This window comes from Amblyomma americanum, chromosome 5 (genome assembly GCF_052857255.1).
Source record: "Amblyomma americanum isolate KBUSLIRL-KWMA chromosome 5, ASM5285725v1, whole genome shotgun sequence".
NCBI classification, from domain to species: domain Eukaryota; kingdom Metazoa; phylum Arthropoda; class Arachnida; order Ixodida; family Ixodidae; genus Amblyomma; species Amblyomma americanum.
This window is the reverse complement of record NC_135501.1, coordinates 87,853,447-87,997,625: the sequence shown is the minus strand read 5'-3', so window position 1 is coordinate 87,997,625 and position 144,179 is coordinate 87,853,447. Positions and strand designations below refer to the sequence as shown.

The following is a 144,179-nucleotide window of genomic DNA, read 5'->3' as shown; positions in this document are numbered from 1 at the left end:
TCTTAGATGTGCGCTAGTCAAGCGGTATCTGATGATAGCCGGAGTTCGCGTCAAGACAGCTGAAGTACGCGGCATGGGTTAAACGGGCTTCGAAATCTTCGCGTCTAGGAAACGGGAAATGCTGCCGCTTTATGTACTTGTTAACAGCTCTGGGTTCCATGCACACCCTAGCGTACCATCTTTTTTTTTTGCCAGAACTAACGAACTGGCCCAGTCGGTAGGCTCGGTCACTTTAACAATTATGCCAGAATGTACCATTCCTTCAAGTTCCTTCTTTAGAGGTTCTTCCTGTGCCAAAGGGACTCGTCGAGCTGGTTGCACGACTGGCACCGCTTCAGGTTGCAGGACCATGCTGTATGCCAGCTGCAAACAACCTAGGCCCTCGAAGACATGCCTGAATTTCTTGAGAAGTCCGTCGTTGGAACTCTTGTCTGTGGCGTCTACATTACGCTGGACCAGCCCCAAAGCCTCACTAGCTTCCAGCCCGAGTATGGCCTGACAGCCATTCTTCACAACAAAAAATGTGACCGTAGCAGAAGTATTACGAAGCCTTACTTCCTGCGTAGGCGTTCCATAGCACGCTATGGTACCGCCGTTATACGCCCTTAGCACCGAATTTGTTGGCTTCAACTCTTCAGCTCCCCTCAGTTGGCGGTAAATTGACATGGGAAACAGGCTTGCTTGCGACCCCGTGTCTACTTTAAAGCTTTTCTCGCGATTGCGAACTTGGGCTTTAACCGTCCAATCCCTTTCCCGAATAGATGTCGTGATCTCGAGAATGTCGAAGTCCTCGTCTTGCTGTCTTTTGACTTCGCTGACTACCGCTGACGCGCAACTACTTGCAAAATGGTTCAGCTTGTGGCAGAAACGACGCCTCTTTCCAAACGCTGGGCATTTCTTCGGTTTATGCCAGCGGTTGCGCTTACGGCAGTGAAATTGTTCTTTTTCTTTCTTCCACTCTTTGGAGGGTGGCGCCGTGCGCCTCGATACGGCGTTGACCCTGTCTTCCCCGCTACGCCATACTTCGTTTCGCTGCCCTGCCGTCTCCTCTGCTTTACACATTTCCTCTACTTTTTGCAATGTCAGTTGGCTGTCCCGAAGCATTTTCTCCCGTAGTGTAGGATCGTGCGTGCCAAATACGATCTGGTTCCTTATCATGAATTCTTGCAACACGCCAAATTACACTGCGCTGCTTGCTTTTTCAGGTCACGAACAAATTTTTCGAATGGTTCACCCTCCGCTTGCTTTATTGAACGGAATACATATCTTTCGTGCACTTCATTGCTCACTTCGGCACAATATGCATCAAACTTTCTCACCACTGTACTGCAGTGGGTCTTGCCTTCACCCAGCGCGAACTGGAAGTTGTTGAAGACGTCCAGCGCGTCGTCACCCGCCATGCTCAGCAAGAGGGCCGCTTTTGATGCTTCCGTTTTCGGCTGGTCCTTTGCTGCTGTTGCCTGCAGAAATAACTCAAATTTCTGCTTAAAACGCTTCCAGTTTTCCGTGCCGTTACCCGTCAGCTGCAATGGCTGTGGTGCCTTCAGCAGGTTCACAACGTGTTCTTCGCGGGTACGATTCCCCTCAAGGATCGACAGGCAGCGGAGCAACTTCTGACACCATGCAACGTGCCAAGGGAGACGACACTTACAGCTACATGGCCGGTGCAGGAAAGAACCCAGGTTTATTGAGAGCGCGGCTTATAAAGCCATGAACGCAGCGCGCTGTACAAACTGCGCATCACTGATGCGCATCCGCGCTGATATAATCACTACACGTGTCCGATACAATTACAACTCAACCAACCACCATTCATGGTTCATGCATCAATTTAACCTTACCAAAGAATATTTCTACACTTAGATCTGAAAATCTAAGCGTATATCATTGAATATAGAGCAGTCGCGAATGTTTTTGTGAAGTAATTAAGGGCAATATCAGCACATTTTGCTTGTCTCTGCTTTCACTATTTGCAGAGCAACGTGTGTGATTTTTCGAGAGACGTCGCAATGGGTATTTGGATGTCATTTTAAAACTTCGCTGTCAGACCACCTTCACATCGTGGATTGCAACCACAATTTTGTTTTTGCTTTTCTCCTCCACCCGCCGCGAGGCTAAGTTAATAGGGCGATCGCCCAATGATCCGGAGTTCCCGGGCTCAAACCCTACCGCGGCGGCCGCGTTTCGTTGGAGGCTAAACACTAAGGCGTCCGTGTGCTGTGTTATGTCAGTGCACGTTAAATATCCCCAGTTGGTCGAAATTATTCCGGAGCCTTCCACTATGGCACCTCTTTCTTTCCTTTTTTTCACTTCCGCCTTTACCTCTTCCCTTACGTGCCGATTTTTGAGACAGATACTGCGCCATTTCTTTCCCCAGAAACCGATTTTCAATTTTTTTCGCCTTCTTCGAAACACTGCCACCGCGTTGGTTTCGAGCCCGGGTACTCCGGTTCAGTAGCCGTATGTTTTAACCACTGAGTAAATTAGTAAATTTGTTGCTGTAGAAAGGAAATGGCGCAGTATCTGCCTAATATCTCGGCGGAAACCTGAACCATGCCGTAAGGGAAGGATTAACGAAGGGAGAGAATAAAGGAAGAAAGAGGTATCGTTGTAGAGGACTCCGGATTAATTCCGACCACCTGGAGATCCTTAAAGACTGGGTTTTTATGGAGGCAAAACGCTAAGGCGCCCGTGTATTCTGCAATGTTAGTGCACGTTAAAGATCCCCAGGAGGTCGACATTATTTCGGAGCCCTCCACTACGGCACCTCTCTTTTTCTTTTTACTTTCACTCCCTCCTTTATTCCTTCCCTTACGGCGCGGTTCAGGCGTCCAACGACATATGAGAAAGGTACTGCGCTATTTCCTTCCCCAAAACCAATCTTTAACGTGCACTGACTTCGCACCGCGCACGGCAAATTGAAAAGTAAATTTCGGGGAAAGGAAATGACGCAGTATCTGTCTCACATCTCGGCAGACACCTGCACCTCGCCGTAAGGGTAGGGATACATGAGGGTCTGAAAGGTGGTGGTAGTGGTTTTATTAAAAAACAATAGTAAAAAGGAAGGAATAGATTTTTGCTAGCCCCGGCATCTGCCATCGATACTGAAGCACCTGAGCTGGGGCAGCGGAAATAAAGGACAGCAGGCAGAATGGAGAAATGAAATGAAAGAGGTGAGGGGACAGGAATAGAGGGCAGGGGGAGAAGTAATATGTACAAACTATTTACACAATAAGTAATATGTCCAGGTTGTGCGCGTGATTAGTTCAGTTTAGAGGAATTAAATCACACACGCGCACAGCACTGTGTAGGTTACAACTGGAGTGGGGCGTCCAGTTATTAATCGTTCAAGGTAGAACTCGCGGAGCGTTCGGTCACTGCGTGTAACTACCTGACGGAGAACAGACGGGACGTCAAGCCCGTGTGTTCGAGGAATGCACAGAGGCTCACCAAAGTTCGCTCACGAGTGCGCGCACTGCCCTGCGGCCACAATAGCGTCTTGATGGAGTCTGGTAGTATGCCCTGCGCCCTATAGGCCGCGAGCATATCGCGACGAGCATCGGCGAACGCGGAGCAGCGAAGGAGCAGATGTTCTAGTGTTTCCACTGCACCGCATCCGTCACACACATCACTCATCGCGATTCCGTGCCGCACCCGTCGTTCCCCGGGCCACACGCAGCCAATGCGCGCGCGGAGGATCATTGCACGTTGCGACCGTGTAAGTGCGCGACAGCCGGTGACACTGTCGATGCGCTCACCTCCCGCGATGCGTGGGTCTGAAAGAAGAAGCGAAGAAATAGGTGCCGTAGTGGAGGGCTGCGGAATAATTTTGCCCACCCGGGGATCTCAACGTTCGCTGACAACGCACAGCACACGGGCGCCTTTGCGTTTCGCCTCCAACAAAACGCGGCCACCGCGGTCGGATTGGGACCCGGGTACTCCGGATCAGTATCGGAGTGCTCTAACCATTGAGCCACTGCCTTTTGCGTTTCGCGTACACAGAAACGCGGGCCAAACGCGCAAGGAAAAGGTACAATGCTGTAGGGAGCATGACATTGATAGGAAGGGTACAGTAGCTATAAAGAGAACAATCTGGAGGGTGGAGAATTTTTTTGTGCACTTAACAGGTTGCATGATTTATTCTCTTTGGTAAAGAATTTTTATCAGCACTCGAAGCAACGCACTTCAGTGGAAGCAAAAGAGCGTTCTCCTTACAAGTTAGCAACAAAATGAATACGAATTGCAGCTTAGGCCTCCTACCTTTGTGCGCTCAGTATGAAAGCTTGTGGTTGCAAAGAACGGCTAATGCAGAAAGCAACCATTTCATGAAAGGCGTCTATCATTTAAGGTATAATAAATCTGAGTAGGCAACGTTACGTGTTTGGTTTGGATGATTGGGTATTGCAACCCCGAAAACTCATTGACATGATAGCGGATTACTCATATAACAGCTTTGATGGCCTTACCCCCGAATGCAGAAATGTAACTTGGCTCGAACTTAACTTCCATCGGTCTCAAGTGAGCTCTATCGTGTTTCATAAACCAAACTCGGCTTGAAGTGCGACTTGCAACCGGCTTGGCTCGATCCTAGTTCGGTCCAACTTCAAGTCGGCTGAGGAGCTTGCTTGAAACTGACTTCGTTGTGTTTTCCAACATGGCCACCTACCGATCGGACGTCGCGCGGAGGGTAGCTGCGTTCGAGTTCGCTTGCCACGCCATGGACGTAGTATTTTCTGAGGCCCATTCGTTGCCGAAGATTCCACGGCCAGCGTTACGAGATCGGGGGAACCCCATGGAGCCCTACGACGACGAGCAGTTCCTCGCCCGCTATCGGTTCTCCAAGAACGCCGTGCGGGAGCTGCTCACCGTGTTGCCCCTGCGTGAAAGTCCCGACAACAGGGGATAGCCTGTTCCTCCGATGCTGCAGCTACTCCTGGCTTTGAGGTTTTATGGGGCCGGTACTTTCCAAACCGTCACCGGGGATCTGGTGCGGATTTCGCAGCCCACGGTGTGCCGCGCAGTTGGCAATGTCACCTTGCTGATTGCCAAGCACCTGCGCCCGATGCTGGTGCAGTTTCCAGCCGTCTCGCAGTTTGAAAAGCTGATGCGGGACTTTTATGAGATCGGTGAATTCCCTGGTGTGACCGGCTGCATAGATTTCACGCATGTCCGCATCAACAGCCCGGGTGGTGCAGATGCGGAAGTCTACCGAAACCGCAAAGGCTATTTCTCCATCAATGTGCAGGTGAGCAATGAAAATTGAAATTCTCTGAACAGTTACCACTGTTCAGCTCATTCGTATTCGTTCGCGTCGTGTACGTGCTGTCATTTTATTTATTTCCCCGCGGTGCTACGAACGTACAGTCACAAGATTACTTGCCCGAAAGACGCGGGTTCGATCCCGGCCGCGGCGTTCACATTTCGATGGAGGCGAAATGCTGGAGGCCTGTGTACTGTGCGACGTCGTTGCACGCTGAAGAACGCCAGGTGGTAGAAATTTCCGGAGCCTTTCACTACGGCGTCCCACATAGCGAAATGTGTCTCTTCGGAATATGCGATCGAGGCCCAGCATTTTGTTTTAGTACTGCTTTATAATGTAGCTTTGTACTCCATGAAGAGTGTAGCTTCGTTCTCCATGCTCCATGAAGAGTAGCACTACATTCTAGGCGCTATATTACCACGCAATCACTGTGCAAATTCACCGCAAGGAAGGTTAGTTAATGTTTCCAAAGGCAGTGCATGACAAAGTTGACAAAGCTTGACCACACTTTCGAGCTGTGGCATTAAATCAACGCAGTATTCCTTTATACGTGCAGGTACCAAAAAGCCCAAATAAAGACACGGAATGTGGTCGAAAGGACATTCGGTGTCTGGAAGCGCCTCTTCCCTTGTCTGGATATGGGGCTCCAGCACAAGCCGAAACAAGCTGCAGTGATCATCACAGCGTGTGCAGCCCTGCAGAACTTTGTATGTTTGATGAAGGAGCCACAGCCTCCTATTGAAAGCGCTCCCATCCAGGACGTTCCACCGGCTCGCACCAGCACGACAGCAGCGAGGCGGCCAGAGCACCTGCCACCTGTTGATGCTGTCAGCGACAGCTTGTCGGGAATGCAGGCACGACGGGTGCTCATCCAGAAGAGCTTCACATAGGTAAGAAATGCACAGTCCTCAACACTGTCCCATGCATTTTGAATAAAGCATGTTTATAATGCGCACTTGCTTATGCTACCCGTATCCCAACTTTTGTGCAGGAACTAAAGAAATGTTAGAGCAATGGGAACGACTAGCAGCAGTTCAAGCGGCGGGACGAAGAGGTCGACAAAGTGCAGCTGGGGATCCTGAGTGACTCCTGAGAGTGTGCTCATCATGACGCTCTCTGATCTACGACCGCAGACCTTCACTGCGAATACACCCCTTTACACTAGAATTTTTTCTCAGCTTCGGAAGCTTTTAAGTTGCGAGCTTGTTGCATTAACAAACTGCTACTCTTCCACTTCTAGGTTCTGCATTTCTTGCTATAGTGTTCTATTTCAAATGCTATTTTTCAAGAACGCTGTATTGATCTTGCAGGAGGCGAATACCAGAAAAGCTCTTGTTGACCCTGCTGCTGAGGGTCTTAATGGCGATCAGTTCATTTGTTTAAGAGCTGCTGCCTTGGCGGCTTTGCTTACACGCATGTGAAAAATTACCAGATTTGGTAAAGTACAACAGTTAGGCCTTAGGTGGAGCAGTCGCAGGGCTTGTGCACCTTTCCACAGAGCAAACATTTGTGTGGCTGCTTTGGTAGCGGCATGGAATTCAGGTTCCTCACAGCAAGTAGTTCTGCTACTTCGTCTTTCCTACTTTCACCTGGCTTGCACTTCAAGCTTGGGCTCTTGCATGTCTTCCATGTGTTGAGTATAAATTTGTTTTTATGTCACAATTGTAATGACAAAGAAGTGCCCATGTGGCAGCGGGACTGCTCTCGGCAAGCGCGTGCTTCGGGTTGGTGCTGCTGGAACCGTTGACTGTCTGTGAACGCTGTTCTGCGCTTTGTACTTTCTGCCCGGAAAACCCATTGCACAATCATTAATTTCAAATATCCCTTTTACAACAAAACGAGACGTTCCCAATTGCCTACAATGATGAAATTCCAGATCACTGCGAAGTTTTGTTTTCTGGCTTGCCAACAGAGGTGTGTTATGAATCAGTTATTAAATTTCTCACTTTTTTTTGGCTGTATTGATGTAAAAAAACGAGTGTATTCTTTTCATTTGGTTTGCTTTAAAGATGGTGTACAACGGTCGAACCTTCAGCTGTCACACTGGAGCCTTCTTTTCAAGGAACGATGCTCGAGTGGTTTGTTGTGCATTGTCGCTCTCTCTCGTCTCTGTTCAAAGTGGGAGTTGGTTGTTGTCATAGTATCGTGCAAAAGGTCGATTCTTTAGGTCTGAAATGGGCTTCCTGACATGATCCACATGCCTCGTCCAGCTCAATCTCGTACAACAAAGTTGCATAACGGGCAGTAACTGGCACAGAGAAAGAAGCGAAAGAAGCAGCATATGTGCGGAGAGGATTCCAGGCATTGTTGTGTCATGGTGAAACATACCAACCTACAGTGTGTGACCTGTGAGCATTTTTAATTTCCAAGTGTAAAGGTCATGGTCGTACATAGAACTCCTGTAACTGTTGCTAAGGCTACACAATCTGTCTGCGAGCAGTTGCACTCAATATTCATTGTCCTCGAGCCAAATGCACCTGGTGTTTGTTAGGTGCCTTGCTTTGCATGGCTGAATACAAACCCTAGATCATAAAGTGAGTCGTCATGAGCCAACACCAACAGTTAGTCGAGATCATTGTGTGCGGGCACTACTGATGTTTGGGAACGTCTTGCTGCCGCAGTCATGGTGGACCACTGAAAGATAATTCATGACCGCAGTAGTGTTTGCAACTTTTTGTTTTGTGGGTTCAATGAATGGTTTGTGATATGACTAGGTAGCTACTTCTAGCTCGCAAGTGTTGTAGTGAAATCTTTTACATGCAAACACTTGGACTAGCGGTTCTTTTGATTTGTACATGCAGTTACAGGTTGGCTGTCACAGCTTAAATCTGGCTTTGCATTTGAGCCGGCCTTCTTGGAACTGTGCTGATTCCACTCATCGAGAACTGGCATGTTTTGAAATTGTTACATGGTTCGGCGGGGTTCGAAATAGCAGAACGTGGGTGCCATCAGCAAGTGTTTTTTGATGCATGCTTCTTTATAGTCTTTTTTTGTCATGCCTAGTGCGGCTTGTCACAGGAATGTGGTGGCCATATTTTTGAAGCAATAGATTATTTCAGCAAAGCGGGAGGCTGTGGCATTGTATTGACTCAAGCTATGGGCCCACCTTGTAGACAGCATAGGAGGAATCGCATTCTTTAACGGTTTCGGCTCTTGAGTAGGAGGCACTAGCTGCGAGGGTTTAGGTTAGATGAGACAGCAGAGATAATGGAAGGAGTAGAGAGCGGTGTTGGCCTTTGAGCATTTATGTGGTGTTGACTTGCGTGAGCCAATATTGTTGACTTTTTATACATGGAAACTTTAACAATGTGGCCTGCAATTTTCTCTACTGGTTGGTTTTGCAAGCAATGCCAGGGGAGGTTTTTCCTTCCTAGAGCAGCCATATTTGTAGCATACAGCAATGCGTATTTCTATGAATAAATTGCTGTTTGCATCCAAAGATCCATATAGCCATAGCAGCTTAAGTACCACGCAACCATCCTACCTGCCTCCTGCTATGCGATAGCTTGTCAGACTTGCATGCAAGGTGGTGACGGCGCTGTATGTCTGTTCCCACCGAGTCATGTGCTTAAAACGGTACATGTGCAAATGAAGTGTAGTTATGTGGATTTGCCACATAATATTTGTGCAAGCATTCACACAGCATTCCAGTTTCATTCAGTCATAGGCACCGTTTATTCTGGTGCCTCTCGCAGCCTACGAAGCTGTTCAAGTTTGATTTGTTTTTCAATTTCTAAGATTTCCAATTCCAATTTTTTTTTCTGGATATCAAGGAGTTTTTTCTCCTGCCGCTCTTGCAGAATACTGTTGTGGTCCTCTCGCATCAGCTGCAGACGCAGTCCATGCTCTTCGCGCAGTAAGGCCGCTCTATAGTCGTTCTCATCTGCCAGAGACCTTTCTAAAAGGGCCATCCGCCCTCTTGGAGCCCTGCCAGCGTCACCGGTGGCCACTGCTTCAGCAGTAGTGGGACTAGCGGCAGCTCCAGAAGCAACTGTAGCACTGGTGCAGCCTGCTGCAGCTGTGCTGGAAGCATCAGCAGGTTGCAGAGCAGAAAAAAAGAGATTGCTCTCCTGCTCAATTGCTTCTGGAGTTGCCCCACTCTTACCAACAGCAGCCGCCGGTGACTGCGGCTCATCCACGAGCGGAGGTTCCCAGTCGTCTTCTGTAATAAAGAAAAGGTAAAAATTAGTTGGACAAATCTAAGCTTACAACACATTAGCTGTCTGCCTCAACAGCACAGATTGTTGGGTCAATTGGTGAAGAGACATTATAACGAAAGCTTTATAATGTTCTTATATAAGGCACCACTTGCCCTTCTCGGCGCCAAATAGCTGCCGTTGTTTCTGGGGGCCCCAGTTTAGTCATTCTGTTTTGTTCTGCCATATTCCTCACCTTTCACTCTGAATTATGCCTGATGACCTCACATTATTTTTTTCTGCTGATACAGTAGTGATAGTCACGCATGCCCCGAGTTTTACACATGTGGTTATCCTCTAACTCTGCACCTGCAGCTTTTTTGCTCATTCAATGGGTTTCTTTTCAATTTTAGTATATTTGCTAGTTTGTACTCATGCGTGTCCTCTGGCCCAGGGAGCCAGTTATACGCCCTTCCTTTCTTCAAAATCATCAGCGTCTAGAACTTTGTCAATGCCAATGAACGCCGACAGCTTTCACTTTGTATATCCTGGAGTAGCTGAGCTAATCCACTTTCATTTTTTTGCAAAGGTTTCCTTGTAATGCCTGCCTGCTTGCTTCGCCGCATATATGCGACACAAATGCCAAGGTGAGGCATACAAGAAAGGTGACAAATACTGCAGCCTGAGCCTGAGGGCTACAGAAAACATGCGCTTCGAGTGAAACCTCTGCATTGCAAAACTAACAATTTCCTTGAAACTAGCAGCCAAATTCGAAAAGGCTTTGAGCATTACACATAGGCAAGCTGCACCATTATTCACAACAAGAATGTTGTTACCTTATCCCTGGAGCACCATCATGTACAAGTACACAGAAATATGAAAATTTATGTGAAGGAGTGCATGCATAATGAAACTGCATTAAAGTTGGCATTCGTTTGAAGTGAGGCAGGAATGGCAAACAAGACTCAAAAACATCATCAGGAGAGAATGTCATAATGAATGCAGTTCAGGTTGCAGCACTGAATGCTTGCTCCCTCGGTGTCCGACGGTTAACCAACTCCTCGCCTTCCGCTACAGGAACACAGCATACCACTCACATGAATATAAGCCGTCAAGTCAAAATGCCTTCAGAGTGCTGTCCAACAACATGCAGCTTGGAGCAGGTCATCCTTTCGCACTGTCAACCAATGCAGCCTTTATCTGCACAAACATTCAGCCAACCACATGTAGAGCAGCTTTCCACAGTGTTGTATTAAATGAGATTTTTATAATTTGTTCTAGATGAACTGCACAGTCCTCATAGCAGGTTCAAGGCAATAAAAAACATTGAAACAGCGTCAATTGACAGTACACGCTGCCGTTTTCATCAAAGGAATATAAAGAGAGGGAGTGCTGTTTTTCTACAACATGCAAAGTGCTTTCTTTACCTGCTAATGGAATTCTTCATTGCCTGCTCCATCCACCATTGGCTGCAACAATCTTATAACAGGCAAACTTGCCACTGGTGGCAGGTCGATGCCTCCATCAGAGTCAGTCTGGTTGCCTACCCTGGTCATTATGTGGCTGGCAACAGCAATGACTTGCTCACTTTGAGCGCTCACAGTGCATTGAGCTGACCCTCCTCCTGAAAAGAAAAAAGACACCGCACACAGTGAAGCTACTCTTAATTTATAGACAATGAGCCATTAAAATATTTTGTTCATGAAGTGCCACGCAAAAGCAACCAAAGGCACACCAATGCATGCAACTGTGTGTTGTTTTCGCTACGTTTTTGTGCCACCCGTCCCAGCAGTGCCAGGAATGAGTAAAGGTAGGTAGCTGTATGTACAGCCTTCCGGATTTTCAATAGTACCAAGCAACTGTCAATAGCGCGGCAAGTTTCCTCATGAACATAAAGGTCGCCAGTGTAGACACCGTCTGGTCTACGGTGCACCCAATTTGGCTTCGCGGCGCGATTGTATGCGAATGGTACCAACTCCGAGCAAAATCGTCCGTTGTCAGTTCGCTGCTGGCCAGGCGCGAGCCCTCCGTCCCACTGCACTGCCCGCTCATCATAGTCTTCTCTGCAGCAGAAATCGCATGCCTTCGTACTGACTTGAATGTAGCAAACATTCTCTGTAGTTTTTAAAAATTACGGAGGCTGTACAGGATACTGCTTGGGCATTATTTACACGATTAACGCAGGCTGCATTCATCTGCGTTTGTAAATAAAGCAGAGTACACTGCACCGAAACGTTATTACGTGCCCATTTACGTGTTATCACACTGTTCCTAAAAAACTATGCATTCCAGTACACGTTGCTTACGTCGACCGAAGTAGAATAATCATGCCCTTGTCCATGGCATACAAAGCATGCAGGAACAAACATTTGTAAACGGCCTGCAAGCCGCGCTCACCTGTCTTGTGGCGATCTCTCTTTTTCCTCGCGTCCTCTTCCTTCGACTTTTGTTGAGGTTGGCCCAGCATTTCTTGAGCTGATTGGGGTCACGTCGGGTCACCCCGTGATTGCTGTTAAACAGCCCGGCAATTTCCTTCCAAGCGGCGTTTTTTTTTACCAGCGACGACACATCGTTTTTTTTGCACTCTAATATATGCCGACGTGCGTTAACAAAACACAATAACAATTCCTTTTCCTCGAACGTGAACTGAGGCGCTGGTCTCCGCTGGGAGCAGGAAAAGCATGGGAAAATCTGGCTATGGCTCAACTAGGATTGGCTCAACGTGGGGCACGTTGCCAGCCAAAAACGTCAATCAAGTGGAAGCAGCGGGTAGCACTGAAATGTAGTTTTTATTGTTAGCAATTTTATGCAGGTCACTCAAACCTAGTGCCTGTTTATGACTGCTGAACGAGATGCGTTGTTTTATAGGAGCAAAATGGGCATTATTATAATAGATTGTTCAATACTCTCATCCCCAGACGAGCAATGCGCCCTCGCTTTCAAGCACGCGCTTAACTTGACGAAGCAAGTCAGGTTGAGCATCTATGAAACACGAAACCCAACTTGGCCGTTCTGAAGCCGCCTTGGTGCTTCGACTCGACTTGCCGAAGTTGAGTCAAAGCGCGAGCCAAGTTACATTTCTGCATTCGGGGGTTAGTGCCCTGCCAGAAACCCCAACACAACCATACTGGCGGCCGCCTCTGCGCGGTGACGGAAAAGCTTTGCATTAAGAGGTAGCGCTACTGAACAAAGTAGAACCTGGACGTTAAGACATAGGCGTTTTCTTTGAGCCTGTGCCTTTTTGCGTTTTTCGTACCACGCTGTTTGCGTCCTGTGTTCAGGTTTTCACTTTGTGCTAGGATATATGAGACAGATACTGCGCCATTTCCTTTCCCCAAAAACCAATTGTTATTATTATTGTTATTCCCTTTGTACTAGCGTAATCCAATAAAGCGCGTTCGCCAAAGGAGGCTTTGTGTTATGCACCAGAGCTGATCTATTTTCGTGGCATTGTTCGGTTATTATCGTGCGTTTGTTGTAATTATTACAGCGCAGATATTGCTTCACTCTTATGTGGCTAGCATAACTGCCACTTGCCACTTTAATCAATAAGTACCTAGCCATGCTTTAACTCGATCGCGCAGATATGAGCGCAAAGGTGACCGCAATTTTGTACCGGCTAAACGAAACTATCAATTCATAAAAAAGCTGTAAATCTGGAGTTTTAATGTACGAAACGACACATGGGCGATGAGAGACGTTGTTGTAGCGGGCTCCGGATGGACTGAAACTGCGTGGTGTTCTTTCACGTGTGCTCACATTGCAAATCATGCGAGCACCTTTTAGCGCGAAGGTATTCTGTGTCTCATCGGTAAAAAATCCGGCGTCTGCGTTGACCAGCAGCAGTGGTGCCAAATATCTGAGATGATGTCACAGCGTTATAAAAAAAAATACAATCTGTTTCGAAGGTGCGGAGGAGGTTTGAAGCCAGGACTTTTAGATTTCGAGGCTAGCACAGAATCCACAGGCCACAAAATCTCGATGCATCTTGGCAGGTGAACCGAGTACAGGCGTTGCCTTAAGACTGTATGCTAATTAGCTGGTGTGTCATTAGGAAGAAAGCATAAACTAAATAAAAAAATGAAAAGAGAAAAGAAATAAAAATTACAGGGGTGCTCTTAAATCTGCTTAGGTGCAGTGATGCTGAACCATTTCTGTTACCTCGAGTACTTCCCTCATAGGCGTCTGCCCTAATTCAGTGCACATTTACAATCTCTATTTCCACAGCAAGTTTCATCGCTCGATAGAAGATGGCAAACGTTGTAGCCCTGCTTAAGCAGGGCCAATAAATAAACATTCGAAATGCCCACTTTCGTTTTTTCAATGTTTCTAGAACTGTAGTGAACATTCTTCATAACCTCTGACCGCGTTCGGTTGTAACGAACAAATTCTCTTTGTAATTGGTTTCCAAGCAGTTTCAAAAAAAAAAATTCGGTGGAGGTTTCTCTGCTTAAAGGCAAAATATTCTTCCTCCGCTACTCTACGGCTATAATATTATATATTATTTGAAATGCTTGAAAAATACTGCATACGATGCCTCACAATAAAGTCTTTAGCTATTTTCTTGCAAACATAAGATCGTTTCTGTTAAGCAATAAACATAAATCACATATAAAAGAAATAGTTTCAGACAGCCTTCACGGAGGACCTGCTATTAAACCTTTGAGCAAACGATGTTGCATATATGTTCAAAGGGGCGAAGCTCACAACCTGTGCTTACGACGCAAGTATGTTACAGCTTCCTCCTCTCGCGCCAAATAATTCACCAGGCAAATTTTGTTAGTTGTGAGTTTATTGGCGCAAGGGCGACTAAGGCCGAAGAGCGCCAAAGCAAATAACTTCCGAGCAACTGACTTCCTCCGAGCCTGCAGCAATCGATTCCTGAGCACATCCCTTAAAGTGATTGCCACCAATTTTTCAATTTAGAGGTGCGCGCGCATTCCAAGACATCTTAAATTATTGCTGTATATAAAGCAGACTTCAGTTAATAATCTGTTAAGGTCCTTGGTGTCTACTTTTTCCAATGTGTTGTAGGACGAGCAAGTTAGTTTTGTTGTTCAGAAAGCTTGTTGCACTGCCTGCATATTGAGTATAAATTAAGATACCTTTCCTGCTTCATTAAATTTCTTGAATTCTAATAATGAAGTGTTATCATTTTACAATGGAAGAGACAAGTGAGCCAAACTTTGACAATCTACACTACTGCAAAGAAAATATTGGGGACTACAGAAAACTTACCCAGAGCACACTGAACCAGCTTTCGGAAAATATGGTCTCAGAAAATTAAGTTTAAATACAAAAATCATATTGAAACAATTTACCTCAGTAATCTGCGCAATTGCCAGATATTCGTTGGAATAGTAAATTCAGCGGCATAGAACACAGCATTATTGAATAATAATTGGTTTTTTTGGGGGGGAAAGGAAATGGAGCAGTATCTGTCTCATATATCTTTGGACATCTGAACCGCGCCGTAAGGGAAGGGATAAAGGAGGGAGTGAAAGAAGAAAAGAAGAATAGGTGCCGTAGTGGAGGGCTCCGGAATAATTTCGACCACCTGGGGATCTTTAACGTGCACTGACATCGCACAGCACACGGGCGCCTTAGCGTTTTTCCTCCATAAAAACGCAGCCGCCGCGGTCGGGTTCGAACCCCGGGAACCCATTCCTGCATTTTAAAATTTTGGGGCAGCAATACTATTTTGTTCTTTGGTTTTTATACAGATAAGTTTTAAGTATGTTTGTTAATATTGCCATCTATTTTTGCTTGAATGCGCCACAAAATATATCTGTCTATGCAATTCGCTACAGTTGCATTCTTGTGCAGGTGACAGGGGGCCATTCAAACTATTTCAATGCAGAATTTATACCAATGTACTTCATTGTAAAGGACGGGAAATAAAAAAAAATCAAATGCTTGTACTTTTCGAGACCTTCACCTTTCGTATAATACGGAAAACTTGTTTTATTTTTTGCACACTATCAATTTTTAGAGAGGAAGCAAAGTTCAATCACAGGAAAGGCGGCTTCATCAGGGCACTTTTCAGTAACACTATTAGAAGCACTGTTTTGGGGATGACGAGAAGCAGGATGATCAACAATGTGTGTGATATGAAAGGGTAAGTACAAGACAGTAAATACAATGCCATAATGAGTATTTTATCAAAAAATGATGCATAAATGACGACCTGAAGGGAGTGTTACTAGGGAACAGGTATACTTTTTTGCTTCTTTTATCTTGAAGATTGGCTATTTTGCGCTATTTTATGCTGCCAGTTTTCAGGCAGCTCATTTTGCTCTATACAAAAATTAATACCACATTACTAAAAATGTTCAGAAATGTTGCGAAAAACTCATAACTCCAAACAGTTTGCGTCTAGAAAGTGCGCTGTACTGACATTATCTTTGCCCTATATTGTATTGACTCGTATCTGGGGAAGCCTTTGTGAAATAAAAAGACATAAAAATTGAAGAAAAATACAATCAAGGAAAAGAAACTCTCAGACTACCTTTAAAAAATTTGAGGGCTCTTAGGCTTGGTCATTAAGAGTTAGACGCGACAGAGTGTCGCAGCGTTGCCGAGGAGTACACGGAACGCCATCGCCAGTTGGGCACGACGAGTTGCCCGTTAGACAATTTAAGGAAAGGTCACCTGTCTCACATATCCCGGTGGACACCCGAACCGGACCGTAAGGGAAGAAAAATGAAATGAACAATTGCTTTTAAAGAAAGGAAATGACGCCTATCTCACATTTCTCGCTGGACACCCGGATCGAGCCGTAAGGGAAGGAAAAATCGATCGATCGTTGGATGAATCAATCAATCATTCAACCAACCAACCGATCAATCAATCAATTAATCGAACAATCAATCCATCTATCAATCAATCCATGAATCCACCAATCAATCCATCCATCAATCAATCCTTAACGCTGTCGCGTTAAAATTCCTTCCCTTACGGCGCGCTTCAGTTGTCCACCGAGATGCGCCATTTTTCGTTCTCGGCCAAAGACGTCGACGCCGACGACACTGGCTTTTCTGCGACACCAGTTCCTTCCCACTGTCGCGTTAAAATTTGTGTATTAACCTTGAAGATCTTACATACTGTATATGTGCGGTAAGGGCCGCACTCGTGAATGGGCCGCTCCTCCAACTTGGGAGCCGATAATGTTAAAAAATATATATATGGGTAGAAATAAAGTGCTGAACCGGTGTTCACGTGCTTGCCATGGAGCTTACATATTATGGCTAACTGCTTTAGCCATTATTGTAAATTTCTTGCATGCATCCCTGTGCAGATTAGTGGTACCTGTGAAGGAAAAGCTTCCTTTTAATCGCTTTACCTGCCTTTTATCTATTGTGTTATTGCTGAGTAGCTCTCACCCCCACCCCCCTCACTAGAATGCCTCACGCCGCTGTGGGCACAGCAATAAATAAAAAAACAATACGACAAACTGATGCCTAAATCAAAGTTATTTCGATCCTATCACCACGTTTGGGGTTCGTTCAGCGGCAGCTGAGACCGCCAGCAACCATTAAATGCATAAACAAGTAGTACAGCCGTTTCTTTCTCGCAGTGATTGACAGAAAAGCTGCGTATACCAACTTCCCGTCACGATATTTTCAAACGGAAGAAGCAGCGCCCTGCATCCAATGTCAGGTTTCCAAGTGAAAGTGGAAAGAATGGCTGCCTTATTCGATGCAGTGTCCCTCCTTTATTTATTCTTGGGGCCCACTTTACGCATCTAAAGGTTCTTTTTATTATTCAAGTGTGCAGGGAAAGTTTCGGCTCCATGAACGTGAGATGCAAGTTATAAGATCGCGTCTGGACACCGCTGACGCATGTTGAACATACGCAGGCCGAGGCGTATCTCACAGTCGAAGCATTCTTTATTTATCGTTTATTGGTCGTTTCTTGACGCATCCGCTTTTTTCTGTTCATTTTTTGCTGACTGTGATTTTCCGAGTTCTAGTATCGCGTGGAGCACTCGCCACAAAGCACGAGCGAAGCAAGCAAACACGATCAGGACGTTATCGACTGCTAGGCAATACCTGTCGGAAAAACATCACGCTTCTCCTCAAAACAGGAAATCAGATCACCTTCCGCTGCAAGAATGACAGCCGTGTTCATTTGAGCGCCAGCGATTCAAATAGTGAAATGGGGGCTGAAATTAATTAGCACGTACGGTGCACGGTGCAGTAACACAAATGGTCTAAACTTCAACCTCAAAGACTGCCTTCTGCTGGGCTTCCATAAAAAACAACAGCAGAGCTGTTTGAACATGTTAACAACAATGAGGCTGTAAAAAGTTTGATATCAAAGGAGTACCAATTTCTTTCCGATCACTGCGCAACGTACTCCCGATGCAGTCGGCGCCCTTTTAAAGTTTAACACAATCCAGCGCATAAGATTCACGAAAACAAAAGTATGTTTTTACCTGCGGGACAGGCATAGGTTGCGAATAACTGAAATTCTCTCCAAAAATTCTAGCACTGCGTAACGCTTGCTCAATAGCAAGAGATAAATGCAAGATAACGTCATGTTAAAAAAAAAATACAGTTCTAGAAGTGAATAACCCTGAGGCTAGGTGCATCATAGTCACCGTTTCCGTAATTCTTCGACAAAGTATTGTGGTTCACATAATACGCAACGACAATCCCACACAGGTGGGTCTAGAAAATGAGGCTCTTTATGCATAGAGTGGGAGCTATCGTTAGTGTGCAAACTGGTGTCGTGTGATTCAGCTGGGTTAGGAATCGAGTGCTGACGTAGAAGGCGTGTCACAGTTGCCACTGAAAATTCGTTGGCACTTGAGGCGGTGGAAAGCATGGCAGTTCTTGCGACCGCAACCGCTCTTTACTCTAAACCTCCTACCAGTATTGATCAAACTCTTTGTGGATTCAAGAAGCCACCTAATCTATGTCATGCTTAGCCACCGACTGTACTCTGGAAAAGCACTTTGGCACCAGCACTAGTCGCTGGATATGGGAGCCCAAGAAATCTCGGTAAGCACTTCAAATAAGACTAAACAGTGCAATTGCACAAGGACAAGGAGACAAAACATAACCTTGTGTCATGTCTCATCTTCCCTCATGCCTGTGGTGGTTCGCCGTTTTAACCTTATTGTGCCATAGCAACATGCCCATCAGACTGCGTTGCTGAGCCGCTTGTTGTTTGCATGGCTACGACCATGTGCCGCGTGGCACTGAACCGTGGAAATTTAAAATCCACGCTGTATCTCAGTTATTCTCTGCGGTCATTGGAAAAGTTTGCATGCGGACAGGAATTATGTTATAGGTCAGATTTCACAGCGACAAAGAGTTGGCCCAATGCATGTTTTAGCAGATTGTGTCGTTTTCTCGAACTTACAAATTTAAAATATTTTCATTCACTTACGGGCTACTGTTCGCTACTCGCGGTCAACAGACGGCGCCAGTTGCTTATGCCCAGGAAAGTTGGACATTGAAGATGAGAAGGATTATCTGAAGCAGGTTGGCGCTGCAGGGGGCGAAAGGAGGAATTTTTTCGTAATGTCATGTGTGTACAGGGAGGTCGCAGGTTTTGATTTCGTGCCCGCGTAGATCACGAGGCAGGTCAAAGAATGTAGCGCCCCTGACGCAGAAGCTGTTTTTTTAACCATCAATAATAATAATAATAATAATTGGTTTTGGGGGAAAGGAAATGGCGCAGTATCTGTCTCATATATCGTTGGGCACCTGAACCGCGCCGTAAGGGAAGGGATAAGGAGGGAGTGAAAGAAGAAAGGAAGAATGAGGTGCCGTAGTGGTGGGCTCCGGAATAATTTCGACCACCTGGGGATCTTTAACGTGCACTGACATCACGTTAAAGATCCCCAGGTGGTCGAAATTATTCCGGAGCCCTCCACTACGGCACCTCATTCTTCCTTTCTTTCACTCCCTCCTTATCCCTTCTCTTACGGCGCGGTTCAGGTGCCCAACGATATATGAGACAGATACTGCGCCTTTCCTTTCCCCCCAAAACCAATTATTATTATTATTATTGATGGTTAAAAAAAACAGCTTCTGCGTCACGGGCGCTACATTCTTTGACCTGCCTCGTGATCTACGCGGGCACGAGCTCAAAAGCTGCGACCTCCTGTACACACATGACCTTACGAAAAAATTCCAAAAGTGCATTTCTGTTGTACATTGCCAAGCAAAAATCTTCAGGTTTTATTGAAGAGTGCCGCCTTCACTTCAGCCTGCTTTATCTACGGCAAGTATCCACATCAGAGCAGCACGCTTCTGAGTAATTCCGGTGACACTTCCACCAGGTTTATTTGTTTTCTTCAACAAAATACGCCTTCTTTCGGTTATAGTAATTACGACCATCTTGACTTCTTTTCGCTCTGCTCAGAGCAACTTTCTTCATAAGTCCTTTCTTCACCATAATTTTCATTATAAAAATATGCACAACATGTGTCTCTTAACCTTCTGCTCTTTACTTAAATTATCTTATGTGATGCTAACGCATGAATGTGTATTAGGAACAGATTGTACTTATCGTCAGTCCAAAGAAAAACAAGCACTGCACTTTTATTACTGTGATGTCGTTATGAACATGCTTGCTAACAATCCCGGGGTGCCCAGTGCTAAAATCTGTTGATTTCTAAAGTACCATTGTTCTTTGAACAGCGCCACCAGATACTAGCACTTGCAACTCTCCCGCCTGTTTAGTCGCTGCTTTTTCGAGAAATGATTGGCCTCTCTGGCCTTCGCCCTGGGGACGAGAGCGACGGTCAGGGTAATGATGACGTTGTCCTCAGGAGGTATGGCACATACCCACGGCAGGGGATTGACAAGGTTGGATTGCTGATACAAACATACACATTGGCAAGGAGTGGAGTAATTAGATGATTTTGTGACGAAGACTTGAATTTTGAATAAAAAAGGTGATAAAAGAAACTAAAATGAAAAAGATGTGAACTCAGATTCTAGCATAAGATTCTGCCTGAGTGAGGCGACCGCATTTGTTTTCCTTTTTTTTTGCGCTGCAGCATTTGGAGGCCGGCCGGCTGTCTGCTTTTGCGGTGAGTGGAGCTCCGCCCAATGCATTCTCGATATGGTAGCGAGCTTTCACAAAACAACGTAACTGTCTCAAGTCGGTACCCTAAGATTAATAATCTTCTTGTGGGCTACTCGGACAACAATAATAGATAATGGCACAACAAAGAATGACAGCAGTACATTAAAGAAGGCTAGTTAATCATTCAGAATGACATAGAGGCGCTACCTTCGGAACAGACAACACAAAGAATACACCACGAGACACAGTCGCAATATAGCACAGACGCAGGGTGACATCGAAGAAGCACAGACAACTGCACAAGCGCTGAATAAACAACTGAATTTTGGTTCAAAATCAGGCCACATTTTCCACAGGTTAAGACCTTACATTGGTAGCCATCCGGAGCAAACTTGACTGCTTATCCGGCAACTTCGCAAAACTCGTTCCTTTACCAACGTTTGCGGTCGGTGAACTGCCGCACAGACACGTGCGACCAGCTGAAAAGCGAAAGGCGTACCTCCTGAAAGGCGGATAAGTCGGTAAGGCGGAAAGGCGGACAAATGAATGAATGAAGGTCACGTCGTGTCATTTCTTAATAACACAAGCAGAGTCGACGCACAGGACACTGTAAATAAAAACGCGAACATAAATAACTAAGTAACAACATAAAGCTGAGGCCTAGCCATGTATTTACGCAAAAACAATGCCAGGGGCAAAAGGAAGAATAAAGTAAACATATCACAGCAATTCTTGAGCAAAGTTGCCATCAGCCCTCAAACTTTTTACTGTAATCAGTAGATGCCGCCATCTTGGCAGGCAATTTCTTTCTTCGGCAGTTAAATTGGTGGTGCACTAACGCCCCATTCACCGCCTCAACAAATAGGCCAAGCTTCAATCACCTTGCTCAGCCGTTTGTATTTTGCGCGTGCCCTTATCTATGCTTCTTGAAACAATCGCTCACATTGAGAATTGCCTTCAGGGTCACAAGCAACAGTCACTTAATTTTCTTTTGTGCCAATGGTCCGCGAGACGACTGCCTTCTTTACTGCAAAACGCACATTCTGCGGTCAACACTAAATATCAGTTGTGCTGCTTTTACAGATAGAGCGCCTCGGCTAAACCGAGCCTGTTCCGTCTAACAAAGTCTGGACCTAGCGATGAATGCAACGCGCTGCTCAGGTCTAACTGCCATGCATGTGAAATTGTGGACCGAAGCGTACGAATCACGCAATAAAGAAAAAATAACAGTACGAATCACTCTTGGCAAGTGAAACACTTTTGGCCTGTTCGCATATATCAACGGTTGTATGATACTCATGCAAGGAGATTTCGCTTGTGCGCTTCCACTTAAAGATATTAACAGTTTATATTTCTGTTACGCAATACTAGAGAAAAGTTGGCTGCGTAAGTGCGGGAATAATATTCTCTCTGCGAATGTAAAACATGCCGTTTATTCGCAAAGCAGGATTGTGTGGTTCGGCTTTTGAAGTGCAACGCTGCGCAGCAGGTGGTATTCCACAGCCGCCAAAATGGCTGCACCCGAAGACAATGAGAAAACAAGACGTCGCGATCGCTTACGGCGTGCTCACGTTCGCTGGAGGTGAAAGAGGTCGAAATGTGCCGGGTAAATAACTAATGCCTTCATGCAACCGGTAGTGTTCATGTGGTTTACCGAATTAGAAAATTACTGTTTTGCTATACCATAGTATACGGAGTAAAGACCGCTCTCAGTCTACACTTCCCGGGCCATAATCAAAGACCCTTAAAGTCACACGAACGATAGTATTCCGTATCGCAGTTTCGATAAGTGTCAGTAAATAGTAAAACGAGGCAACACTGAGAATCATATACGCCGCGTCATGTAAGGGGCAATAATAAAAGCAGACTTCACAGTCCCCACGTGAAAGTATTTCTCACAATGTAAAATTTGACATTTAAGCACTTATTATGAGCGCATGAATCTCATAAAACTTTATAATTATAACTACGGTTTACAGTTTAATCCACTAAGTAACGCGCATAACTTTTTAGGTTAATCATCGTGACACCAGCCATGTCAACCCTTCAAAAACGTTTAAAAATCTTCCCATGACTTCATTTAACGCGTGTTCACCATTCAGCCAACAATGTAAAAGCAAACCTTCAGCAGGGCTAACCTGTTCAGCTCTTAGGAATCTCTGCCTATTAGACTAGTTCGAGTGGAAAGCGGTAGCGCACTTGCCTCTAAGAAGCATTTGTAAAATACCTGAAGTATAAGGGTAAGAAAAAAAAGTGAAATGTGTATCACTTTCAAAATTATAGACTCTTTCGGACTGAAACTGGAGACAATAATGTAAAATATGCCGACAAGGTGATGTGTTAGACGCCCTTGGCACCTGTACCGAGCCACTAACCCAGCACTCTTAACTTTACTCATGAACCTCATCAAGAACCGAATTGTCGCCAAGGCTACAATATTCTGAAAAATAAACTATAAGAAATTATGTTTCAGCGGAAGACAAGCGGCAACTGATAACCGCAATCGTAATGCATAATGTTGAGGACAGCGTGGAAATAACTACAAATGAACGAGCTAGGCATGACTACATCCTATTTGATATAATTATCTATCGCTTGAGAGGAAACGTTTTTAAACGTGAAAGCCAATGTGCGCTATGGCCAACTCAACACTCGTGCGACATACGCGTTCAATGGCGAGGGCGTTACATGTTCTCGCTGCCAGCGTTCTTGTTTAGCAACTTCATTCTCCGCACGAAAACGTTACGTAAGTGGCTCTTGGTATTGAGAAATATATCAAATAATGTTTGTACAGCTTTTTTCTCTATGAAAGCGATAAACAAGTGATTTATACGTACACTCTCACTAGTGCAAGCCATGCGTTTTGCTATCCAGCACACTTGGCTGTCAAAGCGTGGTGTGTTCAGCGCGCGTACCAAGCGAAGGAGAAGAATCAGCGAGGAAACCGGGGGCACGGAAGAAAGTGTCATTATTTCCTGGAACAAGAGGTTTTCCCGTGTACGAGATTCCAGCTTCGATTGGCTGAGGAGAACATGCTCATTTTTGTTCGCCCTATTCCTTCCCTTTGCGGTCGCTGTCTTAAATTCCTAGAGCAGAAAAATGTACACAGCATAAACATTAGGTATACATGGTCTTGACGTTTTGTAAACAAACATGGGTGCTGATAATGGCACTAGCCCGGAATTGATTCTAATTTTAATCGGGCTCCGTTCGAAAAGGTTTGCACCGGTGCATGCACACGACGCGTGTTGCCCAGCGATTGCAAAAGCGCTGATGCAGTCGACGCAAGCCGCACTGGTTTTGATAAGGCAGCCCAGCAAGCGAAAAAATCCGTGCAGTGCTTGATAAAGCACCGAACCAGATGACGCCTAAGCTTCCGTTGCCTGTGTCTAGAACAGGAGGAATAGCTTTAGGGCTAAATCGCAGGTTTGTTCACAACAAAAAAATTTAGACAAAGCTGTCTATACGGAGTACCGCAGATAGAACGATGACAAGGAAGCAACTACTGAGCTTCGCTGCCACCCAAAGTTCCATGTGGCACCACAATCTTCACTACGCGTCCTGTGTTTTTGAAACCTGCCTCTGTTAACTTTCGCAAAAACAAACAAAAACATCGAGTATGTGTCTTACTACATTGTTTTAATTAATATTATCGCGGTCATTGCATTCGGCTTCACTCTCCACATTTAGGACAGGTTGCACTGTAGATCATGATATTTTCGGCTGACATCTTTATCGTGGCTTTTTGGGCTTGTTGGTACATAGTTCCAATACACTGTGTAGCGCAGCAAAAGACCGAGAATGTTCGTCTCTCGTCTCTTGTGTCCTCGTCTTTTGCTGCGCTACACAGTGTATTGGGACATCTTTATGTACTGAATGAAATGTAATTTCCGCCTGAAATTATTTTACCAGTGTAGACCGTCACATTGAACAAATTCTCAGTTGTGATGTTTCTATAATGTGACTAGTTAACAAAAAATTCTTCTTTATAAAAACATTAACTAATGAAGCTTACTGTTGATTACTATCTTGTTTCAATCCTCTATATTGAGCAATGGCTGAGTCATCATTGATGCTTAATGCGCCCACGCGCTTATTTTTACCTTCGTTCATAAGGAGTTCATTAAAGATTCAAAGCCGTTTTGCTTCAGTCAACAGCATTAACTCTTTTTGAAAGCCAGACTCCAGTGAGCATTTTCTGAATATTTTCTTTTGGCATAAATACGAAACGCAAGCACAGGATTGAAATTTATGGCTACACGCCCAATTTAAATTAGTTGCAGCAATAAGTTTAGCTTGAAATTTGACTTCACGTAATACGGTAGTCTCTATGTGTAATTTCTTCGGATTTTTTAATAATTTCGACTCGTCCCTGTGTTTTCTCGCATTCACGTGAAGATATTCTTAATACAAAATATTAGCATAACTGAAGAATTAAGACGTGGGTGTCACTAAGAGAGATGCATGCTCTCCGTTTTAGTGCCGGTTGTCAAACGGTTGTTCCTCATTAGCAATCAAATTAAGCGCAGAGTGCCGATCGAGGCACATGAACATTTGAGCCGCTGGTGTCTTTATAGGTTCCAAAGTTGGTAAGGCCAGTAGGTGAAGATTTTAAATTAACATCGCTTTTCTCGAACTATACAAAATTTTGGTGTAAATATTCTCGGTTTTTGAAAACGAATACTTGTTTTGGAAAATCAGCATTTTAGACAAAACATTCTCAAAACAAAGCGCAATTCTACTGGCAGGGAATGTGTTTAAAAGATGCGCAACTAAAACCTCCGACGCCCTATGCATTATTATAGGGACTTAGGGCCCGAGCCAGAGCGATCATCAATTCCTAAACGCGAATCGACAAACTCACGACTCATGAAACAGGATTGCTTCTTGGAAACGTTTACAATGAAAGCAGACTTCTAAGCAGCACATATGGAACTGTCAACGGTATTGCTGGTGATGCAAAGCACGAATATATTGCACATTTGAAGAAAAGTTCAAACTTAAGTTTCAGTCGCAACTCAAGCAATCCATCACAATTACAGACAATTGTACTGCCTGAGTAAACATCTTTCCTTCAGCTCTCACTTGTCTCTGAGTGTTTGCGGCATTCCAGGCAGTTGTGACACTCTTAAGGGCAGACCAGTGATCCGCTCTGCGCCTTGCCTGCAGATGTTCCTCCCTCTGTCCGGGCTTGATTTTGACCGATTTCATATATATGCAGATCGATATTAGAAGGGAGTGCTGTCAAGCCAGTTGGTTTTGTATGTTGTAAAGAAATTAGCGCTGACATAAAGACAAAGGAAAAGAAAGGAGACACAAATGAAAATAAAAAGCGCAACTATCAACTGCTCTATGCAAGTATAAAGCAGAGATTATAATAGAAAATATGAGCATGTGCAAATACGGTGGCAGTACAGGCACACGCGTAACGCAACCGCAGTTTGATGTGGCAAAAACTGACTGATAAAAGCAGATTCAACATTATAAATCTGCAAAGAAGTGTCGCTCCGGCTTCTTAATCTTGATGAATGACTCTTCTCTTTTCCTTGGTTTCTATTTTAGCGCTAATTTCTTTAGATTATCAGTATTACGATTTCGCATTGCTTACGGTCAAGCAATACTAATGCAAAATTAAAGTATGATGTGGTGTACGATACCAGAGCGGGGTGAGGAAATGTGTGCATGTTTTTCCATACTCCTGTTTCATGCGACACGAGTGTTTTATCCCCTTCCCTGTCTCATTTCGTCCAGGCGTCTCACTTCTTGAGCTCATGCGCAGACTTCAAAACTTTCCTGACTATGTTGTTGTGTTATGGATTAAATGTATTGATCGATGCACATAACTTTCTAAATTATCAGATCAGGACCCAGCGCTTTCTGGAAAACTACTGTACGCGATTCCGTGGCATAAGAATGCAAATGAGTGCAACTTGCCGGCATTTTTGTAAGCATATATGTATGGCATTTGCTTTGTGATCAGGATAAATATCCTCCTCCACACGTATCCTGTCAAGAAGGTTGTCGTTCGCAGTTCTGAGTAGCGCATTGTGGACGTCCGACACTAACTTCTTTCCACGTGTTTGGGAATTATGGGTCGTGGGTATATTAAAACCTTGCAAGAAGCTACTTTCGTTCCGTGCAAACATGTTCTGTTTACCTTTTCCTTGACAATGATGAAAAAGCGCTTGCGAAATGAGATAATTGTTACAGCCCCTGTTAGCTGCGCAAATTGAAAAACAGCTATAGTAACGTTTTTATTCCAGAATCCGCTCAATGCGCAATTGTAGGTTGTGGGAAGAAAGGACACAGAGGCGCATGCTAGTGGCAGGATAAGGCTCAGCCACAATATATAGACGAGGTGAGAGTGATGCAGAGGGAAAATGAACTGCAAGATTTAAATTCGATGACTCATATCTAATAATAACCAGCGACCTGCCTGCACTCAAGTCTTCTTCGGTATTTGGAAAAGTTGGCAAAAAAAGACAAAAACCACAGTAATTTTGGGAGGTTAAAGGCTCCTAACGTAGGGTTAGGACTGCAGTTACCGCACTGACTCGCATAATGTGCGCTCTCAAAATAAACGCATGCCTACTTTGGCTCCCCCCAAACTGCAACTTTTCTCTCCACTCTTAATGAACGCATTCCTTTTTTATGGCCGTAGTCTGCTAGTAACTGCAGTGAATCCTAACAAGCGATCTTCTTAGAACACCGAAACAACTGAGCAATAATATAAACTCCTATCTCTCGATTGAGGACCTCAGTGTGGTTGACCCTAATTGGCGAACCGCCAGTAAGAATTTACTGCGACAAATCTGGGAACCAATAGAAACCCAGTCGCAGAGGGCTTTCTGTTCGCTCTGCAATAGTACGGCATAAAGCAACTTGTTACGGCTGGTGTTCGCACAATGTGCCGTGAGTTGCGCCAGTGTCAACTCTACCTGTGCTCGCTTTGAACAACATAATCAGCCGCAACGCGGGATGAACGTTAGGAATTAAGAAAAAAAAAACGTTGACTAAGCTCACAGGCACGGAAACCATGCCGTAGAGTTCGCTTGTTTTTATTTAGAACCGGATGAAGTACTAATTTCATACGCGTGGTTTTGCGCCATCTCTACCGCTTCCATTTCTTTCTGCATATTTTTCTCGCATAACGTACGCGCGCTATGTACCTTTAGTCATTTCTTAATAAAAAAGGTGTCCTCATTACGCGAACAAATACAGTAGTAGCTATGCGCTTTCTTGGCGCATCGAAAGCATAGCAAACGTTTCTTCTGCGCTTTCTTACATTGACTACAAATCAGTCAAAGTGCGCCTGTAAGCGAGCAATAAATTATCTAGCATAAAGTTAATCCAAGTTGCAGCCCAAACATAACAGCGCACGAGCTTCGAGCCATTCTCTTAGGGAAAAAGAAACAATTAAGCGCCTCATTAAATCAATGAATTTAAGCTTGATTTTTTATGGCTCAAGGGTGTCTGCGGCCAAAGAGCGTCGTGGCACAGGGATTTTCTTTTACTTAAGCTTGCACTCATTGTATGACCAGTGGGTACCCGACAGCACTGTGGATCCAACCCCGCACCTCCCGCGTGCAAGGCGGATGCTCAAGTGAGTAGGCCACCGCTGCGGCAAATCAATGAATTTAAAGAGTGCAAGACAGTTAAATGACTGATCTCTTAATGCTGTCGAAGAAAATTTTTGGACAACGCAGGAATGCCAGAAACGCTCCAGTGTCAAAATTTTGACGACGGCTGATCACGAATGGAAGTATTTCTTTTGCTACTTGACACTGGAAACGGAGGATGCTGATTATTTAGTATTTAAAGAGCGCTGTAATTAGCGCAGGCACGGTCATCTACAAAAGATTATAGGATGCAGGTTCGAGGAAAAAGTGTTTCTCTACAATCAGGCAATACAGGTTAAGGAAAACCTCTAAATCGCGAAGGAACATGCATGCTGCATCCACTGGAATAATACCAGCGAAGTGACTAAAGAGCTAATGCAGAAATTGTTTTTTCTGCCAGTTGATGTTTTTCAATGACTGTAGAAAACAATTGATAGAAGTTTCATTTTTACTTCGAAGATTTTTAAAAATCTTCTGTACATCGTAACTTTAGAATAAAAAGAGGCTGAGTAATAAACAACAAGCGCTAAAAAACCACATGCTTAAAGTATTGTCAAATTCTGAACAATTAGACAAAACGTTCACCGCCTGGAGCGCCTGCAGCTTCTTTTATCTTCGAGCCGCATTTCTGTACCTGCAATCACGTTTTGTCCGAAAAGGAGGCAGGTGGAGAAGTGACAGTGGTATTCATAGATAAAAGCAGTTAGTTGCAGCGACATGCGATCCATTTTATTCTGTGCAATGTAACCTATATTCTATCTAACCTATTATGTATCGCCGTAAATCAATCGCACGATGTATGGCATACGTATGTGAAGAAAGAATGAATGAGAGCGCAGCACTGAGGAGGCGAGATAAATGAAACATTGTTTGAGCGTTCTCCATTTAGCTACGCAACGAACGGAAGTACTGAAAATCAAAGCTACGACTTAATTTGGCGCGTAGATCACCTTTCTACAGGTTGCCTTTATGTAAAAGCAATCTTCCTGTACTTTTGAAGAAAGCGATCAGCCATGGTAGGAGTAAGTATTCCGGTTTTCGTGCTGTAGAATTTTCCCTTGCAACAGTCTCTAAAATAAAGCTTAAACAACAAAACTAAGGCTAATTTAAAAACAAACGACGTAAATTTTATTACAAGGCACGATCTCTTGTCGACAGATAATGCATAAACGACTAAATTTATTAGCTAATTCGTTTCTTTAACATGAGAACAATCCTCGTTCTGTAATTTCATGCATTAACTTCTGAAAAATAATGCACATCACGTGGTTATGTTCCTCGTCGGAAGAGCCGCAATGCACCTGCTAACAGTTTTATTTACAACCCTGGTTAAGTTTTCTCATTATCCGATAAAGAAATATGGACGTAGGCTCCCACATCCACAACTTCGCCAATAAGTTATTAGAGATGGATGTGGCTGCGTTCCCAAAAAGTGTCCGAACATACTCTAGCACTGCAGTCTTTGTAGTTTTGTTGCCAGATACGAAGGTGGCCTAAAAAATCACTCATCCCCTTAGCGGCTTTCTTAAATGTGATATTTTACTGCGTTCAGCACTACCATGAAGTTCCGCGTTGCCTATTAGAATTGAGATATATATGCTGGCACTAATCATTCTCGGCCTGTCTGGTTTATTGCAACAAACCCATTTAACCTTAAACGCAGTCCCTACGCAAATATCCAGGATGAAGTATTGGGAGAGAGCTGTGGCTGAGACTCCGAATGTAAAAAAAAAATAGTTGTGTTTCAAGCCGGCTTCACCTAGTAAGACGAGCGCAAGCTCTATTAAGGTAAGCACACGAAGGTAAGCCACACGCTTCGATACAGCGAACGGCGGCGCGTCACGCAATTTCTGGCAGTTGCGAGAGTGCCGTCTGCTCCGCATACGCAGCTGTGGCTAGGCGGAGCGAGTCACGTGATCCGATAGCTGTGAGGCGAGCAAGCGTCGTTAGCTCAACTCTCGCAGCTGTGGCGAGGCTTGTTGAGTCACGTGGTATGGCGTCAGAGCCAAAGCCTTTGTTCTTCCTGGTTTCAAATTCAGATTTCATAGCCACATGAGTTTCAGCTTTGCACAGGAAGAGTAGAGCTTTCGCTCTAAAACCACCCTTGGGCACATTTAGTAGCGTACCTAGCACGCCTATGTAAATCAAGGTGAACAAAGCCTTCGGCAAACAAATTGTTTAATAGGTCAATAAAATCGTATTTGTTTGCGAATATTGTTCTGTCTTTTTACGAAATGTGTTCTGTCAAAATAAAAAATAATGCGAAAGGCTGTCAATCCTTCCTCAATAAAAAATAAATTAGAAGTAAATGACAGAGCTTACCACAGCGCTTACTACATCGCAGTAATACTATGTCTTAGACGTGCATCACATGAAGAAAGAAACCCTCTGTGTAACATACTTAAACATTAGGAATTTATCCGGTCATAGTTTCCCTAAGTCTTACGCATTAAAAAAAACGGCGCTCGAAACGTTGAGCCTCTCCTGCTTGAATCGTCGTCAAAATTACACGTTGTGGTGCCTTCATCAACTCGCCATTCCTCGGTACCCGTAGTTGTCGTTCACCTACATTTTCTTCCCTCTTATCATTTCTGTGGTTCCCTGCGACGCCCAGGTTGTATGACCTTCTTGGTTTTTTTCGGAACACCACATACTGGAAGCAAGAATGGCAGCGTCGCAATCCGAAGCAACCACCCAGGCTACGGGCACAGTGTTCAATGGGCAGCAGAGCTTCAGAAAAGCCAGTGATGACGAACGAGCCGTTCCATTTTGCAGGGGCCCATCTTTCTTGGTGACATCCATGTCTGCCTCTATTGTTGCCGCTTTGGTCGCCAGCACTTTCAGTCGTTTCGTCGTCGTGGAAACTGGAAGGGAGACTACGCGTTTATTTGGAGCCACACGACTTCTGTTTCACTGGGTCGTTAAAACTTTTCTTCGCGGCACACCTGCGCCTAAGTGTCGCAACTCTCGCGAACTGGGTCCCTTTATTCCAACTGATGAAGAATATGGCACCAGTCAGTGTGCGCTCCAATAAATCGATGAAACAGATCGTCCCCAGCTTCTTTGTCCAAAGCTATTTCGGCAAAACGGCAGCGCCATCTTTACACGTATTAAGATGGATGGTGTAAGGGGAACAACCTCTCCAGGTGTTTTTGTTTCTCATAGAATGCAGCCTTTCTGCTCCTCATGTTCGCTAAAACAGAGGCTTCGTGAATGGTTCTCTTTTTCAAGATCTGCTGCAAGCAGCCGTTTGTTTTAGAGTCCGTGTTTGTGTACAACGCCTCAAAATGAAGTGTCTTCACCAGTGCGCAGTAAACGCGTGGAAAGTCTTGTTCATTCCTGATTAAATGGACGATCAAGAAATAGACATATAGTATCCTAAACGTTCAGCAGCTTCAAAAAAAAATTGACCTGAAATATTTACCTCTCACCTGAGGGCGGGAGTAGTAGTGACCCCTGAAATTACGCATCGAAATCATGTTACCACAGACGAATATTCTCTCGCACAAGCTAGCCCTCTCCTCCCACCCCCCAAGCCGCCAGTTTCGCATTCGTATCTGTGCGATAATTTCTATTCTATGCTGCAGTGGCGATGTCCCCGATTTTTGTTTAAAAAGAGAAAATCTCTTACTACTATAATGTCACTACGGCTACTGCTACAATCAATGCTGCAGCTACATACTTTGCTACCGCGACTACAAAGACTGCCACTATTGCCGCGTCTACTGCTCCTACTAGTTAGACTAATATTTCCGCACCTACCACTACTGTCACTAACGCTGCTGCTAGTATTGCTGTTACAATTGCTGCGTTACTTCTACAGCTACCACTTCTACTGCTACTGCTCCTCCATTCTAGTATTATTACTACAGCTACTACTTCTAGGGCCAATAGTACTACTGCTCTTCAACTTATACTGCTACTGCTGCTACTACTACTGCTGCTACTACTGCTACTACATCTAGGGCAAATAGTACTACTGCTCTTCAACTTATACTGCTACTGCTGCTACTACTACCAGTAATAATAATACTCCTGTTACTAATGCTACTACTATACCACCTGCAGCCACAACTGCCACTGCATCTAATGCTATTACCATTGCTGCTACCACTACCACTACTACCATTACCATTACTGCCACCACCACAATCACAGCTACCACTTCTACTATTACTCTCCTACAACTTCTACCACTACTAGCATTCCTAACTCAACAGCATTAATACCATTGCACGCGCAACTGCAACTTGTCGTACTCTGCAGCTGCTGATAAAAATTTTATTATGGCAACGGTCGTGGTACGCCATTTATAGGGCTACCGCAGCTGAAAAGTGTTATTTCCTGCATGCTTTAGACCGAAAAATAAATCATTTTCGTCCCTGATCTAACTAAAAATGAGTACTGTGAACACATGCTGGTGGCGCGATTGCCGTGTAGGGTTAAAGTGTGGGTTTGCAGACATCTTCTGTGGGACAACTGTTTTATTTTGCACCCAACCAGACTGAAGTTTTTGGCTGCTGACGGAAATATTGAATACATTTGGTATTGTTGCTTCAGTTCAGGGTTATGTTTCTCATTTGGATATGTAATTTAGCTAGCTGGTATCGCAGATGCAGGCGCTTGCCGACATTGAGTCTTTATCCTTCTCTGAAAATTCTTCTGTTTTTAGTAAACTTCAAGGTAGAGTCTGCAAGACAAGGTTGCGAGAAACTGATGCGAGAAAACGGTCTAAAAATTTGCCTACATGAATCACGGCATGATTTGCGACAGCAAAATTTAAGTTTTTAGAATAAAATACTTCTGGGATAATAAGGGTTAATATAGCTCAATGCCGAGAAAGACGTTGTCATTGCTTGTTGGATGAGGTATCCATTCCTGTGCTGAATCAAACTTACACACTGTATGTTTGGTGAAAAAGTGGCTTAAGCGGGCGAAATAAAAAGCATTGTGTTACGTTGCCATTCTTTTACCGATCCTAATTCGTTCGTCTGTGGGAGAAATGTGCCAGCAGGCATGCTTAACGCCCACCGCTAAGTACGCAAGTAGCACAAAACACAGCCTGGCTCCAGAACGTTACGTTTCGGGCAGAGCACTCAAGTTTTCTTTTTGCTAGCCGCAGTTATAGGCCCTGAACAAAACTTAGTTTCGACGTGTGCTGAGCATGCAAACGGTACGAATAGCACAGTTGTGTCGCGCAGGCTGCTTATGAAATTATCTGAGGGAGGTGGCTAAGGGCTCTGTTCTTTGCCAGGGTGAAATCTGGCTGCTGCGAAGCGGCACATCTCTTTGCCTTGGTAGCTGGCACCAGATGTTTACACACAAAGTGTATATACTTCTCAAGAAGAAAAGATTTAGAGCTGATCAATTTGACTGACGTGGAGAAAAAGTGACATTCTTTTTCAGTCGCCAATCTCTTCCAGTTCTGATGGTATTGCAAGTATTAGTATATTGTCTATTACTCCACAATCTAGTCAAATTTCCCGCAACTATAATTTCAAATACGTAACATCTGTAAGATTTATAGACCGCGGCGAGTCCTGCCAGCATTACTGGTACAGTGGCGCAGCGGTTAAGCGATGCGGCACTGCTTTCGTAGCTGGCTTTTACACAGGCAGCCCATGTGAGACGCAGTTTTTCCTTCGCGATCAAAGTGAACAGGGCTACCTTCCGCAAGCCTAATTTTTGCACAGGTAGTTCTTGGGAACGCTGGATATTTTGCACTTAGACCTACTGTTGTCCTAGTCATTTTCTTTTCAGCCATTTTTATTCTTCCTTCTGCGTCTTCTCTTTCTTCCCGATAAATTTAGAGGTGGAAGGAGTGGAGCAGGAGGAGAGAGAGACGGTTGACAGGTGGCAGTTGTAGGGAGGAAAATACCTCCAAACAGCACCCTAGCAGGTGGAGGCTTCACACAAATACGGACGCCCACTGATTTTTTTCGCCTTAATGACCCTCCTAACGCTACTCGTAACGCAAACTCCACCATCAAATGCACCACCACATCTTTCCGGCACTACATTAACTGTACACATGATAACAGCAGATATGCTTATTCTGGCTTCCTCTGCCTATCTCTGTATAAAAAAATCTCCAAGAGACATTCATCATCAAAGCACATCTCAACTTTTGTTTTATATATACCTGCGCCGAAAAAAAAATTGTGCCTCAAGTTGCCACGCCCAACGTACACTACTTTGTGTGTTCCACAACAATTCAGCAAAGCTGTTAGGGAGGCAGTCATTCCGCACTCAGGGCAACGGTCCCTGCAACAACTGGAACAATTGGCGATTTTTCGCTCAGCATGGTGTGTTGCATATACCTAAAAAGAAAAAAATGAAACGTATTGCAGTTTGCTGCATTAAAGAAATGGTGTATTGTTTATGCGGTTTTACGTCTGGAAGCGACTCAGGCAATGAGGGACGCCGTACTGAAGGGCTGAGCAAATTTCGGCAACGTGGGGTTATTTACATTGAACCAACATTGCACAGTACGAGGACCTCTAGAATTTCGCCTCTATGGAAATTCAACCTCTGCGGCCGGGTTCGAACCCGCGTCTTTCGGATCAGCAGATAAGCGCCATAACTGCTGAGCCAGTGCGGCAGCTAATTTTATATTTTCGGCTGATGCACTAATTCTCCGGCGAAGAGGCATTTCATCGCGTCTTGGGATATGCTTCCAAAAACAGTTAAGCTGCTTTTTCGGGAAATTTGTGCGCCTGGAAGGTTGCGCGGCCGAAATAAGTTCCTCAAACTGTAATAAAAAGGGATGGAGGTCGCAGGAATCATCCCGTAACAACGTTCACACTGAGCTGCAAAATGGGTACCTTGTCCTTCACGCAAATAATTTCGGACCTTCATTCGTCCTCAAACTGACTATAGCAATGCACATGAAACAAGACGTAATAAAAGAAGCAAGTGCGCCAGCGATGATAGCAGTTAATTTTTTTAATCAACATAGCTTTTAAGTTAGAAAAAACAGAAACGGAAAACCAAAATGTCGTTAAAGGCTGCAATAAGATGACAAGCGAAATGCAGAAGCACGTGGACGGCTGAAATGGAAGTCAACGGTCGCGATAAGCCTTTCTGACAGCTCGTAATAGGAAAGAAAGCACTGCAAAACTCAGAATCACAACTTAAGGTGCCTATGACTTGTGGGTTAAAAATAAGATTTAAATCTCAGTTCAGACAACCGACATAGCGCTAATGCACATATCTCTTCTGGTGCGAGTCTGAAACGCTTCAACTATCACTCCTAGTGAGCCCGGCCTGTTTGTCTCTGGACGTTAAAACATGCGAGCAGCGATCAACAGAGATGAAAGTGGGAATTGGTTTTCAGTGAATTCATTTCCGTTGCTTGAGCGCTAACGTATCGTCCCTTGTCGCCTTTGTAGAGCCGCCCACAGCACAGCTCTCTTTTAGCGCACGGTGAAAACCCCAGTATTTTCGGGCTTATAGCTGTAGTTCGCGCTGCTGCCTCTATGTGGCGGATCACTTTAAAGGTTTCCAAAATTGAGTCTCTATAAAAAAAATTCAGAGCACGATCGTAAAACGCGACGCGAGAAACCTGCGATCGCAGTCGGATTTACCCGCGAATATTAATTGATGCTTTCACTCTAATGAACGATTTCGCTCTAAGCCGCGGCTTCAAGTAGACGACATATTTTTTTCTGGAGTGTGCAGGAAGGCACGTATGGCTTTTGGGAGGTCGTCTGAAGGATAGGGTAAGGTATGGAGGTGAGCTGACTTGCGTCGGGTGAATTGGGCAGCCCCCTGGCTAATGGTTTGTGTGGGGAGGTAGCTCAAGGTTGTTGTTTGTTGAGGTGGAGGGGAGGATAGAATAGGAATGAAAGATAGAGAGGAGGACAGGAAAGGCGGCCGCCGATTTCCCCCGGTTGGGTCAGGCCGGATGTGCCGTCTACGGGAAGCTGGTGCCAAAGTGGTGCGACTTCGACTCCGCCGAGGGGCCTTAAAGGCTCAAACGCTCGACATCGCCTCAACCACCAAGAACCTGTTTTCTTCGGACACGGCGATGCCACGCACGGCTAAGCGCGGATGCTAGGGTCCGTGTTGGCACACTGCTCATCATCATCCCCCTGCGGGAATGTGCCTGTGGATGCTCAGGAACCTGTGTTGTCGAACTCACTGGCAACTGAGAATTAGCTACGAAAAACGATGACTGCACGCTCATTCCTTCACAAAATTTCGCAGCTTAAAATGTTCCTCACGCCCTGCTAGAAGACTGTCATATACAAGGTTCTACCTTTTACTCCACAATTTTACACGGTCACTAATTGTTCCCTTTCATCTATTTTTACTGACACAGTGAAGCTTGAGTGAATGCCGGACCACTGAAACGGGATGCCGCGAACAGAAAGCACTATGAACTGCTCCAAGGTACAAACGCTTATCAGGTAAACGCTCACATAAATATATAAAAAAAGAAAATCCATCAAGCGGCAAGGCTTTCCACAAATCTTTCCTTTATTTCAAATTGTGAAAGTGGAGCTTGATTCAATAGAAGAGTAGAGCATGCTCAGTCAGTCGATCAAGCAGGAAAAGAAAAACGCAAACAAAAACAAATATCGCGCCCTTCCAGAAATCATTGCACAAGCCTTCGAGCGAAGCTGCAGTCGAAGTTGCCTGTTGGGGAGCAAAGGCAAATAGAAGAGAGTGGCTATATTGCTGAGCGCAGCGACGACTAGAGCCAAGAGTGGACGAACTCACTTCCTCGAACTCTTAGTAGTTTTTCGCGTCTCGAAGTGTTTACTGTGGGATCGAGTTGCCAAATCATGGAACGTTTCACCCGTCACTACGGATGTTTCGAATGTCCCAAATTCGCTCCGCTTCGACAAGAACGCAGGCTAAGGAAATTCTTATTTCTATTTCAGGGAGCGACAGCAAGTTCATGGGAACCCTTTCATTACAAGGCGTCCCGCGAAGCGGTAGTGAGCCTTCACGCTCCCGATTTTTTCGGGTTTTCTTGACATTGTGAGACGCGTGAAATGGGAAATCGGAAGCTACTTCTTGAGCTATCAAGAAGATGGGAGCGCGAGATAGAGTTTCACGTTGAGGCCCTAAGTTGAGACCCTACACAGAGAAAGTCACTGTTATCGTTCCACAATTCTCCAGGCTAGCATTCCTTGCATCTTTAAACTATGAAGGTCGTTGCAAGGATTAGAAAAATCCCAGGACAATGACAAGTCAGTAACGGGATTGTATCGAAGTGCTAGCTATAGTTCAAGAAGAAAAAGTTTTGTTTTTGTTTTCCTTTCGTTATGTATGTAGGTAGACAGAAGTGTGAGGCCTAAGAAAATACACCTTGTCCAGACCACCAAACTATCGCGCGTTTTTTTTCTTGCAGTGAGATCACGAATTAGGTCACTACAACCAAAGATGCTAGTGTTTTTGACGCATAAGCGTGCTTGCTTGCACCGCAGACGTGGCTGCCTACAACGACACCGCTGAGCCGGGTGAACGCGGGGTGGTCGGAAAACCAGGGTGAGTGATTTGGAGGTGATCACTTTCGTGCTAGGCGAAACAATCGGTATTTTTTTTTTAGTGCTGCGATGATCTTCCACGCTTGAAATCATGTGGCCGTCAACAATACAGGGAGGATGAAGCCAGGTATCCTCGTGTATTTTGTTAAGTTTTCTTGCAATTGTGAACTGCGTTGGAGTCCTTTGTCCGATTAGATTTGTCTTAAAGTGATCACCTTCATATTGAATTCGAATGTAATAACAGTTAACGTTGTAAAATCGACACAGCAGTATCATTTGTTCTGTTTTAAAATGTTTTATCTAGGACCAATGCCCTTACGAAGACGGAACTCGGCTGTATTTGTTCTCTTGTTGGGCACCTAAAAATCTCCTCATAATAGTGTAACTACTTCCCAAGCAGCACAAGTAATTGGCCCAACAAAGGAACTGTATTGGCAAAGCTGGCCCTACAAAGGACCAGGATGGGGCCATCCTGTTGTAATATTGGGCCGGTGACCTGTGCTGCTTGGGTTCTGGCTTTTTAAAAGCGAACATTGAGAATCAGGTAAGCAAAGAGGCATGCTATTTAAGAAGGACGGATACAAACTCGGAAATCGAATGCTTTGCGTTCCCGTCGACCCACACACTACCACGACCCGCTGAACACTTGGGTGTTTTCTTAACACGCTACGCTTCGTTCGAAGCGCGTGGTCTGTGCAGAAGACATTGTACACAAGCCTCTGAGGTCGAAAAATCAGTCAGTGAGCGCTCGATAGGTATAATCTCGCAATAGGCATAATCTCCGGTATAATGTTTAGCAGCAATCTCGGGTATAATGTGCAGCGTGTCCATTCTGACAAAGATAGACCTTCGCCTACATATTTTTCTGGTCGGCTTCTAGCTTCGACAAATTGTTGATTTATAAAATGCAATATATCGATCTTTCTAACGCAATATTAAAAGCTTCGCTTCTTTCCTTGCCTGATAGAAAAATTACTCGCTTTCTATTCTAACGGATCATACACTCATCTTCAACATGCTCGTTTTGGATTCCTGCTTAGAGAAAAAAGTCTCCTTTCAGTCACTTTTCTTTTTGTCGCCCTTGCTTTAGTATCTAAGGCAATAGCTACTTCCGGTGTCTTGGCCTTGCTCCACAGCTTCTGACAAATGGAAGTTAGCTGTTGGTAGAGAGCAAACTTGTCGGAAATAAGTCAGTATTGGGTGCCGTGTAAGTATTCTGTATGTCCTGACTTCATGTCCCGTCCTTACGCGCTGTTTACCGCCACCTCATCCAGACCCTTATGTCAGTTTCTCTTTCAGTTACGGGCGTCAAAGAAACATTGTTGACCCTCGGGCGGCTCGCGAATAAAGCGACACAGCTTTTGTATGCAAAGCTATAGAATTATCCTCGAAGATACTGCGAGAGTTTCTTTCTGTTGCAGGAAACGGGTCCAGGAGACAAAATTACAAAGGTTTCATTGAGCAAAAAACGAAAGTACGGAAATATTTTTGAGGGAGCATGTCGAACTGAGCTGTTCTAAACTGTTATATATGAGTGTACCAACAAAATCCACTGTCTGTAGACTAGTTATCAGTTATATGTTTATTTACGCAAGGGTATCCAGTTTTTAAAACCACACTTATTTTCCTCTCTAAAAAGCGACAGTGCGCAATCAGCACAGGGCCCGTTCCCGATTCACAAACACAATATAGCGCAAAGGAGGCTTCTCAGGGAATAAAGAGCCAATGTTTTAAGTCGTAGTGGATTTCTGTGGGTTCTATGCCGTTCGTATTCCCTCATCAAAATATGCTCCATTTGCTGTTGCCAGCAAATGCAGAACAGGCAACTTTTTATCTTACCGGAAATTGTCTTCAATCTTTACAGTGCGTATTCACACCACCAGGTCACAAAAAACAGCATCCGCTTACCCTCACCGTTCGACGAGTGAGATACCCGCCCGGATTGCGCCAGGCATGAGACGCAGGGCCACTGAACTTCTTGGAACCGGTTTTCCGCTGGCACTGAGTAGCCTTTGTACCCTATGCGGTAGCTGCAGCAGCTTAGCAGTAGCCGCCGTAATATATGTGGCTTTGCAGAAGTGTATGCAGCATTATGGCCTTGGTTAGGGCCTTCTGTTTGAATTCTGTTGCCAAAGTTTCCTTTAACTGCATTGCTGAGCCGAAAGAAGAATGCCGGTGGGGTGGCCATGCCTGAGCTGTCATTTTTCTGTAGTTATTTAAACTGGTGCCTTCACTAGTTTCCAACTCTCATAAAAAGACTTCTTTACAATCCTAAATCCGTTCCGAGCTTGATTATTGCTGGCTCATATTGCCAAACACAATTTCAAAAAAAAACCTACATAGCATGGTTCTGTTGCAGAAAAAAAAAAGCGAACAATTGTAAATATTTCCCATTTGGAACACACTCACGTACTTTTCCAAAAAAAAGAGTATTAAGAAGGAGGAAGAAAGGCAGCGAGGTTAACCGGAAAAAAATTTGCCTGTGGTTCGCCACTGGTTAGCCCAAGTTTAATTGCGAAAGCTTCGTTTCATAATATTAAAACAGCGCTAAGAAACAAGGACGAAGAACGAAGGGAACACACACACAGGTGCTGAGGCCCACGTACAAGAAATAAACTGTAGAAGAATGGCAGATTGGGCGAGTTGGAAATGCTCAATAATGCTCGTTGTTCGCCCTCGTTGCTTAGCACTGTTTTAATATTATGGAGAATTTCCAACTAGCTTCGTTTCCTCGTCACGTCGTCTACGCAGCGTTTCATTTTGACGCGCTCGAGACCTCAAACCGGTCTCTTCCGCAGTTGAAGAATCACTCCGAAACATGGCACGACTTCTTCTAGCTGCATCTTCGTTACGATGCTTCTCGAGTCGTGCGGAACGTTCTTCTGGCGCCTCTTGAACGCGTTGTCTCTTCCTCGCTTCGTTCTGTCGTGGTTGCGTCTCTTTAGCACTCTCCATAGCGACTACAATACACTGACTGAATGACTGATGTTGCGGAGAGTAAGAACGAAAAGGAAAGAGCACATGCTTGCTTACTGGCTCAAGCCGAGCCACGCTCACTGCCGCGTGCTGAAATTAATGGGGGGGGGGGGGGAGCATAAGAGAGCAAAGAGTGAAGGAAAAGACGCGCCGCGCTAATATGTCCCGGGCCGATCCCGGAGGAAGCGCAATACCGGGCCGACTCGTGCCAGAGTGCTTCAACCGAAGCACTCTGCCATGTTCCAAAAATAAGTTAAAGAACTTAACCCTGAACCCGCCGCGATGGCTCAGTGGTTATGGCGCTCGGCTACTGGTCAGGAGTTCTCGGATTTGAATCCGACGGCTGCGGTGCGTTTTTATGGAGGTGAAACGCTAAGGCGCCCGTGTGCAGTGCGCTGTAAGTGCACGTTAAAGATCCCCAGGTGGTCGAAATTATTCCGGAGTACTCCACTCCGGAAACTCTTTCTTCCTTTCATTTTGCACTTCCTCCTTCATCCCTTCCCTTACGGCGCGATTCAGGTGTCCAACGATATGTGAGACAGATACAATGCCATTTGCTTCCTGCCCCCCCCCTAAAAAAAAACTTAGGTCCAAGGACCCGCTGCAGATATTAAATCATGTATTGGGTATATAATACACTGATGCGAAGCGCATATATATATATATAATATAAAATCCACCAAAAATTGAAGAAACATAACAGGATTTAATTCACGACGTTTCGGCTGGAGGACCAGCCTGGTCCTCCAGCTGAAACGTCGTGAATTAAATCCTGTTGTTTCTTCAAATTTTGGTGATTTTATATTATATTGACCAAATCAGCTGCCAGAAATCACTTTTGGTGTGCGTATATATATATATATATATATATATATATATATATATATATATATATATATATATATATATATATATATATATATATATATATATACCGCAAGGCAACACCTCCTCTCCCTATACCCCAGCGGAGGACATCTGGTGGAGCGAGCTGCGACGGCAGAGTCGTCGACGGCGCGCCCTCTGTTGGAGTGCGACTGCGATGTTGCTAGGCAATGTCGGCTCAAGGTCGGCCACGGCATACGACATACGACATACGGTTTACGACATACGGCATAAGGCGCGACGAGCTGAAATGGCTCGCTGGCTTGCGTAGTAAACTTTCGCTTTAATAATCGGTTTGCTACCCTACACGGAGGGAAAGGGGTGAGGGTAAAAGGATATGATATAGATAGGACCGTCACTACGGAAAGTCAGCGTTTGTTAGTCACATCCTATCATGCAGGCCAGAAGTTAGTAAGAAGCAATGCCTTGCAGGCCTTCATCGCTGACGATCGCCGCTGCCAGTGGCCAAGAATCTTTATTTCCGTCAGTGGACGTTTTTCTAGACGCTCCAACGCACGGCAGAGAGACTGTCTTTCGGCACAGTAGGGAGGGCAGCCACAAGGAATGCGGGATATTTTCTCGTCAAACCCACACATGGCACTTGCAGGGCTATCAGCCATACCGATCAAGAACGAGTAATGGTTGGTGGAAGCTACGCCAAGCCACAGGCGACACCACAAAATTTATTCACGTCGTTGTAGGCAGGATGGAAGCTGGAGCTTCAGATCACGGTCCAAGAATTGTATGCTGACAGGTATAAGATGGCGCAAACGAGCCATCGAGCGAAACCGTAACGCATTCATAAAACAGAAAAACTTGGAACTGGTATACAACGTTTACCCCTATCGTCATCAGGTACTATGGCACAGTACTTTTTCAAGTACAAAGTACGCTAAACAAGAAATGGCACACACATTGCCCGACACACTTAAAAACATCCAATCGGAACACGTGGTTGTAGAAACGCTCATAAACAGCGACATTTTAGACTCATTTTTGTGTCATATTCCACAATGTTGATAGTAATGCATATATTCAGTGGCAATAAAGTTTCCGTTAGTGGGGGATGGTTTTCATTGTATTGTGCTTCTTAAATTCTATGGATGTTGCACTTGTGAGTGTTATGATGCACAAACAACGACAAGTACGCAGTGTGTGCATTAGCGTTTTTAACCTGTAATCTAAGCCACCTTCATTGTTAGGAAACGAATATATTGCCTTTATTATTTACTCGTTGGGTAACAAGAAAGTTGCAAAATATTACAGTTGCCCCTGGTGGAATTGTGGCTTGTAAAGCTTTATACAAGGAGCTTTTCCTATACTTTTTCTTATCAACGGGTGTGAGAAATAAAAACGTTCTTATGCTGCTTTTGATATGTAGCCTTGATAATTACTTTTCTGCTCAGTAGGACAGGCGGATGGATGACACCAACTTCGCGAAATCGGGGCAACTGAGCTTAAACAAACTTGAATAAGGAGTTTACCGCTGCACTGCCGAGAGGGTGCTCTCTTTGCAAGGGCTTTGAAATGCTGAGCGGTTCCTATCGATCTGAACTTCAGAGAGAAGCGGCTGGAGCCTCAGGCGGCCACATAGTCCGCTGCGGTTGCGAGTCCGTCGCGAGTCCGTGGCACTCGCGACAAGCGGACGGCACTGCCGGTGGTACTTGAGCCAGAAATAGAATCGTGCCAATGCTGCGGCTTTGAGCAGCGAGTTCTTCAGTTAGCGAAGTTTTTCTCGGAAATTAATAAAAGTGGTTGTATATATATATATATATATATATATATATATATATATATATATATATATATATATATATATATATATATATATGGAGGTCGTGGGTTCAGATGCCACCGGCGGCATGGTTGTTTTTTCTGCTGCTTTATATAAGTATATTTCTTTAAGCGATTCATTAATCTACGTAATATTATCCCACTGATAAGCATAACACATTAAAAAAAAATAACGTTCCCCTATGCACCTTGGTTTCGGAGACTGTTGGCTCCCTTCATAAGTTTGTCTAACGGGCCCCTAATTTACTTTACCTTGTCTGATATATATATATATATATATATATATATATATATATATATATATATATATATATATATATATATATATGTATGTATATATATATATATATATATATATATATATATATATATATATATATATATATATATATATATATATATATATATATGGACGAGGGTGGCGCTGGTGAACAATCTCAAGGTTCGCTTACACGCAAAAAACATAAATAGCCACGAAAGCAGCAGATTAGACAGCCGTCGCCGTAGCTCAGTTGGTAAGAGCACCGGACGCGATATTCGGAGGTCGTGGGTTCGGATCCCACCGGCGGCATGGTTGTTTTTTCTGCTGGTTTATAAGTTTTTTCTCTAAAACCCAATTGATTAGCATTAGAAATTAAGAAAAAAAACATTCCCCTATGAACCTTAGTTTCGGTGACTGGTGGCTTCCTTAATATGTTTGTCAAACGAGCCCCTCATTTCATTTGCCTTGTCTGCTAATAGCTTAACGGGGGTCTCGATTCTGGCAGTCTTGATGCCATAGGTAGCATAAGAGGGCTCTCGCACAGTTTCCGCCCTCGCCGTTAGATGACGTTCTACGTCACACTTGCGGTTTTACAGGACGTGCTACGTCCACCGCTATGGACGAGGGTGGCGCTGGTGAACACTCTCAAGGTTCGCTTACACGCAAAAAACATAAATAGCCACGAAAGCAGCAGATCAGAGAGCCGTCGCCGTAGCTCAGTTGGTAAGAGCACCGGACGCGATATTCGTAGGTCGTTTGTTCGGATCCCACCGGCGGCATGGTTGTTTTTTCTGCTGGTTTATAAGTAATTTTCTTTAAAAACCAATTGATTAGCATTGGAAATTAAGAAAAAAAACATTCCCCTATGCACCTTAGTTTCGGTGACTGGTGGCTTCCTTAATAGGTTTGTCAAACGAGCCCCTCATTTCATTTGCCTTGTCTGCTAATAGCTTAACGGGGGTCTCGGTTCTGGCAGTCTTGATGCCATAGGTAGCATAAGAGGGCTCTCGCACCGTTTCCGCCCTCGCCGTTAGATGACGTTCTACGTCACACTTGCGGTATTACAGGACGTGCTACGTCCACCGCTATGGACGAGGGTGGCGCTGGTGAACACTCTCAAGGTTCGCTTACACGCAAAAAACATAAATAGCCACGAAAGCAGCAGATTAGACAGCCGTCGCCGTAGCTCAGTTGGTAAGAGTACCGGACGCGATATTCGGAGGTCGTGGGTTCGGATCCCACCTGCGGCATGGTTGTTTTTTCTGCTGGTTTATAAGTAATTTTCTTTAAAAACCAATTGATTAGCATTAGAAATTAAGAAAAAAAACATTCCCCTATGCACCTTAGTTTCGGTGGCTGGTGGCTTCCTTAATATGTTTGTCAAACGAGCCCCTCATTTCATTTGCCTTGTCTGCTAATAGCTTAACGGGGGTCTCGGTTCTGGCAGTCTTGATGCCATAGGTAGCAAAAGAGGGCTCTCGCACCGTTTCCGCCCTCGCCGTTAGATGACGTTCTACGTCACACATGCGGTATTACAGGACGTGCTACGTCCACCGCTATGGACGAGGGTGGCGCTGGTGAACACTCTCAAGGTTCGCTTACACGCAAAAAACATAAATAGCCACGAAAGCAGCAGATTAGACAGCCGTCGCCGTAGCTCAGTTGGTAAGTGCACCGGACGCGATATTCGGAGGTCGTGGGTTCGGATCCCACCGGCGGCATGGTTGTTTTTTCTGCTGGTGTATAAGTAATTTTCTTTAAAAACCAATTGATTAGCATTAGGAATTAAGAAAAAAAACATTCCCCTATGCACCTTAGTTTCGGTGACTGGTGGCTTCCTTAATATATATATATATATATATATATATATATATATATATATATATATATATATATATATATATATATATATATATATATATATATATATATATATATATATATATATATATATATATATATTTCAACTATATTATTCAGTTGAATTGTGATTTACAAGGGTTTATTTTCAAGCCAGTAGCGATTTTGGCTACGATTTGTCACGAGATGTTAAGACTGCTGGTTGGTTGGAAAAAAGATCTCTGCCTTTAGACAAGGCGGACCAAGGCAGTGCATAGGGGAGGAAGCGGCGCAAAAGATTTAGTTGGGATATCCTTGAATTATTATTATATGAAAATTTAATATCTGATTTATAGGAGTATCTCTGGAAGGCTAGTTTAGCACTCCAAAACAGGTGGGTCGACATGATTGGCTGCAATGATGATGGTCAACCGCCCTGACATACCCTGAGAAACGCTTTAGATGTCGCTGTCCGCAATTACATTGAGAACTGCTTTGTGTTGCGTTTAGTAGAGCATAAGCATCCGATCCTGTCATACGTCATGCTCAGGGTATATGAAGATTTTTAAATGCAAAATTTTGCAAAAATAATGAAAAACATGAATGGTTTAGGCGGCCTAAAATGTGACTTCGTACTTGCTAGTAATGACGGAGGGTAAAAATTCTAGAAATGGTTAATAGTAAGGGTCGGATAACATCACCGGCCATCTTTGGCTGGACAAGGATCTGGAGGCTCTCCACCAATTCAATAAGGCCATCAGCCTTCTTCTCAGGAATGGGAAATTGTCTGCGGAGTATCAAAATGAAGTGAGGCACGGGTTTAGTATCAAAAGTTTATACAGAAAACTATGATCTCTTAAAAACCTAAAAACACAAGACTCGTCAACAATTGCGCTATCACCTAAAAGCAGCATTAGAAGAAAGGGAATGCATTAAATAAAATATTGCATAAAGTACTTTTTTCTTGCATTTTGGAGCTTCGAGCAGGAAGGTAAATCGTGATTTACTGCTAGTTCATTTCCACAAGTTTCACAAACTAATTTTTCTAGCTATGTCAGCAGGAAGTTGTCTGTAAGGTGTGTGTGGTATATACATAGACGGCAGAGGATTACATGGTGCGTTCTAGGAGCACACATGACTTCCTTTCATTTAAAACTGTCATTACCAAGTGTAATTCGTTATTTATTTCGTTTTTCCAAGCAGACTACCAGTTTTTTTTAAATTTTCGATGTGCTAGGTTCATTCAATTCTTAAACACATACCTATTTTATCTTTTTCCACGAGCATGTACAGCACACAAATCTGCTCTGCGACATGACTCAGGCCACAGCAGAGATTTATGTTTTGTCCTTTAACGGTAATTGATACTATGTCGGGTATGTTATCCCCAAGTAGAGAAGTGATTGCATTTCTTGAATGGGGAGATGTAGGTACACTAACGAATCCTGCGTAATAATATGGTTTGTCAGGTTCTCGTTTACTATTTTTTTTACGGCCACACAGACTGCGTAGCATTCGGCAGTGAAGATGGGTGCGCACTCTGGAAGTCGTACTGCGTCCTCCGAATTTCCTCCCACCACTGCGCTTCCTACATAAACATCCATTTTTGAACCACCAGTATAAAAGTACGTAAAATTACCCTGTTTTTCTTCTACTACATAGAATTCTTGTATGATATGTTGTTGCGAAGATTTTATTACGCGAATGTGTAAGAATGAAACCGCAGATTGCAGAGAAATTATACCTTGGAGGTAGTGGATCTCGTATTTGTGTCATGCGAGGTAACCTGTCGACTGCGCCGAGATTCTTGGACATCTCTTCAAATTGTGAGAACAGTGGTTTTGCAGTCTGAGATTTGTTGTTAAGCCGTGTTCTAGATGGGAATTTTGTAACTATAGGGTAAGAGATGGGTTTGGTAGGCAACGGAGTATTAGAATGTGTGGGCTAATGAGCATGTTTCTTTTCTCTGTAAGTGGTGGCTCATTGGTTTCTACATACAGACTGTTTATTGGTGACGTCCTCTATGCACAAGTTGAAAGATGTGAACCTAAATTATGTACTGGCCCTATTCATTTCAAGTAAGATAGCCTTGCTGAACAATATACAGTTCAACCATAATCCAAGCAGGATCGTTGAACAGACCGATAAATTTGTAGAAGGCTCATCCTGTGAGAACCCGAGTGTTTATGTTGAAAGACTTTGAGTATGTACGCGGAAGGAGAGGGTTCTTTTTCAACGCTTTTATATGAGGCAGGAAAGTGAGCTTTCTGTCAATTGTTATACCTAGAAATTTATATTCATTTTTCACGGGTAGCCCTATTTCGTTCAGGTCTAGGGTGGGATCTCCCTGTACTACTCGTCTTCTTGAGAAAAGAATCGCCACTGATTTCTGTGGTTAAAACCTGAAAATATTTTTGTGTGACCATGTTGTTAGTTCATCATCATCATGATCAGCCTGACTACACCCACTGCAGGGCAAAGGCTATGTCTTTCCAATTAACCCTATCCTTTGCTAGCTGCATCCACACCTTGTCTGCAAACTTCTTAATCTCATCCGCCCACCTAAACTTCTGCCGCCCCCTGCTACGCTTACTTTCTCTTGGAACCCACTCCGTTAACCTTAAGGACCAGCAGTTATCTTGCCTTCGCATTACATGCCCTGCCCAAGCCCATTTCTTTCTCTTAATTTCGACTAGGATGTCATTAACCCGCGTTTGTTCCCTCACCCACTCTGCCCGCTTCCGGTCTCTTAACGTTACACCTATCATTTTTCTTTCCATGGCTCGCTGCGTTTTCCTTAACTTAAGCTGAACTCTTTTCGTTAGCCTCCACGTTTCTGCCCCGTGGTCAGTACCAGTAAGATAAAGCTTTTGCACACTTTCCTCTTGAGGTAAATTGGTAAACTGTCACTCATGATCTGCGAGAATTTGCCATATGCGCTCCACCCCATTCTTATCCTTCAAGTTATCTCCCTCTCATAATCCGGATCAGCTGTCACTCCCTGCCCTAAGTAGACTTATTCCGTCACAACTTCTAGGCTCTCGCTGCCAATTGTGAACTGTTGTTTCCTTGCTAGGCTGTTGAACATTACCTTGGTTTTCATCATGTTAATTTTTAGACCCAACAATCTGCTGTGGCTGTCTAACTCATTGATCATGATTTGCAGTTCACCTCCTGAGTGACTCGGCAAGGCAATGACATCAGCGAATCGCAGATTATTTAGGTATTCTCCATTTATTCTTATTCCAAACTGTTCCCAATTCGGACCTCGAATTACCTCCTGTAACCATGCGGTGAACAGCATTGGCGAGATCGTGTGTCCTTGCCTGACGCCCTTCATTATGGGAATTTTATTGCTGACATTATGGAGGACTATAGTAGCTGTGCAGTTGCTATATATATCTTCCAGTATTTTGACATAAGGCTCTTCTACCCCATGATTACGCAATGCCTGTATGACAGCTGAGGTTTCCACTGAGTCGAATGCTTTCTCGTAATCAATGAAAGCTATATATAGAGGTTGGCTATATTCTGCGCGTTTCTCTATCACCTGATGGATTGTGTGAATATGATCTATTGTGGAATATCCTTTGCGAAAGCCTACCTGATCATTTGGTTGATTAAAGTCTAACGTTGCCCTGACTATATTAGCGATTACCGTAGTACATACTTTGTAGGCAACGGATAGTAAGCTGATCGGCGTGTAATTGTTCAAGTCCTTAGCGTCTCTCTTCTTTTGAATTAAGATAATGTTTGCATTCTTCCAAGCTTCTGGTACAGTCGAGGTCATAAAGCATTGCGTATACACGGTGGCTAGTTTTTCTAGCACGATGTCCCCTCCATCCTTCAACAGATCTGCTGTTACCTGGTCCTCCCCAGCTGCTTTCCCCCTTTTCATTGCTTCTAAGGCTTTCTTTACTTCATCTTTCGTTACTGGCGGGATGACGCATTGCTGTGCACTGCTGTCTTCCTCATTAGCGCTCTGATTACATTGGCTACTGTACAGATCTGTGTAGAACTCTTCGGCTACATTAACTATTTTATCTATATTGCTAATGACATTGCCCTGCTTGTCTCTTAATGCATACATCTGGTTTTTACCTATGCCTAGTTTCCTCTTCACTGCTTTTCGGCTACCTTTTAGGCTCAATTCTCTCCATATTAAACTTCCTTATGTCGGCTACCTTGCGCTTGTTTATTAATTTCGAAAGCTCTGCTATTTCTATTCTGTCCGTAGGGTTAGACGCCCTCATGCTTTGGCGCTTCTTAATCAGATCTTTCGTCACGTGAGATAGCTTCCCGGTATCCTGTCAAACTGTCCTACCGCCTACTTCTGCTGCGCACTCCGTAATTATTTATGTCAGATTATCGTGCATTGTATGAACATCAAGATCGTCTTCCTCAGTTAAAGCCGAATATCTTTTTTTGCAGCGCTATCCTAAACTCCTGTGCTTTCCCTCTTAGGGCTGACTCGTTAATGGACTTCCTCTTCACTATCTTCTTCCGTTCCCTCTTCAAGACTAAGCTAAGTCTAGACTTTACCGTTCTGTGGTCGCTACAACGCACCTTTCCGAGTAGGGCCACATCCTGAATGACGCCAGGTTTAGCGCATAGTATGAAGTCGATTTCATTTTTAGTTTCGCCATTGGGGCTCTTCCAGGTCCACTTCCTGTTTTCTCGTTTGCGGAAGAAGGTATTCATGATCCGTAATTTAATGAAAATTCTATTTCTCGTTCACATATTGATATTTTGGAGGATGTCCAAGCTGTCTGGAAATTGCCTACGTAAAGTTAATACATAAAGGACCTTGGTGTTATTTTTCTAAGAGAGCTCATTTTTACAACAAAGAGAGTTGCTTAAAATAGACACCTGAGGCACTCCGTGTCCATGAATGAAATTCTCTAAATGGTTGTAGCTAGGCGCACATGGAATGAACGGTTAGATAAGAATTATTTTAGGCAGTTCAACATTCTGCCTCGGATGCCAAGCTCTGCAAGGTCCTGAAAAATCGCCGAACCCCTAGGCCGTGTCGCATTCCTATCTAAATAGTAAAATACAGCAATACAGTGCTGGCTATGAGAATAATCTTCTCGGACGGTATTTTCAAGACGAATTAGTTGGTCCGTACTTGAGATTCACTTTTTAAAACCCAGTGATGGTGGTCAAAAAGTTCAGAGGATTGAAGTGAAAAAGTTATTTTCGGAACACATTCGAAGGATTTGGTGAGGCAACTGGCAAGGGCTATGGGTCTATAACTGCTACCACAGCCTGGAGGCTTCCCGGGTTTAAGAAAATGCACAATATTACTTGATGCGCAAACTTTGTAAAAAATATTAAAAGTGCTCCTACGGTAGGCATGGAAAGATGTACCAGAATTTCATAGTATATCTGGTCAGGTCCTGGAACGGTTGTCTTGCCGGCAGACAGTAGAGTATTGATTTATAGACGTATTGTACTTCACATTAGCGCATGCACTAATTGAGAGCCTTTGTTTTACAACAATTTTTTATATTTTAAAAATGACTGGACATGATGTGGAGAACTTGAAACCGCAGCGAAATGCTCCCCCAATTTGTCCTCTTGTTCCTCTCTCCTTGTTTCTGTACCAGGGTACCAGGTTTGTGTTGAAGCGCCGAATACTCGGCGCTTCTGCTCTCCTTTTTTGGAAAGGATAAAGTTCTCGTGTGTTGCCTATCCTCGAAAGACTCACCAGGCTTTATTTAGTTGTTTTTTCGCCTTCGTACATTCTCGTGAGTACCACACTTTGTGGTTCTGATGCACCACTCCTGTCGATTTTCAAACTCATATACAAACAGCAGATAGAATAGATATTTTGAACATTTCATTTATTTGTTCTAAGCTGTCATTTTCTAAAATTATATCCTCTAAACCGGCTGTTATTGTAAACACTGCCCAGTCAGCTGAATGTATCTTCCAATGCCGTGGTTTTATAGGAATGACTTGGCAAGGATGACAGAATTATTATGATAGGGAGATGATCGATTCATTGTATAAAACACTCCAGTTCAAATCGCTAAAATCAAACGGTGAACTAAAAGACAAGTATAGAGACTCATTTTTCTGAGGTTGGGGTACAGGATGTGGGCTCACCCGAGTTCAACAAGCAGACATTAGTGGACGGAATAAAATCCTCTATAAACTGTCCTCTACCATCACTTTTTCTCGCTTCCCCAAAACCAAGAATGTGCATTCAAATCTTCAATAGCGAGTATGGGTCGGTTAGCTGCTTTAGAAAAACGTCTACGCCATGGAGTGCTACCTTCAGCGGTGCCTCAATGTATACAGAGCACTTTGTAATGGTTTTATGTACAATTAGAATGGCTGCTAAAGCCTAAATTCGTGTTTTTAGTTTAAGCTCACTAACCGGGACACTATTCTTGATTATGACGGCTACACCTCCTGAAAGCTTGCTCGCCTGCCCTCTGTAGCGGTGTAGAAGAGTATAATTCTTAAAATAACATTTTTTGAGGACCTAAATTTATCTCTTGTAGACACAAAGTGACCGGAGCATGTGCGCATATGATATAATTCATATCACAGTAGTTGTTTAAAAGCCCTCTACAGTTCCATTAAATTATGAAAGCCATCTTAATTATCTGTTTCTATGGAGTGAAAAACTAGATCAAGTTGTTTACGTCTCAGTGGCTAGGAGCCTGTCTTCTTTTAACCGATCCTGAGAGCTCTGCCGTCCCTGCGTCGTGGACGGCACGGGGTTGCCCTGGGTCGGGTTCGTCGCCTCTGCAGAGGCGCTGGACGACCGTGCAGAGGGCACGTGCAAGATAGAGTTAGACCTGGATCTTTGGGAGGAGTTCTTGAGGGCCACTTACCCGGGGGTCTGTGAGGCCTACATTTGGGTTGGCGAAGTAGTGTTAGCTACTCCACCTGGGGGCGCAGATGACCCCGCCACAGGCTTACTGCGAGTGGCCCGGGCGGGTGCCGAAGCTGCTGCGGCGCGCCGCGCCCACGCACCACGCCGGCGAAGTTTTTCTTTCTGCGGTGAAGGACAATCTGTTTGTTTGAGCGCATCGGCTTTGTTGCTTCTTTGAAAAAAAATGTTTTGGACAGTTTTCAGTGTGATTAGTTCTTTCTCTTTCCTCCAGGACGGACGAGCCCTGTAGTATGCAGCATGGTCTTATTCACACTTTGCGCACTGTGGAGCGCCGTCGCTTTCATCAGAACAGTTATGTTTCGAAGCGCATTTCGCGAAAATTTTGTAACCGCGGCAACTCTGTGAACCGTGGCCAACCTCTGGCAGTTAAAGCATCTTCGAGGGTTACACATGTAAGGGCTCACATTTATTTTCATATAGCCCACTTCAATCGAGCCTTGTATAGTACTCTGCGCAATTGTCGAGACTGTGTTTATCGCGATTTCTTGCCCTCTCTTTTTATTTTTATTCTGTGAACATCAAACAAAGTTTTGTTCAGCAAGCTTTTGAATTCTTGTTTGGTGAGGTCGAGGGAATCATTCACTGAAATTATACCACGTGCTGTATTGAGGGATCGGTGGGCAAAGATGGAGACAGGTACACCACCCATGGACACATCTTGTTGGAAAGTTTTGAGCGCTGGACGCTATCTCAGAGTTCGAGTAACAGGTCTTCACGGGCCATTTTTGTAACCTTGAAGTCTAAACCTACGGAACCCGTCAAGCATTTTACGACAATGAATGGGGAGATTATTTTGGCCGATTACTGTGTTTCTTCACTATGTATCACCTGGAACTTTGGGAAACTGCTTTTTTTTGCAGGAACTGTTAAGTTACATCGGACCGCCCTCTCTTGAGAGGGCGACAACTTGATGAGAGAAGTTTAGCCATCTAATAGGTGTGTTTTTCGGGTACGGTGTCATCCACCCACCACAAAGCCCAACATTTGGACGGGACAGAAACGTGATAGCAACTCCTGCAACTCCTCCAGCAAAGCCCAAATAAAACCAAATATCACGCAACTCAGTGTAGATGGCCACACAACTCTCGCCGCCAGGGCAAAATAAAACCAAGAAGTGAGTAGGAGACAGGAGAGTTGTAAGAAAGAGAGAGGAAAGTCAAAGGTGAAGGAAAAGATAGGAAAAGTCGTCTGCCGATTTTCCCCGGTCGGGTGAGGCCGGAGGTGGCGTCTACAGGAAGCTGGGGCCAAAGTGGTGTGTTGCCTCCGTCAGGGACCTTAAAGATCCAGACGCTTGGCATGGGCTCAACCACACGGATCCCCTTTTCCGCGGACATGGCGATGCCACGCACGGCTAGGCGCGGGTGCTCGGGTGCGTGGTGACGCACTGCTCGCCATCACTCCCCGGCGGAGATGTCGCCGCGGATGCTCGGGAACCCGTGGTGTCGCCACTCACCAAAGTCTGCAAGCTGCAGATTCCCCCCATGCGAGGATCCACAAAACAAAAAATAATGAAACGCCGGGGTTATAGGAAGCTTCTGTATACAGCGTGAATTTAAGTAGGGGTACAGCTCATCGGTTTAAACCCAACAAAAAGTGTAAGCCACTAAAAATAAATTTTCCAATTTTGGTTCAGACTGAACAAGGCAAGCGTTCTCTACTTTCGTACCACAGCTGGCTGGCTGTCGAGCAGGAGTTACACTGAGGCAAAGAAAAAATACGAAGGTATGTGTCGTGCGCGAGGATATATCCCCCGAGAACGGGCAGAACGTCCCTACGTGCCTGAAAACTGCTCGAACTAGTGACGGGGTCTTCATGCTGGCCGTGTATTGACGACTAACAGTAGAAAAGAACGCTGGCAGCGAAAAAGCGTGATTACCTTCAAAAGGGACACTTTGTGTTCTCGCAGCCATCCCTGACGATGTGGGATAATTGGTTTTTTTGGGGGGAAAGGAAATGGCGCGGTATCTGTCTCATATATCGTTGGACACCTGAACCGCGCCGTAAGGGAAGGGAGAAAGGAGGGAGTGAAAGAGGAAAGGAAGAAGAAGGTGCCGTAGTGCAGGGCTCCGGAATAATTTCGACCACCTGGGGATCTTTAACGTGCACTGACATCGCACAGCACACGGGCGCCTTAGCGTTTTTCCTCCATAAAACGCAGCCGCCGCGGTCGGGTTCGAACCCGGGAACTCCGGATCAGTAGTCGGGCGCCCTAACCACTGAGCCACCGCGGCGGGTGACGATGTGGGACTGTTTGTGAATTGATGAAGCCCCACGTAACTCCAGCGGCTTTATAAAAACTTGACGGTCGCCCCCTGCGTCTGCACTACCCGAGACACTGAAAGAATAGGTGGACGGCGAAGACCTCGAGGGGAAAATAAAGCTTTGAAAAGAGGCAGTGGACGAATGGGTCTGCAAACGAGGCAAGCGAGAACGGGCACGGTGTCGTGTTGACAGACCGTTCACTGATCAAGATGTTGTACTGCATGAGTGTATATAAATTCATTATTGCGCAAGGTTGTGTAAAAATTACTTTTCCAATTTTCCCTGTGGTGCTGCGAAAAGGGCAGAGAAGATCACAAGAAAAGAGCTTTCTGGTTTGTTGCATGGAAGCCAAGCTCGCGGTGAGATAGTGTTACCGTTGGATAAAATAGCGCAGTTGTGTGCAGCTCGATTTCCTCCTCTGACTTACAAGTCTCTTCAGTCCGAGAAGCTCAGCTCTTCGGCAAACGTCGTCGCCAAGCCTAGTGCTGTTCACATCCGTCACCCGCTATGGTCAGTTACTAGGTTGAGAAGGTTTCTCCACAGCACGAAAAATTGCCGTATTGTGTCTATGCTACGGTTGACGGGCAGTTCAATCGCTGCGGCCAGCACTGAGATCATGAGATGGCCCGTTCTCGATTCAACTCGGAGCTCAGTGTACCAAGAGCAACAACCCATAAACTACATATGAATCATGTTATTAAAATGATTTTCAGTTTCTGTTTGTGCCTGTCGGTTCAATCGCTCAACTTCCACTGGTCTTTTGAAGGGCTATATTCCTTCCTTCGGCAAGCTGAGCTGTACACACGACCACATGTGAATTATTTAGGGCTAAATACTGCACGTGCCGACATGATGCCCAAAATATACTCAGAATGAATTCTGAAGTTACAGGAATTCTGCACTATATTATGAAAAAAAATATACTTCATCTGTACAAAAAAAAGGCAATAACTTTATTTCTGAATTTAAAAAGCACCCAAGAAACTTCGCCGAATTTAAAAAATAAAAATCGTAAAGGCTAACCCTGAAATAACCCACCTTATTTTTCTCAGTTTTGAGCTTACGAAAGAGCTAAAACGGACTACTAGACTTAATTGAATCGTGTGTCGCATGTTTTCCCGCCTGCTATGGGAGGGCATATTTCGGAGACAAAACTCGTTTCGATAAAAAATTACCCTAAAGGTCCCATCGCTGTATAGTATACGTTTTATTTACTAAAGTGTTTAAGGGTACTAATTATACTCAATAATAACTGACCTATAAAATCAAGGAATATTTGGAAATGTAGCAGTTAAACTTCGCCTGGTTTCTATGTGCGCTTTTGTTTTCCACTAACACTTTATTTTTTCTCGGTGGTTTTAATTGATCCTTTTCTTGCCAGTTTGAAGCTGGTTCTACAAGAGAAGCGCGACCACACTGATTCTTCTGCGTCGACATCGCGTTCGGCGAAGCGGAAGCTGCTGCGTCTGGCTGTGGCCGAGCCCCAAGCGTTCTGACTGGCGGGTGTCGACGCCATTTTGCGTTTTGAGACTCTCGGATGGATGCTGCGGGGTCGCTACACTATCCCTAGCTTAACGCCCATTCTTCGGGGAGTGCAAGGTTCAGAAATGTGGACTCACTGTATTTTATGCATTTTCCGCTTCACAGGAACAACCACGTCAGCTTTGAGTTCGCACTCATTGAGGGAAAGTATATGTTTCAAGAATTTTAGCAAATATAGCATTTTGTCCGTAAAGTGCGTGCAGTGTTAGAACCAGAGTACATTTGACAAAACACGGAATGACACGAAGAATAATTGCAAATGCAACCAGTTAGAAAAAAACGGTCTAAAGATATTTTAATAAAGGCCAGTTTTGTAGATTTGCTGCCTTTTTATAAATGAAAGATTTCTCAAGTTAATTTTATGCTTATGAAAACACACATAGCACGTAACATACCAAGTATATTTACAGAGTGCGCTGAAAATATTCTTGAAAAAAAAGGTCAATCAAGATTTTTTTTTTGGTCGGTGGAAGCTAAGAGACAACATCAAAGTGGCGAATATACTGTTCGGTACTTCTTTTGCTTGGCTATAGTCCTGCACCTGAAGTTAAGAGCTTATCACGAAAGTGGCCGTTTTATTTTTGCACAGATTTAGCCACTCCTCGTACAGTAACATCGAAAGTAGAAATATTCATGAAAAAATCGGAAATATTTTTACTCTTCATAACAACAAGGCTTCAGCGAGAAGTGGCCTTTCATTATAGAGCGTTGGAAGTTATTTCTGCCTGCGTGGCATATAAATACCTTTCTTCTGTACGTGTATGCCTAGGCAAGCACAAACGCAAGCGGCGGTGGACATATAGGAGAAGAAGAGGGAACAACATCCTGTTAAGAGTTATTAGTTATATTTGTTGTGTGGGTGAGTTTCATAGCAATGAAGCTTTTGGCGTCGTCGCGGTTTCATAGCCATTCTCTGTTTGTAAATCACCAATTATATCAGAAGACAATCGCTTCTTTTAAGACCTGTTTAGACAAAGTGTACAAAAGGCCGTTTGAAACGCGCGGCCACGAACCAAAATATCATCTGCATAGAGAAAACTGCTCAAAAGTCTGCAAAAGTGGTTCAGCAAATCACGACTGAGGCCCAAGAGACGAAACAGCAAGCAACACGGTGGCGAGCGCCAAACTCCTGACGCAGCTTCCCGAGGCACATGCGAGTTTTTCTCATTCTCTGCATTTTCTCCCCTTTCAATACCGCGGGGACCAATCAGCGCGCGCGCGCGAAAGACGGAGTGGAGAGAACGGCGCCCTAGTCGCCCTCCGTTCTTCCAGCACTCTCCTTTCCATCCACCTTCTCGGTTCCCTCGTGTTCTCCCGGCGTCGCTGAGGGAGGGAGTGCTTGTCGTACGCTGCCGTGCCTTCACGGACTCCGGTCGAAGCTCCAGCTGACTACAGACGCCGGCCGAAGGGCTGCGCGGGCGCGCTCTTACGAACTGGTTTGAACGATCGCTCCATTAGATGGTGTGCATGTTGGTAGCCTGTCAGCGACAATGGGGATTACGGAACGGCGCCCGCAGTGGCTGTTTTCTTCCGAGGTGTAATCCGGATTGTGTGCACAGTTGCAATCGGCGTCACTCTTCGCTTTTCTTGGCGTCCCGTTCTGGCTCGTATGAAGGAAAAAAAAAGGCAAGACATTTTGTATCTTTATTCACGTTTCTTTCCCGTCTTTGCGTGTAGGCGATACGGGACAGTTTCAGAGCAATAAGTTGCTTTTTGGGCGATTTTGTAGGCGGACAGAAATGGTGTTGCCTGTTTTTCACCTGCGTTGTTGTCACGTTAGCACAGTTTTCTTGATGTTCGTTCCAATCCACCTCTGACTATTGTACTGCCATAGAGTTTTGATCGACAAAGTTACTTCTGCGTTTTCGTTCACGTTCATGTACTGCTAGTACAATCTATTGCTTGTCTTGATGTGTTTTAATTTTGGCGTAATATCGCTATATTCTGAATCGCGGCATTTTTTTAGTCTAGCTAATTTTTCTCTTTTGATGGTAAATGGAAGGTCAGCAATCTGTCGAAACTTTGATTTTTATTTACTTGGGAAAGAGAAGGACTATGTCTGGAAGCTGTTATTTTGTTTATGTATTCCTGTTTTTCTATTTAGTACGGTTAATATCGCGTCTGCAAGACACAAGAGGGCAAGGGTTGCGGAGTTACCGCTTCAAATTGCATGCTGGCAGCAGATCGATTTAAAGCCAGGGACATGCTGAGCTAGCAAACGAAATGTAAATGTCTCTCAAGGAAAGGGGATTTGGGACCTTTAATTTTAACATCATCGGTGTACAAGTCAGTTATTCTAGGAATGAAGAAATGAAAGAGCAGGAGGTGTAGTGGACGAGAGGAAGGACAGGGTTGTAAATTGAACACCGCTTTTCAGGCGCGTGCCTCTTTCAGTCTAAAGCGCTTTACTTTTCTTTTTTTATGGCAACTACAGCTGTTGTGAGCAGCGGCTTTTACGGAAAGAGGAGAACAACCATTAATGCTTTTGTGCGTGGGGAGTCTTTACAATCACTCGTGACACCAGTGGAAAAGGCCACGAGCCTTAGAATCTGCGCTAAGTAGAATCACACCTACCCTCTGAGTGCGTATTGCTCTGGGAACTGATTCATTTCACTACTGAAGCCTGTTCGTACGCGCCAGAAAGCTCTGCTTAAACGTGACTTTTAGCCGACGCGTTGGAACACGTTGCTTAGAATTTTAATACAGAACATTTTTTTTTATCTTGCACAAAGGCATAAAGATTTTCATTATTCTTGCCCGCCACTGGACTCATAAGAGCGTTAGCCTTTTTTGCATACTGTCTGACGAACTGCGCTAGACGCGACGGAGTGGACATGGTCTATTTAATAATTTTCTTCAGAAAACATAATATTAATAATATTATTAGCAGAAGCCCGATTAAAGCAAAGCTCCTAATTGCCTTCTGCATTAGCAGTGTCCATGCCAACTGTGGTCAGTGAGGAAGAGAGCGGAAGTGTCAGAGTGAGCTGCCACTAGGCACCACTGCACCAAACTCTGTGTCGACCAGCATAAAGATTAACTTCTGGTAAAATTTTGGTAAGGCCGCATCTCAAATTTTTTTCCGTACTACAGTTCACACCTCTGTTCCAGTTCAATTATTACCGCAAATTATCTCCGTTTACGTGTATTCTGATAGCATTTAGGTTGTCGTCTAATAAAAAATTTTCGGCTTCTCAGTGACAAAACTCCCCGATGGATGGTGACGGTTGTGACGTCTTCAATACTAATTGACACCAGTGGACCAGTCACAGGGCACAGGCAAATTTGATAATCTCAGTACTTTCCAAGTACCTTGACCTCCCAAAATTTATGACCTAGGCCGGCTTTAAAAATAGGATTAAGGTGGATTAGTGGATCTAATTAGTTTATTCTCATATAATAATCTAATGCAATGTTCTCGAACATATTATAAAAGGCGATAAGGCCAATGGAACCGGTTCCAACAGGAGTTTTTGCTGTAAAATCGCAAGAACATTTGACACTCACTGTAGACACCACCACAGTCAATCTAAATGGTTTCACTTTTTCATTATGGGGCTTAGATCGCCCCCAAGATGTTTTAGGCGTTTCTTAGCACGGTGTTGCAACTAATCTGCGCACCTAAAACGAAGATGTAAGGCACAAGAGAGGCACTGGAAACTTTGGTTAAAAATGTCGCCACACAATTGAAATAGCACGCCTGAGAAGCATTCACATCTCAGTGATGTGTTCTTAGAACAGCCATTGCATCGTATACAACTCAAATGAATGCCTGCCATGTCACGGAACAACCAGTAACGGTAAGGTTATAAAGACGGTGGCACAACTATGTAATTAGACACCACGAGCTCACCATAATGTTCCGAGTTTCGCAGTCTGCAGCGGAACAACTTTTGAATTTCAGAGGAGCCTTTCGGTTTCTATCTTCCCAAAGACACCCCAGATCGATGATCTATACTAAAGGCAACAACATTGTTTTCGAGAGCCAAAAAAAGCGTTTCTGCAGTTCATTACTGATATTTCCAAATACTTGGCCTTAGTTTGACGCTCTACAGTGCCTCCACAGGCCTCGAGACTTCATGTTCTAGCTTAACGCTAGATGTTCACCTCAAGCCCCGCACATCACTGTACAGAACTGTGCTGCTAGGACGAGGTAAGCAAGCGAACACCGCAATCGGCAACCGATGGAAAAGAGATGTATGGGGTTTAACGTATCAAAGCGACTCAGGCTATGAAGACGACGTAGTGGAGGGTGCTGGATTCTTTCGACCACATGGGGGGTTCTTTAACATGCACTGACAGCGCAGTGTACACAGGCCTCTAGCATTTCCCTTCCACCGAAATGCGACCGCCGCTGCCGGGATCGAACCCGCGTTTTCGGGTCAGCAGCCGAGCACCAATTCCGCTTAGCCGCCGTGGCGGCTTCCCAATGAAAAAAAGAGGTATTGTTATACAAACCGAAGTTCATGTACGAGAATGATGGAATTCGATATATACAAAGTGATGGAATAGAGCGATGGAATTCATTATATATGAAGTGCTCGTTGAGTAGGCCTCTTTAAGCGAATTTAATGCACCATGAACAAAAAGGTTGATCAGGGAATTGTTAAAAACATTATGCTTTCTTAGCCTATTCCTTAACCTCTCAAGAATTCTTGCTTTGCATATATGTTCCTTGAAAACGAGGGCCCGTAGCAGGCTTCTTAGTTTGCGAAAATTGGTTGAAAAAAAGAGGGTGAATGATATGGGCTCACCAAGCGAGTGTGCTGACGCTAACTGAACTGAACACATTTGGTTGGTTTAGTTTGGTTTATGGAGGTTTAACGTCCCAAAGCGACTCAGGCTATGAGAGACGCCGTAGTGAAGAGCTCTGAAACATTCGACAACCTGGGGTTCTTTAACGTTCACTGATATCGCACAGTACACGGGCCTCTATAATTTCGCCCCCATCGAAATGCGACCACCGCGGCCGGGATCGAACCCGCGTCTTACGAGCCAGCAGCCTAGCGCCATAACCCCTTAGTCACCGCGGCGGCTGAACATCTTCGGGAAGTCTTCCTGCGTCTCCAGAGGGACAAAGAAGCCTGCTGCGCCAGGCAGAAATTAAGCCAGCTGCTGCTAGACACGGCCCAGGGGAAGAAAGACTGGACGTTCATTTACAACTTCCTGCACTTCATGCATCAACGGTGTCAAGCAGAGATCAGCGCCGAGCGGTCGCGTGCCAAGAACTATCGGCATTAGGTTGCTGTGAAGACAACCTTTAAATTTGCTGCCTCATACTTTATTAAGAACCCATTTTATCACTGGTGCCTTCACGCAGTTTAGAAAAAAGTTCTTTTAGAATTTTCAGGTGAAAACAATTGTGGCCATTATGACTATAAATATTGTCACTGTTGCGTAAAAAGTCCGGCATTGGCATTTATACAGCTCATGCCAAATTTTTAAGCCGTTTAAAATGTTAAACTCCGAAAACTTAAAGCATTGTATCTCTTTTCCCTGCTGTAGGGAAGGGCTTACAATTGTGGTGGACTGTGTAAATGCCAAAATTATCGAAAAAAAGAAAAAGAAAAACAGCGATGCGTACCTTTATCGTCCTGTTTGTTGTTTTATGGTGGCGATGGAGTCAGCCCTCTGCCCCATGCGTTTTTCCATTTGTGGCCGCTTTGACGCGATGGAGCAGAGTCAAACAATATAGACTAACCGATCTTTGATTGCGTATTTGAACCTCCCGGAGTGCGTTTAGTGAAATTCTTCATTTTAGACACCACCGGCCACACGGAAACACAGTCTTTCTGTTGATTTTCAGTTCCCTGGATACTTTCATCAGCCGATGGCTCTGGAAAACGCTGTCTAGTGACATCATAGTTAGAGAACGTGAAGTTGACTTTCACTTTTTTGTTTTTTTTTTAAGATCTCGCAGTCGACTAAACGGCAGTCGCTTGGGGGAAGCAGTAAGCAACCACGTGACCATGTGGTTCTGTGCCGAAGATGGAACTAGTTTCAGGAAAATGGCACTGCTCAGGCCTATAAAGGAAGATTATATTGTTGAGCTTTTAACCTTATGCCAAACAACATCACACTTCCACATTAGGCTTTTAAATTCTACTGCGGAGCGCATGCCGATGCTTTCTACAGCCCCACATTGCCGGTGCTTTTAGCAAGCGCATATAAAGCGGCCGTGGCCATGCTTGCCATTTTGGCACAGCAGAGAGCATTCTCGAGAAAATGACTACGTTATGCAATCTAGAATTTTGAAAATCAGTGAATCAGTTAGCAGGTTTTCATTTTTTCCTACTGTACTAAATGAGCGAGTTAACTCCGCATTAATCCCCCTAACGCCCAATGAATATTTTATGGGGCGGGCATTGCGTTATCAATTTTTCATTTTTAAGCCATTAGGACCAGAAGAAGTTGGCAAGCACCGTGCGATAGCACTGTACGCACACGAAAACTGCGATGTTTTTAATCTTGTAGCCTGTAGGCCCCATGCTCTGCAAGGACGAAACGTCGCCATTCTCCTTACAGAAGGCGACGGAGCAGCGACGGAGGTGCAGGTAATCCTTGACACCACAGAAGTTATTGAAAGGCAAATTTATTTTCAGCATCCAACGTCCAAGGAGAATATCTGCGCGCTAAACGATTTCGGACAGTAAAGTCTATTGAAGAGAATGCCAAAACAAGCTCATGACAAGTGTATTAAGGCATAGGCGCCTCTGACTGAGACAGTAGGTATCAGCAGAGAAGCAGGTGCAGAGGCATGTGCACTGACATCGCACAGTAGACGGGCCTCTAACATTTCGCCTGCATCGAAATGCGACCGCCGCGGCTGAGATCAATCCCGCGTTTTTAAAGTCAGCAGAGTAATGCCATAACCGCTGAGGCACCATGGCAAGAAAAATAAAAGTTTCGAAACAGCTTGTCTGGCTCTGCGTCCCGTTTTGATAGCAAAGCGACGCAGGGCCGAAGTTTAAACGTAATCTGCAACGAAACTTGTGTTAATACTGCTGTGCCCACTCTAACGTCGAACTGAGTGCCGAACAAATGTAAGGTGGAAAAGAATTGCATGCTCAAGGGTGAAAAATAAAAATCATTTCTTACATGGATGTTCTTTCATTCTACAAGGGCGTAAATAGACTCAAGAGTAACAAGGAGGCTTAGCAGTCATTGAGTTTTCAGTTCAATCCTTGATAGTGCTCTGAACCCCATTTTTCGTGTGGAATATTGCTCTATAACAGTACCTCTTGCCGGGCAAGTTGGTGTAACATTGTGTAAGAAAAGTAAAAACAGCGCTAATTTTTACACAAACCACACAGAAAGACCAGACAGGACGGGCGCTCTGTTTGTGTAAAAATTAGCGCTGTTTTCACTTTTGTTACACAATGTTGCTCTCATCAAATATATATATATATATATATATATATATATATATATATATATATATATATATATATATATATATATATATATATATATATATATATATATATATATATATATATATATATTACTTTTGGTTCAAACATACTGTAAGGCCATATACTATTATTTTGCAGCTTTCCAAAGGCAAAGTTTCGTAGTCATCTGTCGCCTTTTTCAGTATCGTTCGGTTACACTTTCATTTGCTGGAATGCTCTCTCTTTATACGCTTCAAATTCATGACTTTGACTCTTACGCACGAAGAAAAAAATGCGATAAACGCCGGCAAGCTATAGTACTTTTCTAGACTGCCTTTCTGATGTCATAAAGAGAGTCCAGAAAAGAGAGACTATATCGTGTCCACTTTCGTCAAGTTTTTTCTTTGCTATTTACGCTTTTTAAACGCTTTTCTTCTGGGGTCTTTTACGAAAGAGCCATCAATGCAGTGGTCAGGAAAACAGGAGAAAGCACCATGTACACCGCAGCGAATGGTTTCGTCAGCGACGGGACCGAAGGGGACCTCGACAACACTTGTTGTACGGCCGTTGCGTTTCACGGCAGCCATTTATTCTCCTGATTCCAAGACAATCAGAATGCCTTGCCCAAAAGAGTAGGAAAAGCTCCTCAGCTAGTAGGCGAACAAAAGAGGTATCGATTTCCTGTCTATCTTTATTTTCGGTCACGGAAACCCATCTAATGGACATCTCTGATTTCTCTTGTTGGCATTGGACAACTTTCTGGTTGCACTGTTCTTGTTAGCAGTCTATCTGCTACCACTTCTGCAATAAAAAAGCTAACCATTACTTCTTGTTTCTTTTTTGTGAGTCCGATTGCGTGTACGTTAATACTCCTTTGTGCAGTTTGTCTGGGCAATCCCTTTATTTCACTTACAACTAGCTGCAGTAACCGAACTCACTGGCGGAATGATTCGAATGTCGTTGAAAATGAATGAGTAAGAAAAATTATCATTGATGTTTATTGACCGAATTTTTACTACGGGTTGTATGTGCAAGTGTGAGCAATGTTGGCAAATAGGCGTTTCTATATGTCGTCTTCAGCGAACTGCGGTCCCACGGCCACAGCTGAATCTGCGACCTTCGCTTAGTAGCCGGACACCGCATATACTATGCCACGGTGGAAGCTTACAAACAACCAACCGAACTGGAAATGCTTAATTGAGTTGGAGACTTGCTGATTATGCAGCCTCAGTGTACACTATAAACACAAATACCTCCCTATGGGAGTAAAAAAGAAAGTAAGCTGTCCTCCAGCATGCTCCCTTTTATAAGAGGGGGTGCGTTAGAACACAGATCATTTCCTTTCTACTCCTTTCTTTTAAGAGTGCAGCGCTGAAAAAATGCCGCTGTTTCTCACCAGTGACACGTCCACGCTAAACGGCGCCTCTTCTGTAAGTGGTGACGTTTTCCTAGAGCATCATCTGAAAAGGAGCGTCATAACCAAAAATTAAAAACTTGGAAGCACATTTCTTATTCTTGAATCGGAGAGCTGTACCAATCAATCCGGACATGAACAATATAACACAGGTCAGCTTAGTGCGCTCAACTATCAAAACACTGAGAATGTTAATTTTTTTTAAATTCTCTATTAACCATGCTTTGACGAAATCCTTGCGGTACACATGATAAAAGAGAGTTCCTCCAGTGCCTGTGGTATACACTGCAGATCTGATTTTCTTGTTGTCGTTCACATCGAAGCCAATACACTTATGATATTTCAGCTGCCCGGCCGTTTTACAAAAAGGGGCAGGACTGTCAAATGCGGATAGCAATCCATATGTATTGAAGTCTTTTGATTTTTGAATGCGCCCAGAACGGCCCGTAATGTCTTTCAAAAGCAAACAAAACCTAAATGCGCGTAAAAATAGACATGGTCGATGAAACAACAAAAAGCGTTTCTAGCTAAAAACAGAGGAAGCTCTAAAAAAAACCTTCTTTGCATTTGTTTAGAATTGCTATGGGCGCTGCAGGAATTTTCGCGCATCACTGTGCGCATAAACAAAAGAAAAACAACAAGAACTTCCAGGCTTATTACCTTTATCTATGACGAGAAGGTAACATTGTGCAAAAGCGATGAAAATGTAAATGTGATGTAAAGGAAAAGGTAATCGTTCGCAGTGTCCACTTTCCATAAGAAAGGCAGTGGAGAGATTTGCTTAATTGAATAATGACAGGATTTATATAAATTACTAGGATCTTTTCGACGCAAAATGCTTACAGGCATTCGAGCACTCTGGAGCAATTTCCGACAACCGCGTGGTCTTTAAAGTGCACTTTACTATCGCTACGCGTTCGGTTCCCATAGTACAAAGTACAAGGGCAGTGCGCTTTTTCTTCCCCGACGCCTTCTCTCCCCGTGCCAAGGCATAAAGTCTGGGAGCTTGTCAACAATGGCAGTGTGATGGTTTATGGTTTATAAAGGTTTGCGTCCCAAAGCGACTCAGGCTATGAGGGACGCCGTAGTGAAGAGCTCCGGAGAAGTTTGGCCACTGGGGTTATTTAACGTGCTCTGACATCGCACAGTACACGGGCCTGAAGAATTTTGCCGCAGTTAAGATTCGACCACCGCGGCCGAAATCTAACCCACGTCTTTTGGGTCAGCAGCCGAGCGCCTTAACCACTCAGCCACCGCGGCGGGTTCAATGGTCTTGTGAGGGATGTATTTTGAGTTTCACAACATCATAATTGGTACTGTCGCTAGCGACAGCTGAGACACGTTACTGTCCCCCCCCCCCTTTCCGACCGACTGGTATGTATAGCGTACCAGTATTCGTCCACTTGCCAATAAGAATACTTGCATACAGATCTGTCGTGAATTATTTAAGGCTAGCCTGCAGCACTGCGGGCATATGTTGTCCTGAGTAGGTCATTATGAGTAAAACTGTACAAGCTTTCTCACGTCCAGTGTGCTCGGCGTTCGCCATATAAGCCTCGCTGGCACCCTAACCACTCTCTTCTTCAATTCAAAATTTGGGAACTATCAAACGCGCCTAGCCCTCTGTGTTTCGTGGCACCGAAGCGCCGCGCAGGGCAGCTTTCTTGACCCGGGCATGGGTCACACTGTGGCTGTAGTTCTAACTGCACCATGTCGCAAAAAAATCCGGAGTGGGCGTTGTTACGAGAAAATGCCGAAGGAAGCAACCAAATTAAAAAGTTAGATAGCAGTAATCGCATGTCAAACTAAATTTGGGTTAATTAGAAAGAGAATCCAACCAATTACCTTCGTGTTGCGAGACGGGCACATTACCCTTTGGCTACGAGAGCTCATTGGTTCAAGTAGAATAAAGGTGCACCTAGTGAATGTCTATTCGTCTTAAACTTAGTGAGCTCTCCACTGATGCGCACTTGAGTGATTACGGGCATGATAATGAGGAATGCTGGAATGCTATGCCGGAAAAAAGCGGTATTCTATGTTTATCGGATTCCCCTAAACATCTGACTAACTTCAAAAAAAGCCTACATTTAAAAATACACAACATCTTAGGTGAACACCCGGTATACTCATCATGACCGCGTCTTCGAAGAAGCGACAGCTGTTCCCTAGTAGCTAAGAAGTTCAAGTAATAGCGTATCTATCGGCAGCGCAAATACTACCTGCAGTAACCAGATGTTGTTGAGGAGTAATTTCAATCGCTATTCGCAAATAATTACAAGTCAGTGATACTCATGTTACCAGTAAGCCGAAAAAATCGAAACCACAAACGTACAACAAATTGAAAGACGGCTGTTAGAAACTATTAACAAGTTAAAAATACTGAATATCTTCCGCGTGCGGCATATCAAAAACAATTCGTCCTGAAAGGTCTGCTTCTTCCCGTTATTTCGGTAAACGCAAAGGAAGACATCAACATCATCTAAACTCTCTGCCCCAAGAAATGAAGCCGGAGTACTCTTTAGTAAGCTGCCGTAGTATGTGCACAACAAAAAACAGGACATTAGTAATAAAAGAGGACTATGCGCATTTGAAATATAACTTCCTCCAGAAGTGACCCCGGCGAACAGCGATGTTTGCGGAAAAACTTACGAGTCGTTCGCTTGTGTCAGGATCAAAAGAGTGCATGAACTATAATGTCATAAGAGTTGCTATTCTGATTTGAGGAGCAAACAGCGCGGCAGTTGTCATTTTATCTGGTTGTAAAAGAGACAAAAAAGCCATAGGAACGCTTCTGTTGCTATGATGGATGGTGCGAGAACATTGTCAGGACTGGATTACAGGCATATTGAGTTTTGTACTTTTTTTCATTTAGAGTGCTGCACTGGATTTGCGCACGCTACAGAGAAATCTATTGGTGAATCAACATGAAAAAATCGTTAAATTCTCTGGCAGCAGCAGTGGATTCATAACTTGATTAATGATTTTTTAAAAAAACTGCATAGAAGCAGAAAACGAAGGGCACAGAAATTAGAGCGCTGGCGCTGTCGTTGTTGTTGTCGCCTCAGAAGCGATGGCATATACCCATGGTGCTGTTTGTCTTCATTTCAGTTTTTCGTCTTAGGCTTCGCTAGAGTTCGTGTTTAATTGCCCTGTACTTTTTTCTTTGCATTCTTCCAGCAATAAGAACAAGCAGACCAAACAGAGAAAACAAAGCGCACTATTCTAAAAAGCTAGTAGGATGTTATGCACGTGTTAAGAATACGTTTATTAGCAAAAAAAAAAAAATACACAGCCCTTTTTTTGACAACAAAGGGAAAATTACAGTTCTGAGGAAAATGCCTTTTAAAACAGAGTACACGTTAAAGGTGTGCATTTAAACAGATATCAAGAAGAGAATGAAGAAGCTTTGCTTTTAGTTCTTATCAAGAAGAACTTTTAAATACTGCATACGTATAAGCGAAAGCACGCTCATGCCTTGTCGCAGGTGCAAAATACAGAAAGACCAGAGCTAGAAATCTTTGCGAAACCAAGCTCTTTTTTATGAACCCACTTTCCTCTTTGTGTGCGGTACTCCGTCTTCCCCCTGCCCTTCACGCAAGTGATCTAAGGCGCCGTCATTGTCGTCGTATGCGCAGCAATGGCAATTTGTCCCGCGGAATCAGCATTCCTTACTTTTTTCTTTCTTAACATTTCACTAAGCACGCCGACCGCATCCGTCTCGCTGGGGACGTTGTAAGGAATAGGAGGGGGTTCGAGTTTCCGTCGGGCTCTTTACAAAGCTCCGGAGAAAAAGTAGCGAAAGCGTCGTTTGCGCCGAACAAAAGGGGAACCGGCTCTCCTTCGAGCTGGCCTTTCCTTTGGAATGCATGCGTATCACTTGTGTGGAAAAGGAAATACCAAAGGAACGTAGGGTTGTTACCCTAAACAAGTCACCGACAAACTCGTCCGGAGATTGGTCCGCAATTCTTCAGAAAAGCAAACCACCGCCAGGAACAAGACTGAGGAATAGTCTGGGTACTTTTGTATCTTTCTTTTCTGAGCGTGTACAGTGTGTTTATTGGGAAAATGTAAACAAACTTTATGTTGAGAACAGCTCAAGGACGAGAGGTTAATTTTTTTCTACGATGGCACATTTACATTATGACCATGACCGACGCCAAGAAGTCGATGCGTTTCTTTTTTGTTGTTCATTTAATTACACTTTGTCATTCGTACGACTTTCCTGTTAAAAGGTCCTTGATTTATAAATATTTCTGTATCTCCGTGCGTCGTCAAGGATGTTTCGACCGCGGCAGCTGGAAAATGTTCGCTGCATTTGGAGACTGATCGGCAGTTTGAAAAAGAAGCTAGTAATCCTACTGGTGCATGTTGATGGCAATTTTTCTACTGCAATTCTCACTTTCAGAGCGTGTCACGTAGTCTCTATGTTCATGTTCATGGAAACAACTTAACATGCCCTAACGGATGGGACGGAAGTGTTGAAAATTATGACATATGCGCTCGTTTATCCCGACAGTTATTCTGTTCAGTCGTTTCCATGAACGTGCACCAACCAACTAAGCTCTCTTCTTGAATAATCATGTTTCCAGCAGTGATTTAAAAAGCCGCGATATGCTCTTTCAGTCCATCGCAAATTGCCCTTGCAGTGACTTCGTTTTTCTTACCTCTGACTTCATAAAAAAAGGTAACCTAATATCAGACCAATAACCAAGAAGCAACGGAGCACTTTCTTGTATCCCTTGCGCAAACAAAACGAAAGTATTGACTTTGTGTGATACTTTTTTTCACCGCTTAAACAGCCACAACACATGCAATGAAAGCGAAATAGAATTACTTTGCTGTCATACTATGAGGTCACGTTTTCAAATTTATAGTCAGAAAGCATTCCGAGCTAAGCAAAGCACTCGGGTGTCTCCGCTTTCCATGGGCGAGTGTAATGACTATACTGGCGATAGAAAGGGTCGGTGCCCGCTTCAGAAATGGCATAAAAATCGCTTGGGCATCGCTCTGCACTCGTTTTGAAGAAAGGAAGGGGGGGGGGGGGCGCAGGGACATCGATTCCTCGCCAGCTACAAATCATTTTTCTGCTAAGACTTCGCAAACGTATGCAGTCGACTCTTATCCAATTACGAATATATCTGCATGTCACTCTATACAACTCGAAATTCAGTGCGCCAGGTATTTTAGACGTCGCGAACTACAGCAGCCACTGTGAAAGAGTACAAACGAAAGGGAACAAAATTTTGATCAGAATAAAGCAGAGCGGAACACGACTGTGTGTTTCATTTTTAATCAGTCGCATATAGATGCTTCCAACGACTGCGATTGAACACCCCAAAAACGAAGGCTATGCGAAAGCATAAATGAAAACCACGGAATAAACTTTCCCTCATTGTCTCGCATGAAGCCTATGTAAAATGTCCTGTACGGACTTTAGAGCTGTTTATTGATTTTTGCGTGCATTATTTCACTCATTCTCTCTGCATGTCTTTGTGCCTTTCTGAGAAAACGACTCTTACAGATTGCGAATCTGGAGCATGTAGAAACCACCCAAATATATGTGTCAGAATGACGGCGCCATTTTTAACGGCAGCTTTAGAAAATGCCTTCGTCTTCGCTGCGCGGGACTGAGTGCTGAAATGACAAGGTTATAAATATATGTGGCTTAACAACGGCCGAATTTGGCGGCGTTCCCGCATCAGTAATGAAATACTTTATGGCAATCACGTGTGGATCATCAACGCCTGGTTCTCAATTATTTCCTACAATCTCTGCGACTGCTATTAAACGGCAAGTCGTTCTATGCTCAACGCTGGCACAGAAAAAAATTTCCATTGAATTACGTGGTGTCCGGTTTAAAGAGACATCGCTGCTCTGCTCCCCAAGTGCTTAGCAATTATTGGAGAGGTGACATTAAGATTGATTAAAAAAAATGCATGCTCCGAACCATTGGGGTCTTAACCCTCTTAGAGGGCGCTGCGTCTTCCTCTTTGTATATTTTGGTGACTCAACGCGTCGTCATTGTTGTAATCATTGGAAAAGCTGCAGCAATATCACAAATTTTCTCTTCATTGTCTCTAGCTGTGTTAATTCTCACTGGAGCTGCAAAATCTTCCATTGCTCTGAGGTGAAAATCGGCACGGAAAATGTACTGAGTGCCGTAACATATATCTGCGCGACAGCCTGACGGTGGGTGGAATTTCTGTGCTAACGGATAGTACCTGAGCATAGTATAAATGGTTACGCGCAGATTACAGAGTATATCATGATTGCATTTTTTTAGATCTTTAACAGAAATTCAGGAGCTACTGGAGACACAGTTAATATCACTGATGCTATTCATTGCAGTTCTGCGCTGCGCAGTTTCGGTCGCAATATTAGTGATGAATGGAATCTCGTCTTTCCTTTGACAGATCTTGTATACTCATTCTATTAACAGTTGCATTAATTTTTTTTTATTTCAAGTTAGAAGTCGCACGGAGTCGCCAATTACTGTAAGAGCATAGGAATAACTCCGAAAAAGATTGTGTTGCGATGAGCATCTGCACTGCACCCACCGGGCCACCGCCTATGAAGCAGCATAGCAAGAAATATTGGGTTCTCCGAATGGGCGTGCTTTACGATGTGCGTGCGCAGAATGCTGTCGCCACGATTGCATACCAGACATGTTCACGCACTTATATGGCTCTCGGTATGGGCGTGACCCGCATAGGATGAAGAGAAAGCATAAAAAACATTCATCTAGAAAGGCGCCCGCGACACGACCGAGCATAAGGAGTCAGTGCATAGGGACGGCAATCTAAATGCCGAAAGGGTTTTGCCGAGCAAGAATGAGCTGCCCATTTGGAACGTGAAGCAGACTGGGGCAATCCTCAACAGGCGCGCGCAGCGACTACAACGCGTTGTTCACGGGGCATGCATGGCAGTGAGACAGCAAAGTATGAGCGGAGTGCTTACTTTGCCCTTTTTGGAAGACGATGAGTATACAGGCTGATGTACTAGCCAGAAAACACATATTGCTAAATATGGTAAGGCACTCACTACTGTTGAAGAGAAAGATGGCGTCGAGCCATTCAAGCAAGGGTTGAAGCTCGGAAAACAGTTATCATCGCTGACATTACTTACCGAGAGACGTAACGCCAATTCGGGACGTTTCAAAGGCTAGAAGCGCCTCTGTTTTGTTTTACTCGCCACACAAGCGCCTCCATAATAGCTCGTCTTTATCACCAACTCCTGCCAGCACTGGGCTCATTTCTGAATTTTGTTAATGAAAAGGGCACAAAAAGTTTTGTTTCCCATAATGAGAACAGTCAATAAAAAATATTACTGTTTGAGTACGCTTCGTAAATAACAGAGAAAAAGCGAAACTTGTCGGAGATATTCAGATATTCACTCGAACGACGTACAAAAATTCTATTGCGTTCTAGTTCTTCAACACCTCTAAGTTCATGTTCAATATGAGAGAAACTAATTTGGATCACATCACTCCACTCGGTACATTGTCGAAAGCAACCTCCTTCCTGTCGTGCCTTAGAATCTTCGCTATGGCCAGTGGTCTGACAATGTTTTCGGTAGCGACATATCGAAAATTAGGTCAGATATAACTAAGAGCTGCCCTGCGTAAATTGTCGAGGCAACACAAACTGCTGACCAGCCGGATAAGGCCTTCTGGCCGCAGTCAACGTCGATCTGATGTCCATTATGCGTGCAGCACTTACACATCACGTTTAGTTATCTAGGTCATTGCCGTGCTGAATGAAAACGTTCGAGTGACGAGTGATTCCTTGAGGCGAACCCTAGTAATTTTGGTTATTGGCGAATTGATTTATATGATGCATATAGATATGCTCTATATACGCTGCATATAGAGGAGCGCTCTTTCTGTTCCTATTGTATTTCTTCTGGTCTTGTCTTTCGCGCCGTTCAACTTTATAGCATGAACCAACTAGCCCTACAGCAAGTATAACTAAAGAGCCTGGTATAACAACCCCGGAATCACGTCCGCATTAACACAGCCGTGAAAGTTCTACTGCATTTGTTTTAAAAAAAAACGTGTATTTCCATCATTACCTTTACGACGTCGATATTATATTTTGTTCTTCAGAATCCACGTGCCCTTAAGCTTTAAACTAGGAAGAAGAGCTTGCAAACGAAAACATTTAATCTTCTTGAAAATGCCGCAGAAGGGGAAAGCAACATTGAAGGTCTTATGTGTGTAATCGTGAGGCGATCAAATCAGTCTCTTTGATCAGGGCCCGTCCATTTACTCTTCTTTACGCACAATGGAGAGCCACACGGCAGTTTTCAGCGGATTGACAAGCGGCCTGTTATTATTTGTTTAATTAAAGCTAACACTTGTTTAAATAAATTTTTTTGTAGAATAAACAGCTTTCGTGAAGTTATCGTGGCTTGGCGCAACCAAGAGCAATCTGATGGTCCATAATGATGTTCGACAGCTGATGCTACGTCCAAAGGGTCAAAGGAGGTAAAAAAATGCGTGCTCTAAACAACGTCCCTTACCTACATCTTTTGTCAAAATTATAGAGGCTGATGTATTTTCTGAGCACTGAGCTCTGAAGTTGTTTATGCATTTCAAGCGTTCGCAATGTTTTGAAAGTAGTAGGGACTCTCGTACTCACTATTCTGAAAGCGAAGGCTTTCTCTACACGAATGCTACACAGGTTAGAGTCCATGCAGCACCTCGAATATCGATGTTGGGTCGTGTGACAGCGACATCCGAGAGGCTGACTCTTTTGCCTTGGGAGGTGGCTTTTGTTTGTATGTCCAGACTCGTACGCCGTCGATAAATTGATTCGCTGAGCACTCAGTGCCCAGTGAACGCTCGTTTTTGCCGTTTACACGAGCCTAAGCTCTCTCCTTTTCTATAAACCAAGTGGGCAGGCATATCCAGCAGCGAAGAGCTATATATACGATTATGGTGAAAGGCGTTATGAGAGCGTGCTAGACTCGTAACGCCTCTTTACTCCGCCTCGCGTAATAGCGTTTGTGCACAACAGTATGAACAGCCTGTTTATATATCATGATTGTGCTAGCTTTGTTATAGCTGCCTAGCAGAGATACGGCACTGCCGAGGACCCAATAAAGATGTAGCTTGATTGCCTCTTTTGTCATTTTTTGTTGCTTACGTAAGAAAATGATCAGCTGGGGGCGCTAGAAGGAGCGCCTTTATTCTTACCAGTTACGAAGAGGTGAAGGGCGAAGGGTACAGCAGGGTGGCTTTGTACTAGGTCGAACAGTCTTGCAGATTACGCGTGCACAGAGCTGAAGAATACTCGTCACAATCCAACGCACAGACGTAACCTATCTATGACGGACGTTTTCGGCCATTTTAGATGTAGAGATGGTCGAGTTTTGCAAAATGGCGCCGCTTGTTTTGTAGGCTGACACGAAGCTCTCAAACTCAATAGTGTCGCTACTTAAACATTGTTTTCAAGTCACTGACCGCATGGAACACGACTGCAGCTATTATGCCTTAAACTGGGATTTGTTGCCGAGACAGCGTAGAGTTCAACATGTCATGTATTGATATGTGAGCAGTTGTGATGTATAGCGCCACAAATTTAGGAGTACGCACTTGATCATTAGTTTTTCCGTCTTCAGTGCGCGTATTCTACAAGGCGCGGCATGTTCCCTGTCTGTGAAAAGTATCCAGTCAACGGGGTCCTCTGCTTCCCCCCATAGTATAGTCTTAGCGGCACCCCTAACAAAATCCCTTTAAAGACGAGAACAATGGTTCTTCTTAGCTTCCACAGATTTAAATTTTAGGGTTTGGCCTAAGTGCTTCGCTACTCAGCTAGAAGCAGAGTCTGTTGCCTGGTTACTTTTCACAAATATGGTGCCGTATCTAGTCGTGACGTAGATTCTTCCTGCTCCGTTGATGGATCCCTCCTATTTTCTTTTTCTAACAACTGCTTTACCTGTCCAGTTTATTCTATCAATATGAAGCAACACCACTGGCATTCTTTATTCGCTTTATCTGCAACCACATAAGATGGGCCGGTGTTAACGAGTGTGTGTGGCACCTAAAATTTAAAAAATCTAAGTACGCTGTTTTTCTTGTCGCTTTTTAGAATAAATAGTAAATCAGCTGCGTTCGTAAGCTGCTTTCAATGGAATCAGTGTATTTGTACGCTGACCCCTCACGAATCATTCTACATTTTTATCGGCTCTTCGCGGCACAGCAAAGAAAGAAAGGTACTCCGAAGTCGCAAATGGCAATTCACCATTAGTTCGCAAATGAAAAGTATGCCACAGCTGTAATTTACCGGTAATCGCCTATGTGGCTGAAACGTGGAGCCTAACGAAAAGGCTTGAACTAACAACGCATAGATCTAAGGAAGAAGAAATACCTGCAACGTTAAGAAAAAGGGCGAGAACAGAGTTGGTCAGTCAACAAACGCGAGGGAATTTATTTTGAAGGCAAATATGCGATACTCATTAAGGGCGATGAACTATATCCCAACACAATGTAAGTATAGCAAGGTGCAAGAGAAAGTAAGGGGGCGAATTGGAGAGACATTGGAGAGGCCTTTGTCACGTAGTGGTTCAACCTGCACTGATTATAATTGCGATGATCAAATGATAGGAGCAGACGCTTTCCGAGGAAAAGACACAATGACTGTATTGTGGCTTTAGATGAGAAGCGGTTGACAAAAAACTCTCCTTACATTGAGGCCGGCTGCTTCTGAGCCGTAGTCGAGTGCGCAATTTTTTTTCCTTTTTTTTACGTGAGTGGGAGGGCAAAGATCAGCCCATACTTCTGATGGTAGCGCTACTAATAAAGAGGGAATCGTTTTATGCGATAGCATGAGTGAAGCGTTAGGTAGGTCTGGTTGCTTCGTGGAGATCAAGCTGCGTGACGACAGCCAGGTAGCCCAGAAAGGGAATAAAATTTAGTTGATGCGGAGTGCTGATTGATGAGCAGTGTTGACAGGGCGTGAACAGAGAAGAAAACTGTTCTATCGTTCGCTCTTCAACTACTTAGGTCGGCCAACTTTTTTTTTTAATTATGCATCCTCGTCATTGATCATTATATACCCTTTTATGGCCTGAGGCAATAAACATAGCTTAAAAAAAAACTCGCGCAAGGAGATGGCCGGTTGGGATAAAAGTCCAGATATTTCGGGCAAAATTTTTGAAAATTGAAAAATTGCAACACACTGCTATGAAAATATTGAAGACAATGGTCTATTATTGTTATGTGTCGCAAAATATTTTTTTAAGTGCTTCCATCGACTGCATTAAACAGTTAAGGCTGCATTAAAAAAACCAAACGGAATGCTTTTCACGATAAAAAAAACGTGAGTTGAAAAAAAGTACAAGACTGCCGTCGGTCGATCTGTGGATATAACGATTATTATAGTGATTTCTTACATTATGTAAAAAATTGTGCTCACAAATTTTTTGCCGTTCGAATATGCTTTTGTTCAAGATTGCTTGGTATGGACAGCCTTGGGGAGCTTTGGAAAGACACAGTCGGGCACATTTAATTAAGCGCTTGTTAGTATTCTTCGAAATCTCAGGGCTTACGTAAAGCTGCCAGTGCCTAACACTCTTAGCCATACCTACGACTCATGAAAAAAACTTATCAGGCTCTACATTTTTGGGGCATAAGCCATAAAAACAATAGGGCTTAGCTGTAAAATTTAAATGCCCAGATGATGGAGACGGGACAGCTGCGTCGACCTTTTAGAGTAAGGGACGGTGCGGCCCATTTTCTATACTGTCTTAGTTTACGTACTACTGTGTTTTGCTTCGTTTTATTAGAAACTGGCACGCTAAGATTCTCACGTCGGTGAATTACGTAACTTTCAGGCGTGGTCGTGCGTCACAGTTTCCACACTCGCAGATATTTTCCCTGCACATTCCGCCATAAAATTGCCGAAAAAAGTAACTGTTTTCTCTGTCAAATTTTCTGCCGAACAGTGTTGTATAGTAAGTGAGTGTTAACATTCAGGGTCTTTGTATGACGGCCGGTGTAGTGTACCGCTTTGGATATAGTACACCGAACAAGGTTTTTTTAATTCACGCGGGTAACGCACAATACAGTGGCATTTTGTTACACTTCAAATCAACCGAATTGTAGTTGGCAGGGCCATGATTTACTCCTCGCCACATAGACTCCTGGCCCTCGATTTGTTTCGCATATTAGGAGCCGTGGGAAATGCGAGAAAAGAAGCAAGAGGAAAAAAGTGCCACGCAGTGCTGAATTTGCTTCCCAGCGGTGTTTGTTGGCCTTGGTGCCTTACAGTATTGTAATGTGAGCAGGTACACTTCAGGCAATTTAACAGTACATGCACTTTCGATTATAAACGGTTGTCTAAACTGACGTGCATGTTGGTGACAAAGCTTACTGAACGAAACACTTAAGGAATAGACGGGTCTGGAATTTTGCGAGCGTTCAGTAAGGCATAATTATCCCTAATAAATGAAAAATAGAAGGAGCATTTCATTCTACTTAAATATAACGTGTGCACAGCGCATGATCGGCAGTTAATACTCTAGTCAACAGATGTTATGCGTAAAATAAAAGCAAAGTGACCCTAACTGCTTCTCTATGAGCCCTGCGCTGCTAAGGTGGCGCCGGAAATGTTTCATCCCACTGCGGAAAATTGCTCTTGTAAAGCGTTTGAGCCTTGACGAAAACGAGACCAGATTCTTAACAAAGACAGGGACGTGGATTGCTTACAGAGTTCCTAGTTTGGGCGTTCCGAACTCGCTCTAGTCAGGCATAAGCAGAGGCTACAGTGATGCCGGCTCAGGTAGAACCCTTGAACCTAGAGACAATTCTGTACTCTCGAGCGCTGCAGTGCGTTGGCATTCCTGGCCTTTATTTCAGCTGTTTTGCACATTACAGTGCGAAACTACCACGTGTGACCGGGAAATCCTGACGCGCTGACCCGAAGAAAAGATTGAGGAAGCGGACTACACAAGGAAGGGAATATCCCAGGCACCAATTCATGCAAGGCTGTAAGGGCGGTGGCTGGGGACGCGAAGGGGCGAGCAAAGCGAGTTCGCCAGGATATTTGCTCCGCATCACGTATTGTGCAGTATTAAAATTAGGTAGTAAGATATAGTGATTCACATAAATTTCAGTTAACGGATTGCTATTCACAGATTTTCCTTCATGTAGTGTGGTGATTTGATCAATCTCAGCGCCGCAGCTAGAATTTTTTGTTTTATTATCTTATGTACATGGATATACAGATCATAAGAAGATACGATTCTTTTAAAAGTACTATCCCTATGTTTTTTTTTTACTTCAGTAGAACGCACTTCGAGAGCACTAAAGACAATTGGAGATAAGCTATTCACTCTGCTTTCTTAAATCTTCGGCTATAATAGACTAGACTTTTCTCATAGACTACGCTGTCAGCGTTGATATAGGTCCATCATGGGTTATCAATGTTTGCCATCCCTCTAGACTTGGTTGCCGTAGCGCTGCGAGATGTACTCTCTGTGCCGCAGGCTCAGGCAAGTGACAGCCTCTTAGCACTGCTAAGTAGGCTTTCAGGATGGGGGCACGTTCACAATGAATCGTCTCCGTCCTTCTCGTTATAACCAACTTTCTTGTCCTTGCGAAAGAGGATCTGGGCTTGGAAGCAATATTGTCCTTCCATGTTTAAAGCTTCTTTTAAGCTTTAACGAGGCTCAAGTTCTCCACACCTGAGGCCAATTCAACCTTCCTTTAGTAAAAAGGGTGCGAAGAAAAAGCCAACTATATCCGTAGGTCTTGTTCATGCTAAACGCGTTTTCTACACTGCTCGGAAACCCATTAAAGTCCCTCTTTTCGCAAACGTTCGCGCATTTATTCCTTTCAGATTCTTTTTTTTTCTTGAGAGACCTTTCTCGTCACTGCAAACTTCGATATTCATGCAATATTCATGAGCCTCGTCCGACAGGCAGTTCCTTTACGCAATTGAAAAACGACGACAGGCGTGAACGAAAGCGCTCTGCGGCTCGACAAGACATTCGCGTTGATGACAAATCTCAAAAGGAGGTCTTTTTTTATTTTTCCTCTTGCCCAAACTATTTATTTTTTCTCGGTGCGTTAATGGCTCCGAAACACTACCAGAAGACCAATATTTTAAATTATCGCAGCTGCATAACCGGCGAAGAACAGCAGGATATTGATTTCAGGAAACTGTTACCTCTGTGCTTATTCGCTCGCGATAATCATTTTCTTTCCTATGTTCTCTACTGCCTTCTATTTGGCACGAAAGTGTATTCATTTTCATTTTGTTTTTGTAGCTTTGTTATTTTCCAAAAAAGGGAATTGTGTAAATGTCTGGGCGAAAGTTTAGAGATGGCTATTTTAGCATGTTTTTTTTATTTTACGCTTGTAAACTTTCAAAAACCTTGCTCGCTATTGCTCCTTGTGCATAAGTTCTTCCCTGCGCGTTCAGTTCAAATCATACCGACCGAGTGTATCAACAGATCCTTTATTTTCTTCGGCTTCAAAGCTAAAGCTGACCAGTTTGCCAAAAATTATACTGTAAACACGAACACGCCTATATGGGATAAAAAGGAAGTAAGCTGTCCTCCAGCGGCCTGTACTTATTAAAAGGGAGCTACTTCCCTTTTTACTCATTTCTGTTGAGAGTGCAGCGAGATAATATCCCCCCCCCCCCCACTTCTTGCCATCAAGTGACCGCATCAAGTGAATTAAGCATGGCTGCACACCCACTGTGATCATACCCCGCTTCGAAGGGCATACAGATTGCCAGCAGTGGGGCGTGTATTAGAAAATTGGCAGGAAAATTTTGAATCTCTACTGGCGACTTGATGGCACAGTTATATACGAATATGCATTTTTTCCTAGGCTCTCGTTCCCGTCTGAAGTGTTTGCGCTTGAGTCACTTCTTGATTTAGCTCCATTTGTAGTACTCCACATGCCTGGACGCCTTCGTTTCTAAACATATTAAGGAATTTCTTGAAGAAAAAAATGTATTGAAGATTACTTCCACCAATTAATCAAAAAGTGAGTACCTCCCAACACAGCCGTCAGTGTCCCTAAACAGGGTTGCGTCACACTAGGCTAGACGTCTGCTAGCTTATCTTTGAAGCCCGCCCTTTATTTGTGACATGTAGGCAATCAAATACTTGCGGCAATGTTACTTTCGTCCTAGAAACGTACTTGTTACCAGCGCGTGGGAGGTTACTGAACTAACGTGTACATAAACGGGAGAATCGGGAGTGAAGAAGGAAGAGGCCGAATGACGAGAACAAAAATGAAGCGCATTCACCGTGTGCGCTCCCATGGCACAGTGCAGGATGTGCAGATGTTCGGGAAAGTGACACGTAGCCACCATAGGAAGGCAAGGTCACGAAGTAGCCTAGGCTTCATTTAATGAGGCAGCAAATGAAACTAACAAGCAAGAAGAACAGCAAAGTGTTAGCATAAGAGGAAAAATAGGAAATCAGGATGCTGCATCAAAACATACATTCTATTTCAACCGAAGACGATGACTTCCGTGTTCAAGCAGTCAATGATAACTTCGCAAATAGGAATACTTTATTGCGGAAGAGAAGTAGGAGCTGGAATAGAGAGACAGGATACCGGTAAGCTCTCTTAGGAGACGCGAGATTTGGTTAAGAAACACCAAAGCATGAAAGCCGCTATCTGCACAGGAAGAACTGAACTCGCAGAGATATCAAAGGAATTCAAGAGGCTTAAGGTAGCATGCATTAGGAAGTATGGTATGGAGAGAATCGAGCACCCTCTAACGAAATTAAGTGGCCTAAAATCGCGAAAAAGGAACCTGGGCAGTAAAATATCATTAGGAGCAATGCAAAGGGGAAAGTAGCTGGTGCGGATCAGGCAACTGCAGATCTGTTGAATGAACGTAGGTAGACAGTGCTATAAAAACTCACCAAGCTATATGCGCAATGCCTCAAGACCTCGACTTTACTGCTGTCTTATAATAACGCTAAATTAATTTATTCTATTTTATAATAAGAGGGTCGTCAAGGAATTCAATAATTTCATACCTAGGAGCCTATGTCCTCTGGCTTTAAGCGATTTACTAAGACAATCGCGAATACAATACGGGCATTTTATCACTTAAGTCAACCCAAGCAGTTTCGGTATAGAACAGCAGTTCACAGACGCAGCCAAGCACTGCAAGAAGTAAATGAATAGATATTGTCCCACATACCTAGAGGACGAGATCGAAAAAACTAAGAAGAATGTCGGGAGGAGGGGGGGTGGCCATTGGGTAGGCACCTTCATATCGTGAATAGCAGTTTACCGTCATTCCTCAACAGACAGGTATATGACCGCTGTGCATGACCAGTGTTCAAGTTTTCACCTACGTGGCTGAATCGTGAGGGCTCACGAAAAGGTTTGAACTAAAATTGAGGGCAGCGCAGTGGGGCATGGAAAGAAAAAATTATAAATGTAGCAATGAGAGACAATAAGAGAAGAGAGCGGATCAGGGAATAAACGCAAGTTAATGATGTCCTAGCCCAAACCAGAAAAAAAAAGGTGTGAGCAGGGCGTGTACTGTGAATGCAAAATCACTTCTGTTCGGTGAGAGCAAGGGACTGTATTTCAAGAGAAGGTAAATGTTGAAGACTGCGGTAGGAAGTAAGGTTGGCGGACCGGATTAGGAAGTTTGCATCGATAATGCGGCTGTACCTGAAGCTTGAGAAGATTAATAGGAAAAATATGAGAGAGGTCTAGGTAGGCTGATGATGATGTTGTACATCAGCTGTTTGGTCATAGAGCATTTTGAGAATGGCACGCACTATATAAGTTACAACTAGGTATGTACCCGCTGTGACTTTCTGTAAAAGTCGATATGAGCGTCCAGTAATTTAGATAAGAATAAAAATAAGTTCGCTCTCCGCTGGACCGAATATCATCCTACCTAGGCCTCTCTCATATTTTTCCTACTAATCTTGTCATCATGCGTCAGGTACAGCCGCATTATCGATGCAAACTGCCTAATCCGATCCGCCAACCTTACTTTCTACCGCATTCTTCAACGTTTACCTTCTAATGAAATAGAGTCCTTTGCTCTCACCTAACCGAAGTTATTTTGCCTGGCAGTACACGCCCTGCTCATGCCTTTTTTTCTTTGCTTTGGGTTAGGAGATAATTAACTTTTGTTTGTTCCCTGATCCGCTCTTTTCTCTTACTGTCTGTTAATGCTACATTTATAGTTTTTTCTTTCTATACCCCGCTGCGCTGCCCTCAATTTCAGTTCAAACCTTTTCGTCAGCCTTTTCTTTATGTGTATGCACGTGTGAAAGCGCCTCATCGCCGCCGCAAAATTCCTTGCTTAAATATCACTTCTTGAGTGTGGGCGATGTCGTTTCCACCTATAAATTATGAACAAGTGTTTGGAATCCGCGTTGCTCCTCTGCATTGTGCCATCCTGTGCATTCTAAGTGCATGTTGCCACCTTAGCTACCAACGCAAGTTTCCGGCTCCCTGAGTATTTGCGCAGATTTCAAGAAAACCTCCTGTAGACATTGGAGGAATGGTTTTTGACGCACTTCTTTACAGAGAAATGTGAGGTTTTTGGCTAAATTTTTTAACTTCCGAAAAGGTCAGTCTCAGAAGCGTTCGTGTAGTTTTAGCTAAGAATTCTACGTTACCTGGTAAAGGTTGCGACTTCAAGTTTGGATGAACTAATTTGAGACTGTTCCTCGCCGGCATAATTCGCAGGCAGGGGCACAGGTTCTTTAATTTGGAAGGCAGCTCTGAAAGGCAGAGCACAGGGTATAAGGAAGTCACGACAAAGCAGAAAGCTTTCTTTCCTTTTCGCTCCGAGATCTTCGTTTTAGCACTAGCTTTCCTTTCAAAGACTGAGTCACCAACTACTCTAGCAGAAAGTTTTATTGAAAGGCTATAAAAGCAGCAGACACCTCCAACGTTCATGTTGCTGCACACACATCACCGGGTCACATTAGAAATCAAGAAGAAACATCACAAATTAGAAACTGATTTACCCGGATTGGAGGCCTTAAAGTGACAACCAGATTCGCTTTTCCTGACTACGATAATTGCTTGCCTGTGCGAGCTTCCCTACAGTCGCAGTATGATGCACTGGATGAACTATGCAAAATTGAGAACCAAAATACTGCGATTTCAACGGGCTCCAGCAAGCAAAACTTACTGAAAGCAGCGTCCTATACTACGCAGTGGGCCAAATTACGCATGGAGGAGCTAATAGTAGAAACATACCCTGATTTTCATTTTGTTCGTGTTCTATTTTTAGTGATTTTCTTTCGTGGAAAAAAACTAAGCATTGCAAGCTGAGACTAGGGCGGCAAGTTTCTCTGCCGCTGTACATAGAAACCAATTTTTTAGCAACTTTTTTTGTTTGATCGGGAGGTAACAATGCAAAAGAAGGCATCGATGAAAAAAAAAACAGAATGACCCGAGCGCACATGCAGGGCTCATGCAGCTTTCATGCAGTGCTCGTACCTTCGTGTAAGATTGTTCGCCAGCGTATTTTTTGGCTTGGTCTGTCCCTATGTACTACCACAAGCACATTCATCCATCATAGCAAATCTTTTTGTTGCACCTTTGGAAAAAAATTGTCTGCCTGTGTAGCATTGCTAAGCACGAAATGTACGGAAGCGCAGTTTTTGCAAGTGGATACCACCGTCACGTACTTGAAAACGCGATTGAGGTGTCCACTGAACCAGATAGTCTGTTATACGCGTCTTCTACTTTTTCGTCATCACTGCCGATTTACTCAGCGTACGCCGGCGACCTGCATTCCAGTGCCATGTTTCTGCAGAAAAGCTTTCAACACAAACGCATGTTGCTCTAGTGCCGTGTTTCTGCCAGAACATTGCCCACACCAACGCACGCAGTGCACATCTGTCGCCACCACCACATAGCTCAAAAAGCGCAAATCCTAGTCTGATAGGAGTATTAGTTTATGAAGACGATATGCAATGCACAGCTCGAGAGCGCGTCGCAGTAATGTTGAGAGGTAAGGCAGAGAGAGGTATATTCGGCTGCGGAGATAGCCTAGGGCTCTCGCTCTTTGGGCAGCGAAGCTTATCTGTTCGCGGTGCCGCGGGTTAGATTTCCAACAGCGGATATTTAGTCCATCCAATTTTATTTATTTTACTTCGCACAATTCCACAAACACCGCTAGCATACAAACATCGCAAGGTAATCCGCGGTGTTTGCCCTTCGGAATAGTGCTTTCGCAGTAATAAGACGTATATTATAACTATAAAATCCGCGAAATTTGTGATGATTTGCTTAGAGGAATAAGTGGTATTCTTTACGAACAAATTTCGCTTTTTCCTTAAAAAATCAACTGTTCAACTTCAATAATTATATTGTTCAGCTTCGAAATGTTATAAAAAGGCAAAAAGCATCTAAATTAAAGCGCGCATCCCCAAAAGAGCAACTCAAATGGCGCACTATTTCATGACACAAAGTCATAATTGAATGCGTATTTCCGGATATGAAGAAGGCGGGCAAAACGACGCAGGAGCCCGAAGCTGCGGACGGTCATGAGGAGGTATCAGAATTCCAATAAAATGTTGAGTTCGCCAAATTTGCCATCGGCGTAAAAGAATACCGTCGCTCAAAGAACTTCTGAAACATGAGGTATTTCGCTAGAAGCACTTTGGTATTAAGGCGCACTTTTTGGAGCTCGGGAAAGAATTTTGCAGAAAAGGTAATGTTTAAGAAAGCTCAATTATTATAAATTTTTACCGCATTCCAGCCTTGTACGTTTCAGTAACACAAAAGAGAACACTCCTAAAGACAGAGTTCGATTAGGTAGAACCGAACTGTGATCTTTCTTTCTGTGTCCTGCTCGCAAATATGCCTCTCTCGTCTGATATGAGTAACACGAAGTATATGATTTCTTAATTTCGAGGAAATTAAAGTCCTATAATCACGTATAGAGTGCAATGTTGCTATTTAGGATAGGTGGAATCTTCAAAATATAGGTACATGAAGTGCGTATGTCGCGCCGCGTCGTATCGAATTCCCAGCGAGGAATCCAAATATATATATGCTCGTAGAAAGACAAAAGACCAATAGAGCCGAATTAAAAGCTTAAACATAGGTTGCTTTTTATTAGTGGCTATGTTCAATCGATCAATATTGCAAGGCCGATAGATTCAAATTGTGCCAAGCGCACGTTGCTTTCTCTTTACAAAAGAATTGAGAGTAGTTTTTTTTTTTTTTACGAACACCTTCAGCCACTCCTGCTGCACCTGGCAAATTTTTGTTTTCAGGGTAGAGGTGGGGAGTGAGGCAGGAGAATTGAATAAAAAGCTTGCACCTTGTGCCACCATATCATTGGCCTTATCTCTACGACCAATCGAAGTGACGAATGTATTCAGTGCAATCCACAATGGTGGAACAGATTTCAGTTAGAAGAGTGATCACTCATCAATTTCGTTTTATGGGAGTTTGACGCCCCAAAGCGACTGAGGCTATGAGCGACGCTGTAGTGGAAGGCTCAGGACAATTTCAACCACCAGGGTTTTCTTGACGTGGACAGAGGTCGCGCATCACACGGGTCTCTAGCGTTTCGCCTCTATGGCTAATCGACTGCCATGGCCGGGATCAAACCCGCATCTTTGGAGTCAGCAACCGAGCACCACAACCACTGATGTACCCAGGCGGCTCATCACTCATTAGCTACACTTAAGCGCTGGATTTTGAATACTATGCAAAGCTGCACAGCTTCCCAGAAGCTTCGCAAGTGACTTATGCATTCTTTAATAGGAGGAATACAAGTCATGGTACACTGTCTTTGAATGAAATATCAAAAGTGGCTCGCATAGAGCCACGAAATTAATTTAATTTTATAAGGCTCCAAAAAGCGAAAAGAAGACACGCATACATTTTTCGCCACAGTATTTTCTATGTGTTCTCGTCACAAGTGTAATATTGTAGAGATATTATTTTTCATTTTCAGAATGGTCTGCATTCGTACCGAAGTGTTCTTGGTGGTGCTTAATAGACGTATGCGCCATTAACGACTAATATTTTAAATTAGATACTTCAAGAGTACCTAAATGAAGTAGGTGACATGAAATATTAACCCAATATTCGGCGAAAACGGCAAGGTGCGCTGAAAACTGAGCGAGACGAATGCAGCGCTGACTTTCCAAGCAAATTGATATCTATGTCCTTGTTTACACATTTCCATTAGTTCATTTCAAAGACAGTAAAATATAGCTAGGGAACCACAGAAATGCACAGGATGTGCATTGCTGTTGGAAATAAATTGCATGAAGTTGTCAACCTAAATGCCTTTGGAGTATCTGATATAGGGACGGCTGCTACAGTTACAAAATTATTCATTGCTTTTATTGAAACACCCTGGTGACCCTCATGCTGACTTTCCAAACATATTGATATCGGAGTCCTTGTCTGCACACTGCCATTATTTCATTTCAAAACAGTAAAATATAGCTAGGGAACCAGAGAAATGCAGAGGATGTGCATTGCTGTTGAAAATAAAATGAATGAAGTTGTCAACCTAAATGCCTTTGGAGTATCTGATATAGGGATGGCTGCTACAGTTACAAAATTATTCATTGCTTTTATTGAAACACCCTGGTGGCCCTCATGCGTTGCACAAACAGGTGGATGGTAAACTGGGATCAGAAGAAAAAATAGTGTCATGAAAATAACACATTCACCGGACGTAATTACAAAGCGAAGATATTGAACAGCTTGTGCACGTAAATATTCCTTAAATAAATAAAATATAGGTGTCAAACAAATTAAAATTTTGACTCGCCGTGAGGCATCAGTGGCTAAGGCGCTCGTCTACTCAGCCGGAGTATCCGGTTTTGAACCCGACCGCGGCGGACGTGTTTCGATGGAGGCTGAACGCAAAACGCGCCCTTGTGCTGTGCGGTGTAAGCGCACGTTAGAATTCCAAGGTGGCGGAAATAAATTCCAAAATCTTCTATACGGCACCCCTTTTTTCCATTCTTCTTTCACTCCATCCTTTATTCTTTCCATTACGAAGCGGTTCCGGTGTGCACCGAGAAATGGGAGACAGTTACTGCGTTATTTCCTTTCTTCAAAACCAATTTTCATTTTCATTTAAAGTATCAGTGAAGAGCAAGACATGCGCCTGGAAACAAACTCGCATAAGGGTACATCTCGCAAACAACAGTGTTCACTGTTGCAAAAATGATTTGAGCGAACGCTTGAAAGTGTGAGAATACAAATTTCTTTGCCAGCTCGGCTGGTGCAAAATGCCAATTCCGGTCGGAGTACTTATAGGAAGTTTAGGTGCATATGGAGCATGTCTGTCGCGTTTATGAGGCTGCAATTTGACTAGCGCCACGGGTTAGCTCTAGTGAATGCCTCCTGGGAACATTATCGTGTTCGTACGTATGCGTTATAGTCATTATGAGCAGTCAGCATTGCGCTTAGCTGTGCTGATAAGCGTGACGTCACTGTTCAGATCGATCGGCATGACATGTTGCAGCTGGTGTGTTACGACAACGACGGCGAGCAAACCTGGAATTTGTTCTCATTTGCTGCCACTGTATTAAACGAGGTCAGGATACGATGGCTGTTCGGCAGTGGCTTTCAAAAATTTATGGTAGAGCACCACACATTGTTCATCACTACCACCAGGCTTGACAGAGATCACAAGATGTGCATTGCGTTGTGGCCATTTAGCTCCTGTTAAAAACTACAAAGCGTGAGCATGTCTGGAATCAAGAAGCCGCTAGTGCTTTTCACAAAGTGTTTGGCAGGCTGCTCAGAATAATATATTAACATAGTAAATTTGGTTACCTCTTTTTTCTGTTGCTAATATATGGCTCTCCTCAATGAATACATTTTGTACTTGCTGGCCTTTCCTGAATTAATGCCATGTTTTCATTGTTCCTCTATCATAACTCGTTTACCATGCGATTCCAGTCCTATTTCTCATTTTAGCTTCCTCTGCAGGTTCCAATGTCCGGGCCTTCATCTGAACCAGCAGTAGCCTAAGCAGTGGCGGCGGAGTGCCGTGTCTCCCATCACGCTGAGTGCCTTGGCTTTGGGCGTCTGCCTGGGCGTGCTCATCGTCGCAACGGCAGTTGGCAACGCGCTCGTCTGCCTCTCCGTCTGCCTCGTGCGCCGCCTACGGCACCCCTCCAACCACCTCCTGGTCTCCCTGGCCGCCTCGGACCTGTGCGTGGCTCTGCTGGTCATGCCTCCCGCCTTGCATCTCGAGCTTACCGGTCACCGCTGGGACCTCGGTAGAGCGGCATGCGACGCCTGGGTGTCCGTGGATGTGGCCTCCTGCACCGCCTCCATCTTGAACCTGTGCATGATCTCCGTGGACCGCTACCTGGCAATCACGCGGCCGTTGACGTACGGTGTGCGGCGTACGGCTAGAAGGGCCTGGGCTTGCATTGGTGCCGTCTGGCTTTTAGCTGCTCTCATCAGCGTGCCACCCTTACTGGTTCTTGGAAATGAACACGGGACTCCTGAGGTACCCAAGTGCTTAGTCTGTCAAAACCTGGCCTACCAGCTCTACGCCACTCTTGGAGCTTTTTATATACCCTTAGTCGTCATGTTGTCCATGTACTGGAGAATTCACACTGCAGCTAAAAAGGTCGTCGAAGCTGAGCACAAGGCGAGACCTGGTCCTCGCACAAGAAGCCTCAGGGTCGCCGTTAGAGAACGCAAGGCATCTATAACGCTCGGAATTATTCTCTCAGCGTTTACGGTGTGCTGGCTGCCGTTCTTCGCCTTTGCGCTCGTGAGACCGCTGGGAGGCACGCCTCTTCCGGAACTAGCGCACAGCTTTGCCCTCTGGTTGGGCTACGCTAATTCGGCGCTCAACCCCGTCATTTACGTCACCTTCCATCACGACTTCCGACGAGCGTTTCGGGACCTGCTGTGCTTGCGCTGTGGGAGACGGAGTGCTGGAAAGCGCAGGTCAGAAGGCGCCAGTATGAACGGTGCTGCAGGTGCTCTGCTGTGCGCAGTGAATAACAACCACCCATCCTGGGCCTGACCTTGGTGGACGTCGCCTGGCGACTGCCGTGTCTCCAGCGTCGACATGGACAAGCGTCACAATCAAGGTAGCAAGAGAAAACAGTGTCGAGAGGATCAACAGCAGATGCACAACTTTTCGGACTTACCCACTTTCTGTTACATCACGAAGCACCTCTGAAAAAGTATTACGTGGAAAGTGGCGCAGCATCTTCTCCGTTGTGTGAAGGCATAAGTCATAATGAATTTTCGCTACATTCTTTGTCTCCAACCTAAAGAGTGTATATGCGGGGATTCCGTTCGTCCCCTCCCCCCCCCGAATAACCACAATAAACTTCCCCAGCTCCAAATGCTTCTGGTGCCGTTACTGAACACCAAACAACTGCCACGTTAAAACAACAGAAGGGAGTCCAGCACGCCCAACCCAGGTGAAAACTGTGAATTCGCGGTTTGTATACACTACGGCGGGCGATACCCACAAGCCCAAAGCACGCGGTCCGTAGTCTGCGGCGCAGTTATCAATGTTTTCTGCGAGACAAGCGGAAGAACCAGCGGGAGGCCACGCAGTCCAGCTCAAGCCTTGAACACCAAAGGCAGCTAGTTTAGCGGGCGCAGCAAACAGCTATGAAAGCAGGAGCCCTGTATTAAACCTCCCTACCACTCCCTACGCAAAGCTCTTTATTGAATAAAGTTCACCACCTTCACCAGACGCATAATCTCCAGAGCTTCTTATGAAGTGATTCATGACCTTTACTATGGAGATCCCTGGTGGCGCTCTGCAGTTAGCTTATGTTCCCCAGGGGTTGCAGGGATTTGCTAAGCACTGCGTTGTCATGGTAGATTGCTGCCATTAGCAACTAATTTTTATCACTGCCCCTGTCAGGGCAGTAACCTTGGAATCTTTTGCAGCTCTGTATTTTCTTGCGGTGACACTACAACAGGCAGTCATATTGTATCGAATTTTAAGGACACATACATGACCATGTCCTCGAGAAAGGTTGAGAACAACCCTCCTATGTAATCCTTTAATTACAGAAGACAAATATTTCTCGTACCTCTTCCTCGCGGCCACATTTCTTTGGATCTGCCTCGTGCAGTAGATCCATCGTGCTCCGTAGGTAGTCATGCGCTGAAATCGTTTACAGCTGTTTTTTAACGTTTTCTGTGCGCAAGGATGCGCAGTAAGATTTACTGGCAAAGATGCGCAGTAAGAAAGATTGACAAACATAATAGTTTTCTTCCGAGAAATCAACCAGCGAACTCTTAAGAAATGACTTTGAGCTTTTTAACAACAAAAATTATCGTACGAAAATTATCACATATAAAAATTTAAATATACTGCGCAAGCAGTTCGCACTATAATAAAGTACAAGAGTAAATATGTGTTTCGTAACGCAGAAGCAGGATGAGAAAAACGATATCAATGACCTTAAGCACATTTCTCGCAAGATGTCGCGATAATTTAGGACAGAAACAAGCCTTGACACAGCCTTATTTGTACACTACTCTCTTTCGTGCTTTGAGTGAACCGTGCCTCTAGGGGAGAGGAGAAACTTTGGTCGCGCCTCTCTATGCTCTCTGCACAAATTACGTTTATCGCACTCGGTACATAACGGCACTCTGGAGGACCTTAAGCAAAAGGAGGACTTAGTGCCAGCCTAGGCCGTCATCTACTCCGAGAGTGCGCTGCGCGTCTCCGGAGGGCCCGAATCTTCGGTGAGATCTTGCCTTTGTCGGACCCGGGAAGCGCCTGATTAAGAGATCTTACGGCATCAGGAATCGTCGGGTGTCAGGGGCCAAGGCACATTAGCAGTCTGAAGGCCGACAGCCTTGCCATGAGCTTTATACGCACACCTACTAGCATTCAAGTGCTCAAGCAAACTCCGCTAGAGTGACAGTGGCGCTAACCGCTGGGGAAAGGATCCAAGCCGGTGTGCGGTCTGGGGTATAAAGGCGATGAATGCCGCGGGCGCCGGTGCTGAGACAGTGGCGAGGGAGACACTAAAGTCTGGAAATAGAGGTTGCCCGAATGGACGCATATACAAGAAAAGTGGACGACACACAGAGAAGGGAAGACTAGAGACGACTTCCTGCGCAGTCTGTCCTCCGGCGCCGCAAGCGCCCAAACCATCGGGGAGAACCTGAGCCTGAGCGAACGAAAAAAGTTAACCCCGCAGCCCCTCCGTCCCTCCTGACTAAGACTCCGGCACCAACGCAGCTGCATAAGAGCTCAGGCTGACCACGCCCACTCAGCACAAAGGCCTCTCCCATGTCTCTGCAATTAATCCTGTTTGCGCTGCTGAAGACAAGGGACCATTCCTTCGGCTCGTAGCCGCCTCAGCGCTGTTTCTTTCTGTTGTCACTCCTGCTCGCACGCTCCTCACGACCGCTCAGCTCGTCCAATATAGCCGCTTCACGATAGTCTTATGCTGCAGAGGTAGCAGGCAGATGGAGATGTTTCGCATAGACAGCCTGCCTTCTTTCACGTTGTCTTTTTCTTTTATAACCGATTTGCCAAGGGCTGCCTGCCCGTGCGCGCAACCCACCACACACGCTTTCCCTTCGCTCCTCAAAGTTTTTGGAACTCCTTCACTCAGTCCACTCTTCGCCTCAAATCTGCTTTAGGGACCATCCACTCGTTCTTTCAATAACACCGCATAACAGACGTGACTATCAACTCTAGTGCTTCTGACAGCGGCGACACATGCATGAACAATCGAAAACGAAGCTGTACAAAAGGAAGCTCATGTTTCATTGTGAAAAGGAGTGTCCTACTAGCTTCTCTCAAGACGGCAGGAGCGAAACACGGTTTTTTTCAAGTCACCGTTTACTCGCGCGGAAACCGTTTATATGGAAAAAATGCGTCCCGCCTTTTTTCTAAAATATTTTGAGTCTATGACCTCGGTTCCGCAAGGTGGCAGCAGGAGTTGACGTCGATTGTGAACATGTTGCGTCGGTCGATGTAGATTTGCGAGGTGATATATCTGTGCCGCATTTTAATCAACATCTACGTACCGCTGCGTTAGAGCAATAATTACTAGAACAGAATAATTTCTTGACTAATCTCCTCAGTAGCTAATAACAATCTCAAAATCAAGGAAGGGAACGGCACCGGCACAGCACTTCAGAGCACTAATTGATGTACTCCCGTTGTTCATTCATTTCTTTTACAGTGTCATCAAACAGCGAAGCATTGTAGAGCAGAGTGAGTGAGTGAGTTAGAGGCGAGAAAAACCTATGAGCGGCGGCGACCTGGAAGCAAAAAAAGGCAGAAACAGTTCCCTATATGTAGTATTAAACAGCAGCATTATTAACCGGAGTAAAAAAAATGTTCATTTCGGTCAAAATATAAAACATGAGATACATGAACTCCATCCCTAAGCGAAAAAGAATTATCGCAATCAAACCACTGGCTCAAATGCGTATGCAACAAGTGCATGAAAATGTTGTGGCGCATAGTAAAAAGAAAATAATACGTAAAGAAATACAGGCCAACATAATCAAAACCGTATATTTTAGACAACGCGTGAACAAATTCAGTGAAGTACAGCAAGTTAAAAAGGTGTTTTTTCTCGGATAGCTAAAACATGCTAGACGCTAAAAAAAACACTAATAGTGTTTTGGTGAAGTAATAAAAAATAGGAACGGGATGAGAATTCCAGGAAAATATCAGACGCATTGAGAAACAGGGCTTCGTTGAGAAGCTAGTACAAGTGTTGCATGTCCACGGCAAAATTCAGTAAAAATGTGTTCCTGTTAAGCGAATGCATTCAGTCTTACGTTAATGGTCAGCTCCCAATTAACGACAGGAGGACTCTGAAACTTAACTGCGAGGTTTCAAGCCCCAAAGAGACGAAGTGGCTTTTATTAAGGCCGCAGTGGCAGGGTCGAGAATAATTTAGACCGCAGTTCTCGGGATGTAAACAATGACCTTGGGAATAGCAGGCGAACGCAGTAGACACTGAGCCAGCGCAAGGGTTTCTCTGAGCTCTGAAGCGCGTTCGTTTTTGAAGAATAACTGTGGTATATTTTCTAGAAGGGACGTAACAAAAATTTCGTCGCCCAAAGAAACACGACTACGGGCTAATTATCACAGTTCTGACAACGTCTGCCCGGTTGTACCTTAAATAAAAAATGGAGCGCGTCATGTTGGAAAAATTGAAAACAGATATAAGAAAGCTTGGTAATGGTAAGCTGCATATTTTAATTTGGTGCTAAAATTGTCTGTAAGGCAGCGTCTGTATTGAAACTGAGGCCCTACCGAAATTCATCGTACGCATCCAAGTATGAATTTATCGTTGTAAGGTATTGAAGTGGTGCGCGCTTTCCATGATCAAATACACGCTTCGAGGACACTTTACTATGGATGCGATTGCAAGGCCTCCAGTTTATTCTCATTCAGTGAATAATTTAGTGGACATGCACGCCGATTTGAAATAAGAGTTAACTTGCATTAGTAAGGCTTACGTTATCTTGACACTTTTTACATAAATAATTCATGCTGTTGATGTCGTACTGTAGGATTTGCCGCTTACTTTGGCCACATACTTGGTGATAAACTACACAGCTATAAGCGTAAATATTCTTTGAATCAGCTAGATGGTTAGGAAGGTCATTCAACGTTTAATGTAAATCATTAGACAATGCACAGAATACACAGCGACACCAAATGATTCTTCAGCTAGATTTCAATCGCAGCCATTGAGAGCTAAATATTCTCACCGGAGATTAAAAGCACTCAATCAACTCAAGTAGTTCAGGGCGTACGTTGAACAGCAAGAGGATATGGTTTAGTAGATTTTAGTTAACCTTATCAATCTCTTTATACGAGTATTCAGCTGATGTTGTTTCTCAAATATAACGCGCAAGTGGTGCGTAAAATACGGCAGCGAACATTTTACAAGAAAACGACCGCCGAAATCCGCTCTGCCTGGCAGTGAAAAATCCATTTTCTGCAAAGAACTTAAATATTTATACACACAGCGCTTGGTTAATCACGCCTCCAGTGGCACTTTCCCTAGGGCTGCTCACGTGACCATACTTTGATTCGCAGTCTCCTTTCTCTGCTTCACTTTCACACCTTGGCACTCCATACCGACCTCCTTCCCTTCAATCTTCCAGTCGCCAGCACTCCGCCACGGCTTTGTGCTTTACAGGGCGGCAGCGGAATTGAAGCAGGTCTGTTCTCGTCTCACTCCAAGCTGCACACAATCCTCCACAACTGCTTTAATTTGACTGGCCCACGCGTCGACAATGAAGGTGTGCGGGGTAGTGCTCAGATGGGTCTGGGAGTAAGTTGAAAAAACGGCGTACAGGAGCAAAAGCCGGCTAAATTACCATAGAAAGAAGGTGAGCAATTACTTGCAGTTTGCTACTTGCGAAGTGGAAATTACTGAGTGCTGCCTTAATTGCTTTCTAGCTCCAGAATAAGGCTGCGACTAAAAGTCATCATGTTTTGAAATCGAAAAGAATGTAAGGATATAATCGACGCCCACAGCTGTGTTTAAAAAAGCAGCCTCCACAACCTATGTTTTCCTTGAGAGTCAAAAATACGACATGTTCTCAAAGCGCTCTCGTTTAATTCACACTCAGGATTAATTGACGCTCTTACACTGCAAACCTCAAGCGTATTTACGTACCTGAAAGTAGTACTTAAGCAAGTAGCTCCAATCTTTACACGTGACATGACTGTGAGCGGCAGGTTCTAGCCAGATGGTGGCATATTCTTCTACTCGCGTGCAAACTTATATTTCTTAGATTGAACGTTTTCTCCTAACCCTAACTGCAAATAACATGGAGCTTTAGTGAGAAAAAGCTACAAAAAGACAAGCTGACCACCCACTGTAGACGCTCGTACAGAGGACATGAAGTAAGAAAAACAAGACGCAACAACAAGAACAATACGTAACAAAAAAAATCTGAAAATATTGTTTTCCTTGTGAATCAGACTTGTGCAGACGTACTTGTAGAGAAGGAGACAAACCACAGCCATCGAAAGCAGAAAACAAAGACGCCCTATTCTCAGCAGGGTCATGCCAGTCTGAATGTTCTCTCGATGTCGAAAGCTGGTTCGTTAGACACAAAACAACATTCTGGCCGTGATCTCACCGTCAACCTTCGTGTCAGTTACTATCCTTCTATAACAGGGAGCTATAAATGCAAAAACAATGTGAACACAGCGAAAGCTCGTTGCTAACAGTCAATGCCAGGCATAGAACAAACGTTGGTCAGAGGTCAGCGTGTCAATCCAAAGAGCAGGATTTCTTCTTTTACGCCCGAAGCCAACGTAGAAACTGCTTCGAGGAACAAACTTGTAGAGACATGCAACAACTAACTGAGCTGAAAAAAGGTGCATGTCAATGTCCCAGTCTTCCTTCGGACGTGATGGAAGTTCCGTGACAGACCGTATCCTTTTCACCGTGAGATACAACTCCGATCACACACCAGTTGCAAGAAACCAGAGTTATGTCGTTGAAAAGAAGGAATGCTTTGTAAGTGCGGAAGAAAGGAAATCACAGGAACGGGTAAGAAAACCCATACGTTTTTTTTTCTTCTTTCTGCCTGTTGCGACACATTTGTCGTTGACGCCACGCAAAGGAAAGATTTTTTTTTTTAGCCGGCTCAACCGTTCAGTTTTCCGACTGCTTGCGCCTAAATCTACGTTCACTGCTGCCTACAAACAAGAATTTAGCGTTTGCTCACACAGATCAGTAAAAATAAGGAACAATAGTGTTAGGGTTACTCAGACGAGTTGATCAAATTGACGTTAGTTCAAAGCCATCTGAGTTCAATATAAAATGTCTGCCGCCTAAGGTATCAATAAATTCAAGTAGTTTCTTTTTCCCCCTCCGTGTTTCTTGCCACATACGTCGCAAGCCTTGTTTAGCAAGTAAGGGTTTGTGAAAATGTCCGGGCATCTCTCTTTTGTCGTCGTATAGGAGATTTGTCTGCAAGTACGGTGACAGATGAGTTTTGCGAGCGCAATAAACCCTAACTAGTGAAGCAGTTTACTCAGCAGCCGTCTTCATCGGGTGCTTCCGGCTCTAACAAACGAGCCACTGACGGCTCTTGTGTATATCAGAGAAACACAAGACAGAGACAAAGAGGAAAGGTGAAAGACAACCACCAGTTAGCGTTTTTTTTCTTTAGTGAGTGTTAGCGCAGTAATTTCTTGGCTAATTTAAAAACATGAATGAACTCGCTGAAGTTCTAGAAGAGCTTTGATGAAGCTCCAGACCTGCCATAGAAACATAATTTCAGGACTTGTTTCGAACAAATGAACAAACGAGAAGATTGCAATTGGTAATACTGCATTTATAGGAGCTCTTAAGCTATCAAAGCACCTTATCAATATTGGCCCGAGTTTAAGGAGGGCGCACAATGGTCGCAAATTTCAGACTGAGTAGAATCGTATATATCGGACTAAAGGCCGCAAAAAAGGAAATTCATATGCAGTGTTTCACCTAAGATTTTAGAAAATTTTTTAAAATAGGCTTTTTGGGTTAGGATAGCGCTTTTTTGGCATAGCATTGTAAGCGGCGTAGTATATCAGAATACAGCTGAGACGTGCTAGCTATCAGGCTGGTTGAGTAATATTGAATAGCTAACTTTTACCTAATACTGTTAGGCTCTTTTATTAATGAGACACTTATAGCCCACAACAATATATATCCATATAAGCTTTTAGAATTTCGAAACCATGGTCACCCTCGGCACTGTGGCCCAAAATATTTCGGCTATTTAGGCTAGTTACTTGCACTGGTGATGTTGCTTTGCATGGAGGTTTCTCGAAAGCGCATGTATTTTTGCGCTAGGCGGCGGCTAGTGCACAGGAGAGAAAGAGTGGCTAAACCGTTTCCTCACCTGAGGGACACCCTATGTTGGTAAGCATTACGCTATCAAAGCAGCAAGCCTGGCATGAGGCCCTATTCGCAGTTGCGTGGAGCGAGAAGGATTATGGACACCGGAAGAGTTTGGAATTACAATCGGCACCCAACGCTTTCAACTGCCATTGCGGTCACAGGGCTTCTTACCAACGCTAGCTTAGAGCATTTCATGGCGGTCAAGCAGAAGCACCTACCAGGCAGAAATTTGCATTTATATTGCAGTTCAGACGCGAGGCTGTTCCTGCCTGTTGTCTGGAAGAGAAAAAAAGAAATGATGGGAGGTGATCCGATTTGAATTTGCAACTGGTAAGCTACAATTGCGGCTTCGCTTTCCAAAGACAACTTACTGTCAGGGGACGCATGCGATAAATTTATTAAGGTCAGCTACCCCAAGCCATTTGAAACGGATCTGCATGTATATTGCGCTCTGGGTGGAGACGTATGACTCAACTGCACGGCAGAATATGGAAGCTTGGAGAGGCAAGGATCACACTGAACGATAGATTTGCCGTTTCGTTTGTTTGTTTTATTGGTTCATGGTTCCTGCGCAACCCCTCAGCATCCCAACCAAGTGAGTGAAAGGAGAGTTGGAGCTCCACAATGTAGCTGTAACACCCTGTTAAACCGTTGCTATGCTTGGTGATAATTTCGGCGCACTTCAAGCCTTGAGCTCCTATTTCACGTATCGTAGACTACCGACAGCGATACAATGGTCATTGACAAGAAACACACCGACTACTTAAAAATTCTTGTCATTTAGTTATGTCGAGTTGCGTTTCTAGAGGCACGCTGATCAGAAGGTGTGTTTAAATTATCATAGGCAACTAATACAAGCATTAAGTGCTGCTTGTTAACGGTGCCATTTGTCTGCGAGACGGTTTCTTTGGTTTAGGCGTCGCAAGCATGCTGTAACGTAACAAACTCCTTCGTGAAGCCTTGCAGGCTTTCTTTCCCTCTCTGCGAGGGACAAACAATCGGGTTTTGTTCGCCCATGGTCATTTTTTTGGGGGGGTGGGAGCTTGGTAGGATGACATCTCTATTGCTCAGAATTTCGATTGCCGCAATATTCAGCTAATGCATTGGGGTTTCAACGATAGGCACCTAATGATTGACAAGAAAGCAGTGTTTAGTGACCACGTGTATGATACTTTTCACTGAAATGTCGGCAGTGATGTAAACTGCCTGCCCGCAACAGTATATATTTGACTACGTCCTTCCGCGCAAGACAATTTTATTCCGGTCGACGTGTTGAGTATTGGGCTGCACAGTGTAGACTGACACTTTCTTTATATCACAGCAAAGCTGAAGAGGGAATAAAATAGTAATCCGCTAAAGAGGTTGGCGCCCCACTGTTCTTGGGTACCAGGGTCCATTGCGATGCAATGAATTTCTTTTTCTAGAAATTTCTCCACCGTTCCTTGCCGTTATGAAATTGTAGCAAATAATAGTGAGATAGAATTCCTTATATATGCACGAAGTTAATAAGCGGTTTTCAATGGTTCTGACTGGTGTTGCATTTCGCAGTCGCGTATTGACGAACCAGGTACAACATTGCTGAGAAAGCGGCATACTTGCATTCGTATGACAATATAATACCGCCTGTTTTTATGGTATGCTCTCAACGTATGTACGTAAACATTGCCTTCCCTCATATAGAAAAGGAATTAACAGAAATATTTATTTGCAGTACACAGGTCTGACGAAAGATGACAAAGCCCAAGCCATTCAATGACAGCACTTCGTGAGCCTTCGCGTACGAAAGAGCGGTGGCGATCAAGGGGCTGCGCATTCACTTCAGGCGATATGACAACATCTAGGTTGAGCAACTGCACTTCCCTTTAAGCAGGCCAACCACGTAAGCCACCGATGTGTGAGCTAATGCTTCTGCCAGAAAAAAAAATTCAGCAGAAGATGAAGATCAACGATCACCATCTTGAATCGACACCTTGCCGAGAAGCAACCAGCTTGCCGTAATAAACTATCCGGAGAGGACCCGTGTTGCATCGGGCTCCAATACCCGTGCTTGGCCGCGTCTGAGAGCGGCCGTCCTCACCTGAGCAGAAGGTCGCGCTGAAGTTTGAGCACAAAGGGCCTCATTTCCGGTTGCTGTTCACGTGCTGAGCTACGAAGCGGCGTGTCCCCAATTGTCGCGACCATGGCTGGAGAGAAATGATATGTTTCAGGAGATTATCCTCTCACATGGCGGCCTTGAGCAGTTGGCCTTATGATAGACCAGGTTTGGCAATATGTGTCGACCTCCTGCTGACTATGGACCTCATCTGCTGACCTAGCACAGTCTACGCCACATCGACGACAACCTACTCGCAGTCAACCTCAACACTTGACGAAGGGCTTGCTCACAAGAGAGAGTTGCTGATCGTGTGTCAAAGTGAGCTTGAAGGGAGATTCCGCAAGGCCGTCCTCCATAAAAGGTCTATGAGAAATGCCGGCCTCATAAATCTCGAAACCATTCTTTGCCGAGACACCCTCCCAATTGCTCTTTACGAAGTACAAAATGTAAATAAACCCAGTCACCTTCTCTCACTCATCTTCCAACTCTTTCACTCCACAGCACTCCTCTCCTGTTCGGAACGGGCGTCAGCTTGGCAAAGCGGCACCCGAGCCCCACATCTAACAAACTGTAGTCGGAAGACGTGCACAAAATAAACACCCTTTGCATTTGGCTCCCGTATAGTGTCCATGAGCTCCTGCATGAACCTATCACGCAGTGTTTTTACGCCATGGAGATCTCGTGCATGCGGTACTCTGCAAGACGATGTTGAAAGCACAAATGCACAAATTATAGATGTAGGTGCGCAACTGGGGCGGTCCCGCTAGCAGAAATATGAAACCGCTAAACTGTATGAGAGACTGCAACAAATAATGACAAGGTACAAGCTGAAGCGGTCGCCACGGCGCAAAAAATTGCAAGACACAGAAGAAAGGCCATAAAGTTTTTTTTTAATTATGAGACCCGCATTCCGAAGAGTGAAATCTTAAATTCTACAAAGCCTTCTAGTCCAGAAGACACCTGATGCAGTCTTGATGTTCCTGAAGCCTAATTCAACTTAACTCGAGATCCGGCATGTGCAAAATGGCGACAGGGCACACACAAAGTTTCTAATGCCTCTCACGATACAATCAGTAATTACACTTTACAGTGATGCGTCTTCAGTTGGGCCCGGACGGAGCCGACCTCGCATGCAGGTGAGATGCAGGGAAACCACAAAACTTTTCTTCGACAAAATCAATAATTTTATTGGTTGTAACGTATACAAGCTACTGAGTAACCCTAAGATGCACAAGGCGGTTGCTAATCACATTTTAGCTGAACCTGCATGTGTCTTGTAACAATCGTGTTGCAAGCAACAGTAAGATGACTTAAAAGTCTCCGTAAGTATATACAAAGGATTTTAGAGCCAGAATATAAGTGCACATTGCCAGTACAAAATGAATGCTAGCCCACATTTCAGCTCATGTGTGTGCTACTGAGAAGGTGAATTATTCACCTCAAGAGTTTCTTAAATGCAGATAACAATATAGAAGAAATAATGGCCAAACATGAGGAAATTTTGAATTATTGACTTTCTGTGTTGGCATCTACGACAACCTACTCCTGTATGAGCCTGTATTGGCCTACAGAACCAATAAATCTAGAATAAAACTGTAACGCACGAAAGCATACAATTCATAATATTGGTTAATGCGGTGAGTTGGGCGTGTTGGTGCATACTTTCCAGAAAAAGCAGCGCTAAAAAAGTGTGGACACAGAGGAGACGACAAGGACTCGTCCTTGTCGTCTCGTATGTGTCCACGTTTCTTTAGCGCTATTTTTTCTGTAAAATATTGGTTATTACACTTATGCGTTTGCATGCATCTATCCATGCCTTCTACCACTGCATTAAACGAAAGAGGTACACATAGAAGCGAGATGAGCAATTTTCCTAGATATATACATTTCTGCGTCTGAGAGCAACCGGTGGGATGCCTGCTAAGTTCCTGCCAGCTTATCGCAGTGCAGGTGCATTGGAAAAGTTAACAAACACGTTTTAAAAGCGTGTCATATCCTTTGCAACCACCCTGGCAGTTGTGAAAACTGTGTCCAAGTAATATATTCATAAAGACAATGCTGGTTAAAATTTCTACCACCTGTTGAACATTTCACGACGTATGGTGTCCAGAACATGGATGGCCTAGCTGAACTTCTTGCACAGTAGGCTGTGCCAGGCAGAAAGACGAGAATTTTTTTTCTCGTATTCGTTACTGCATTATTTTGTTCTAGTTCCGTGGTGCTCCTGTGCTTTTCTCCATGAAAAAAAAAAGTTTACAGCTTACAAAAAAATGCATGCTCAAGCAGAATGCTACAAGGGTTTTACAATAATTTGTAACTCCCTATGCCGGTGCTAACAACGATCTCACCATCAGTACGTGACATATACCGACCGCAAATCTTTCCGACATGGGCTATGAAAATGTTGATGGTTCTTGGGAGCCAGTTTCAGATTTAGTTTTGTACCTTAAAGTTCCCCCATAAGGGGGCATTAGAAAAGGGTGGGTTTTTATCAAAAAGAAACATCTCGGATAAGTAATCTGAACGGAATGGTTGATTAAAACTGTAAACACAAAAGATAGGCAGTATGGTGGCAGTGATGTCACGAAGAAGGCCGTTCAAGTCTGTGGCAGTCCGGAAGAAAAAGTAAGCATTGGATGTAGTGCCTCTAGCTCATGGGTAAGCAATTTGAAACAAATGGCGGGGGCAGTGAGATGTGAAGGCTGCAGCTGTGTAACATGCTGCATGATTAAAAGAACAAGAGAACAAAAGAAAAACTTCTGATACAGGACCATGTATAGTCAACGCCGACTAAAGAGCGTTTAAAAGCCGGATAAGGAGTGACCGAATCTACGAGGGCTAGTTTGAACCGATTCTGTCGATAATAATATTGATGTGGGTTCCAAATGGCCGACGCGCATTCATCTTTCGGCCTAGCAAGTGTCTTGTACGCGAGAATTTAGCATGTAGCGAAGTACCTCGAAAATGACGTTTCAAAATGCTTACGGGTTTATTAGATGTGGAGATGATAATGGCAACATGTTCTTGCCAAGACAGGTCGACAGAAAGTGTTGTATCTAGGCAATTTTAAGATTGGATTCTCACTTTGGGCCGCGTTAGTGATAGTTTATGGAAAGAGGAATGGTCTATGACGATGGGAGGACATGCATTTACATTTAGTGGCGTCTGGGTCGTTATAGAATTTCTGCGCCATTCGAAGACTGTTATGACCATACTGCAGAGCGGTTTGGTCACAGGCGTTATTGATAGTACAGGAGATGACGCAGTCGTCTGCAGACATACGTATTATAAAGACGACGCACTAAGGTAAGTCATTAATCTAAATTAAAAAGCGGGACAAAAACGGACCCTTGTGGGATTTCATTCATTCATTCATTCATTCATTCATTCATTTCCTCAAAGGTCTTTTTAAGACATTACATGAGGAAGCGGGCGGTTTTGGCAAAGAACGATATTAAATTATGTTGAGAGGTTTTCGATGAGCCGCTTTAATGCTTGTGGGTTGATGATAGTGGCAACTTTGGTGGGCAGGTCATTCCAGTCTCGTGCTGTATGTAGGAAAAATGATTGCTGAAAGGTAACGGTATGGGCTTTTGGGGGATACACTGTATTTTGAAGGCGAAAGCAGGATATGCGATGGGCTGTTTTTATGTAGGAGTTATCAAAAGGCAAGGAATGAAAAAAATTATGAAAAAGGTTAAGACGTGCTATTCTACAGCGCTCTGCTGGGGGGGGGGGGGGGGGGGTAGTTTTATTTGCACTTTTAGTGCGCAGATGCTAGCATTGTTGGAATAATTAGACAGATTGAAGCGTGTCGCGCGATTCTGAACCGACTCGAGGACGTTAGTGAGATTATTGTAGTGCGGGTAAAAAAAAGCATTAGCATACTCCAGCTTGGGTCGCACAAAAGATTGAAAAGCAAGCTGTTTAATAGGAGGCCGAGCGAGCGAAAGGTTACGAAGTAAATCACCTAACACACGATTAGCAGAATTTATTATGTGGTTAGCATGAGAAGTCCAAGTTAGGTCACGGGAGATATGCACACCGAGATACTTGAACGATTCAGATGTTGCAATCTGCATGTTATTGTTAGTATAATTGGGCTCTACTTAATTACGACGACAGTGAATAGACATCGACACGGTTTTAGAAACACTTAATGGCATCAGCCAAGATTTACAGCAGTGCTGTGTGTGAGTATGGTCAGGTTGAAATGCCAAATGGTCGGCAGAGTTAGTAATTGCTCTTTAAATAACACAATCATCGGCGAAGAGTCGGATATTAGAAGAAATATTACTGGGTAGGTCATCAATACATGTCAAGAAAATGAGCGGCCCAAATATGGTACCTTGCGGTACGCCTGACAACACCGGGATTAAGGATGAAGGGTGTGAGATACCATATACGAATTGCTGGCGGTTAGTTAAAAACCCTGAAATCCAGTTTATAACGCATGGTTGAAGATTAAGACATGATAAATTTAACAAGAGACGAGCATAGGGGACCTTATCGAACGGTTTCTACAAGGCTAATAATAATGCCTCAGTCGGGATGTTGCTATCTAGGTTTAAATTAAGTCGTTCAGGAAAAGAACAAGTTGAATGTCACAGGAATGATAATTGCGAAAACCATGCTGACTTGGGTGAAAAAAATTGACGGTTGTTAGGAAGTTAACGATGTGCGAGTATAATACATGTTAAATTATTTTACAAGAAACGCTTGTTATGGACATTGGGCGGTAGTTACTCGGTCATGATGGGCTTCCTTTCTTGAAGACTGGGATGACCTTGCCCACCTGCCAGTCATGTGGAAGTGAACCGGTGTTGAGATATTCGTAGAATATAAATGCTAAGAAAAGGCTACATGTATATTTATTATTTTTCAATACTTTCACGTTTATATCGTCCACACAGGTGGATGTCGGGTTTCTCTGTGATTCAGTAAATTTTATAATGCCGATAAGATCAAATGTGATGTTTTGCATGAGAGGATGCGTAATGTAATGCGGATCAGGAAAACTGTCAAGTGGTTCATTAGTTAAAATCGAACTAAATGCTAAGTTTAGACAATATGCAACCTCAGTGCTAGGAATCAGAAATTCAGAACTATTATTAAGTGTGATCTCAAAGCGTTGATAACGGCTGATAGGTTTACAAAATCGCTGTTGGTTAGTCTGCAGCATGGATGGTAAGGCAGTGGAAAAACTTCTGTTTAGTTTGCATGGTTAGTCTGTCATATTCTTTCGCGGCTGTGTAATACTTCTGCCATGAGCAAAGAGAGTTAGTTGCTATGGCCGACCGAAACAGGCGTTTTTTCTTGTTATTTTGTCGCTTTAGGGTTACAATAAACTATGGTGACGTTATTCGTTCAGGTATTGCAATGGTGGGAATGTACACACGTATAAGTCGATGCATCTCTGTTTTGAAACGCAACAAGTTTGACTCCAGAGAATTTTGAGAAAAGTGAGCTGCGAACGAGTCGAAGTATTCCGATAATTCACGCTTCATGATGACTTAGTCCCCTCTATCCCAAAACGTTAGTGTTTTTCGATTTTTTGTTTCTTAAGCTCGTTGCAATAAAAACAAGTATTATCGTCAAATGGTCGCTCGAACAGCGTAACATAGTTGTAGGAGTAAAGTTATTACGATGCGTAGTTAATACGATATCTAAAACGTTACACGAGTGATCAGTAACGCGTTTGGGATCAGTGACGAGCTGCAATAATGCAAATGTTTTACACGTGTTTAAGAAGTCGCTAGCCAGGCTGCATTTAGATAATGAAGAGGCCGGATCAAACCAATATATGGTAGGAAAATTAAAATCACCAAACAGAACAGAACTGTTTGTATATGTTTTTGTTAAAGTATTCAGGCCGTAATGAAATAAAGGTGCGAAAGAAATGTCAGCACTAGGGGGCCTATGCAAATGCCAATGAGGGTGGCCGGGTGCGTACCAACGCATTGACGCCAAATCATTTCCAGTTGTGATGGAAGGTTGATAAGCGAGCAATGCAGATCCCGTTTAGTGGGGATCAGAAAGCCCCCACTGCGGACATCATCGGGTCTATCCTTTAGGAATATGTCGAAATCTGAGATGAACGGAAGAATCTCAATATCATGAATGGATGTGTTAAGCCATGTTTCAGTTAGTAGCAAGACATCGAAAGAAAAACCTAGTAGGCTGCAGAAGGATTCACTCTTGTGAATAACACTCCGAAATAGCAAGCAGGAATGATAAAGGGTGACGGGTCGGTGAACGCGGTTTACATTTTGGTTTTAATAATGGCTATGAGCACTCATCAACGACCTGGTTGAAAGTGTGGTCGAAATTGTATATTTTTTCACTTGTGACAAGCTTTTCATTTCCCAACGTTTAACGCAGTTTTCGGGCCTTTCCAAACGCAATGAGGCGTTTCTGAGCAAGGCGCGTCCTTGGAGCGAGATCGTGAGCAACGGCATATCCTATATCTTTAAATTTCCGAGCGCAAGACCGTATTTGCCCTTTGTTCTTCAAATGAGCTAACGTCACTATTATAGGCCTGCGTTTTCTAGATTGGAAAAACCCAATGTGATGCGCACGCTCATTTTTGCGGAGTAGTATCTGGATATCTAAATACTGATTGCAATGTGATATGATGACGTTCTGAGGATCAAGCCATGTTTCTTTATCTTTATCTTTTGTGCAATAGAACACAAGATTATTTGTTTTAGATCGGTTTTCTGCATCTTTTATCTGGCCGCACAGTATATTGATCTGTGCCATATTTTCAGGGCTTATCTCATGCGTCTTTCTAATTCATTCTGCATATTATCACTACCAGTAAAAGCGGCCAAAATTTTATCTAGTCGTGCCTTTATTTCGCTAAACGTTTTATCGTGATTGACCAGTTTCATTCCAATTAATTTTATTGGCTCTAGCATTACCGTCTTCCCAGATTTCAGCTCTTTCAAAACACTAAGAATCTGTTCGTGAGGACCTGGATTTGATTCAATGTCACCGGCTAGCGTGAGAAGCTTAAACAGCATATGCGCACAGTCACACATAATAGGGCAAATACGCCATGGGCCCGGCAGCACCAAGAGCGCACTTTGGCTACTTGGCTTCGAGTAAAGGGAATAAGGGTTCATTGCCTGCACCAAGAAGAAGCGCGGAAAGTAAGCAGAAGCAATCAATGGCGTGCTGCCGAACACTGAAGGACGCGCCGCCCCACGGCGGCTTTTTAACAGAATTCCACTTATGCGCAGAATGTATATAAGGGTAGTTCCGGTGTTCAGATGGCTCAGGGAAAGCCATGATGCTTGGAGAAACGGTTGGTGGTCTTGCACAAGCAAGGTGCGTTGGACGAGGTGCGCTGTCGCCGAACTAGTGGTTTGAAGACCGGAAAGACTCCACCGCAGGACGCCTGGAAAGCAGTAGTGCTGCACCAGGACCTGACTCGGAGGTGTGTGCTGCGCAAGGGACACGGTGGCTGGATGGCTCCAACAGCTGAAAGCACCGAAGTCCAACGAACTGCACCGAGGAGAAGCGTGGAAAGTAAGCACAGCCCATCGCTGGCGTGCTGCCGAGCACACTCATTATCGGAACTTAAAGGAAGGGGGCTTGACAAAGCATTATTGACAATCACGAATGGCTACTAAAAAATTCCTGAATCTAGATCTAAATGTTAGGGTTCTGGCTCCGCACCTGAAGGTTTTGGGAAGCACTGGTGAGATTATTATCGTTTGCTTTATCGAAATCCGCAAAGATCATTCAGTATGTATTCTATGTTCAAGAAAATGTTCACCTGTAATTCAGGAATAAGAACGCCTTGCTGCGTTTCGCAAGAGAAGGACTTCTAGAAGCCGTGTTGTGAGAGGTGAAAAACTCATGCGAGTCAAGGAAGGGTCATGATTTCAGAGTACACATGTTCGATTATCTTGCATGATAAGCTTGGTATCGAGAGAAGGGTTTTTGTTTTAGCAGGGAAATTTATAAGGCAGCTCTTAAGCGTCTGTTATTGGGCTGAGCCCCGTCGCCTTCGGTGTTAACGGAGCGCGGGTGGTGAGGAGAGGGAGGGGATGGCGGAAGCCCTCCCCTTGGTTCGTCAGTGCCCACCGAACGAAAGTACTGCCGGTCGCTCACAGCTAGCGCCAGAGTATGGCGCTGCTGCTAAACGAACTGCCCGAGCAGAGGCTCAGCGCCGCCGCCGAGAGGAAAGTATCGTTCGCGCCGCCGAAGCAGAAGCTCTTCGCCACGGCCAAACGGGTCCTGCCATTCGCGCCGCCGAGCAGACAAACCTGCGCTCAAATTTCTCGTCCTTAGAATTTTTGTCAGCTGATTTGTAACTTTTTGTCACTTCATTACCGACTCTTAGCATTGGGAGGCTCTAATGGTCAGTACCTGCCAGGGGTTACAGATGCACCTCCTCCAGGTGGCTCAAGACGCCGCCACTGCTCAAGGGATAGTGGCCGTTGCTTAAGCTGGGGCGGCTTCGGGTGGCTCCTCTCTAGCCGCTGGTAATAGTTTCTCCACCTCCACCAGCTGGTTTGTAGAATGGAAAGAACTTTCTCTGCAATCATCAGGCATTGTTTCTGGAGATAGTGACTAGGCGAAAATCAAAGAAAAATATGCTGCTCTCATGTGTCGTGGTTTTTTTAGCATTTTAGAGTTCATTTATCTATCGCCAGTTGAAGATAGCTCGATTTTGTCATTTAGGTATAAAATTTCACCAACAAAAAATATGATATATAAATATGCCTGTTAATTATGTCTGTCATCAATGTTTGTTGTTGGCAAAGAAAAAGAAATGCCACTTTCTTTTATGAGAAATTAAAACCGCAGAGTTCAATGCGTCGCTCCAAATAGAAGAGGCGCTACCTTAATAGGCCACATGCACGCTTTGCACTTGTCTCCTGTCCCGTAGCACGCGGCATTGTCTCTGAGTACCATAACCTTCTGACATACTCAACACGAAGTTCTGTCTATTTCTATCGCGAAGGGAACAACAACTGCGTTTATGATAATAAAAACCTTGTCCACTAACATTTTATTGCACCCTGATAATCTTGCTCGTAATGAAGCACGAATGTTAAGTTATGGCTTCCTCATAGCTTTAACAGCAGGCTGGTACCGGGGGCTCGACGGATCGTTTGGTTCGGCGAGTGACGCTCCCACATGCTCTATAGCAAAACAGCGGTTTATTCCGGGAGAAGTTGCGGGTGCTCAGAGCTCCAAGTAGAGCGAGTTGCAATAGCATAATCAACTTCAGTAGGGCTCTACTCTCGTTACGTACAACCGACCGAAGGACGTAAACATGACTTGTTTTTCAGAGGCAGAACACAACTTGAGTGGTGTCGGCACTGCACTACAGCGTTCTCACGAGCGCAAAGCTGAACTAACAACAACCGGTGCTAAGCAATATTGCAGCGCTACGACACTGGGAAAGCCGTGGCAACGTGAAGAATTTAGCACCAATTCGAGCTCTATGTGAAAAATATTCAGATGCCCTTCATGTAATGTATTCACGGAATGTAGTATTGCTTACTGCTCATTTCGCTGATGCGGGTACGCCTTCGCTGCATAGCACCACGGTGGCCACGGCAGCGGGGCTGATTTATCCAAGGCATTGGGGTTTAAGGACAGTGAAGGGAAAGTAGATTTTAAGCGGGTAGAAGTAACCAAGCGAAGGTCATCTGATTGGCGGCTAAAATCAAGAGAATAGTAAAGTTTCATAAGTCATGGCTAGGTGGCTTGAGCGACCGCCCGATTTAAAGAGTTCAGCCGTATCCATCCATCCATCCATCCAGTAGATACGGACGCTGCTGTATCAGGCACTGACGCTGGGCGCCTCGGCTTCTGGCCCCGGCAGCCACGGGCACTAAAATCATAACTGCGTTCAAGCAGCGCTCCCGCCTGAACACTCCCCTATAGAACGCTTTCTCGGCCAGCACCTTGTGGCTTGCGCGATGACGGGCATAAAACCGACGATCCTCGCGATAAACTGACCGGTCATGCACAGTCGATTCTGTGCCCGCTCGCTCGCGGAGGTGTTCGCCTTTCCGTTTTTAACCGGCGCGGCGTCTGCGGCGCGCAAACGGAATTCAGAAATTTAAGAATCAGTTCTGCTACATATTGCTTTGAAAACGTTACATGGTTAAATTTTTTCGTACAAAACGCTGACAGGACGGGGTATGTATAGACGAAAAGTGAGAAATAAACAACTTTCGTACATATTTTTCTCTTGAAAGGCCAACTTTTGCTGAATACATCTTTTCATCTATCAAAAAATTAGTACATAGAGATGATACAAGGACGCTCGTGTGACGTGGGATGTCGGCCAACGCTAAACAATCCCAGGTATTCAAAATTAATCCGGTTCCCTACACTATGGCTGAGTTGTTATGATGCTCGACTGCTTACCCGAAAGAAATGGGTTCGATCCCGGCCACGGCGGTCGAATTTCGATGGAGGCGAAATGCTAGAGGCCCGTGTTTTGCGAAATGCTGAGAGGCCCGTGTTTTGTGCGATAATATTGCACGTTAAGAACACCAGATGGTCGAAATTTTTCACAGCCTTCCACTACAGCTTCTCTCATAGTATGAGTCACGTAAGGGCGTTAATCCTTCCAAATCAACAATCCAATGCAATTTTTATGTAGCTCCGCTTATCTTGAGACCAAGGCAGGATTATCTTTTGCCGGGTTCGATGTGGTTCAGGTCTTTCGCGATACTTTTTAATCCGCATAGCGATGATTGGGAAGGTCCTGTTGGTTAAGCTGTACCTTAGCAGCTATTTTGTCATAATCGGTCCTAGCAGCCGGCCGGGCAATACTTCCTTTGTTCGACCCACTCGCTTTGCAAAATTTTACACGAATCGCCTAGCATTCCGCCCTTACCTATGGTTGGGGAAAATACACTAAAGAAACATACATTTATTATAGTTCTTTACCCTAGTTTTTTTGGCCTACCTTATTTCTGTTGAATACGCAGCATTTAACATGAGTCTATTCTATCTCAGCTATTATATCCACAGCAACCCGATTTAATTAAACGTTCTTTTGCCGCTCTTCGACAATAGCCGCCCTTGCACCAATAAACTCTGGACTAAAGAGTCGGTACTGTAGAAGCTTAGGCAAGTTGGTGTGATATGGTTTTTTCAGCAGCGCAGAGGACAAAGGACTTGACAAGTGCACAGACACGGCGCTGACCTTACAACTGGTTTATTTAGGTGATTTCCACTACTTAAATACAGTGGCAACCAATCTCAAATGAAAGGACAGATACACAAAACAGATTGACGAAAATGACAATTCCTGAGCACAGGTCTACAGTGGCACAAGACCAGCTGCGCACGTTCTTCTATTCTCATCTAGGAAACGTAGTTCTTTATCAGAGAGAGCTATTGAGGCAACGCTTACGCATTCATCTTTGAATTCATGGATTTCATGAGCTTCAATGATTTCACGAGTGATTTTTGTTCTATTATCTGACAGGACTCGACACTGAGTGAAAACAGGATAACACGGCGGTTTTTTGTTCTTTTTTCTTTCCTCTGTGCAGTCTCTGCAATGAATGCCAAGGTGACGGGAAGCGGTGTCGCTCAGGTTGTTGTTGTGTTCCCGCAGCCGGTCGTTGAGGCAACGACCAGTTTTCCCCGTGTAGTGCTTGCCACATGTAAGAGGAAACCTGTACACAACATTGCTGCTACATGGTACAAAACCTTTTTGGTGTTTCTTATCGCAGCCAACCCACCTTTCATTGCTGCTGTTTACAATATGGCAGAGTTTGCAGAGCTTATCGGGCGCGGAAAAAACAACGTTTACATCGGCACGCGCTCCCACCGTTTACAGATTATGTGAAATGCGGTGTAGATTAGGAATAACCACATACTTTCTTTTTTCTTCCTTGGGTCTTTCAGTGGAATCTCTGCGGCCTGAATTAATGATTTCTCTTAGCAGGGTCTCTGTTATTGCAATCAGAAGGTCGGAAGGGTATCCTGCTGCTTGTAAGCGTACCACCTGATTTTGATAGCTGTCTTGCATCGCATGATGGCATAATTTTTCTAAGGCATTTCTTAAACAGAACTTTGCGATGCCGCGCTTTACAAGCTTAGAATGTGCAGAAGCGAAAGGCGTGAGGGGCTTCTGGCATCGTGGCTCGTAACGCCAGCACACATGGCTATTGTTGAGGAACATGGAAAGACCTAAAAAACGTAACTTTCCTTCAGAAGGCGTTTCATGTGTCAAAACAAGACGGTCAAGACAGTTGGGAAAAATTGATAAAACTTTCGGGACCGAGGTCTCTGCGTCAGAAACTGCACATGTCATCAAAACTAAAAAATCATCTACAAACCTAAAAACACGAGCCAAGCTTTCGTCTAGTTGACTATCGAGGAGCCTGTCATGGTGGGCGAGGTAAATGTCGCTCAGTATCGGAGCTATGCATGAACCAATGCACACGCCATTGCTCTGGAGGTAAACAGATTCATTCCAGGTGGAAAATGTAGAGTTAAGGTAAAAAGTAAGGAGTTCCAAGAAGTTGCTATTGCTGATGCGTGCAGAATTCTGGAAGGCTACCACACTGAAGGAATCAATGCATTCTTCCACGCTTGCCAGCAGTTTCTTTTGCGGAAGGGAATAATATAAATCTTTTAAATCAATAGAGCAGGCCGAAAAGCCTTTCCCTGGGTTTTGTTGCAAGAAAGCGATTACTTGGTTAGAACTCTTCACCTGAAAAGGGTCGTCAATACTTAAGAGGTTTAGCATGTCTTGCAAAAATAACGCGACAGAATTTTGCCATGTGCCATCCTCGGTGACTATTGCTCAAAGTGGGCAGTCCAGCTTCTGAGTTTTGGCTGTGAAGAATATCTTTAAGCAGGACACCTTGCTTTTCTCTATACACTTGGCTAGGGATTCCAAATTCATTTGTGCACACATTTTCCGTGCTCGGGCTTTCACTTTTTTTAGAGCGACATCGCTTCTCTGCCGGAAAGTTGGAGTGATAGCATTTTCTGCTTTCGATAAGTAGAGCGCTTTTGGCATCACAGCAAAACCTCCCTCTTTATCAGCCTGTAATAGGGTCAGCGAGTTGTTCTTTAAAAACGAAACGGTGAATTTGATTGGAATTCTACACCTGGTAGCTGTACACTTTGCCAAAATGTCCACTCCATCTGAACACATCGGTCCACTTCAGGAGCCGCTGCTAGGCTGGAAACTCGTCTCACCATCTCAAGAAGTTCCGGTGCCGATCGCCTGGGTTCCACGGCGAACTTTGGTCCTCGTCTAAGGACGTCTTGTACTTGTTCGGGCAAGTACACTTCACCATAGGTGTGGACCGGACTGAAGCTTTCCTGATGCGTCTTCTTAGTGATGGCTCGAAGCTACGGCAGCGCGCACTACCATAAGAATTCGGTAGTCCTGTCTGCCGTCTGAGACCACCGCCGCCATTCAAGTGCACCATGAGCTGAAGATGTGCCGCTGTGTGCTCTCAGGAAGAGTCATTCTCTCTAGAGGCTAGCTTGCCTGCGCCACACTGATCACAAGATCTTGCAGACTCTTATGCCGTGGTTCTTCGATGGTCGAAGTCCTCCGAAGAACGCTAAAACTTCCGGTGGCAGAACCTTCACTCTGAGCGAGAATAAAAGCTTGCGGGCGCGGCAAACTGCGACTGCGATCAACGAAATTAGATCGCTAAGGTTGACATAAGCTGCGATAAGAAACACCAAAAAGACTTTGTACCATGTAGCAGCAATGTTGTGTACAGGTTTCCGCTTACATGTGGCAAGCACTACACGGGGCAAACTGGTCGTTGCCTCAACGACCGGCTGCGGGAACACAACAACAACGTCAGCGGCACCGCTTCCCGTCACCTTGGCATTCATTGCATAGACTGCACAGAGGAAAAAAAAGAAAAAAAACCGTCGTGTTATCCTGTTTTCACTCAGTATCGAGTGCTGTCAGATAATAGAACAAAAATCACTCGTGAAACCTTTGAAACTCATGAAATCCATAAATTCAAAGATGAATGCGTTAGCGTTGCCTCAATAGCTCTGTCTGATAAAGAACTACGTTTCCTTGATGAGGATAGAAAAACGTCCGCAGCTGGTCTTGTGTCACTGCAGACCTGTGCTCAGGAATTGTCATTTTCGTCAATCTGTTTTGTGTATCTGTCTTTTCATTTGAGATTGGTTGCCACTGTATTTAAGTAGTGAAAATGACCTCAATAAACCAGTTGTAAATTCAGCGCCGTGTCTGTGCACTTGTCACGTCCTTTGTCCCCTGCGCTGCTGGAAAAACCATCTCACACCAACTTGTCCAAGCTTCTACACTATCAGCATTCATTTCTAGTACAAAGAGCCCTTTTTCGTTTTTGAGTGTCAACCCTAGCGATCTAATTTCGTTGATCGCATTCGCGGTTTGCCGCGCCCGCAAGCTTTCATTCTGCCTCAGAGTGAAGGTTCTGCCACCGGAAGTTTTAGCGTTCTTCGGAGGACTTCGACCATCGAAGAACCACGGCATAAGAGTCTGCAAGATCTTGTGATCAGAGTGGCGCAGGCAACCTAGCCTCTACAGAGAATGGCTCTTCCTAAGAGCACACAGCGGCACATCTTCAGCTCATGGTGCACTTGAATGGCGGCGGTGTTCTCAGACGGCAGACAGGACTACGGAATTCTTATGGCAGTGCGCGCTGCCGCAGCTTTGAGCCATCACTAAGAAGGCGCATCAGGAAAGCTTCAGTCCGGTCCACACCTTTGGTGAAGTGTCCTTGCCGGAACAAGTACAAGATGTCCTTAGACGAGGACCAAAGTTCGCCGTGGAACCCAGGCGATCGGCACCGGAACTTCTTGCGATGGTGAGACAAGTTTCCAGCCTAGCAGCGGCTCCTGAAGTGGACCGATGTGTTTCAGATGGAGTGGACATTTTGACAAAGTGTAAACCTACCAGGTGTAGAATTCTAATCAAATTCATCGTTTCATTTTTAAAGAAAAACTCGCTGACCCTATTACAGGCTGATAAAGAGGGAGGTTTTGCTGTGATGCCAAAAGCGCTCTACTTATCGAAACCAGAAAATGCTATCAGTTCAACTTTCCGACAGAGAAGCGATGTCGCTCTAAGTAAAGTGAAAGCCCGAGCACGGAAAATGTGTGAACAAATGAATTTGGAATCCCTAGCCAACTGTATAGAGAAAAGCAAGGGGTCCTGCTTAAAGATATTCTTCACAGCCAAAACTCAAAAACTGGACTGCCCACTTCGAGCAATAGTCACCGAGGATGGCACATGGCAAAAGTCTGTCGCGTTATTTTTGCAAGACATGCTAAACCTCTTAAGTATTGACGACCCTTTTCAGGTGAAGAGTTCTAACCAAGTAATCGCTTTCATGCAACAAATCCCAGGGAAAGGCTTTTCGGCCTGCTCTATCGATATAAAAGATTTATATTATTCCCTTGCGCAAAAGAAACTGCTGGCAAGCGTTGAAGGATGCATTGATTCCTTTGGTGTGGTAGCTTTCCAGAATTCTGCAGGCATCAGCAATAGCAACTTCTTGGAACTCCTTACTTTTTACCTTAACTCGACATTTTCCACCTGGAATGAATCTGTTTACCTCCAGAGCAATGGCATCTGCATTGGTTCATGCATAGCTCCGATACTGAGCGACATTTACCTCGCGCACCATGACAGGCTCCTTGATAGTCAATTAGACGAAAGCCTGGCTCGTATTTTTAGGTTTGTAGATGTTTTTTTTAGTTTTGATGACATGTGCAGTTTCTGACGCAGAGACCTCGGTCCCGAAAGTTTTATCAATTTTTTCCCACCTGTCTTGACCCTCTTGTTGTGACGCATAAAACGCCTTGTGAAGGAAAGTGACGTTTTTTAGATCTTGCCATGTTCCCCAACAATAGCCATGTGTGCTGGCGTTACGAGCCACGATGCCAGATGCCCTTCACGCCTTTCGCTTCTGCACATTCTAAGCTTGTAAAGCGCGGCATCGCAAAGTTCTGTTTAAGAAATGCCCTAGAAAAATTATGCCATCATGCGATGCAAGACAGCTATCAAAATCAGGTGGTACGCTTACAAGCAGCAGGATACCCTTCCGACCTTCTGATTGCAATATCAGAAAGCCTGCTAAGAGAAATCATTAATTCAGGCCGCAGAGATTCCACTGAAAGGCCCAAGGAAGAAAAAAGAAAGTATGTGGTTATTCCTTATCTACACCGCATTTCACAAAATCTGAAAAGGGTGGGAGCGCGTGCCGATGTAAACGTTGTTTTTTCCGCGCCCGATAAGCTCTCCAAACTCTGCCATATTGTAAACAGCAGCAATGAAAGGATGGTTGGCTGCGATAAGAAACACCAAAAAGGTTTTGTACCGCGTAGCAGCAATGTTGTGTACAGGTTTCCGCTTACATGTGGAAATCACTACATGGGGCAAACTGGTCGTTGCCTCAACGACCGGCTGCGGGAACACAACAACAACCTGAGCGACACCGCTTCCTGTCACATTGGCATTCATTGCAGAGACTGCACAGAGGAAAGAAAAAAGAACAAAAACCGCCGTGTTATCCTGTTTTCACTCAGTGTAGAGTGCTGTCAGATAATAGAACAAAAATCACTCGTGAAATCATTCTTCTTTCACTCCCTCCTTTACCCTTCCCTTACGGCGCGGTTCAGGTGTCCAACGATATATGAGACAGATACTGCGCCATTTCCTTTCCCCAAAAACCAATTATTATTATTAATAAATCATTGAAGCTCATGAAATCCATAAATTCAAAGATGAATGCTTCAGCGTTGCCTCAATAGCTCTCTCTGATAAAGAACTACGTTTCCTAGATGAGAATAGAAAAACGTGCGCAGCTGGTCTTGTGCCACTGTAGTCCTGTGCTCAGGAATTGTCATTTTCGTCAATCTGTTTTGTGTATCTGTCTTTTCATTTGAGATTGGTTGCCACTGTATTTAAGTAGCGGAAATCACCTCAATAAACCAGTTGTAAGTTCAGCGCCATGTCTGTGCACTTGTCACGTCATTTGTCCCCTGCGCTGCTGAAAAAAAAAATGTCGGACTGCGCTTTTAGCTCGGTAGCGACAGGCGCTATTCTCGCTACTAGGTGATGCACGGGAAGATGACCTGTCGCAGCCGTTAAAAGTGCGGCTCCGCTAATTTTCTGGTAGCGCACACCTCCTGCTTCCGCTACGACGACGGCACACGCCTTCCGCTGGCCACTTTTTCAAATCGGTGCCCGTTCTGGCTCTCTTATTAGTCATCTCCGGCTAACCAGATCGGGTAGCGTGGCTCTCAAATTGTTTAACCGCACTTCGGACATTTTTCATTTGCAAATTGTGAGGAAGCTTAGAATGTTGGGCTAGTTGGTTATTCATGTTCGAGAAAAAACCATCGAAAACCAAGTCACATGGCCAGAAGAAGGCACACGCACTCTGTCGTCGATAATAAAACCAAATCCGAACGTCATTCGATCTACTCTTTGTGTGATAACTGCGGACGGATCTCCCATGCAGGTCGCCTCATCCTTTCGATTTAAAACGGTTCTAGCAGTTCGCGCTCGTGCCTGGATTTCCTCGTGCTCGTGCGGTGAAACAGAGGTGAAAAATTTTAAATATATTCACTTGAAAATCCAGGTTGCTCCCTATGCCAGATCGCAACGTGTTTCCGGGTTCCCTGAAGCACTCATTCCGGCATTTTTCAGTCTGGCTGATGTACACTTTCCCAAGGGACATGAGAATCAAATACACAACCCCCCCCCCCCCCCCCGCAAGATTTCTGTACTACGTTAAAGTAGCTTGTCTTGCAGGTTTATTACCTTTCATCACTGGAGATGCGAGCTAGCTCAAAGACTTGAAAGCTAATGGGTGGCGGAAAACACCAAGTTGACGCCTCGTTTTTAGCACACTTTTTCAGCCCGTGCTAAATTTTATGGAAGTACGGGATCGTCTCAGTCTTTTTGTCGCTTCTGTTGACTTGCGGAATTTGCTGGAGCATTCATTTTTTCTTTCATGACGTCGACTTCCTGTCTGAGCATTCAGCCCTCATCAACTGCGCCACCAGTGTTGTCCAGCTTGACCTTCCTCTTTCTGCTGAGTCGCCGTCCCCAGTTGTACCTCGTCTTTGTTCTGTCGACTTTGTCCGTCTACCGCCTCAAGCCGCAACTTACATTTCTTTCTCATCTGTTCCCCCTGTCCCTGATGGCCCCTACGTAGTCACTCCGGACCTTGACGTTGCCCTCACGCGAATTATTGCGCTTGCGCACACTGTCTTTACAATGTCGGCAAACCGTGCGTACCTTCCGGTTCTGAACTTTGGCTCGTCTATCCAACCGCTCCCGCAAAGCATCTCACTCGCCACGCTGTGCCCTGCTGCCGAATGTGTCATATCAGTGGTGGACAGCTGCTTACCTTCCACTCATCAATGCCTGTTGCCTGCGGCAACATCACCAGAGAAACCAACGGATGACTACGCCGACATGATCTGTTCTGACCTACCAGCGATGCAAGCTCACGATCTTAGGTGCCTCTTATCATATTTTCGCGACATCTTCGACTTTGATGCCCGTGTTTTGACTTGTACCTCTGTGGTGACGCATCGGATAAACACCGGTGATGCCGCTCCTCTTCACAGACGTCCGTACCGCGTGTCCAGTGCTTAACGCACCGTCATAAATCAAGAGGTCGATAAGATGCTCGCAAAAGACATCATCGAGCCCTCGTCAAGCCCTTGGGCTTCTCCAGTTGTCCTGGTAAAAAAGAAGGACGGCTGCTGGCGCTTCTGCGTTGATTACCGGCACCTAACCCGCATCACAAAAAAAGACGTATATCCTCTCCCGAGAATCGATGATGCATTAGATTGCCTCCACGGCGCCAAATATTTCTCTTCAATAGACCTTCGATCGGGGTACTGGCAAATTGCCGTAGATGAAAAGGACCGTGAAAAGACCGACTTCGTGACGCCTGATGGCTTATACCAATTTAAAGTCATGCCATTCGGACTCTGTAACGCGCCGGCTACCTTTTAACGAATGATGGACTCCCTTCTTCGCAGCTTTAAGTGGTCTACCTGCCTCTGCTACCTAGACGATGTTGTGGTTTTCTCGCCTACTTTTGCCACGCACCTCGAACGCCTCTCCAGTATTTTGAGTGCTTCGTAACGCCGGACTCCAGCTGAACGCATCGAAATGCAAATTCGGTCGCCGCCAACTAACTATTCTCGGACACCTGGTTGATGCTTCTGGTGTACGCCCAGATACAGTCAAAATTCAAGCCGTGAAGGAGTTTCCTCTTCCTAGGTCGTCGAAAGCTGTGCGCAGCTTTGTCGGCTTGTGCTCATATTTTCGACGTTTTATCAAAGATTTCGCCAGCATCGCTCGCCCCCTCACCGACCTTCTTAAGAACGACACCCCCTTTATCTGGGGCCCTGCTCAAGAAAACTCATTTTCCTCCCTCGTTCATTTGCTAACCTCTCCGCCCATCTTAGCCCATTTTGACCCGTCGTCTCCCACAGAGATTCGCACCGACGCCTCCGGATATGGGATCGGTGCCGTGCTAGCCCAACTTCAACAGGGCCAAGATCGCGTCATCGCTTATGCCAGCCGCCTACTTTCCGCCGCAGAGCAAAATTACTCCATTACTGAGCGCGAGTGTCTCGCCTTTGTCTGGGCTGTCGCTAAATTCCGCCCGTACCTGTTCGGCCGCTCATTCACTGTCGTCACTGATCACCACACTCTCTGTTGGCTGTCTTCACTAAAAGATCCCACCGGTCGCCTTGGTCGCTGGGCTTTGCGCCTTCAAGAGTATTCATACTCTGTCGTGTACAAGTCCGGTCGTCACCACCAGGATGCTGACTGTTTATCCCGATACCCTGTGGAACCACCTGACCTCGAAGACGCTGAGACCCTACCCTGCTTCTTAGCTATCCCTGCTCTCACCGATATCGCCAACGAACAGCGCAACGACTCACCTTTACAACCTATCTTTGATGGCCTCCGCTCTGCAAACCGATCTCCGTCTCTGCAATTTTCATCATCATCATCATCAGCCCTACTACACCCACTGCAGGGCAAAGGCCTCTCCCATGTCTCTCCAATTAACCCTATCCTTTGCCAGCTGCATCCACCCTTTGCCTGCAAACTTCTTAATCTCATCCGCCCACCTAACCTTCTGCCGCCCCCTGCTACGCTTACTTTCTCTTGGAACCCACTCCGTTACCCTTAAAGACCAGCGGTTATCTTGCCTTCGCATTACATGCCCTGCCCAAGCCCATTTCTTTCTCTTGATTTCGACTAGGATGTCATTAACCCGTGTTTGTTCCCTCACCCACTCTGCCCGCTTCCGATCTCTTAACGTTACACCTATCATTTTTCTTTCCATGGCTCGCTGCGTTGTCCTTAACTTAAGCTGAACTCTTTTCGTTAGCCTCCACGTTTCTGCCCCGTAGGTGAGTACCGGTAAGATTATGCTGTTGTACACTTTCCTCTTGAGGGAAATTGGTAAACTGCCACTCATGATCTGCGAGAATTTGCCATATGCGCTCCACCCCATTCTTATCCTTCTAGTTATCTCCCTCTCATGATCCGGATCAGCTGTCACTACCTGCCCTAAGTAGACGTATTCCGGCACAATTTCTAGGCTCTCGCTGCCAATTGTGAACTGTTGTTCCCTTGCTAGGCTGTTGAACATTACTTTGGTTTTCTGCATGTTAATTTTTAGACCCATCGATCTGCTCTGCCTGTCTAACTCGTTGATCATGATTTGCAGTTCACCTCCTGAGTGACTCAGCAAGGCAATGTCATCAGCAAATCTCAGATTATTTAGGTATTCTCCATTTATTCTTATTCCCAACTGTTCCCAATTCAGGCCTCGAAATACCTCCTGCAAACATGCGGTGAACAGCATTGGCGAGATCGTGTCTCCTTGCCTGACGCCCTTCCTTATTGGAATTTTATTGCTGACTTTATGGAGGACTATAGTAGCTGTGCAGTTGCTATATATATCTTCCAGTATTTTGACATAAGGCTCTTCTACCCCCTGATTACGCAATGCCTGTATGACTGCTGAGGTTTCCACTGAGTCGAATGCTTTCTCGTAATCAATGAAAGCTATATATAGAGGTTGGTTATATTCTGCGCATTTCTCTATCACCTGATTGGTGTGAATATGATCTATTGTAGAATATCCTTTACGAAAGCCTGCCTGATCATTTGGTTGATTAAAGTCTAACCTGCACCTAGTCTAGTCTAGTCTGCACCTTTATGTGCTCCAGAATGGCATTTTGTATCGCCACAACCTACGCTCCGACGGTCCTCCGCTGCTCCTCGTCATACCCCAACATCTACGTTCTTCTGTCCTTGAGGAATTGCACGATCTGCCGACAGCCGGCCACCTTGGCGTGTCCCGCATTTACGCTCGAGTGCGGCACCGCTTCTTTTGGCCTGGTCTGTATCGTTCCGTCAAGCATTACGTTGCCGCTTTCGACCTTTGTCAACGCCGGAAAAGGCCCTCCACTTTGCCTGCCGGTCTTCTACAACCCATCGACGTACCTCCGGAACCTTCGCACCGTGTTGGCCTCGACCCTCTCGGCCCTTTTCCCACGTCCCTCTCTGGTAACAAGTGGATCGCTGTCGCAACTGATTATACGACTCGGTACGCCATCACGCGTGCTTTGCCCACCAGGTGCGCTACCGATGTTGCCAATTTTCTTCTCCAAGAGGTAATTCTTCACCATGGCACCCCTCGTCAACTGCTCACCGACCGCGGTCGTTATTTTCTGTCCAGAGTGATTGATGACATTCTTTGTTCGTGTGCCACGCAGCAAGAGCTCGCGACAGCTTACCATCCACAAACCAACGGGCTCACGGAACGGTTCAACCGCACGCTCACCGATATGTTAGCAATGTACGTCTCACCGGACCACCGCGATTGGGACGCAGCCTTGCCTTATGTGACATTTGCGTACAACTCTTCACGGCATGACACAACAGGCTATTCCCCTTTCTACCTTTTGTTTGGTAGGCACCCCCTATTGCCTTTGGACACACTCATGCCGCCTTCTTCAGTCCCCACCACTGCTTACGCTCAGGACGCTATCGCCCAGGCCACGCTGGCTCGCCAAATAGCCCGTAGTCGGCTCCGTGCCTCTCAAGCTTCCCAGTAGTCCGCCTACGACCGCCGGCACCGGGCCGTCGAATATCACCCCGGATCACTCGTCCTTCTCTGGACGCCGTCACGCAGCGTCGGTCTCTCCGAGAAGATCCTTTCTCACTACCGTGGCCCTTACCGTGTGGTGCGCCGAGTCACCGACGTGAACTATGAAATTGCTCCCCTTGCGTCCTCGCCATCGTCCTCTGGCCCCTCTACCGACGTCGTCCATGTATGCCGCCTCAAACCTTATCACGACGCTCCTACGCCACCACTCTAACGCCGAGACGGCGTTTCATCAGCCGGGGACCCTGCAGCGGGTAGACGACGACGACGACGACATTGAGTGTGTGAACGAGTGGACGAGGAAGAAGACGAGAACTCATCTCTGGCTGTGTTCTGAGTGCCGCCCGTAGCTGTTCATTCGTTTTTGTAAATAACTGTAAATATATTCTTTCCCGCAACAATATGTTTGAATAACGCCCCAAAACGAAGGCGGTGGGAAACCGGAAGCTTTTCTCCTGACCATCTGCTTGCAATGCTTGGCTGCATAACACGCAGGCAACTTTTTTTCTGAGCATTAGTGGCACAAAGGTTCGCAAGGCTGCGTTTAAGTAACTTCGAGTGTGCAGATTCATAAGCCAAAGTGCCGGTTGAGTCTTAGGAGCATACTTTCAACACACGTGGCCGTCTCTTAAGATCTAATTTGAGGAAGCGATTGGTGTTGTCAGAAACTAAGACTTCGGCAGAATTCATGTTCATAAAATAGGCTCTAAAAATCTTCAAAATCTGATTTGCAAGAGCTGTTAGCTGGTGAGCTTATGATAAATTTAGGGTGAAGAAAATATCAACATATCGAAAAATCCTGACAACCCGCATCTTCAAGAGCCTCCTGCAGCGCTCAGTTAAACTTTGCCAAGAACACATTACAGAACCTGTTCTTGGACCAATATGACTGAGCGCTGCTGTCCACGCTTCCTTGCGTGAGGGACAAGGCGGCTGACCCGCTATGCTTTCCATTTCTTAGGCGGAAAGTATGTGCCGCGTGGCATCATGATGGACTTGGCGCCACGAGATATGGACGGCGTGTTATTTAGACGTTCAGCGAAACGTTTCCACCCGAACAACATTGTGTTTGCTACGTCCGTAATCTCCGTATGTCATCAGTTGGTGCGGAAGCTCCCTTGCTATTTTCGCATCAAGAGGGGCTTCGTACAGTTAGGTCTTTTCTGACGATGCAAGTGGCCTCTATTCATGCAGTCAAGAGTGGTACGGGAAACAGAGTCAAGGGAAAGTACCGAAGGACGCAGCTTCGATCCCGGCCGCTGCGGTCGCATTTCGATGGAGGCGAAATGCTAGAGGCCCGTGTACTTTGCGATGTCAGTGCAAGTTAAAGAACATCAAGGGGTCGATATTTTATGAAGCCCGCCACTGCAGCGTACCTCACAGCTGAAGTCGCTTGGGATGTTAAACCCCAGAAACAAACAAGCAAGCAAACAAAGCAAGGGCCACTACACGGAAAGGCAGAGCTGGTAACCTCGGTGCTTGACTTTGTGCCTAAGGAGGCAGGGAGCTGTGACTGCCTACAAATCATTCATATCATGCACTCGCTAAGGGGAGGCACTTTTTCTGGCATGTGCACCCTGCTCATGACAATGACTCGCGATAAGTACCCCGACGTCATCACGAACTTGTTCAGCCTGATGCGCTCGCCCTAGGTGGCGGACACGGTGGCGCAGCCCTACAAAACGACCCTGTCCGTGCACAAGCTGTTTGAAAACGCAGACGAGACTTTCTGTACCGCCAACGATGCCATATACGACACCTGCTTCCGAGCCCTCAAGCTGACTATTCCTCCGATTTGTGTCGGCCACCATATCGGAAGTGACTGCCTGCCTCAAGTAAGCGGGACACTTTTGTGTGTGAGAACTGCCGCACTACCGAAGACTGCCGCACTGAAACGGGCCGCACTATCGATAGACAAAAATGTGAACTTGTAACAGCTCTCAGTGTTTTATGTGCCGCAATATGAGCACAGTTCTCCAAGCACTTTGATCCGAGCGGTGCTGCAATGACATGCATTTAGCCGTTAATGCGAAGATCATGCATACACATTGTTTGCGCAGGTTTGCTGGTTTTTGTGTGAAGATACGGAGACTGGAAAACAAACTCCCTCGTTTGATTTGCGCCGGACGCGCTGAAATTTTTATTAAGCACGATAGCCCCAGGTGCAACACTGCACTGGTCTTGCGCATTACATTTAAGCACAGCCCGAGCGTGCACTTGTCAGATGCCCGGCTATTGCACTTCCCTTCTTAAGTAGTGCTTCCGGTTTCTCGAATCCTATGACTAGTTCCTAAGGTTATTCGAAATGAAAAATGCAGGCATTTTTGGGAAGCACCGGGGGCCTTCTAGAGCCGTGGTCAAGACCTACTGCGGGTCATCGCTGTCGCGAGGGGATATAATTTTGACTCGGCACTTGATCACGCGCTGACTTTGCATCGTGCAACTCATGGCGTCGGTTCCATAGTGACTGCATATTGCCTTCTCATGCACTTTGTTCCAGCAAGGCGGTGACATAAAGACAGTGCAGTGCGGATGTCACTTTCAAAGACGAAATGCGGACTTCTAAGAGTGTGCGAAATGAATGAATGAACGAATCGAGCGGCACGATTTTGAACCGCTTTCAGTGAAGTGATTAGGTATGTTTGATATGGGCTTCAGATAGCAGAAGCGTATTCTAACCAACGACTTCCAAGTGATTTATACACGAGCCATTTTGCCTGTGTTGGAGCAAGACGGATGTGGCGCTTAAGAAAGCCCAGTGTGTTTTTCGATACTATAATGATGTTACTGATAAGAGTGCGTCGTGATAAAATGTAAGCGAGGGTGATTGAAAGATACATGATTGTACTAGGTGAACTGGTGGCTTAGAAACAGAATTATTAAAGCAACAGGATGAGACAGGACATTTTGCATTTAGTCAGATTGAGGTACATAAGCCATTTATTGCACTTAATTAGCACGCTATCGTGACCTGTCTGAAAAGCGTTGATTGTGCAAATTACTAATGGCGCAATATATTACGGACAACAACGAATATCCGAGTGCTACGAAAAAAAAATTGCAGGGGTAAGCCGTTACTATGGCAGGTGTATCAGGGAAGTCGGTCACTAATTTTTTGTTTGAGTTTCTGACGTAGAGAGAATATTTTAGCGGCATATTAATTGCAGTGTTGGTGGAAATCAAAGGAACGGCGATATGTATTGTCACGAAGTTCTGCCTGTAATCTGGGGAACAGAACGAGAATGAAAATGGCGTATAAACAAAACCCTTTATTTGGGGTGTGTTGCGTCCACAATGGACTGACTCACTCGGCGGTGGCAGAGCAACAAACGTGCTCGGCGGCCGTCGAACAGAATGCCCGCGGCATTCGGCCGTGCTCAATTTAAAGCTGGCAGCGAACTTTCGCGATAAGGCGTGCAAAGTTATTACAACATTTTTTGACAACCTAGAGTCGTCTATGCCTACGTACGAACAATCGAGATAAATCTAGCCGCGTCTTGCATCGCAAACGAAGCGATAACGCGGCGTTCCGGCAGCTTTGAAGAACGAACGAACAAACACTGGGAAGATTCGCGGCAATATTGAGTAGTAAAGTGAATAACTGAATTCTAATAGGCATCTTTTTACCTATTCCCGATAAGCACCTGCTTGCACATAGAGACTTGTAGGCCGTCGTTAGCATTGCCATATATGTTTCTCGAACATTGAAAAAACAATTACGATGGGCGCTGTGGCACCAATAATGTTGGCCTTTTTCACACATAACGATTGTGGACAATTTTTTTTTTTGAGCAGCAAATCGTTTTTCATACAATGTAAGCTTTCTCTATAATAGTCAAAATATCCGCAGATCACCCGACGGCAGCCACGTAGCTTTTTTTTCTCTTAACGTTTTTTGCGATCGTCAAAGCGTTCCATATTGTTTTCTTTCGCAGTGTTAGCTGTTCAAAAGAAAGATTTTGATACATATCAGAATAATTGATCATTTCCTTCAATATTTCTTTAACAATGTCTTAAATTTTTCCAATTTTCGAAATTTTTGTCTGAGACTGTTGGAAATGGCCGTGTCGTTCGAAAACAGCGCACTTGCGGGAGGGAGCAGAGTGACATCAATCAAATCGCAGTATTGCATAGTGCACGTACAACGTAGCATTCTCTGCCCCGCCCGCTCTGTAGCAGTAAAGTGGCAAGGAGCGGGTGGGGAGCACAGTGCCTGTCTCTGCTCTGCGTGAATGAAAAATCTATAAGAACAACGGTCTTTAGTGTGTTCAATAAAATAGCACATTAAAAACAAGCAGCCCGAGCAGCACATTATATCGGCACATTTGATCGTTGAGCAGAGTTCAAGAAGAAACTCTGTAAACAGCAGCTGATACAGGTGAACGATGCTAAAATCACATTCATAATCTTCTAAGGAGTGCTGTACATTTATGCCGGACGCGTGTATTCTATTGGCCGCACCTGCAACGTCTCGAGGGCAGCAGAATGTATTTTTCCCTCTTTATGCAGCCTTCTGACAGCTTCTTTATACGCCGCAATCTTAAGCGGTGTCCATACAAACTTAATACTTAAGCAAAGTGCCCTGTACAAAATTCTGCCGTTTCTCAAAACGGCTATGCTATAATGTCGAGTTGATGCGTCGAAAATCTCAACGCATTATGGGCGCCAAACGAAACGCGACCCGCGGAGAGAACGGCCAAATGTCTATTTTACGCCGTCTGCCTGTCGCGATCAGAGCTCATCCGCGCTCATTCTGTTCGCGATACTTTTGCTTGTGCTTTCTTACTAGTTCATTCTCGCGCTTTGCCACTTCAGCGCCACATTGACTCTTTCCACCTATCTCAACTCGCGCATCGCGGTTTCGTTGGCGACACCGGCTGTGGCAGCGTGTGTGAAGCGAGCGTTCGTAGCTCCCTGGCCTGCAACACTTTGATTTCGCTTTCATCACCGTCGTGTCATCAGCTTCTTGTTGCAATACGAACAGTGGAAAAAACCGAACAGGTTGCGGTCGGTGTCCAACGTGACCGTTCCTGATTCGCTTGATTCTGGTAGTTTTACTGTTTTAACGCCACCAGGAAAGCTCGAATACAATGGAATCGGAAGTTCACGCGTCAGAGTGCAGTCCAAAAAAAAGAGGGGGAATATTTTGTCTTTACCGTCACGGCACGCAGCAACGCGTCAAAGCAGGTAGTCCTGTGTCTGCAGTGACCAGAATTTTCGAGGAGTTCTGTGGTGTAGCATGGATTGGAAACATGCCTAGTGGGCACAGACAAAGCTTTAACGGCAATAAGACCTACTTGTAGCCGCTGCTGCAGACACAGCGAAAATTACGGCCAGCGAGGCCAGCGACACTTTTCATTTGCACCAGCACGCCAGTCATTAGACATCGTCTACTCGAGCATGTTCTGCAAAGCCATTGAGCGGGACCAAATCCAGCTGTCATAGAAAGCCAGCGGTCATTCATGTCATAGAAAAGCAAGGCTTGTGATTGCACAAGACCATGCATCATGGACTGCGGCGAACTGGCGCTGCGGAGTGGTCTAGCACGTAACTTTTCAACTCATTGGGACCAGAGTCAGCGATTTGGAGCGTCGATAACACCTGGCGTGTCTTTCTTGCCATATGTGCATGTCTGAAGAGGAGGAGGAGGAGGAGGAGGAGGAGGAGGAGGAGGAGGAGGAGGAGGAGGAGAAATGTCAGGGAGGTTAACCAGACGAATAGCCGGTTTGCTACCTTGCAACGGGGAAAGGAATGAGGGGAGAAAAAGATGAAGGAGAAAAGACAGTTGCAGGAAATTAAAGCCACTATGTAAAGTCCCAGCTGCATGTCTAAGTGTTTCTTGACGCTTTGGCATCATATGCAACGCGAGAAAAGGCCTTCGTTCTTTTCTTTATTTCACGCAACTGGTTGGCCGCTATTTGTTCACAGCGGATCAGACGCTGGTAGCACTAACACTAAACTTATGGCAATAAGATTACACCTCTACCATACATGTGCTTGTGTAATGATGCCAATTTGTTTCTAGTTTCGAATGGAAGGAATTATAGCCTAAATAGGGGCTTATCGTTTCTAAGTTTTCTTTTGAAGATTCTGAGCATAGCACATTGTATTTTTTAAGAATCACAGCTCACGTTTAAACTTATCCACCCCTTTTGGTAAACTCCACTAAAGAAGCAGCGAGAAAGCCTCTGTTTAACTAGCTGATAACAAGCCAAGGATGGAGGTAAAATTATAACGGCAGGGAGCTAAGGCTGCTTCCTTCACCCACGCGATCTAGAGCCGTGGCTGCCCGCGATACTGCTCTTAGGAAGTTGCGATAGGAGCAAATATTGCACATGGCGCTGCAGCGGGAAAACGAGAAAACAAACGTCAAAGAAAAGACAAGCAAAACTATCGCAAACCGGATGAGTGCGCCTATATCTGAAGACGATAGGCACACGGAGTAAACTCTACCTCAGACCACGCGCTCCCCTGTTCGTGTTTCATTTAACGCTGATAGTACGTGGCACAAAAAAAATTATGCTTGTGAAAAGGCTAAGGCGCAACGAAAACGCAATCGCTTTTGTGTTATTTAATGAAGTGCTAACAGCTCCATTTTGGGCGCTGTTAGCATGAAAGTGCAAAATACAGAAAACTAGCCAATCTATCAAGTTTGAAAACAATTGCTCACTAGAGTAACAAAAAATAAATCCATGGACGATTTGCGTAGTTAGGCCAGGTGCTCTAGCACTTTGTTTTTACTTTGGTTCTGGTGATCAGATCAAGTGTTGACGGATAGCATATGTTCGAATCGTGACAATAGGTTAATCCCCATATATGTGGAATTCGAATTCTCTCCTTCGTGCTCACAGATCACTTTTTAGCTTACGCAGCTTTTGGTTCTACAAAAGCTAAAAAAATGCGTGCGGTTGTCCTGTCTTGTAGTCGTCAGCGAAAGGTTCCTGTCGTCCCTTTAGGGCGCTCAGTACAAGTAGTCACCGTCACTACCCGGGTCACCTGATGACGCCTGCCGCTTCACGCTGACTTGCCACAAGCTCGCTCGGGTCTGAGCCCGCGTTTTGTTCATTTACATAAAACACGGCCAATTTGCAATAGTTTTTCATGTTTTGCTTTCGTTATACTTTCTTATACAGGAGAGCTTCAGGGCCAACCCAGCTCTGCATTCGGCATTTGCACTCCGGCGGAGCCTATGAGCTGCCGATGTTTTCTCCTGTTCAAAAGAACAAAAAAAGCTTACATTGTTCTGTTCAAAACAACAGAAAAAGCTTCCTTAACCTCCAATTGCATCTTCACAGACGCCGAAACTCTTTGGGGATGGTTGTAAAATGGAGGAGGCTGACCAGGAATAACCAAGAGAAGGTTGCAAAGGAGCCGTTAAACAAGGCTTCCAGGAGTTTCACGGGCTTCTGCGCGGATCCGTTGGGATTTACCTCTAGGAGACGTAGAAGACTGTTTTATTGACCTATTTCAGACTTTAGTGCCGCACACAAAGAGAATGTTGAAAATCAATTCTCTGACCCCACTGTATGCAGTTGAACCAGCATTTTGTAGTATTTACGGTATGTTCTTGGACTCAATACCACAGTTTACGACGTCAAGGGCATCAGCAATGCGTTACAAGTAATTTACTTGGTGCCAGAAGTCGTACCTGAGCCGAGAATGCTTATTGGTAAGTTTGGCAGACCTTGAAATACGAAAGGAACAAAACGCAACTATCTTTGAGTTTAGCATAACAGTATTGACAAGCAGCAAAAATTGGACAAAACAAATTATTTTGCTGCCAGAATATCAGATGAAAAAGAAACTGATATAAATCTGCTAAAATATGCGACATAATGAAGAAATAATGCGTTTGGCCCCACCGTCCTTCTGAAAGTCGTAAGGTTTTCTGAAAGTAAGAATATTCAAGTCTTCTACAGCGCTGAAATTGGAATGGTCAGGACAGGATTATATAGAATCATGAGCACACGAGCTCTGCAAAACCGCTCGATCATTTGGTCTTTTGCGCTGCAGGCATTGTCTTATCAACATTGGTCCCCAGGCAGCAAAAAGAAGCATTAATTGCACCTTGGTACAGAAGCCTTCTCTTATAAGAAACGAGACAAAAACATCAACAGTTTGACTAGGTTCGAGAAGCGGAGGGGGGTGTGCTCCACGTTACATTGATTTCAAATGTGGGTTCTTGAAAACAAAAAGAACATCAGGCAGGCCTGATTGTATTGAAGTTCAATTTATTGATATTTTTTGTACATAAATAGAAAAACTACAATTTGCATTTTAAGATATGAGCATCTAAAAGTCTATAGAGTAGCGACCCTTCATGAGCCTCGTCAACAGCACGATGGGAAAAAAGTTATTGTAAACAAGAAATTGTTCCCAAAAGCAGTGTTGCCTTAAAGTTTGCGTGATTCATATATGCATTTTATTGAAGTCATAGGGCTTGAGAATTATAATCGCTCAATGTGCACGTTTTGTTGCTATTCAGAACTTTCTTCTACCTTGAATTTGTGACATCCCCGTTTCAGCAGCACATTTCATGAACTTTAATTTTTTAGGGAAATTACAGCAACTCGAACCTATTGCAGTGAATGGGCCTTACCTTAAAAGTTACCTATTTTGTGCCTATTTATTTTTCTCCTTTCCTTGGGTTCTAAAAAGAATGTAAGCAGATATGAATAATTTAAACGCTGATTTACTAAGCAATGTTACGTAAATGAAGCATAAAGATGGCGTAAAAAGAAAAATAATTTTCTTGGTAATAAAAATAGGTGACACAGAGCTGTTTTTCAAACTTATTGTACTCAGACAAATAGAGGCCATGGTGTCAGCAATCTCGTTTCAAAGTTTTTTCTCTGAGGTAGGGCTGAAAGTTTAATGATTGAGCTTGCTCATATCTGCGGCTAAAGTTGCAGCTATTTTACAGCGATGTGAAGGGCTAGAAATTACCTCGAAAAGGGAAATGTGAAGTGCTAGTGTTAACATATTGTTAGAATAAACACGCAATTGTAAAGAAGTGACGAGCTTGTATCGATAGCAGCACGTTTCTATGTTTTGGCTCGGTTACATTAGCAGGACAGCTATAATTGAATGAGATGTACAGGGCAGGTTTGCTTTCAATTGACTCAAGTGTTGTGATAAGGTATTTTTGATGCGGAGATCACACGGACAGGGCAATCTTAACGCTCGGACGCACAAATGTTAACTATTTCAGTGCGCGAACGATGTTAGGAGAGTTGTGCAGATTTCAGCGTATGAAGCCGTCGTATGAGAGCATGGCAAAAATATCCTGGGATTACTTTATCAGCGATGATGCCGTCTCGGTCTGTGTTATGTCCTCACAAATGCGGGGAAATGAAAGTGAGGCATTTGTAGCCACGTGAGCCAAAGCGGCAGTAGAAATGTGATGTGGTACTTGTCCCTCTTCGAATACGAATGAGGGCGGGTGATACATTCATCGTCATTTCTTAGCTCTAAGAAAGGGTGAGAGATAAGACTGTTATTGCTTCTTTAATGATTACCACTGGTGCTAATGAGATTCAAGCCCCAACATCCTGACAGAGCAGAATAGCCTTTTGAAGCAACAACATTACAAAGAATATTTAGATTCTTTATAGTCTTCAAGTGTTACATATTCCTCTATCGGACAGGCCAAAAGTCTGTCTGGAGTCAACAAAGAACAGTTTGGATCGTTCCGTGTGGAGAACCAGCAAGGCAGCGCTTATATTCAGTCCACAGGATTTAAATACGTTTGTTTCGGAGGCCAAAGAAAGTTTACTGGCTCAGTACTGGTAATGAAGCCGGATATCGAGAGGACCCGAATGCAAAATGCAGACGCGCTAAGATTGCGTGCCATAAAATGAAGCCCAAGCAATCCAAAATAATTAAAAAGCTTCCACTACGCTGTTTCTTGCAGCTCCCCGTGTTGCTCTAGCAAGAACAATTGATCCTCATGTAACTCGAACTCGTTTATTCGCTGGGTCAACACACGCGACGATGCACCCCCGCCACCCCACACACACTGAGTTTTTCTTCTTTCAGAATGAAGGTGAAATTTCCGCGGCCAGTTATTTTTTCTTTTTCTTTTAGTTTCTCTCTGCATTTATTGCTCGTGACATGACTTCACAAGCCGCTTAGCCTGCAGTGCTTTTCTAGCTCAAACTTTTCTTTGGCGGTGCCATTAATTCCTCCTGGGCTATTAACCGTATGCCGTCTGCTCGCCACTCGCTAAGCTTCCCCTCGCCTATAAGCCTCCCAGTCGCCATTTGCACTGCAGAGCGTTAGTGGCTCGAGAGCTGTTGCAGGATGTTTGCGACTGTGATCAGTTTTGCCGGGAAACTTTGCCGACAGTGAGCTATAATTTGGTTGGGCTCAATTCAACATCCCGAAGCGGAAACTAGAATAGCCCAGTAGAGAGCAACACTGAGCACTTCATTTTTCTTAGTTTGGAGCATTTTCTCGGTACTGCGATGTGTTTGTTCTCCTAAAAATGCGTCTATTCTTTTGCCCTTACTAGGTGCTGTCATTCCAATGCTGAAAATCAGAATTTGTTGCCATTTATACTTCGAAGTGTTAGAAATGAAAAACGTATGCAAACCGCAGATGTCATAGATCAATCAACCGAACAACAAAGAAAAAACTTTACTGCGTTCCAGTGGAATGGCCGAAAGTTTTTGAGGGGGGCGGGGGGGGGGGGGCGGTGAAGGCAATGAAAGTAGGCAGAAAGAAGGCAATTATCAATAATTAATGCAGGACCTGAGCATGGGGCTAAAATATTGTGCAGTGCATTGCCTGTGCATTGTATTATACCCGCCCAAAATTATCACGGTTATCTTATTATAGCCCCAAACTAGCCCTGTAGCGCTATCAAATTCTAAGGATTAATGAGTCTCAACGGAAAGACGAGCTATTGGCGTTCTACAAGGTACATAAAGAACTAAATCATCTATATGCTCCGATAAAAACTACTCTCTTCGAAGCACGGTCATTTGTGCTTTTTCAGAACACCAGCCAGAAAGTGCTGCCGGAATGCTTAGAAATTTGGTGGCCATTCTTGGAGCTTTGATTTTCAAACTACACCATAATTTTCCCTCATTTAAAATACTAATAAAGCCTGCAGCCCCTGCATCAGTGCCAAATAAAAAGGGACTTCAGCATTATTTTCCCAGCGGACGCGTTTCAGTGCTCCGTTTTACGTGAACTCTGTTCCTGCTATTTTAATTAATGTATTGGAAGGCAGAAACAAAACAACACAAAAATGAATTGGAAATCATCGCATATTCTTCGAAGCATTGTGTCGCGATATAATTCAAAGTGTTTTCAATGTTGTTCTCATTGACGTAACGGTCAGTGTTAACTCGGACGTTGGCATTATATCTAGATTGATGAATTTGTCGCGATGACAATAAGTAGAGTTGTAAAGCGCCGTTGAGAATAACTGGCTTCGTTTGTACCCCCAGCACTCTTCAGATGTGTGAGTGTTGAAATTTCTTTAGGCTTGTGTATAAAAACAATCTGTGGGAGGTGCATAGTTCCCGCTCGTTACTGCTGAGACCCCTGAGCCGTCGTTCTTGTAGTGGTGCTGCTCAGTATGCAGATTTTGCAAGCATGTCTAACCGACAAGGGACATAAAACTAAATATGTTCTGGAATGTTTTTTTCCACGGTTCTCGACGCCAGCAATTTTGAAGGGCTTACTTTGAAAGCAAAAACAAAGTGAATGTGCTCTAATGCTTCGTATGGGCGCTTAAGAAACCCATTCATAGCTATAGAATATAACTATAAAAGTAAAATTATGAGCCTGGTAATTTCAATAATAATAGTTTACATCCAGCTCTTCATCTATTACCCTAAAAAGAGACGCTCCGCTACACCTTCAATCACACAAAGGCGATGACAAATCTTCAGAGTAGCTTGAATGTTATTTTATTTTTAACTTAAAATGGCTGCTCAGCCATCCGTTGTAAAATTGGAACGCAAGGTAATGATGGCCGAAAATAGAATTCGATAGTACGCATTACAGTTAATGCAATGGAATACTCTATGCTGCATGAACTTTTCTGGGCATACCCTCGACGTCTAGAGACGCAGTGAGAAAAAAAAAAAGCATTTCTATTGAGCAGAGGGACCATGCCCGCTCCAAACGAAAAAATTTTAAGAAGTGCATTAGGTGCGAGTGTTAAAATGTCGAATAAGGAAGCAAGCTCACTGTTATCACCTATTCTAACGTATCAGGTACTTGCGGGTTGGATGCCGGCCACGGCGGTTGGATTTCGATGGAAGCGAAATGCTAGAGGCTCGTCTACTGTGTGATATCAGAGCACGTTAAAGAACCCCAGGTGCTTGATATTTTATTACGAACCACCCTTAGGTATTCCTCATAGTCTTTAGTTCTTTAGAACCTTATGTCCCGGACACTATAAACCGTAAAGAGCAATTATAAGCGCTAGCAAAACTCCGTGCTAATTTCCAAATTATCCGTCATCCTCATCATGCCATATTCAGAAAATGACTATCGACAAGAAAATTTGGTAAATCCGCGTTTTATCTCAGATGTTCCAAGAAAACAAACTTCCGGAATACCTACCTTAATTCTCGAAAAACTGGGTGCGAGACTTTCAATAAAATGAGCAGTTTGGCGACGTTGCCTGCAGGACAAGGGCCTCAAATGATCTACAAAAAGCAGCGTCTTCCCCCAGTCGCGAGAACTCATTTCAAGCATATTTCCCATATTGAAAGCATTGTGCTTGAACCTCTTCTTTATTTCTCTGTATTCATCATCATCTCCTATCGTCGTCTTCGTCGCGAAAGCCATTGCTGAGAGTGGCAGTAACGCCGGCTCCGGGCGTGTTTTGTGTGTCATCCAACACCGCATCGTTTTTTGTGTGAAGTTAGCATTTAATTTAAGCCCCTTTCTTTTGAGCTACTTGTATAGAGCGAGACGGTAAGAGTCTTGTCCCTTTGAGAACGATCATAAAGCGATTAGTAACAATTTGAGCTCTCAGCCATTGCTAAGCACCACACTTGTATGGGCATGGTAGGTTCCTGGAAAATTTCTTCGGCGACCATAACTGGGATCGGCATCCAGGACACAGACGTGGAAGCACGGAGGTTACCTACGACTTTGTTTAGGTTTTCGCTGAAACATGCGTTCCTTAACCGTAGTTCCGTCTATTAAAATGTTTCATGGCTGTGTAACGTTTCTGGCCGCAAGGCACAGTGCCAATTTTCGATGCTGCGGTCGGCCCAATAAGTGTCTAAGGACATAGGATATGCTTTATGCTTTCCACGTATTTTGCGTCATGAGCAAAGCTTGTTTCCTTGGCAACTAAAGTGCAGTAAGGGAGTAAATACTCCATAGCATCCCCCCAAGCGCAGCCAAACGGCTACAGGGGAAAGCTAGACACCTTTCTGAAAAACTTCATAAATGAAAATTTGTCCTGGTCCGGGGTTCAAAACAGGAACCACTGCTTCACTGGAGCCGTCGCTATACCAACTGAGCTAACTGGAACGCAAGCTTATGGCAGGGCGAGAGTGAATTTATCAGTAACTCTAAGTGATAACGGTGTTGGTCATATCACATAGAAAAAGATGTGCAGTTTTGTTACAATATCTGCGGCTTTCACCCTATAAAGAAAGACGAATGAGCAGAATCACAGCTAATTCACACTACTGCTTCCAGCTGATGGCCACGTAAATGAAGAAGCTGTAGTGATTGCGTTATATTTGAGCTGAGCTCCAATCTGCCCTCAGCTCATAGCATCGCTACCATAGAGACCCTCAGTCGGTGATGACGGCACATATCTGGATTTCGTACTTCATGGCAGCGTCAGTGTATAATTCAAGCCGATGTTCAAACCGCCACAAAACTGGTCGCCTTCCTCTTAGTTGCCTCTTCTGTTATGTGCTGTGTACACGTAACTGACTGTACTCTCTTCAACGTTCCTTAACCCTTCGCATATGGCGGGGTTCCAGTGTCCGCCGAGACATGCGAGACAGTTAGTGCGCCATTTCCTTTCCTGAAAAACAATTTTTTTTTCTCTAAACTTTCCGGGATTTTGCTGTTTGCAACGAGCCAGGCTTGTTCCGGCTATCATCTATTCTGCCCCGACAAAGAGGATGTGGGTGCTTCATGAGTGTACTGTCCACCGTTTTTAACTATGACCGCTTTACTAAAAATAAGCCCCCCCTCCCCCTCCTCCAAAGTCTGCAGACCTGACCTTCGTATTTAAAAGCAGAGATTTGTTTTTGTTGCTTCCCAGTGCATTCTCATCTCGTTATGTTTATCACTGTCTTCACCAAACCAAAATTTGTTCTCGACTTCTCTACGACGGTGCGCTCTCGTAACAATGACCACGGTACATGCTCACGTTTAGTCTGCTTCACCCCATGAATGCACGTGGAGACAAAAGTACCGTTTTTTCTCTGCTATGCAAGCACGTACCCAAAACAGGTAGTTTAAACAGAATAAAATCTAAAGCCTAAGTAAATAAATAGAAATGCAGCTCCACAACAAAGCACTAAGACTATCCCACTCTACGCATTTCACATCGGCATTTCTGAGAAAAAACAACAAAGGAAAAAGAATTCGTTGGAGTTACATTATCATCAAATAAAGCACAATTATGATGGTATTTTTAGCGTGCTTTTCAGTTGTTTTGACCGTACAGTGCAGTCTCTTTTTTGTTCGCGTCGTAATGAAAACCTTTATTGTGAAAACATGAGTTCACATTCTTCTTATCACGTGTGCTCAAAATGAGTTTTGGAGGATTTTAAAAGAAAACCAACCATGATTAGTACCCTACAGTCGATACTGAAATTAGTCTATGCAACCAGGTGAACAGAAACTGTGGGGATAAACGTAAGGGGCAGTATCCTTATCAACTATATTAATAACGCTTTTGGCACAGCTCCTCGCACGCATGTTTGTGCTCATAAATTGGAGGCCCTCGCAGTCGTGGATTGTTATATTACAAGACTAATAATTGCAGAAGAGTGTTAAAAGATGTCAGCGTCCTAACATTTGTCTCAGTCGACGTGAGTACGCATGCAAAAAGATAACGAATGGCGCTGAATTCTTTTCCGGTATGACGCAGCTTTCGCGTAAGGTGTCTCATCTACTGACTGCGGAAGCCAAAATTTTAATTTGAGTGCTCGTTTCATTTCACATTCACCTAGCGATATCGACAAAACGCTGCACAAAAGAGACGACCTACAAAAGAAAGCAGTGTGTTGCAGTTAAGTGTTGTGTTCCTTGCGCAATTAGGCGAATTTAGTTCGAAACCTGGAGTCGGATTTCGCGGAAGGCCCACGTTCTGCGAGAATTCTACCCTAAAACCGAGGAATACCGCGGGACCTCCGTTTCCATTTGAACACGCAGTTCAAATACACAGAGAAATTTCTTCCCTTCATTCGACCTAATTAATAGATTCACCGTGACAATTGTCCTCCCATTTCGGTTTGCTTGATCCGTAACCGAAGACTGAAAAACGCATTCGTTAAACCTCTCCGTTATTTGCTTTAAAATATTCGCGAAAGAAAACCTTTAGCGCCCCAGTATTACGGTGATGGTGGGTTTAATGATACTGCTTTCCAGGAGGCTGGACCCAGCATTATGGCTGCCATTATAATTGATTCTTAATGTAACTAGTTTTACATTGTGTAGTGGATAAGCCTGCGGTTACCTTTCCTTTGCAGGTTGAAGCGAAAAATTAAGCGACGTCCCCAGTTATGATGCATGTGTACACATTTTCTCATTGCTTTCAATGTGAGGTAGCATAGGTCAGGCCACAAGCTAAATGCGATTTATCGCGGGTTGCTTGCCGGTAATTCGCCAGCTACCGCAGCATCCCTTTCTACAAGATTAGTTCTCTGCACAGCTAATACCACTCTCCTCTTACTGCCTGCATTACTCTAACTTTGGTGGAGAAATGTCTTCTCCTACCACAGTAACCCAGATGTTTTCTCGGGGGATAGTTTTCCCAGAAAAGCCTAAAGGTCGCATAATGTAGATTTTTTTTATTATCTTGGAATGTTTGAATGGGTTTAGTGAACGTTTTCCGCCACGTGTAATGAGATGCCGAAGGACCATGAACTTTCTCCAGGAAAAACAAGCAGTTCAAAACTTCTCGGCTCTATGACGGCTGTGCAGAAGCAATTATTTTTCCGAAGGATGAGGCAAATAGTAACACACCGTGCACACTGCCGCTTGATATGATAAATGCAACGTCTTCTGATAAGCCTCATAATAAGGAGCGAATCGCTCACAAGGCGGTTCAGTGCGAGTTGACTTACCGTTTCCCACTATAGTAGGTGATTTCAAATTAATGTAGCGCTTTTTGAGGAGACAAGTTTTGTGGGAAATTTTCTCAAGGATATATGGAAGAAAAATAACTTGCGACCATATGCACGAGCTCACAGGGAAGCTCTACGTTCAAGTGTCGCTTTAAAGAGGTCTCGCTTTTCTGTAGCTTGGTGATTGGTGGCTGTGACACAAGTCGATATAAGTATCTGATGCTGTCGCAAAGCACCCCCAAAGAAAGGTGGCTTGCCTGTACAACTCTTCTGTGGCGTCTTCAAGAGCACGCACACTTGAGGAAAGTAAATTTTTAAGCAGCGCTTCAGTTAGAAGTGCGTGTTGCACATATAGAAATGTCGTGTGTCGCTAAAGGAACTGGCGAGTTAAACCGCATGAAAAGTAAAACACAGAAAGAACACATCTGCCATGGTCCTCTTTTTCAAGCACAAAAAAAAGGAAAAGAAAAGAGCCGGCTAAAAAAATTTAGTCCCTGAACTGACCACATAAAAGTTCATTCGATGACATTTAGAGGCCGGGTATCTTCCACTGCTTTTATTGCATTTATCGCTGTTTAAAGGTCTCGCTTAAAACCCCTGAAACTTTTCTGAGCATGATCTAAGCCCGGCTGATAGTTCAACTAAAAAGGGTCGGTCTGCCGAGGGGTTACCTGTGGAGCAATTTTTTTTCTGCATATAAACCTACAGCATCGCTTACCACTGCGGTGCTTAACTACTACGATCAAATCTAAGCCCACGGCGATTGTGGAAATGTTGCATGCGTTAAAAATGCATTAGAGGTCATGTTGTTAGGTGCGCCAGATAGGCGTGTAGCAATGAGAAAAAGTCACGCGATGCAATTGCGGACGTTTTTGTTTTAACTGATTGAATTGAAGCCTTAGGCACGCGCGTACACTTAGCGATATTGATCCATATCCTTTGATTTCGTCATTTTTCATTGCGTCAATAATAGGTGGTTGCAAAAGCCGTTTGAAAAGTATTGTGCGCAGACGTAATTATCTTGAGAGAGAGAGAGACAGAGAGAGGGGGTGGGGGTTTATTGACCGCAAAGGAGAGAAGTTGGCCTGAAAAATAAATATCTGTCAGTTTTAAAACTGACCGCGCAGAATCTTCAATGCAAAAACGAAAGTGATAAGTGCAAGAAACATTATCTCGGCACATAGATATGTTTAGGTTTTTGCGTTGTGTTCTGCGTAATAGGCGAACTCTATTTTATTCGTTTCGGGGTTATTTTTAGTGTTTATTTTTGTCTTCCTATGTCCCACTTTAACATTCATTCCTGCAACAGCCCTTCTTTAAAGCAGATATATTGCATAAATGAACAGAAAAAAAAATTCTGAGCCAAGTACATGGCAAATATTGAATAATGTCTATGTACACCCGACAGCGCACAGTATTAATTTCAGGCACTTCGCACAATTTTCTCAAAGGTGACTACAGTCCCAAATCACACAGGCTGGTTTGTCCGTCGCCTCCATTTGAATTAGGCCGTCTTGGTGAGAAAGTGAATTCGCCACGTCAGAAGAATGCCTTATATATCCATCCACCGCAGCGGGTATTTTTATTGTGCTTGACTACATGTTGGAGCGAAATCAGGTGAAATGCTCACAACCTAAGAGCGTTTATTTTTTAATTAGACATCTTTACATGGAGCCGCTAGAAATGCTTCAAAAGGAATTGCGTAAACAACCGTGGCTAACGTCAAAATAAATTATGTTCACTACATTACATCGCATAGTTTTTAAAGGGCATGACACCCGTTTTAGAAGCCCATGCGACTCGCCTCCGAAATACAACGCTGCCAAGCACGAAGTCCCGTCGGAATTTTATTCGGTTCTTTTCAGCAGTAAAATCTTTCATGGCAGCTATTAGAGAAGCAGAGAGCTAATCGACTGTCCGTTTTTGAATTAGTCCTTAAGCACATAATTTCTTCTCTGACATATTTTTCGGCTGTGTGCTGCATTGGCGGCCACCCCGATGAAAGAACGGACTACAAAGAGAATGGCAGATTTCTTAATTAGATTTTAAAACGACGCCTTTGGAGTTTACATTCGATAATGACTAACGCACCTGGCCGGCGATACAGCACGCCAGTCTGTAGCCTTACAGGCAACGTTTGCTGTTGGGTGAGTTGGTTTGTTTCCATCTTTAGAGGGAAAGGCGCAAGAAAGAACGGGACTCAAGAACAAGAAGGTCGACACGACGGAGCACCGAACAATCAACGACCTGCAACTGAAAAACAATTGCGCAGAAACAAACTAGTTCTTCCTTAGAACCAACAAATTTCCAACAACCTGAGAAAAATTGCAAAAAATTGCACAAAAACCAGGTGTTGTGGCTGTTTTCAGTACCACAGAGCTGTTATATCGTGTCCTCAATCCTGTCAACAAGCCTAAAAAAAAAGACAGGAATATTTGCACCACTCGCCAAGCGCACCATATGCTGTACTTGGAGTCAGCTACTTATTCCATTGCCCTGTCTTGTTGCTGAAAGTGCATTGCTCAAAACAGTCGGTGTCCAGATGAGGAACTGAAAGAACACAACTACAATGCGAGTATTAAACCATTTGTGGCCCAGCCAGTCCAGTTAGATTCACAAACATTAGGGGCCACCAGTCTTGAATTGAGAAATTCAGGCTGTTTTTGCAGTGGTTCCGAAATTCAGCACTTCATCAAAATGTTTTAGGAGCCTTTGACATGAATGGCGTATGCTAGTACATGTTCCGGCGTCCAACAACGAACACACTGCGTGGAAGCAACCAGAAGAAGAACGTTTATGCGAGATTGCTTCCCAACATATATAGTCGACCGGCGGCTGCATGATAACAGCCACGTGTTACAGATAGCACGCTGGCCAGGGCCCATACACAGCGCGCATGCGCGTCTGATACAATACATCTTCCTCAGTGCAATATTTAAGTCTGCGAACACAATACGAGACATTTGGTGGAAATTATGATCGTAGTGGAGACGACTGGGCTGTCGCTTTTGTCGGGTGGACTGCCTTGGCACATACTGCGTGGGCTGGGTTGTAGGCTGCGATTCTCCAGCGCTTTCCTTGACTTGCGTGGTCTGTGTTATAGACTGTGGCTCTCCCACGTTTTCCTGAGAAATTTCTGCGCTGTCAGAGTCCTCTTTCGTTAAGGCACGTCGGAATGACTCACGTGTGGCCAGAAGATGTCGGTTGCGTCGAAGCACCTTGCTGTCCTCTGTAAGGACGCGATAAGACCTTGGCGCCACCAGGACCATGACTGGAGCCTTGAAGTTCCATGCATATCTTCGTGCTCGTACAACTGCATCTTTCTTGAGTGCTGGCAGAGTTTTTCCTTTGGATGGTATTTGGTTGCGTGGTTGGATCCGAGACGTCAGTTGACTGGAGCACGACACGAAGTCTGGTAACCAAGTGCGTAACTTCCTGCCTTGAAGGAGCTCTCCAGGGGACCGGCCTTCGGCTAGTGGAGTCGAGCGATAGCCGAGTAGACCCAACCAGAAGACCTCTTCGAGGTCGCCAGTCTTCTTCATTATTCTTTTCACAACTTGGACTCCTTTCTCGGCGAGGCCATTGAACCGTGGGAATCTCGGACTCGACGTCACATGCTTCAACTCGTATCTGGATGCAAACAAAGCAAATTGATGGGACGAAAACTGAGGACTGTTGTCGGTGCAGAGTTCCAACGGAATTCCATACCTTGCAAAAATTGAGCTAAGTGTAGCAATGACAGTGCATGTCGTGTCGATTAGCTTTTCGACTTCAGGAAAGTTCGAAAACGCGTCGAATACGCACAAGTAGGAGTTTCCGCTGTACATAAAAATGTCAACACCCACCCTGTACCAGGCATGGTCTGGGATCGGCCTAAGCACCACTGGTTGCGTTTGTTGTTTGCACGCGTATTTTTTACAAACAGAACAGGTCTTGATCATTTTTTTCAATGTCCGTAATCAGTCGCGTCCACAAAACCGAGCGACGGGTTCTCGCTTTACACTTATTTATGCCTAAGTGACCTTCATGATTGCGACCGAGTATTTCAGCTCTCATAGCCTTTGGGATGACGACTTTGGTCCCCTTCATAACAATGCCCTTGACTTCTGATAACTCAGGACCGAATGATTTCATCCACCCTTCAGTTTCTTCTCCATTCCTTAGGTGCCGAAACGCTGTCTGCAATTCTGGGTCACTGGCTGTCGCTTCTGCCAGTCGATCAAACATTTTCTTGCTTACCAGCTCTGAAGTCACGCTCACTGCATGGACGTCGACGTCATCACTGAAGCAGTCATTGTAGCTTGGAACGGCCGACAATGATCTTGATAGCATATCGGCCAGGAACAGTTCTTTTTGTGGGACGAAGTGAAGAACGTAATCGTACCTTAACAACCTCAGAAAGAACCGCTGCGCTCTTGGTGGCATGTCGCCAATGGCTTTCGAAGCAATTGCTAACAATGATCTGTTGTCGGTTTCAATGACAAACTTCCGGCCGTAAACGAAATAAAAAATTTCTCACAACCGAAAGCAATGGCCATCGTTTTTTTCTCTATTTGCGCGTATCATTGTTTAGCCTCAGTCATCGTGCGTGATGCATAGGCGACCGTCCGCCAACTACCACCATAATTCTGAAGAAGGGCAGAACCAATCCCATTTTTGGAAGCATCTGCGACCACCTTCGTCTCCCTAGCAGGGTCGAAAGTGGCTAGTAAAGGTGGACAACTCCATGTGTCACAGACAGCTTGCCATTCTTTAGAGTGGTTTTCGGAACAATTAAAAGCCTTTTTTAATGAGGCTTCTTAGAAGCGCCGTCCTTTCCGACAGATGCGGTATGTATTTCCCGAAGTAGTTCACGACCTTGAGCATTCTGTGAACGCCGGCTGTGTCCTTTGGCGGAGGCATTTCACTTAATGATGGGGTCATTGCGGGGTTAGGTCTTATTACGTCTTTGATTATGACATCACCCAAGAAGTCAAGTTCGGCGACACCGAATTTGCATTTCGCCGTATTGAGCGTCAGGCCGACTTTTTTAGCTAGTTGCAAGATTGTGCGGAGGCGAGTATTTTGCTCTCTTCTTGTGCTCCCCGATATCAATGTGTCATCGATAAATCCCCACCCCTGGAGCCTTTTCGAATATTTCATACATAGTTCTCTGGAGAACTTCAGGCGCCGAAGCAATGCCGAAGGGAAGTCTCAAGAAACGGTAGCGTCCAAAGGGCGTTACAATTGCGCACACCTTTGACGTAGCCTCATCTAAGGGGGATTTGATGGAAGCCCGAGTACGCGTCGATGCGAGAGAAAAAAGCGGCACCGGCAAGCTCAGACTTAATGTCCTCGTTTCTGCATTTGATAATGCTCTCGCTTTAGGCACTACTTTTTCGCTAGGTTTCCTCAAGCGCCATCTTCACCATACTCCAAAACATGCATCGCCCATTTGGAATCCTCATTAAGCTTACCTCATCAATGCCCTCGAATCTGGTCAAAATCGTGCTACTCGCTTCATTCATTCAGTGTACTCTTACGACATTAGTGTTTCCTCCTTAAAAACAGCATCCGGATTATCACCCTTATCGCTCCGCCGTCGCATTGCCAGCCTGTCTTTATTTCACAAATTCTTCCCCAGCCGTATGCACATCGCACCTTATATTCTTTCCCCAGCACGCATATCTCATCGCACCAGCCATCACCTACAAATAGCCCGTCCACGCTCACGCACCGTCACTTTTCTAATTCCTTCTTTCCTAGTGCAGCCGCAGACTGGAACGGCCTTCCAAACAATGTTGCCATCATCACTTGCCCTAGTCGTTTCGCTGAAAATGTAAATCTTTCCGGTTATTGTGAATCTGTGCTTTTAATTGTTGCCACCCCTTATGTAACACCCCTCTTTAGGGGCCTTTAAGGTAATAAAATGAAATGAAATTCGCCTCGGGTCAATGGATAGGCGTAATTTTCCCATCCTTTTCCCGTGCTGCATCAAACGGGCTCACCCAGTCCGTCGGTACGCTGACTTTGGCCACGATTCTAGCACGTTCCATCCGATCCAGCTCTTCTCGCAGGGGCTCGAGCAACGCCTAGGGCACCCGTCGCACCGTATGGACTACCGGTCTTGCATCCTCTTGCAGAACCATGTGGTACTGGCGTGCTATACAGCCGATGCCCTGAAACAGCTCGGGAAATTCCTTGACCAGTTGGTCAGTACTGTTCGTGTGCACAGCGTTGACAGAACGAGACACTAGTCCTAACGCTTCGCTAGCAGACAGTCCCAGCATGGCCTGGCGGCTCTTCTTTACAATGAAGAAGTCGAAATGCCCACTTCGGACGTTCACAGCCACTTGTAGCGTAGCGACACCGATGTGCTTTATAACGTCGCCGGTGTATGAGCGGAGGACAGAGGGGCTTGCTCTCCAAGCTGACTTTGCTTTCAGCCTTTGAAAAACTGAGTAAGGCAACAAATTCGCTTGCCAGCTTGTGTCTACTTTCAGAGACACTAGTTGGGAAGCCACTCTCGCGTGGATGATCCAATCGGCTCTGTTGCCTAAGCTGACGTCGAGGATTTCGAATCCTGGCTGCTCGTCACATACTTCGCTCACTCGAGACCCTTTTCTGCAACAGGTGGAGAAGTGGTTAACGCCACGGCACCGAAAACGCATTTTGACGAATGCTGGGCATCTGCCACGTTCGTGGAAGCGGTTACATTTGGAACACTTGAACTGCCTGCGTGCTTTGATCTGAGCCACTTCCTGTTCTCGTTGAGCCTCGTCTTGCCCCGAACATTCAGCAGATTGTTCACAAACTGAACACTTGCCTTGATGGCGCGTTTTGATTTGTGCTATTTGCTTCTCAGCTTGAGCCTATACATTGTTTTGCTCGGAGCATACCTCTTGAGCTTTGCAAATTTCCTCCGCCTTCACTAACGCAAGGTCCTTAACTTTCAGCATCTTT

At 44.6% G+C, this 144,179-nt stretch overlaps 1 pseudogene; it reads left to right on the top strand.

Moving 5' to 3' along the window:
- Positions 1-87,788: 87,788 nt before the first annotated feature.
- Positions 87,789-89,071, top strand: LOC144134860 (5-hydroxytryptamine receptor 1 pseudogene; annotated as a pseudogene).
- Positions 89,072-144,179: the final 55,108 nt, after the last annotated feature.